General features: G+C 40.3%; 12 protein-coding genes and 1 long non-coding RNA gene across 20 annotated transcripts; 4 read left to right on the forward strand and 9 right to left on the reverse strand.

Moving 5' to 3' along the window:
* Positions 1-2,479: 2,479 nt before the first annotated feature.
* Papi (tudor and KH domain containing protein papi) lies at positions 2,480-19,463 on the reverse strand. 4 transcript variants are annotated; one of them, XM_076898558.1, is made up of 11 exons: positions 19,342-19,463; positions 19,024-19,169; positions 18,536-18,944; positions 18,243-18,455; positions 18,008-18,171; positions 17,689-17,909; positions 9,126-9,306; positions 8,618-8,920; positions 7,870-8,114; positions 5,670-5,827; positions 2,480-2,784 (listed from the first exon to the last, which is right to left on the reverse strand). In XM_076898558.1, the coding sequence occupies exons 2-11, from the start codon at positions 19,117-19,119 to the stop codon at positions 2,618-2,620; spliced, it is 2,157 nt and encodes a 718-aa protein (XP_076754673.1). In that variant the 5' UTR covers positions 19,120-19,169; positions 19,342-19,463; the 3' UTR covers positions 2,480-2,617. The 4 variants fall into 4 exon arrangements, with proteins under 4 accessions (XP_076754673.1, XP_076754674.1, XP_076754676.1 ...); XM_076898559.1 differs by lacking the exon at positions 19,342-19,463 and adding an exon at positions 19,232-19,250; XM_076898561.1 differs by lacking the exons at positions 5,670-5,827; positions 19,342-19,463 and having other exon boundaries at positions 2,643-2,784; positions 19,024-19,331.
* Positions 15,361-17,623, forward strand: LOC143425616 (TD and POZ domain-containing protein 2). The gene is made up of 5 exons (XM_076898562.1): positions 15,361-15,583; positions 15,832-16,130; positions 16,219-16,473; positions 16,936-17,083; positions 17,152-17,623. Exons 1-5 carry the CDS (start codon positions 15,406-15,408, stop codon positions 17,415-17,417), a joined length of 1,146 nt encoding a protein of 381 aa, XP_076754677.1. The 5' UTR covers positions 15,361-15,405; the 3' UTR covers positions 17,418-17,623.
* Positions 19,464-22,314: 2,851 nt separating the features above from the next.
* On the forward strand, positions 22,315-24,308 carry LOC143425330 (glyoxylate reductase/hydroxypyruvate reductase). The gene is made up of 6 exons (XM_076898049.1): positions 22,315-22,398; positions 22,584-22,711; positions 23,078-23,267; positions 23,389-23,552; positions 23,637-23,927; positions 24,147-24,308. Exons 1-6 carry the CDS (start codon positions 22,331-22,333, stop codon positions 24,260-24,262), a joined length of 957 nt encoding a protein of 318 aa, XP_076754164.1. The 5' UTR covers positions 22,315-22,330; the 3' UTR covers positions 24,263-24,308.
* Lamtor3 (Late endosomal/lysosomal adaptor, MAPK and MTOR activator 3) lies at positions 24,002-25,690 on the reverse strand. Its single transcript, XM_076898051.1, has 3 exons — positions 25,535-25,690; positions 25,102-25,329; positions 24,002-24,975 (listed from the first exon to the last, which is right to left on the reverse strand). Exons 1-3 carry the CDS (start codon positions 25,541-25,543, stop codon positions 24,838-24,840), a joined length of 375 nt encoding a protein of 124 aa, XP_076754166.1. The 5' UTR covers positions 25,544-25,690; the 3' UTR covers positions 24,002-24,837.
* A 216-nt stretch (positions 25,691-25,906) lies between these two features.
* Positions 25,907-27,434, reverse strand: LOC143425329 (erlin-1). The gene is made up of 4 exons (XM_076898048.1): positions 27,318-27,434; positions 27,049-27,238; positions 26,699-26,957; positions 25,907-26,613 (listed from the first exon to the last, which is right to left on the reverse strand). Exons 1-4 carry the CDS (start codon positions 27,423-27,425, stop codon positions 26,193-26,195), a joined length of 978 nt encoding a protein of 325 aa, XP_076754163.1. The 5' UTR covers positions 27,426-27,434; the 3' UTR covers positions 25,907-26,192.
* Positions 27,435-27,957: 523 nt separating this feature from the next.
* Positions 27,958-30,655, reverse strand: LOC143425326 (SET domain-containing protein SmydA-8). Its single transcript, XM_076898043.1, has 7 exons — positions 30,386-30,655; positions 29,944-30,139; positions 29,637-29,864; positions 29,284-29,568; positions 28,926-29,213; positions 28,638-28,848; positions 27,958-28,522 (listed from the first exon to the last, which is right to left on the reverse strand). The coding sequence occupies exons 1-7, from the start codon at positions 30,463-30,465 to the stop codon at positions 28,233-28,235; spliced, it is 1,578 nt and encodes a 525-aa protein (XP_076754158.1). The 5' UTR covers positions 30,466-30,655; the 3' UTR covers positions 27,958-28,232.
* Positions 30,656-30,796: 141 nt separating this feature from the next.
* On the reverse strand, positions 30,797-34,023 carry LOC143425327 (SET domain-containing protein SmydA-8). The gene is made up of 9 exons (XM_076898044.1): positions 33,787-34,023; positions 33,395-33,462; positions 33,069-33,288; positions 32,648-32,898; positions 32,388-32,555; positions 32,062-32,288; positions 31,719-31,929; positions 31,431-31,576; positions 30,797-31,292 (listed from the first exon to the last, which is right to left on the reverse strand). Exons 1-9 carry the CDS (start codon positions 33,802-33,804, stop codon positions 31,060-31,062), a joined length of 1,542 nt encoding a protein of 513 aa, XP_076754159.1. The 5' UTR covers positions 33,805-34,023; the 3' UTR covers positions 30,797-31,059.
* Positions 34,024-35,017: 994 nt separating this feature from the next.
* Positions 35,018-38,389, forward strand: LOC143425331 (voltage-dependent anion-selective channel). The gene is made up of 6 exons (XM_076898050.1): positions 35,018-35,151; positions 36,048-36,370; positions 36,473-36,594; positions 37,381-37,489; positions 37,574-37,782; positions 38,050-38,389. Exons 2-6 carry the CDS (start codon positions 36,051-36,053, stop codon positions 38,139-38,141), a joined length of 852 nt encoding a protein of 283 aa, XP_076754165.1. The 5' UTR covers positions 35,018-35,151; positions 36,048-36,050; the 3' UTR covers positions 38,142-38,389.
* An 860-nt stretch (positions 38,390-39,249) lies between these two features.
* Csn4 (COP9 signalosome subunit 4) lies at positions 39,250-42,048 on the reverse strand. Its single transcript, XM_076897835.1, has 8 exons — positions 41,897-42,048; positions 41,750-41,829; positions 41,356-41,474; positions 41,138-41,274; positions 40,888-41,002; positions 40,619-40,808; positions 39,972-40,349; positions 39,250-39,886 (listed from the first exon to the last, which is right to left on the reverse strand). Exons 1-8 carry the CDS (start codon positions 41,977-41,979, stop codon positions 39,753-39,755), a joined length of 1,236 nt encoding a protein of 411 aa, XP_076753950.1. The 5' UTR covers positions 41,980-42,048; the 3' UTR covers positions 39,250-39,752.
* A 1,236-nt stretch (positions 42,049-43,284) lies between these two features.
* On the forward strand, positions 43,285-48,832 carry LOC143425648 (uncharacterized). 4 transcript variants are annotated; one of them, XM_076898613.1, is made up of 13 exons: positions 43,285-43,347; positions 43,476-43,599; positions 44,881-45,277; positions 45,344-45,664; positions 45,744-45,977; positions 46,109-46,324; positions 46,421-46,537; positions 46,622-46,759; positions 46,842-47,078; positions 47,185-47,387; positions 47,663-47,906; positions 47,989-48,185; positions 48,277-48,831. In XM_076898613.1, exons 3-13 carry the CDS (start codon positions 44,891-44,893, stop codon positions 48,458-48,460), a joined length of 2,478 nt encoding a protein of 825 aa, XP_076754728.1. In that variant the 5' UTR covers positions 43,285-43,347; positions 43,476-43,599; positions 44,881-44,890; the 3' UTR covers positions 48,461-48,831. The 4 variants fall into 4 exon arrangements, with proteins under 4 accessions (XP_076754728.1, XP_076754730.1, XP_076754727.1 ...); XM_076898615.1 differs by having other exon boundaries at positions 43,319-43,599; positions 47,185-47,233; positions 47,291-47,387; positions 48,277-48,826; XM_076898612.1 differs by having other exon boundaries at positions 43,319-43,599.
* A 2,114-nt stretch (positions 48,833-50,946) lies between these two features.
* On the reverse strand, positions 50,947-53,008 carry LOC143425649 (uncharacterized). Its single transcript, XM_076898616.1, has 3 exons — positions 52,954-53,008; positions 51,772-52,805; positions 50,947-51,679 (listed from the first exon to the last, which is right to left on the reverse strand). Exons 2-3 carry the CDS (start codon positions 52,784-52,786, stop codon positions 51,174-51,176), a joined length of 1,521 nt encoding a protein of 506 aa, XP_076754731.1. The 5' UTR covers positions 52,787-52,805; positions 52,954-53,008; the 3' UTR covers positions 50,947-51,173.
* Positions 53,009-59,246: 6,238 nt separating this feature from the next.
* Positions 59,247-63,915, reverse strand: LOC143425328 (uncharacterized). Of its 2 annotated transcripts, none has more exons than XM_076898046.1 (7): positions 63,515-63,915; positions 62,929-63,151; positions 62,661-62,800; positions 61,974-62,126; positions 60,954-61,134; positions 60,691-60,830; positions 59,247-59,572 (listed from the first exon to the last, which is right to left on the reverse strand). In XM_076898046.1, exons 1-7 carry the CDS (start codon positions 63,864-63,866, stop codon positions 59,307-59,309), a joined length of 1,455 nt encoding a protein of 484 aa, XP_076754161.1. In that variant the 5' UTR covers positions 63,867-63,915; the 3' UTR covers positions 59,247-59,306. The 2 variants fall into 2 exon arrangements, with proteins under 2 accessions (XP_076754161.1, XP_076754162.1); XM_076898047.1 differs by lacking the exon at positions 59,247-59,572 and adding an exon at positions 60,064-60,192.
* A 41-nt stretch (positions 63,916-63,956) lies between these two features.
* LOC143425333 (uncharacterized) lies at positions 63,957-66,533 on the reverse strand. The gene is made up of 2 exons (XR_013102024.1): positions 66,313-66,533; positions 63,957-64,192 (listed from the first exon to the last, which is right to left on the reverse strand). It is a non-coding gene; the product is annotated as an uncharacterized LOC143425333 (long non-coding RNA).
* Positions 66,534-140,944: the final 74,411 nt, after the last annotated feature.

A 140,944-nucleotide genomic window follows, 5' to 3' on the forward strand; every position in this document is an offset into this window, starting at 1 on the left:
ATGTTAAGTACACTGAATAATATGCACGAGGAAGAGAACGTGTATAACGCGGCAGATATTACTAGAAAGAGAGTGAAAGGGAAGAGGAGAGAGCAACGTTGATCGGTATTTAATTATGATAATTATGTTTACGTTTAAGTATTTTGATGTGTCGTTAGATAGATAGCGAATGGAGATGAGAATGGTGCGCTTGGACTCGATGAAATATTTATTATCCTCGTTCACGCTATCGTACGAAGGATAACTTTATCGCTCGCATCCTTAGATACGATTATGCGAGTGGTATAATCAGTGTGGGGAATACATTGGCACAGAGAAGTATTTCGAGACAAGAATATTCGATGAATCGATCAACAAAGTATAAATGGTAAATGTTGTTCGTTGATTAGCACAATTTTCGATCAGTGGCGTTTCCTAATGTTGTTTCCAATGCAAATGTTTAGAATTTACGCGAGAAAGAGGGAAGGTTTTTTGATCGTTCGAATGGATTAATTCGTTTTTGACGCTTCAAAGTTTAATGTGCGTGTATACAAACGTTTAACAGTTGTGAGATGTTACATCTTTATATCGAATGGTACAACAATACCAAATACTTAGATATAAATTGTTTCTAATCAATATCCTCGTGGCAACGTTTAAATAATCCCGAAAGATTCTCATTGTTGCTGTACTCATTTTCACTCCGCGGTGCTACCAAGTTCCTGAAACGTTCTCCAAGAATGGAGAACAATTTCTTCGCGATCTACACGCAATTGAGCCATTTTCGAAACGATCGACGTAATTCCAATTTGAGGAGAAGAAGGATAATTCCTCAAAAACAGTCCAAGTCAAGTAACATTTTTCCAAATCCTTGTAAAATATTCGAGAAATCTAAAAGAAAGAAACCAAACTTGTAACTAGTCGAGGCCTTAGGCAAAATAGAATTTTGGGGATCTTAATCGTAAAGTTTGAGTTTGAAATTTTTATCTTTAAGAGAACGTAGAATTTGAATCTTGATTCGCGTTGCTGCCCCTTTTGTTTGGCTCTCGATTTGGTCAAGTTGTCTATAGGATAACGCGCCAGTGTCACTGCGCGTAAAGAAGAGAAGAATGGCTCAATTGCCGCGTCTCTGTAAAAGAAGATAGGCCCGTCGATCGTCGGTCGCGTGCTCGTTCAGGTTTCAGGCGGGACCTCGCGAAATTCTCGGCGAGCGTGAAAAGAACGAGGCGAAACCGAACGAGATCGAGGAGAGGAGGAGCGTGACGAGGATAATAACGAACGATTCGATCGATCCTATCGTTTCTCACCGTTTGCCCCCGACGCGAGATGCCCGTGGTAATAATATTATATGTATAGGTACTTAAGGAGACTCGTGATTCGTGAAAATCGCCCGGCTCGTTAAATTGAATTCCGCCTTGGAATAGGAATGATGCTCGCCTCGACGAGAGATTGTTATCGTTGTACCTAAAGAAGAGAGAGACAAAAAAAATGGGAAAATGAAGAAAATAACTATGGTTATCGACGTGAAAAGAGACGCAAAGACACGCGCTGTCGTTCTCTCGCTATTTATTGTATTGTAACGATGGGTATGATCGTGTACCGGAAAAATAAAACTATTATTACTCTAAATGGACGGCGGTTAAACGTTGCAGAGGTGCACAGAGATTCCCAGCCAGATAGGATTCGATTCCTCGTCTTGCAACCGGAAACTGAAAGATTCACCGGGTACGAAGCACGCACGGCAATAAAAATTGCACGAAGTGGTATTTTCAAACAGTTTTATGCTAATGGATTTGGCTGGAAATGTTTGCCTGCCACTGTGTTTTAAATATACTCACCTTTTTATTTTATTTCATCCGATAGCCTTTCCTTGGAACTTTTTCAATCACGTTTAACTATTCACTGTTGAAGGAGCCTTCGAATAATTAAACACGCGAGTTTTATTGCAATGGTGATTAATTGTAAACACGTATCGCTTCGTTACATATTGGAGCATACAATATATTTCAAGTGTGTCTATATTATCGGTTTAAGAATAATCGATAAAGACGAAGAGGTCGCATCGAAACCTCGCTAACGAACCAGTCTCATATTTTATTCAAATCGTTTCAGTAGCAAAAGCCGTATCAGCCATTTGTCTCGTTACATGACGCATAAATAAACTGAAACGTTAACATTTACGATAATTTGTCGTAGATCGAACAATCGAAGCTCTTGCTCTTTTTTAAAAACTCCAATTCTGATTCGAATATAAATCAGTCGTAAAAATTATGCTTCCTCGAAGCTATCTAACAATATCAACTTATAACGTAACAACGAACTGGTTAACAATCTTATGATAATAATCCTTGCTGACAACCGTTCGTGTAATGATACAATCACTGAGAAGAATTCGAAATAAAAGAAAATTCTTCGATGTTTCCAAGAGAATCGAAATTTGCTGGTCGTGAAACGCTGGTCAGCAGGATCCGTAGTGCGTACCAAACGAAAAGATCTTCTGGATCGTCAGTGGTGCGCGGGATAATCGGCGAACCAGCTGAAGGCTCCGTTCGAGCCTGTTTGTCCACCGAAATCCACGTAATCCAGGACGTGGGTAGACCGTTCCGATCGTGGATTCTTGAGCTCCTCCCGAGGTGCACTAGGAGCTGGTACTGGCGCGTAAGCCTCGGTTTGCCGGGTGATCCTGGCCGTGGCTGGTAGCACCGGACTCAGCTCGATCACGTCGAACCCGTCCACGGGAATGGCGATGTAACGGCGTCCGGCCAAAGCACCGTAGATGCCGCATAAAAGAAGCAATGTTACCTTCTGGAAGAAGCGCAGAACGAGCGACGATGAAGGTTTACTCGCGACCATTTCAATTTAGAAGAGGGCGAGGATCGAGGTAATTCGTGTTTCAACTTTGTCATCCAATTCGTAGCAGTTAAGCAATTTTGTTGTAGATCGTTCGCGGTTGGCATCGATCCCGTCTAATTTGGAGCTTGTTTAAATTTTAATGACGAAGTTAAATTGCCCCCTTTCACGTGACTAATTGGGAGTAGAAAAATCTCTGGTGGAGAATTTTGATTATTATTATGTTTCGTCCTCGAGCGAAATTGTTCTGCGGTCTTTCAGCGACCAACTTCTAATTTTCGTTAAAACAGATTGAACGGTGTGCTGTTGACCATACATTTCACGGCACGTTAATTTTCAGCGTGTCAGGGAGTCCTTTTGAGACTAAAATAATCTCTTAATCAAGCGATTTTAGAGACCAGTAGGTAGCTCCAGTTCAAGAGCGTTTAACTGTTAAATCCTTGTCTTTAGAACGGTACCAAAAATCAGGAGGAAACGGTAAGAGTGATCGATCGAATATCCAGTCGTCGAACGTTAACTCTTCTAACATTCTGATTATTCTCTCGTTACTTTGCGCGACATGACTCCGGTGAAAAATTAAATCAATTTTGGGAACAATTGAATTCCGATCAATGGCACGAATTTCGACAAGGTTCTTCGAGACACGAACGCATGATTATTTAATATCCGAGCCGAAGGGATACGTGAAGAAAGGTCAAGGTAATGAAACGTAATTACGGAAAAAGCCACCCCTTGGGCAAACTCAACGGGAAGACTCCAATTAACTGTACTACTACTTTCTTGCTGCACGGTCTGAGGAAAATTAAAAAAAAAAGAGACAATCTCGACAATCAATGTTAGTACGCCCTGGATGGAAAACAGAATTTTAATTGCGACGTTAATTATCACTATATTTTTTTCTTGTTCTCGTTTTCCAAATAAAAGAATAACTTTCAATTTTTCGCAGCTCATCCCTTTTAAACGTCATCCAGCATATTTTGAGCCAATTTACAATTTTCCGATGTAATAATAATTCGGTTGAAACAAAATCTTCTCATTTCGTTGCATTTAAAAGCAATCTATTCTTTTCTTCGGCTATTCTGTATTACTAACGGACTTATACAATTTCCAAAAAGAGGAAATGGCTCGTTTAAGTCCGTCAAAATCGATGAAAGGCAATAAACGGTTTAATTAATTTGCCAGACGTCTTTAAAACGTCCCATCAATCATTATAATCGATCGTACACGTCCCGCTGGTTATTAGTTATTTCGTGACCGAGCAATTAACTCGTATTCGCAATTTAAGAGCACGATATCATCAATGTCGAACAACTTCATCCGGCGATTAGCAGTTGAGCTAATGGGGACCAATTAGACCGCGACCTACTGTTGCAAAAGCATCAGCCGGATGATTTATACGTTCTGCCAGACCGATCATTGTACGAAATTGAAGAAGGAAACAAACGAACGTATCGAAATGGTCCGAAGTGACGATGCTCAAATTTACGAGTGTGAAGGTACGTATCAAGGTACATAGGAAATTTTCTTTCTCTACAACTCGTAAATTGTAGACGAAAGGAAAGGAGTTAGAGGTCTCAGGGTCCACACGTACGACAGCCACGTCGATTGGGACGGTGGCTAGGTTTATGATACGGACGTGACCTACCGTAAAGCGACCAAAAGTAGACCCGATTTATACGAATAGCTCAAACGTAAAGTAACGTTGACGAGCAACAGTGAGTACTATCTGTCGAGAAACGAGAAATACGAAACGTCCGATCGCCTTTGACCTGATTCTGCTTATAGCAAAGGTCTCCAAGGCTCTCGAACGTAGCATCCACTTTTATTGCACACCTGACAGTCTACGGGACTTGCCGCTACCACCGACGCGATCAAGATCAGTTATATTCTTAGCGAAACGTCCCCAACCCCTTTCCAAAAGGGTGAACTTTAGTTTCGGATAATATCAATCACTTTGCAGCTCCCATTGTAACGTAAACCGACTCTAAAATAGCCAATGCAAGTAGGTCGCTTGAAATATCTTCCGTGTAACATCTTAAATATCGAAATTTATAAGTGTTAGTATAGATAGCTTCGTAGCGAGAAATTTTCATTGAAAAACAGACGCTACTTGATAACACTGTTTCGTTTTCCCAGAGATTCGAATCGATTTGTATTATCGTTTTTCCAATGATTTACAGAAAAATTCGTGTAAACGTGAAAAGCTACCGGAGGTAACGCGTTTAGGGACCGGAAGAATGACAAATTTACCAAATGATTCATCCTTGGGCTAGCTCTGGTTGTCACGCCGGCTGTTTAGATATTCGTCGCACTGTTCAGAGAACGCTGGGTTCGCGACGTTTTATACGGTTTCGCTTGGCCGCAGCTTTCTCGTTTTTCCCGATCGCCGAGCCCCAGCCCGGTTTCCAGGGGACGGCGATCACTCCCGGCACTTCTTTGCCCGCAGTTTACCCCATTCTTGCCAAATTCTGCTGCTCGCGAGTCGCGAACATTTTTTTCGGAGAACTGTTTCCTCTTTTTCATTTCGCGTTAATTTTACGAAATTGTCAAGCCTCTCAGAGAGCATTTCACTGGAAGCCAAGGTTGGCATTGTTAGAGTACTACTTCTATCGATAAAGATCTAGTGATTAAATAAGATATAAAGCTCGTGCGAAAGAATCTTAGTAACAGTTCTGCGGCTAGTATTCTATGCTCGCTCATATCGACGATGAACGTTCGTGTTCGAGGATTAATCGCGAGATTGCTCGGTCAGATTTCTAACCGAGCAGCTACAACGGACGCTCCGTAAAAGCGGATACGGTTTCTCGGGGCTGTATCGGATGAGCAAGTTCTCTACTCACTGTTCCAGCGCAGCAACTTCCGATATCGTACTTTCCTCGTCCTGTGGCCGTCGCTGCTGCCGCCGCTGTTCGCCGAAGGCTTTGTCCCCTGTTTTTTGCGGTCGTCCGCACGGTTCCGACTTTTACCCGTGGATAAGAAGCTCCGAAAAATCGCCGCTCTTGTATCACGGTGCCGTAATCCGAGAAAGCAGCGGGCGCGATGGATAAAGTGAAAGGAAACGACTGTTTAGGCCCGTTACGCACTGCCGGCTAATTGCCGGCGACTAAAAACCAAAGGTGGAGAAATACGGATAGCGTATCGACACTTCTCCTTTTCCCCCTTCTACTTTCTTCTTTTGTTAATCGATCTATGGGTCACGACTATCGGTATTTGTCCACCTCCAGAGATTGGTCGAGTCTCAGGGTTCCATACGAGAGGACTTAAAACAGAAAAAAGTAGCTAGTTAATTAATAGCTCGTTGAACGATCATTTTATTCGCAATAATCTTACTTCGCGTCTGTTCGTGTACAGTTTCGGTTCGGATCAATCATGTCCCTCGTAATATCACGGTCCTGCTTTGAACAGGCGCCAGAGCTGAATAAACGTTTTACGCGTGTTCGACACGCGCTACTATCGAATGAAACGAGCAGCTTCTGCGAACATTTTCAGATCCTTTGTACCGTCAGGCCTAACGCTGGACGCGTCTAATGGAAGCATTCGAGACGTTATATGGAACAGAGATTGGAAAACAATAGGATAAAACTAAAGAAGCAACAATGGCTTTAACATTTTAAGGTACAATAGAATCGGTCGTTCCCACTATTAAGTAACGAATCGTGTCGCGTTTGACAACTGTTATTAGGTTGATGGGAAATAAATGGTTGAATTGAAGCACGTTCAAGATTATCGTATCGTTCGAGGAACAGCCAACGATTTTTAATTATTCGTGTATAGAACACCGTAGTACATCTTTACGTTCGTGCATTTGGAGCACAATTTTTCAGACTGCAAAAATAAAATAAATAAAGTACGTTTTGTATGTCTTAACAAAAAATAATATTTGATATTCTAACATTTATTTATTCATTTCCCATTAATCTAATACGAGAGCGATCTTAACTAATTCACCGATTATTTTATAAAAATAGAACGATCTACGTGGCTTTCCGTAATCTTTATACATCTTCTAATACTTATGTTCGTTTCTTATGTACTAGGTATTATGTACGTATAGATTTCGGTGAAACTAACTATGCACGAAGCAGTTTAAGGCACACGGTTCCTTAATCTTGAGCATACTTTAAATATAGCATGAAAGAAACGATGCATGATTGAAAGAGTAGCGCTACGTGACTATTTGGAAGAAGAGTGAGAAAGGGTGTCTCTCTTTCCCTTATCGTGCTTCATGTAACAACTGCTATTATACTGCCTAGTCTCTGTCATCTTAAAGCCCTTATCATTCTTCCCATATCGCATACGTTTTTCTCCAAAGCGTGTGAAAACAATTCTATTTCAATCGGGCGGATTTTGATTAATCAATATGGCAAAGTCGATATATAAAACGTACAAGACATGGTGCTCCGTATGGCAGGCACGACGCAATAAAAGTGTAATTAATAAAATAGTTAAAGTATCGTTCGCAAATTAAATAGTTCAGCAAAAATAGTACAATCAAAATGGCAGAGACAATACTTTGCAAGAAGTTTAACTTAATCTTTTTGCCTTAACAACAATAATAATAATAATAATAATAATAGCAATAAAATATAACTACTTCTACGATTTGTTTAACAACAACGAGATTCTTCGACTATTTTCAAAAGCATCCCCGCAAGCTTTCCTCTCAGATTCGATCTCCTTGATACATATAAAAACTGTTACCACTCTACTTAGCAAAAATTCCTCTTTCGCAGTTCTCTGTAAAAGTACTGAGGTATTCGAAGAATGCATCGGTAACAGGATAAGAAGCGTATCTTTCTCGAATGAAACAAAACATTGCCAACGGAATTCCAAAAAGAAGCGCACAGGCGAAAGGGGTTAAAAATCGTTGTCTACGCCTATTCTACGTTGTTCCTGTTCTTTTTTTTTATCGAGATGAACCAATGTTCGTTGCAGCTGTTCAAAAACTTATATCCTATCAGAGATGTCTACGAGGCTAAAGAAAGGGTAGAGAAGCGTAAAACTTGATGGGAAAAAGTATGGCTGGTTCGTTCGATTTACCCCAGCTCCAGCTCGTCCGAATCATCCGAAAGATCGCTCTCGTAGCCAGCCGGCGCGATCCGCGAGGATCTGTCGACTTTCAGCTGAGAATTCCGGGATTTCCCGTATTGATTCCTATCTCCGTTTCGCAGATAATCGCCGCCGCCGTCCTCGCGTTGCGCTTTCCTCTCGGTCTCGATGAAACGGCTGCTCTCCTCCTTGACTGGCGTCACCAGATCGACCTCCTCGATCCGACCACTGGGTTTCTGGAAAGAAATCGATACAGGCGTTGCTAACGATGTGTCGTGAGGATTCAACGGTTAACCGCAGCCAGCCGTGTTTCTCGTGTTAACCACGGGCGAAGAAAATGGGAAAACTCCAACTCTCTACGCTCGATCCCGTTTTCTGCTTCAGGGAACGACACTCATTACTGCCGCGCAAACTGGAAACTTCGAAGTGTTCCGTCGAATTTTTTTTTCCTATTTAGGTCGCTCGTACAGGAGCCAAACTATTCGACTCTATGAAAATTACTGTTAAATACCAGTTGTATGCTCTGATATCACGTTTAGGAAATTCATATAAAATGAAATAATTGATAGTTAATAATTAATATCGAGTAGAACACTTGTGTACACCTTTACTTAAAGATCTGCTGAATTAGACGCACCTGTATTCAAATTTATTATTAGCAAGAAGTAGAAAGTATGTTCTATAGTACGAGATGTGTGACAAGTTATAATTTTAGAGGATTAAATGTGAACGCACTCACCTGTGGCGTCACCAGATTGATTTCTTCGGCTTGTAAACGCATTGACGCGTCGCTGGACGCTTCGAGATCTATGACCGACGTGTTTGCCGTGTCGATGTTCGAATCCGCTTTACGCGATACGTTTGCAGAGGTTTCAGGGCTGAAAGCTCGTTTCGCCAACGGCGAAGTAGAGGCGGGACTTGAAATAGTCGTGATCTCGTGACTGCGCGTGGATAGCGACAATGTCGAGGAGGCTGCTGACGATAGAGTCTCTTCTGGCTCAGCGAAGCCTTCGTTTATCAGCTCCTGACCGATATTGATGTCCTGCGTGAAGTAGAACAAAATAGCGCAAGTTATCAATTTATAAGATAAACTCGTAACAAATTTCAATTCCAATCTTCTCAATAATTTCATAAATTCTAGAGTCTCAGAATTTTGATTATTCCAATTTACATACTTTTATAAACGCGCACAATTTTTACGAATCGATCGTTTCGTTGATTATTAGCAAACGCTTGCAGTAAAGTACCTTGTCCTCGGTCTTATCGTAAAGATCGACGCAAGGAATCGGCGAGCCTTCGCGTCGGGATCTTCCATAGCTGAGTGCTCGTTCTTTATACCCTCGAACTTTGGCCACGAGGACTTTCCATTGGGCCAACCAAGTCAGCTCCGAGAACTTCTCGCAAGCTTCGCTGCTCCATTCGTTTTCCCTGAATCACACGCGGACAGAAACAAAATTGTTTACGTATAATTAATAATCGCAGATACGTTCGTCTGGCACTTAACGTGCGATTCGATTCTATCTTGTTCCGGGTTACGTTCCAAAATTATTTAATATTCATCGAGTTACAGATTGGACGAAATAATTCCCGAAGCAACGTTGGCAATTGCACGTCTAAGAATTGCGAAGTTACGCGGAGCATGGCATAATAAATACGTCAGCGAATTGGCAGCAAAGGGGGATCGTGAATTCGTCTGCATACGATTAGCATACTAGTATTACAATAAGTGCAACGTAACGCGTTATATATATATACGCGATCAACGAGAATTTATTCGCTTTGTATATTTTTTTTTTTTTTGCGCTCGATGCGCGAGTACGAGAGAATTCTATAAATGCATCTACACAATTCCGTCTCGTAGAATTCCTGTTTTCAGTATTCGACGATTCGGTAATTTTCCTCGCACTAATTTTATGCGTGCAGTGTAACCAAGCGAGGAAGCCAGATTGGACACAAACAGCATGCAAATATTTGCGTTTGAATGCGCATCGTTCACTCTGCTGTTGTTACATTACCTACGCGTCTAGACAATACGTCCCTGATTTACATTTTGTCGTTTAAGATCAACAGCTTGCGAATTTTTATCCTGAAAAAGCAACGCGCGACTCGGTCAGACGAAAGTAAAGAATGTAAGATCGTCGAGCTTAGACGGAACAGTCATCGAATCGATGACATTCGACTTCTCTCGCCGCTAATTAAAATTTATTTCGAGCCGCCTAAAAATAATATTTCACGTCAGTGCGGTTAGAACACTCTTTTTTTTCTTTTTACTAGTACCCCTCTCGACCGTTTCGCTTCCACCCCAATTATAAGCAACTTTCGCGTAACTACGATACTTTATGCAATTACCATTAACCTTGTTCCGTGTCCAGGATCCAACCCGAATTCGAGAGGGGCGATAGAGATATCGGCAGCACGCGAAACAAAGACCGTGTGCGTGAAGCACCCCCATTTACCGGGGCTTAAGCGGTTTCTTGTTCCATTTATAAACGGCGGAGCACAAGTGTATATACACGTGCGAGAAGATGAAGTGGACGATGAACATAGACCCCCGGTAATGGTCAGAGGGTCTCAGTCGTATCACGATCTTCGCGCTGAACAATATCCTCGGGCAACGTAAACAAACCAGCAACAAGAATCGATCGTCTTCATTTTGCTTAAGCTAAGATCGTTTCGGTACTTGAAGCGATGTGGAATTAACTCGTATTCACGAAACGCTTCAGACATCCTCGCTTTTTTTCTTCTACCACATAAAATTGACAACAGATAGAGACGATCGCGGGCGTCAAAATTGCATTTACAGTGAGTATTCCGAGGACAATGGGAATCAGTGGAACGTGTCGTATGTGAAGTCGCGAGTGCAGGGTGCAAAGTGAAACTCGTCCCTCGATTTCTGGCTGTTCTCGCCGGGGAACTGTTGCGCGCTCGACACCCTTTATGCCCGATATGCATTAACGGACATCATAATAGACGCGTGAGTTATACTTTAAGCAAGTGCGCATTTATTTCGCGGCTCTGCACGCTTCCGCGCGCCGCTCGTCGGTTTTCTAAGCGCGTGTAACAGTGTCAAGTGGCAGTTTCAGTGTTGGAAGAGAAAACGTTGCCCCGTTTGCTTTCAGCCAGCCGCTAAGGGAAGCTACGGGCGTGTTTTCTAGCCAGTGAATTTTAAAGCTGACCTCGCGCCGTGAATATTTAATATGCGTTATCCGTGAGAGCTGAACAGCACCATCGGAGGTGTCCCCGTTCAACAATACGTTTCTGTTGCGACGCGTGATTTAGGTCACACCGTTCATTCAGAGAAATTATTACGTAATGTATTATATTATTAGAACGAATATATTATTACGACTAATTAGCAATTAGTCGGATATTAATTACGTAATTACTATAGGAGATAAGTCTCGCACGGTAATTGCATTTAGATTGGTGGCATTATATAGACCTGGTTGCAAAAAGTATACGGAAGTGAAGTGTATTATGAAATGAAGACGTAATGATTACGCTTTTTATAGACTCGTCGTGTACGTAATGCGAATAGTCTTCGAGGTTGTCGGTTTCTTCGATTTAAGGACCATTGAACGTGGTTACTTAGTTAATTTTACCTTAAATTGCCAGGTGGTTTCGTTGCAACTCTAATTGCTACAAATATCTCTTCTTGGGCGTATTTGAGACACCACGGATCGTCATTTCAAATCTTAAAAACTCGTCGAGATTCAAAGGTGGATGGTATACGTGAATTTTTGAGATCGTGTTTGACCTCGTTCTGGCCAAGAGAGCTTCACTAATGCGTTTTTACTATTTTCGTGAAAATAAAGTGGAAATAATCATAGAAATTAAATGCTCGTCGATGCATGATTCATAGTAATTCGTTCAGTACACCTTCAGAGTACCATTTCACTCGTTCCCAGTTCATTGTCATTGTCAACGAGTTCAGGTTCTGCAGACTGTGCTCCAGATACCGAATGGAGGGGATGTATCGTTAAAATTTAACCGGGTAAACGCCAAGTCTAATTTAACCAAGCACCAAGTTCGCTCCAGTATTCCAAGCCCCTCTTTAAGAGGATATCTTCATTCCTTTCAAAATTTCAATTATTCAATTCAATCACTTTAGTTCAACCATTTGGATTAGCATTTAAATCCTGTGAATTTCAAGCGCAGTCCAAAAACGCAACGCAAAAATTCTGTTCGATCGTTGGACGTCACTGTTTCTACTATTTATCATATTAAGAAGAACAGAGTTAAATTCTAAGAGCAACCAAGGACAAAACCGTCCATCGTGCAACAGAAGAAACTGAAGAAACCGGTGTTCTCTGAACTCGTGGTTCTTGGAGCAACGAGAAATGAATAATACCATAAGTGACACGATGTTCTGGTAAAAGGCTAATTAGTTGAACGCGAGACATCCCCATCGCTGCCACGACGCGCGTTCCTCGAACGCCATCACCGGAAGCGAAGACGAAGACCCGGTCGCGCTGGAGGAATTCGAAAGCTGCTATTAAAACGCGTGAAGCAGGAGGAAATCGACCTAGAAAACGTTTACAGCTTGAATGAGGCGAGTATCCTGCGAAAGGCTCTCCCTAACGAAGCTTCGGTTCATCCTGTGTGAAAGGATGCCTTTGAGGGTAGCGCGATGAAAGATCGCGTCGCGTTAGCATTTTCTGCGAACGCGAGAGGAGCGCACAAACTTCCCCAGTATTTTTAATGCGTGAATTCGAAGGGTCGCGTTAAAGCACTGCTACGAATGCCTGCCGGTGGTTTACAAAGCGCAACGGGGTGGTTCTGTGGAGAAAAGTACGTTGGCTGGCTGGATAACCATTTTAAACCGACAGTCAGAGAGTATCAACTCGCAGGGATGCGAGGAGAAAGTACATTTGTTCATCCAGATTGGAAACTTAGATATCTCTACTCGAGGATAGATTGGACGATGAGAATATTGAAATTGCGTTTCTCTCTAAGAACTCGACGTCCACAAGATAACCTATGAATATCATAATCATTAAGGTCAAATTGTCTTTTCGGTATAAAATGTTGAGGACATTCTTCTGTTGTTGTGGATCAGCAGAGTCCTATGCTGATTGTGATATACACGATTATATCGACATTCTGGCTGGAAATAAAACATGCGCAAATGAGAGACAAATGGGTGCGGCTTGCAGGAAATAAATTAATTAGCGACAGACGATCGGGTGGAGGGGAAAAGGGAGGAGAAGAAACCGACGCTGCATTGGAAGATATGCATACGTTAGAGGCATTTACAGAGACATCGATAAGTGTATGAGAGATTAAAGACTGGTTCTTGTATTGCGAAGAAAAAGAAAGCAAGGATCCTGTTGCTGAAGATGCAAACGAAGTAGTATGGAAAAAGAAGAATGTTTTCCTTGGGCGAAACAACAGGAAGATTTCATACATTCCTATGCAAAAATTATGAATGATTATTTCGATCAAAATAAAAGATAAAAACATTTTAACGGGATAACTTCGAGAAATGAGAAATGATGATCGATTTGAATTGCGTAGAAGCTTCACACGTGGATCCGAGATCAGTCGAATTTAGCTAGGAATAAATATAAATCATTCTCACCCTCTCTACAAATCATTTGTGTGAACGTAACATTGTTTATAAAATTACTCATGAATCACACATCTGTCGAGCATTTTGCCAAAATTATAAACTCGTACTCGTTCTTTTCATTGGATTCAACCAATAATGCGAGGAATACTGTCCAAATAACTGTCATAGAATATAGAAACAAGCAAGGAACCTCGAAATCTCGAGTAATTATAAAATGATTCGTTTCACCGATGAAAGCTATGATTCGAAAGCTGTCGTATCAGGGAGAATCGAAATAGAAAGCATTCCGGAGTGGTCTGCGGGTTTTTGGCAACGAGGTACTCATCGGTTTCGCCCTCGAAAGCCGTCGTGTCGCGTGTAACCGAAGACCGTTGGGCACCGCGGTAACTCCAACTCGAAAACCATCGTGTGTGCATTACTTCGAGGTTGCGCCGGTGATTAGCTGTTTCTAGGCACGCGATGCAAGCCACGGTATTCAGTCAGATTGATTAAATTCGCATTCGACTGCTACCCGTGCACCGGAATCTATCCCCATTCTGATCATTCGGGGCATTGCGAAGATGCTTCGATTTTTCTCCCGCCTAGCAACTTCCATTCGACATCCATGGACGCCCACGAAGAACAGCTGGAACGACATTGCAACGGTTCGCGTGTTGGAACTTTAGAAATCCGGGGAAACTTCGAAACTGGGAATTATTCGGAAAATTCGAATTTTAGAGGATCTGGGCTATTTCTCAAGTCCGTGGATTTATCCTGTACATCTCTTTTACTAATTGCCTCTTGATGTCACGATTTTTCTATCCCTTGTTTTACTTCTGAAAAAGAGGAAATGAAGTCGATATTTCTATTACGTCAAACTATTCAATAGGGCTTTTTCCACATGGATGAGTTCAAAGCTGAATGCAATAAAAATCAGCAAATGAAATAAATGGAATGCAGGTCAATACGGTGGCTTTAATCGTTCTATCTTTGCGTTTTCAATTAAAATCGCGGTAATACCGTACAGAAATAGTACCGCCAACAGACACGAACTTCTATAATTGATATTCAATCAATTGTAGCAGTAATTGCAATCGCATCGAAATCGTCTTGCGTCCTTATTGATCCCATTTGCACAATTGCTATTTCGATAGCCTGAATTAACATTCAATTTCGTTCGTGGACTCGTACAATCTTGAATTTAACTTGATTAATCGCAATCAGAACTACTCAATGGAAAACCAATTAAACTTCCGTGTCTCGTTAAATTGTAAAGTGCTAGAAATTTGTTTCTCGTTCTTTTCAACACCAATTAAACCCTTTAATAAACAATTCCAAATAATGTCTACGCTGAGATTTTAATAACAATTGGTGTTACGAGTCAAAAGGAAAATTTTGCGACAGAATCTATGAGCAAGCCAGTTTAAAAATACTATTGATATTGACAACAACTTCAAAGCTTATACAATCTGTTTGCCCCTTTGTTTGTTTCCCAGTATTTGCCAATTTGTTTACGCGGAAGAAAACACGAGATTTTTAACAAAAGGTTCGCAAAAATTATACACGTGCCGCGAGGAACCCCCCGTTAAATAAAGATAAATTTAAGATCGAAAACTGGCCGCCCGCCAAACGTGTGCACACGCGTGTCCAACGGTGAACTTCCGATTTATGCGGCAAACTTTGTCCGTGCACGAGGTATAACAATCGGCAAAGCGTTTTGCGCACTTTCACGAGGCGTTATCGTGACCGTGCAACCCGCAATTATACCGCGTCACGAGATTTACCATTGCCCGTAGACAGATCCAAAGTGAACCGCGAAATGGAGCAAACGAAAAAGATTTGCGACAGACATTGATGAAATTGAAACGCAAACGTGTGAAAATAAAATTTAAACAATTACTAAATTTACTTCGATCGATGCACAGTTAATGATTAATCGTATCTGATTTATTCTAGTATACGTTAAGCATCCCATAATGGAGTTACTGGTACCAACAGTCTCAGACGTTGTGTTTAAATACACATGGCCCATTCCAAACTACAAGAAGACTGTTCTAAAGAAGAAATCTATCGATAGTCCGCCGTTCGACGTAAACGTAAACGGTATGCGGAGTACGTGGAATTTGTCCATCAGATTCTGGAAAAAACCTGACGGTAAGAGGAACGATTAGTAATGGTGAACTTGTATCAATCTTTTATCGTCTCACTCGTGTTTTACTATTTCCGCGCGACTTAATTCCTCCGCGTTCGAATCGAACGCAGGACAATACGAGCTGTTCTCGACCTTATCGTGCCATTTGGGGACTCAACGCTTTTTTTCATCCTTTTTTTTTCTCTCCATTCGGAACAATCATCGATATCGACTTTATTAAAGAAAAGAATGGTCTGCTGTTTGGTAACAGGCAAAAGAATGATAAACCCGGTGGTATTGTGCCTGAACATGTTGAACTGCGCGGTAGATGAAGCGGAACAAGCGAAGATACGATTTCAGTTCGCTGTTTTCAATGCGGACGTTAAATACTGGGAGTACTGTCACGTTAGCAGGACAATACTCGAGCTGAAATCGTACAGGGACATAATTTCCTTGGGCTACAGAGACTTGTCCATCGTCGACAGGCATTTAAAGAAAAACGGAGAGGTGGTACTATTGGTTAAAATACAGATAATCCAATACGAAAGCGAGAAACACAGCTTATCACAAGTAAGCGTTTATATAGCAACGATATACGTGTAATTGAAATTGCGTAGGCCTTTGTCTCAATGAATATCGATAATTGAACGTGTTATAGGACATGGCAAGATTGTTGAAGCATCCATATAGCGCAGATACTAAATTAATTTGCGGGGAAACGGGTAGCACGGAAATTCCAGTTCACAGTAGCGTTTTGGCTGCTCGTAGCAATGTTTTAGCTGAGATGATCACACCCTGCAAGGAACTTAACGAGAGGAAAAACTTGAAGGCGGATACCGCAGAAGATAAAATATCGGACGCACGGGATCCGCAGGAAGAAAACGTGATGGACAAAGAAAACAGACGGTCCAAAGTACGTGCCAGACGTTACTCCCTACCAATGTTGCAGAATGTTCGAATGAACTTGTTTTGAACTTAAAAAACAACAATCTAACGAATCTAGATTTTGACAATATCTGTTGCAGCTTCAACATTAACATTAAATTTATTTTACTATAAACGTTTGATTTTTAACGTAATAATTCTTTTATGCTCGTTTGATGCTGTTATGATTTTCTAGACTTGTAGCGTGGTTTTTTGTTAACTGCTGTGTTATGAGTTTTTAAATTACTTTTAAGTTTTATGTTAACTAAAATAACTCTGCAATCAATTATGAAAGTATGTAATTTTTCGTGTGCCATGATAATTTTCTTTATACGAGGGATATAATTACCAATAGAGTTTGCTAATCTCACGAGTAAGTATTCAGTATTGTTTCCTACTATATTTTTATCAATGATTGAGTTTGAATAACATTTCATTTGAAATGTTTTAGAATCGTTACGCATTTTCTCTGAAATTGTTGGATCTCGATAAAGACGTGACAGAGGAATTGTTGCGATACATATACAGTGATCACGTTGATAACTTGGATCATTTCGCGCCGCAACTTCTGTCTTTGGCTGATCGTTTCTGTCTACCAGGTACAGTAGTAAAAGTCTTTGGTGTGTAGTAATCTCGATAAACGAAACCGTTGGTAATTATATTTTAGGATTAAAGGAGCTTTGTGAAAGAAATCTCATTGAAACGATAACTCCAGAAACTATAGCAAGCAGACTCTTAGTTGCGGATGAATTTGGATGCTATGCCCTTAAAAGGGCAAGTTTAGCATATTGTGAGGAAAATATAACAGTGCTCAACAAAAGTTTAGCATGGAAAATGATGGAGCAAGTAAATCCAGATTTGTTCAATGAAGTTTGTGATGGTATTGGCAGTTCGAGATCGAGTAATATGGACGATAGTGAATTAAGCAATTGACGTTTCTTTTCACATATGTATACATTAATAATTAATTTTAAATTCTTATAAATCATTGTCAATGGTATCGTATTTAAAAAAAAAAAATAGAAATATTCATCATTTATGACAGTGATTTTATAGAAACTCTAAGTACTTATAGAGCCTCATTAAAAATGTACAATTCCCGGGATTAATTTTAATAAATAATATTTTTATAAATTTCAGTATACTTCAGTATACTTTACTATTCATTTTTGTATTTAATTAATTTATCTAGAAATTGACTTACCGCGGTTTAATGTTGGCTAACGAACACTCGATCGCTTGCAATCTTAAGCTGAGAAAATCCGTACGAAGCTCCAATATAGAATCGAGTTGGACTGTTTCGTGGTCTCCGTAGTCCACAAAGTAAACATCGCATTGGCCATATTCAGGTGTGGAAATAACTTCTGCTCTGTACCATTGTTCATCAAAACTAAATTTTGCGGCGACTATTTGGCCCAATGTTATCTAAAATGAAATAAAAAAATATAACTCAATGATGATCGACAAGTTGCGTAATAAAAGTAATATAGTAGGATAAATATAAAAGATAGTGAAATATTTACATTTCTTAACATATGCAATTCATGATTTTGTTCATCATTGTAATACGCAGTCATCTCTGATACTAATTTATCAAGAGCTGTAGTTCCAGGACCAACAACTTGAACCCAGAATTGACTAGGATTTTCCATTGCAGATACATATATTTCCATTAGTCCATCAGAAACTGAGAATAAAAATAATTTAGAAATATATAAAATATTCATATAATAAAAATGTTATTTCTGTTTTATATACCTTGTAGTGGTAAAGATTCACTTGTTTGAACTTGTTCAGATGCATTGACCTTAGTATTGCGAGGAGACAATTTGCCCCTTGGAAGTCTTGAAGCAGAAGAAGCTTCTAATTGTGTTCGTGCATTCTTCTCTTCGCGAACTTTCTCTTCAATTTGTGACAAAGCTGCAGCAATTTGTTCAGCCGTACCTTTTATAATGATTTTCCTTTCCGCATCTGTAAAACACTAGCAGCAGTTATTAAGATTTAAGATAGAAAATATGAGGCATGATAATGTACATGAAAAATATACATACTTGGATCATAAGGTACATAACCACTTTCAACGGTTACTTTTGCACTTGATATCGTTTGAATCTGTTGTATTGTTTCACCGCCTCTTCCTATTATCCTTCCACATGCTTTTTGTGGTACGTACATTTCATATGTTTCAATTATAGGCTGGTTCTGAATTAAAGATTTTATCATTTCTTCTGCTAACTGTGCACTCTCATAATTTCCACAAATGATACAAATACGATCTAGAGATTCGATGTTATCCTGTTTAAAATGTATTTGTGTTCCTGTTTTATTCTGTATATCTTTTATCATTGAACCATTCCTTCCAATAATAACTGGTACAAACTGCCTAGGCACTTTGCATTCCAAGGTGGTCCGTTTTGAAATTTCAATGTTACTTCTTCGAGATGCATTGTCTTCTTCATCCTATTTAATTTAAAAAGTAGTTGAAGTAAAGTATCTCGATTAAGAAGTGTACAAATTTACACGTTTTACAGAGCCTTACCTTTTTGTACAATACATATAATACAGCAATGCCAACACTTGTTAGAGATAAGCCAAGTAAAACTGGTAATGTAAAGTGTCGTGACACCCACTTCATTTTATTGTTTCAGCGTTGGAAACACGTTGTCTGCTTCGTATTTTTTATTTCTATATTAAACAATTCAATGTTAAACGTAGAACATGCCTTGCGGTTGTTATGAAAGTGATACTTTGTAACCTCGAAGGTTTCGTGTAAGTCATTTATGGCGCGAATTACAAAGGAGCTTATAAGATGATGTAAAAATTTAAATATATATTTCCAGTGATTTCCAATAAACACCCGTCGGTGTATTTTATTCGTCTATGAATATCGACGAATTTTTAGGTTTGGATTGACAATTTTATTTTTAAAACTGTATCATTGCCAACACTGGCACTAGAACGTATTTCAGGTAACTGTGTGTTTATAATAAATTAATAAATACAAATTATTTTCATAACAGCTTCATTTTGTACCACTATTTCTTGCGTTAACCATAGAAAGGAAAACGTTAAGGTATATTTTTAAATTGAATAGTATTGTAAACCCTAATATTCTCGTCTGTTATATTGGTACCAATTCAAAGAATAACATGACATAGGCATCAAGATTAGATGGCTAGAAGTAAATCTATGAAATCATCATACAGGTGAAAAAATTATTTATCTGCATCAGAAGTTATAAACCACAATCTTTAAACTGATTGGTCGCATTGGAAGTGTATTACAATCGTTTGTGCTGTCGAGAATTTTCAATTTGCCACCAAAAGTAATACAAATATATATATTTATTCCACGTGGCGCCATCTCTTCGAAAAGTGCTCAAACTTATCGCACATCGTTATCGACAGCGCAGTAAACTAGTGAAAACTGGTGGCGCCATCTATACGAAGAAAATTGAAACTAATTTTCTACCAACTTGGACACTTTGTGGAGAGATGGCGTCACTTGGTCTAAGGACATGACTTCCCTTTCTCTCCTGTCTCTCTCATTCTCATATATGTACATATATAAAGCAATACAGTACTAGTATCGTTTCCATACCATCTTGCCGTGTGTTGTCAGGGTATATTTATATTAAATAAATAACTACAAATTATTTACGTAATTACTTTGTTTTGTACCACCATTTGTTACGTTAACCATAGAAAGGAAAACGTTAAGGTATATTTTTAAATTGTATTGCATTGTAAATTATAATTTCTCATATTGGTACTTATAAGTACCAAGTTGCTACTATGCACTTGCAACAAGTTTAATCTATCAATATCACTTCGATAGAGATATGATACTATATAAGATAAGTATACATTTTTGATGTGTAAACCAATATATGTACAGTGAAAGTAATTCAACTTTTAATATATTGTTGTAGCACATTTGATATATACCTTACTGAACTGTACTCATATTTTATAAAATTTATGGAAATATCTGTATATCCATATCCACATATAATATAAGCATAATACGTAACAAGACGTAGGTACGCATAATCCGTTTGTAAGTTGAAATATTCGATCAAAGTATTAGTGTCTAGTAAGTAAGTGGTTTGTAAATGATTTGCACTGTCTGTCCAAATGAAATACATAACAGGATACTGTGGTTAATGTCCGAAATTGTCACATTTTAATCCTTCCTGTTATTTAAAGTGCATAACAAATTTTCAGCTATTGTTTTATTTTATCGCACATTCTTCCAAATTATTATTTTTCAATTGCATTTTATAAGGCTATACATTTATGTACACATAATAGGATATGTTCTTTGAATAGGTGTTTGCCATATACATACATAGGAATATGTATATATAATCTAGTGTGAAAATATCAGGGGCACGTATCTCCTATCTAGAATATATGTATTATGCTTCCCTATTATATAGGATGAGAAAACTTGCTTACACGTGTTCACATAGATATTTGATAAGTAATGTGAGTAGTTCTGACAATTTTACCTCTGCAACATGTAGTTTCCTGTTAAAAAAATTCTCGAATGTACATATTATTATGAACGGACAGTATAGCAATATATTTTCTTATAGAGTTTACTTATATATTATATATGTGTCACGTATACATATATATAAATAGGTATGTATCGCGCACATATAAGCAAAAGTCGTACGTGTAGGATATATGCGACGTGCTTCTGTACATTCTTCCCTGATACTTCACGTTTTGGAATCACTGAAGGAGTTGAGCTTTAGTTTATTAACAAATGTAATTGTTAAACTCTCTCTTTGTGCAAACGCATAAACATTACAGAGGTAATTTATTTATCTTTACACCTTTTTATGCCAAATGATTAACCCTACAAAATTTATAAATGTTGTAATAACCAAGTATACATATCAAAATAATCATTAATTGTTGTATAATATATATGTAATTCTACATATCAATACTAGATTGCTCGTGAAAATATTAATTTTACGATATGCTCCATTATAATTGCTATTCAAGCAAGAAAACATCAATGTTTCCATATCAATAATAATCACTGTTAATAGAAATTATATGTCACATGTATAGTGTAGAAATGACATATATAAGAATATTAAGATATCATACGTCGTGTAACATATATATGTAATATATGTACACATGTTAATGTGTTCAATTAGTACAATTTCAGTGGGATATTAATGTTATCTTAATGCCATAATAATTATGTACGTCTTTTGCCACTTTATCGACGTTTAACCGCCTAAAGAACAAGGGATTGCTTTCATAATTGATAGACACGCGTTGACTTGTCTATCATTCGCAGAAAGTAGCGTCTCTACAGAACAGGAAAACACATGGTTAAAGAAGGTTTCCAGTAAATAGTCGCGCCATATTTTGATTCATACTATTTCTATTCGTCTCAATACAGCAAAAGTATAATCGTATGTACGGAATAACTATGTATTGCTCACTCTACAAAATATTATACATTTAACAGTTGCATTCAGATTTAATTATAATGACTCTATATGTTATTTAATTATAATGACTCTATGTAAGATTGTGCATAAGAGATTTTTCACGTTCTTTCCATCTCCTATATAATTTTTTACATAGAAGCCAAATATTTTTTACTCGCAGACAACAAATACGATTAATACCATCAATTTTATTTCCAACAGGTTTATATATATCAGTTTTTATCTTCTCCCACCATATATATGCGCTTGCGCGTACAAATACATTGGTGTTATATAATTCAAAAAATGTTGCCGTTTTATCAGTTAGAAAGTATAGCCCTATTGTGAAACTTCGTTGTAAAATATTCTTAACAGTAAAACAATGAAACCACGTGTGTTGGTCACTAGTAACGATGCACCATCAGCTGGTATAAATCTTTTGCAAACGAAGTGAGTAATATATAATACATTTGTGGAAAGAAATTAGTAATGTTTTCATACAAATTTCGTTATATGTTCTTTGTAAAGAGACAAGAAAATTAGCTTGACACTTAATGTTTCATTATACAATCGCAATGAAGTTGTAGCTGTACAATTACTATTTTAATTAAAATTAATTTCTCTTTTATGTTTAGATGCGATGTTACAATCATTAAATCTGATACGGCTAGTCGCGAAGATATATTACAAGCCCTTCCCGGTCATGATGCAATACTTCTTGTTCGACACGTTGATATAAATAGTGATTTTCTTAATCGCGCAGGTAAATATTAAGTTCTATTGATTTTTCAAATCGTATACATTTTAAAATATGATGCCACGAAATTTGAAAGTACGTATCAGTGACAACGCTAATCAACTTAGACTTTAAAATTTACTGAACTAAAAAATTATTATATACCGCCAATTATAAATGAATTCTACACTTAAATATTTATTAATTATTTACTAGTCTTTATCCTTGTTAAAATAATATATTACATGAATTACGTTTTTTTTTTTAAGAAAATATGTAACATAAGTCAGATAAATTGTATATAGTTTAAATTTTAAAATAGGGTTTAGATATTACTTGTATACATATTACGTAAAGAATATGAAAAATTAATTAACGTGACATGAAAAATAGGATCGACCTTAAAGATAGTCTCAACAATGTCAGCTGGTTACGATCATTTGGATGTTCCTGAAATTAAAAGAAGAGGTATTAAAGTTGGACATACTCCTAATGTACTGTCAGATGCAGTTGCAGAGATTGGCGTACTGTTAGCATTGAACGCGGCAAGACGAACTCATGAAGGGCGTTTAAAACTCGAACAGTAATAAAAAATGAATTTCTTTCCTTTTTTAATATAGTTAATCCAGGTATTAAAGTATATAAAAAATGCTAAATATTTTTAACATGTTGCTTACGTATATATAACATTTTTATAAATGTAGAGGTCAAGTAGAAAGAAATGCATTATGGTTACTTGGTCAAGAATTGAGAGGATCAACTGTTGGCATTGTTGGTTTGGGTAATATTGGACAAGCTATTGTTAAACGGCTGAAAGGTTTCGAAGTAGCTCGTTTTATTTATACTGGGCATTCTCGTAAAAAAGCAGGTATTCGCAAGTACCTATTATTTAAATAAAAATAAACTATAAGCACACTTGTCAAATATTCACTTTTATTTCAATTTTGTGTAGGAGATGATCTTGGGGCACATTTTGTGTCTCTCGACGATCTTCTCGAACAAAGTGACTTCGTAATTGTTGCTGTTCCATTAACGAACGAAACTAGAGGAATGTTTAATGATAGTACTTTCGGTAAAATGAAGAAGAACGCGGTATTTGTAAACGTTGGTCGTGGACAAGTTGTGAAGACAGGTGATTTAGTCAAGGCATTGCGTAATAAAACAATTTTCGCGGCAGGACTTGATGTTACGGATCCTGAACCATTGCCTACAGACCACGAACTCCTTAAACTTCCTAATGCTGGTGAGTATTGCTAATTGCAATTTATATGATAAATGTAGGATGGAAACAAATTTACAATCCTCTACATACCTTCCTTTTATATTTTTTTATAACTTTATTAGCAGAAATTCCATTCTATATAATTACATTTTTATGTAATGTGTACATATATTAATTGTGTGTGTGTAGAAATGTATAGCAAAGTTATATACACATTAATAAAGATAAAATGTACTGCAGTGATCATACCTCATTTGGGCAGTGCTACTGTGAAGACACGAAATGATATGTCTCTTACTGCAGCACAAAATATTCTCAATGGATTAGAGGGTAAGCCATTGGTATATGAATTGTAATTAACATACTTTTTGCACATATGAAATATAAACTTTTGTTACACAATATCTAGGACTATATATTTGTTCAAAATAATACAGTTATATACTTATGTTACTTTTTAGATTATTAACTGACATATGTATACATATATATATATATAACATGTTTTGCAATATCACTTCTTTTTACACAAATTTATATTATTTACACAGATGTAAAATTTTAATCAGTTTTTAAATATATTTTGGAAACATTGAAATGCCTCTTTGATGTTTTATGATAGAAACTGGTTTCTATTTATCATAAAAATTGGTAAGATCTAGTTTTCTTTCCATTCCATCTTAAATTGTCCCATAAAAGATTTAGGATACGCTTTCTTCCTTTTAAGTGTAGGCATTTAAAATATTTTATAAAAATGCTGATTAACGGAGATACAAGTATAAAATGAATGTAATTTGAATTTCTTGTAAATTATAGAAAGTATATATAATAATGTCTCCAGCATCATTTTACATTTGTTCATTACAAGTGTTTACCAAATTTCATTGTAAACTTTTGGTATTTATCACCCATAATGTACAACAGGTAACCATCAGGCTTCCACTACTGCATTTTTTAGATTACTTAGGATTGGATCAATTTTACTTTCCAAAGACAGGATATGACCTGTGTTACAATTATAGTCAGCGATAAAACTAATTACTAATGGCAACTTGTTCATTTGAACTACCTACAAAATAATTTAACAGTTTAAGTTATATTAGAATCTGCAATGTATATATATAGACAAATATATATATTTTCACGGATTAAAATTAAATGAAAAATTATAATATTCTATGTAGCCTTTTATTACCTGATAACTACTATACATGCATATAATTGTTTTATTCTTTCCTAATCCTAACTTGCTTCCTTGATCTGTTGCCATGCCAAAAGTAGACAAGAAACTTGCTCTCATAGCTAATTCTGGTACTTTTTCATCAGCTACAGATACAACAGGTACTCCATCCCTATCTGTTATGAGTATGCTATGAAGTCCTTCCACACTACTTAGAAGACCATTAAGAAATTTTTTTAATTCCTGAAAAACAAAAGACAGTCAATAACATATTCTCATATTACAATATATATATAGTTTATATTATAATATCTTTCCCTAATAAAATATACATCTTGTTGCGTACAAACAATTTACAATTACTTTGAAACTAAGATTATTACTACCTAACCTTAAAATACAAAAGACGATCTTTTACAAAATAATGCAATGTAATTGCCAAACTTACCGCTGTCATTTTTAATCTTTACGCTGTTACAGATAATATAATAATCTATAAACCTGTACAAATTTAGTAAATTTTGATTACTGATGCTTTCAAACACTACTTTTGACAGCGTCATATAGTAGGCGTGGAATGCGCGCGCAACGCCATTTAAATCAACAGAATACGACCACGTTTTCAAACGCATTATGAAATCAGAACAATCATAATGTAGTTTGTGTATTCGATTTTATTAAAATTCATTTCGACTTGTACATCCTTTATTTATATTATACAAGATAAATTCAAATTTTAACACTTATTCGTGTTAAATAAACTACAAATGCAATATATAAATTAATGTATATAGTAATATAATATTAATAGATATATGTATATAACTTGTAATAATATTTTTATTAGCAAATTTCACTAAATATAATAAAATTTGATAAGAAAACAGTCATGTTTGATCGTAATGGATGAGTTGACGAGTGTGTAAATACTATTTAAGTTTCGGTTCACAAAATATGTTTCACAGCGTTATAATTGTTGCAATACCACATTTACAGTCATTAGAAAGTTTGTAAGACTTAGTGTGCATCAGATTCAACTAAACCAATCATTATATTATTTATTGATAAAGAAAAAAATACGTATAAGTAAGTACTAATTTTTATAATTATTTTTCTACAATTTCTCCATGTGGATTTGTACTAGGATCGTTTGAGAAACCTCCGTATACAAACATTTTTGGTAAATCTTGACCGTAGTAAACTTTTGTGTTCTGCGCTAATGCTTCGAACTTTTTCAGTTCTAAAAATTGTTTAGTAAGAAGAAGTTCATTCGCCTCTGCTTGCATTTTCATTTGATAATACTCAGCGTCGGAGCGACTCTTTTGCCTCGCTAAATGCATTTCATCTTCAATCGCTGCTATTCGTTGCAGAGATTCTTTCTCCATGATCTTTTGATTATATTGTATCTTCGCTACCAACGCTTCTTTTTCCGCTTCGATAACAGCCTTCTTCCTATCGGTTTCTGCATCTTTTTCAACTACTTTCTGATGCTGTGTTGAAATTAAAAGTTTCGTTTTCTCCGCCTCCCTGCAATAGTATGTATACACATGTGTTGTACTTTACAGTTATTAAAATCTTTTGAAATCTACCAATGACTTCAACTTATACTTACATCAGTTCATAATTTTTTCTAATAGTTTCTGGAATTTTTGGTTTAGTAACTCTAACTGCATGAATACTTAAACCAGGCGCTAAATCATTCAAGTCTTTTTGTAAAGCAGTTTTCAAGTTTTCATCAATCTGATCAAACAAATCTATGTATACTTCATGTAACGTATGAACAGAACAAAATTGATTTAATTCGTGATGAATCTTATTAAATATCAATGTTTGATCATAATCTGCAGTGAAGTTCCTCACCATGTTATACACTGTATAATTTATAATGATTAACATAGAATATTATATACTTAAGATTTAAATTTAATAATTATACATATATAAGCGAGATAGAATTTTTACCGCTATTTGCATCTAATATATTTACAACTTCTATGCGATCAAAATAGATCATCACACCACCACTTGTTCCACATGGTACATTTTTTACTTCGTCTGTCTGTAATGTGACTTGAACAGAGCGATATGAAGTCAATAAAGGTATCATCATATGAAATCCAGGATTGCTCACTTGAGGTAACAATGCACCACCCTATATCATGTAACAAAACAGTAGTTAGTGGTATTTATATGGTTATGTATTCACAAATTATAGATATAGATTAACTTACCCTAAAATAAACACCAACATGACCTTCTTCGATACGATGCAAAGAAAAATTGAAAACTATTGCTAAGCAGATACAAAAGCATATACCGATGATGCTTTGGTCAAACATGCTATTTATTTACTGGAAGGGCAAACAAAATTAGTTCATTATAGTATAATACATAATAATGTATTTATTTGTTTCATTCATACTTGTGCTGTAGAGGTTATGAAGTGAATTTTATAAACCATTAGAATATTACCTGCTCTTACAACAGCAAATGTACATTGAACATGAATAAATTTGCAAACTTTATTTCTTATTTAGAAAAAGTGTTAAAACTTTATGTTTTAATCTTTAATAGAGTATCTTACGTATCAGTTTTTAGTATGAATTAAATCATTCTTGTAAAGAACTCGTGTGTTACACATATGTCTCAAGTAATTAAGCTTGTTAATCAAAATAAATTCAGATTAACAATATCTCCACATAAATACTGTATGTACTGCATATTTTAATATCATTTACGGCAACTAAAAATTTATAACCATTAAAGTAGGATAATCATATGGGACGAGAAAATTTAAGTTATAAAAAAGTAATAATTAAATGACTTGATTCGTCCGATTATGAAAATTAATTAGAAAAATTAATAATAGAATAACAAACAAAAATAATACAATTTATTTTACAAAAATATCGAATAATATAGTGATATTTTTGAACACTGTGTGAACGATGTGTCACTGCTTTAAAACAATTGGACAGTATATCACTAATGTTTTTATTTAAATTGATAATTTTTGTTTTTGTTCCTTCCTATCAAAGAAAAACGATAAAAATTCATTTGTTCAGACGAAAATTAAACTTCATTAACTGTAATATAGAACAGATGTACTCTTGAATTGAATTTCGAGTATTTTGAATCTTTGCCGCCTATTTGCTCTTCGATTTCTTATCGCGGCCACGTGTATTTTCAGTTGTAACAATTATTTTGACGTCGACTATGTTCTGATTTATCGCTTTTAATTCTTGCAGGGCTCGTTTAGCTAATTTCCCTTCTGGTGTGCCTACGGGTTCCAAAAGAAGCATAGTTAACGATCTCTTCAAAAGGCTTGCGGCTTCTTCAAGACGGGAAGCAAGTTCGGCTGATGAAATTTCACGTGCGGAATACGCACGATTCGCTAACAACACCAATGGTAAGTGCATCTCATATAATATTATTCCTAAAAAATAATATGTTTACGTCAGTATATCAGAGAATATTATTATTAAACTGTCGAATTAAAGTGTGATTATCAATATTTTCAGCCTTTTTTAAATAAACGATGAATAAAACACCTTTCAATCGAGATATTCCCGGCTCGACGATCTCCAGCACATCATACATCTCCTTACACAAGTCCAACATCCTTAGCATAATTTTTTTCTGCGGATTTGGGGTTGCCACCTCTTTCCTATACACAGCCAGTAGTTTTTGCTTTAAAGATAGCATTAGAAAATGATTCGGATGAAAGGTCTTCAACAGTTTCGTCGCTAAATTTTCTAGTCCCTTGTGAAAATTATTAACAAACGACGGTAAATATGAAGTAATGTATAATCATCAGGTTTTTTTTCTCAAATACAAACTTTAATGTCGTAATCGTCCACATCGTCGATTAACGTTCTGCTTATGTTTAATGTAGCTCTCATAAGTCGACCTCCGATGGACTTTTTGCACTTGTTGCATTGCCACCTGGTGTTGTTTTCGTATGGGAAATTTGTCAAAGGGTTTTGCATACCTAGGTAACCTTCTTTGCATCGCGGACATAAAATACTGCTCATATACGAGCCCATTTCGTAAGGATCCTTGCATAGTGAACACTCGCAATCGAAGTATTTCCCAACTCGTAAGTGTTCTCTTCTACCTAACGTCCCCTGATAATGGTCATAAATAATAATTCTTACAAGTTTCATGTACAATATCGTTATTTTTAATCATTTTTACCAAAAGTGACGAAGTGTAATTAAAGAAGATCGGTTCGTCTTCTTTAATCGGCAAACTAGCGTATATAGTAAGTTGAAAATCGTCGTCCACCGTTAGGTGAGTGTTTCCTCTGCAGTCATGAGCCATCAGGGAAGCTTCTACATATAAACCTCGTAAAAGAAGCCCATCTAGACCTCCCGGAGATCTGAGCTCGAAAGTATTAACGTCTAAAATTCCGCACAGCTGTTGTAAAAGCTCTGAGATAGACGCGTTGTTTTCATGAAGTAAGTTAAGCGACTTTATCACCTATTTCAATTAATAATGGAAACATTACTCAAATAAATTCTGTCAGTTCATTAATCAACTCTACTTACATTTACAACAGTTATTTCTCTATCTGTCCAAACAGATGTATTTCTTCTTTTATCGATATGTGCTTCCATAGATTCTACTTGTTTCCATAATTCTGGATCCCTTTGTTTCAGTAGCCATAATCTCAGAGGTAGTAACACGCCAGTAATATCTTCTATATTGCTGACCGATAGATTTTTATTGCTTTTGAGAATTGCACATTCGTCCGGTGTGTGATGCTTCAATTTTTCCTGAAGAATGTTAACAATTGTCTTGTGCGATACTATTCTCTGATGTACTTTTGAAATAACATTTGGTTGTTAATACTACCTCGCATGCAGTACCGCACAAAGGCACAATTTTGCATTTCGAGCAAACGTATTGCGTTCCTTTCTTGATTTTCGGCAATAAACGCAAACAAGCGTAGCATACTGGATCTTTACTAGAAGTAATCGGCCCAACAGCGATCGGTTTTTCTCGGAGTATTACTTCACCGGCTGCTAGGTTCTTCGCTGCCTGCAAATATCTTTAAAAACGTTATACAATGTATTTTAAAGTATGCGAGAAACGTAACGTAAGCTATTTCATTTCAACTCAGTTTATAGCTATATAGATTGCAAAACTTTAAACGAAGCAGAAGCTACGTTTCATAATTATAAGTTTGTAATTTCTCGAATTATTTATAACTGAACTATTCGTTAATATGATACTGCCAATAGATGCTATTTTGAAACGTTGTTGATAAAGTCGGACGTAATTTATATGTTTATACCTGCCAAATTTCTCTGAGCGAGCAATTTTGTATTTTAACATGGGAGTCGTAACGTTTTTCGATTTTCCTTCCATGGTCATATTTTGTCGTGAACTTTTTCGTGAATACCTCGAGTAGGACGTGTCGATTTCATGCAATATTTAGTTAGACTTGTGAGAGTCCGCTGGTATCGTGCATTTTCTACGATCCGTAACTGACACCGAAGTACAGGAAGTTGTAGCGAGAGCCGTCTCTCTTTGGTACTCTCGATGCGCTATATTATTAGAAGTCGTAGCCGCGTAGCGCGTGCTTCTCGAGTGCCCACGACTAAGCAATGCGTAGACATTGCATTAGAATATGCAACATCATGCGGTTATCATCATTTCAAACTATTTTAATATTCATATCTTCGACGAAATTTATCAGAAGAAAATTAAGGAAAATTTCATTTTGAGTTTTTCTGTATTTGAAAGTAAAAATTACATTAATTTTGAACATTTCGATGACTCGTATTTGAAAAATTGTGCATTCAATTTTTTATCATCAATTATATACACGTAACATTATAATATTGATACCTTTGGAAAGATCGTGTTTAACTGTTTGTGTGTTTATTTTGTATATATAATTTTACATATTTTTTTATTAACAAAGAAGTATAATCATAAAATGGTATGTGTATTTGTAATAAATGTTCACAAGTCGTTGATTGATTGTTCGAGTTGAGTTAAAGATTCTTTAGCAACGATGCCTATTTGTCCTTCCGGTGTATCTGGTGGTTCTAAAGATAAAATTGTTGCAGATTCCTTCAAAATGTTAGCAGCGTCTATCATCTTCGATTTTAAGGCAGCTTCGTTTATCACTCCGAAATTCCATTGTGTTTTGGCGATAAAAAGTAAAGGTGCATGGAGCTCGTATAATGTCATCCCTATAAATATGAAACAATTTCTTTTAATAAGGATAAGTATAACTGTTAATTCCAATTTAGCATAATAATATTCTGGAATATAAGTTACGTTATCGTTTAAGGGACAGCAAAAAATGATGGATAATTATAAATCTTTACCTCTTATACGAGAATAACCGGGTTCTATGACGTCCAACACTTGAAGCAATAATCTGCACATATCGATTTTGTGTTCTAACACAACGTCCGGCAAGTCATCTAGGAGATATCCCTCTACGCGACCATACATTTGCGTCAATGAGTGTCTAAAAAGTAAAATTAAAGGAATATTTTTATTTCGTTCTCAAAATTTATTAATGCGAACGAAACAAATTTTAGAATTGTAATTTATTAAAGTATAACTCTATTAATTTATTAACTTAATTTGGTCAACACATTTAAATTTACCTCAACATCGTCCAGAAAGCATGTCGGGGATGTAAAACCGACCGATATTTCTTTATGACTGTCTCCCTTTCTTGAATAGCGTCAGCTCCATCAGCACCGCTAATGGCCTCTACTGCGTCCACTTCCGCTTGTATAATTCGCAATACCTTTCGAACGGCTGGTCCCGATGTTGAAAATTCACAATGAGTACATTTCCACGAACTCTCGGGATCTGTAATACAAATTTACCATCAATTAAGTTACCAATTATCATTAATCAAGTTAGCAATTAGTATTAATTACGTTTTTATATCTATGTACATAAATTGAAATTGCCAGTAGAGAAATTATGCAATATATTTACCCAGAGAATCTAAAGATAACACGATTCCGTTATCGCACTTGTTGCATTTCAATGAAGACATATGCGTTCCAAGTTCTGTAGGATCAGAACATCTTGGACAGGCACAGGCGAAATGTTTTCCTTCGAGAAGGTGTTCTCTTCTCAACATTGTCGGAAGTAGCGAATGTGTGTAACTTCCATAAAGTTCTCCACCTGGAGGAATTTTGAGCGTGGTACGCAATCGTATCCTGTGAATAAAACAAAAAGTTCTATTGTCTGTGTTCTATGCAAAACAAAGTAAATGTGTTATAACTACATAGCTTAAAAAGTGAATATTTATATTTTACCTGTAATCAGTTGGCGAAATACTGTGGCATGTGTTAGAGACACATGAATGATTCATTAGAGCAACTGTTGGATAAAGTGCTCTAGCACTAAATCCTTTAGCTGTTCGAATTTCAAAAGTGTTAATTTCCAAAATTCCGCATGCTGTTTGAATTTGTTCTTCTGAAAATCTGAAATAAAATAAAAGCAACAAATAAATTGATAGACGTTAATAATAAGATTATTTCTCTTTTATGCTATTTCGTCAAGAAATAATTATTACCTTGTTAATTTAAGTTGATTTCTTATGTATCCTACTACATTTACTTGGTCTGATTTCCAATGTTCCTTCTGGCTTCTTATTTTATTGTGAGCTTCCATGTCTTTCACTTCATTATTCCATCTTTCGGGACTTTTCTCTGATTCCAAAAGCAATCGTAACGGAGTTATACATTCTAATTGCGGTACTCCATTTTCATTCGCTCCTTCCAAAGCAGCTGCGACGTTAAATTTCTCTTTAGCTTGCGCAAATATCTACGCACGAAATATATAAATAGCATAATTTATTACTTAGCACATAACTCGAAAGAAAATCATATTTCCAAAGCTCATTTTTAACATTCGTTCGAAAGAAGATATTAAATATAGAAAGTGACGAACGTTTCGGCGCGTGACTATTGCGTTTTCATTTTCGTGATTTCTACCTGACACTCGTAATCCTTATGTTGCGGTTGATTTTCGCATTCTGTTGAACAAACAGGCCATTCACATTTTGAACAGAGAGGCTTATCGTTTAAAGTTGGTGGCCATGCTGTGTAACAGGAAAGACACACGGGGTATGTGGATGCCTTTGGTCCAACTATAAAAGGCATTTCTGTGACGATTTCTTCACCCGCCTCCAACTCTTTGTTAGCCACCATATATCTGAAAATATTAAATGTAATAAGAAAACGTAATGGAAATGTAAACGATATAGTTAGTCTAGAAACATTAATTATTACTAATAATAGCTATAATTAATTTCAAATACCTTCCAACTTTATCATTGTGAAGGACTTTAAACGTTGCCGAACTTTTCCCTGCTAATGATCCAGCTCCCTAACAAAAGAATTCTTTATTAGTAAAATTATTTTTTGCATTATCCGACAATTGATTGACGTATCGTGTTTGACGTATTAAGTTTCGACACGCATCATGTATTTCCTCTGATCTATATCTTATTTTCTAGTATAAATTATTTTGTTGCTTTTTTGTAACTAAGTAACGTATCGCAAACGATTAGTAAAAATTAAGTCTATTATTGGAGAATGACGCGAAATTCATGCACATATTGTTGACTTAGATATTCTAAGTGAAAAGAAAACCAAAAGAGAAAGAAATTTATAATAAATGTAAATTTTATTTATCAAGTGTAATACATACCGGGTTTTGTTGAGACATTTTCAATCAACACACAAGCAATGTTGTCACCAAAAGAATTTCCTTTAGTCCGCGTTTATTACGCGCTTCTTTTTGCGTCCGATTCGAATCTTGCGATCCGCGAATGTAGAGGGTTACAAAAAGACTGAAAATTAAATCTGTTCAGACGTTTATATATATAAAATTGTTTATTAAAAATATACTGCTCGCAAAGATTGCCAACGGTATGATCTAGATGCTACTATCGACTTTCGTGAAGGATGGCAGTTCGCATAGAAATTGTAACGCTGTATCGAGCAACCAGTTTATTTTAAGATCTTGAGATATGCAGAAGGACCCAAATGCTTCGATAACTCCGCGGGATAATTGAATAATTGTAGTGCTTCTCGTTTTTGACGGTGGAATGTATCATGTATTTAGAGTTAAGAGTTTTGATAATTTGCCTGATAACAGATTACAAATTGAATGTTACTGAAAAATGCAAACACGAGTAAAAGAAGATTTTAAAATAGTAGATATTTTCGGTTACCTGTTTTACAAAGGGTAATCGAATTGCTTGTGAATATAAACCTCTGAAGAAATCGTATCGAATTCATGAAACTTTCCCACATCAGTAGTCTCATTCTCCCTATTTTCCTCTCTTTCTTTTCTTTGCTTGAAATTCTTAACGATTAAGTTTTGAGATTATTCTATAACAAAATCGTATATTTAATTTAAAAATACATATAACGTCCTACTATAAAATGCAATTTAACGTCTATTGTCTGTACTTAACGCACATGTATATGTATCGCGTATAAAAGTGAACATTAAATGAGTAAACTTAATATCTTAGTCAAAAATTGTGTTTATATTTAAAGAAATGTGTGCAACTTGTAAAAGTAAAGAGTTAATCGGAACATTGATATTGAATTGTTAATGTTAAAAGTTAATTAGACGATTTTCTTTTTATATTTTTTAAAGTGATAACAGTTTTGCCCGTTCGAAGACCCTTATCTTTTCTTCAACGTTCAATAAATGATACTGGGTGAGCAGGATATAAGCAAAATCCACGCCTACAAGGATGATCTCTTCAAAGTTATATAACATCTAGAAAGTAAATCAACATAAGGCTTAAACATCAGAATGTAATGTTATTTAATGCGAAAATTACAATCACCTGATTATACAAAGTAATTTTATTTTATTTACTTTATCAACATTTACACATAAAAACGGACTCTAATTTTTTTAGACGTTACTCTGCGCATGCGTGAGCCCAGTTGCGCGCAGGTTCCATCTTTCTCTCCCGATTAACATCGTCTCACGTACGTAATTCCGAGGCGAAGTCACGCAGTTTTCCGCAGTCGTGTCTTATAACATAAAATAGTAAGTATCAACAAATTGCATTATTCACATACGTTAGTTTTAAGTCATAATTCCCGACCGCAAGTGCAGAGCGCATAATTAACAAGAAAAATTAAATTTTTTGCGAAGCCGGCATGAGTTATTGGTAATGTCGGCTATCTGGCATTGTTAGAATTGAATATTTCGATTAATTTTGCGAATTTGTATGAATCTGAAAATTCGTCCTTACTACATGATACAAGTTAATATTGATATAATCGAGTAAAGATGACTTTGTGCTCAACAATGTAAAATACCAGTCATTTATTGAAATTGGAATTGCTGAATTGTGCCTTATGTAATACCTAGGCAGGTCAATATCACTCCATTTTTGCTCTATATTGTTAATTTAACGGTATACTTGCAACATATTTGAATTATGGTATTTTCAATCCTTTGTAATTTATTGTTTTAACTCATTTTTTAGAAAACATTTAATGAAATAATTTTGATGTTTTTTCTACTATATATGTTAAATATTACGAAATGTATTAAATAATTTTGAAGCTAAATTGGTATATTTATGTAACACAGTGTGTATTTAATCTTCTTACTTTTCAATTATATCGCAGTTGAAAATTTTAATGATGTGTGCATCGTGTGTGCGCATTTATGAATTAATTATGATGAAAAATTTCTTAGCGACTGTAATATATTTGGCACTTTTTAATTAATGATTATTACATTCAGAATTCTTTTGCACACTGAATAAGTAGAAATACTTCATTCTAAGAAAATATAAAGAATTCAATACTTTTAACAAGTTATGACATATTAAAAGTATGTTGGTTATTTATATTAAAATATAATAAATGAATATTTTTATAATATAGAATTTTAAAACTTTGATCTAATTATTTAACACCTTTTTTGTATAGATTATGGCTCCACCCACATATGGTGATTTAGGAAAAAATGCTCGTGACTTATTCTCCAGTGGATATCATTTTGGTCTAATCAAGTTAGATGTAAAGACAAAAACTAAGTCCGGTGTAGAATTCTCTAGTGGCGGACTGTCTAACCAAGACACTGGAAAGGTATTTGGTACCTTAGAAACCAAATACAATATCGATGATTATGGATTAAAATTTAGTGAGAAGTGGAATACGGATAATACACTCGCTACTGATGTTACTTTTGCTGATAAATTGCTCAAAGGTCTTACCCTTGGTTATGGCTGTACTTTCTCTCCACAAACAGGGTATATTTCAATATATATTCTTATCTATATCTTCTAACTTATTTATTAATATTTTGTAGAATTACTTGAAAGACAGAAATGTCATATTTTCTCTTATTCTAGGACCAAAACTGGAAAGTTAAAGACATCTTTTAAACATGATAATGTATCTGCTACAGCTGATTTTGATCTCAGTCTTTCTGCTGGCCCTTTGGTAAATGCATCAACAGTTATAGGATATCAAGGTAGGATAAAAGTATTATGTATTATTGATTTATAATAGTAGCATGTATTGCTATATTTTCTTCAATGAGATGCCTCACAAGAAATAAAGGACATATGTGTGCACACCATTGTTATAGGCTAAGAAATTTGACTATCTTTGTTCTACTTAACTTATCATGGCATGTTTACAGCTGTTGGCTCGTCTCGTTGAACAAAAAATACATATACAGGGTGATTCACTACTCGTGTGATCAATTTTTCAGCTGATACTACACTTCAAAAGCAACCAAAAAGTTCATATAAACCAAGGTCCAATTTGCAAAAATGGCAGAGATTCACTCACATTATTGATTGTATCTTGATGCAATTGATGAAACTCCTGTTTCTCTGAAAAAAACAAAAATCCCAATTTTCTCTGCCATTTTTGCAAATTGGGCCTTGGTTTATATGAACTTTTTTGTTGCTTTTGAGGTGTAATATTACCTGTAAAAATTTGTCACATGTGTAGTGAATCACCCTGTATGTATAGCGTACATACATACTTAAATTTAATTCAATAATATGCAATTATTAATGTGTCTTATTATTTCTAGTATTGAAGTTGAGAAATTAGATATGCTTATTGTTCAAATATTTGATTTTTGATATATTGCTTCCATGTGATTCCTTTGTAATTCCCTATGAGTCTTCTTCTATTTTATTCCCAGTATCCATGATATTCCAGAAAAAATAATGTAAGACTGCGATATAATAAAATGGAATAGATTAAATTTATTTGATTCTAAAATATGATAATTAAATTCTAGGTTGGCTGGCTGGTTATCAGGCCTGTTTTGATACACAGAGAAACAAACTTACAAAAAATAATTTTGCACTTGGATATACTGCTTCTGACTTTACCCTTCATGCTGCTGTGTATGTATCAAATTTTTGAGGGGCGTTTACGAATTGAATAAAGCATTTTTAGGTTTTTAATATTGTACCTTGGATCTTTCTTAGGAATAACGGCTGTGACTTTAGTGGCCTCATTTATCATAAAGTGAAACCAGATTTGGAAGGTGCAATTAATCTTGAGTGGAACTCAAGTAATAATGTTACACAGTTCGGACTTGCTACCAAATATAATCTAGATCAAGATGCATCGGTTAGAGCTAAAGTCAATTCTAATCTTCAAATAGGTTTGGGATATCAACAAAAGTTACGTGATGGTGAGTGAAATTTAATTTTATAAAAATAATGATAGGCATGTTATAATCTGCACAAGATGTTGCTCTAAGTATATACTTCTGGTAGAGTAACTAGATTATATTTTTTATGTATTTTTCAATTATTTGATGGAATACATTCCATGACTAAATTCTATCTTTTAGCGAGTATTGTGTGCTTGAATGATTATTTATTCGATATATTTTACTTATAAGAGATATAAATTTCAATACTTAATTCATATATACATATTTTAAATACTTTTATAGGCGTAACTTTAACGCTTTCCACAAATATTGATGGAAAGAACTTTGGCTCTGGTGGACACAAGATTGGTCTTGCATTAGATCTTCAAGCTTAAAATATGAATAATTAAGGACACAAACGGACTTGACTCACTTGAAAGGTCACCTCATGATCTTTCTGTCATAAAGGCAGTGTCACAGTACATGCTTCAAATAAAGTATTGCCTATAACATATAGATAGGTTTATCCCAAAATAGATGCCACAAAATATCATGCATCATTTAAGAATAGTTAAAGGGGTATTAGTTTCAAATATATGCAATTATGAATAAACTTGATATAGTATCAATATCTTACATCATGTGAACAAAACACGGTTTCAAACACAAATTCTTGAACAAAATAGAAACGTACTATTTTTCCTCCGCAATTCTCTTATATGGTGCAGTCTGTTACCAGTTCCTGTTGAATATGCAGTCTAATAATAAAATCAAAGATTTAATTATCTTAAACTTAATTAAGGAAAACGTAGACAATGAGTAATATTAATTGCGAATACAAATGAAGTTCAATTGGAAGAAAATGTGTTTAAAACTGCAAATATATTTTTCAACATAATCATATAAAGTGTTATCAAGTTACAAATTAATGGTAAGGTCTGTGGTTGATTTCGAGATAAGGACACAGTATGCTGCACATATGTTCTTGTAGCTACACAAACAACGTGTAATAATCGTGTTTACTGTAAAAATTACTTTTTTCCAATATTCTAAATAACTAGCTACGTACATAAGGACTTGAGATTAAATGATATCAAATGTCAAGTTTGCTCGGTTTTCATTTTATAAAAATGAAATAACATTCATTCCTGCCTGCATAATTAATGTGAAACAGTACTGCCAATGTGGCTATTTTAGGATGAAATCCTATGGTAAAATATATGTTCAATTACAAAGATAGTATTCCAATAATTTAAAGTCTGGCGTCTTATATGAACACTTCACATTTTTAAAATAATATATTATAATAAATACTTTTAGTTACAAATAATTCCACAGTCTTGTTTTATGTAGCAAGCTTATAATGCATAAGAGGTTTGTACTCATACAATTTTACTTTCCTTATATACATCAACAGTTGTGAAAATCTGTTATATCCTTATATACATCAACAGTTGAGCAAAATCTAAATTAAGCCTCGATTAGTTCATAAAATAAAGAAACTTTTATTTTATGTGCAGTGTGAAAATGCTTTATTTACAAGAGAAAATTACAATATTCCCTTAATTGGAATATGCTTTATGAGATTTATAACAATCCTTAGTGAATGTTACATAAATGACTTTTTTAAGCGTGTTTCATTAATAAATTTTTTTTCATATTTTATGCTCACATTATTATTGAGTTTTCATAAATAATAAACTAACTATTACGCAATAAGACTTAAATTTGTGAAGTACTTTATGAATTTAGATACTTTCGTTCGTATTATGAAGAAAATAAAAATTTATTTATTTATTTATTATATAAAAATTCATTTCAATGCATAACATAAAAATTAATGAGCGTTTCAAATTTTACATTAATCGCGATGCATAAGCTTCACTGTAAAATTATAATAAATTTTTATTGCCTCAAAATTTTTAGTTGTAAACGTATCAAATAATTTGTTTAACGTTTCCGGTTCCAATCTGTGTGTGTGTATTTAATATTTAAAAAAATTGATATTAATGCACCATTTGATCCTCCATTGCTTTTGCTATCCATTCTGGTTCACTTTGAGCGATTTTTTCTATTATTTGGTTTACTTGATAACAAAGAGATTGTATCTGTTTATCCCATGTTGGCAACGTTTCACGTGCTACGCAAAAAAAGGAATTATCGAGTAAAGAATATTTATATTACATATATAGGATAAACTTATTGATCTGTTTCTTTAAACTTACTTTCGAAGTGTACGATAGAATCGATTTGATCAATGTAGCCATTCATGCGACCTTCGGTGATCATTTGGCTTGCAATTTTCTCCGCTTTCGTCGGTGAAATTTCTAACAATGCACCCAACTCTTCGAAAGTTATATTATTATACAATTTACTAGCAGATAATAAGTTATGTTCTATAACAGCACGATCAAGAATAGTTGATCCTAATCCATCGATTGTACTTGCTTTTTGATGAGGTTGTAATAAGGCCTCAAATTCTTGTAATTCCGAACGTCGAATAATACGATCTAAATACATTTTTTCAAGAATCGAATATGCAGGAAGATGTTGACAACGTTCATCTTTAAATAGCGTCGCTAACATACGACTTCTTTGTTGTCCTAATATGAATATCTCAAGTTACATACATTGCTTTTACTAACTGAAGAATATTTAATAATTAAATATAAATTCGTATTTTAGATATAAAGAATCGTACATCTAGATTCTATCATACCAAAGGCTTAAATTATGTAATGGTAAAGTATTTGATGTTCACCACCACTAGCTATTGGAATACAATGTTTGAAAGAAGTTTTCAAACCTGCTCTTTCCAGATTTATTACAGCAGAAATACGATGCTTTACCTCTCAAATATAGAAATACATACCTGCAGAAGCTAGTACTGTACAAATTAGTGCATTCCTAAGCGCAGTCATACGTTCATCTTCGTGTATAATGGATTTGTATGATAATTCGTTGTATCTTTGAGCTGCTTCTATGAATTTTCTTCTGTAATCTAATACTCTGGCGTAACAAACTTTATAATAAATTTGTAATTGTTCATTCTTTGATTCTGCCTAAAAAGTGCAAAGTAAGAGATTGATAAAAATGCCTACAGTATATTTGTACACTTAAACATGTTCAAGAATTACATACTTGCAAGAGGGATGCTCTATTGATATATGTTTCAGCCTGTACCGGATCATCATCTTCTAAGTACAATCGTGCAATTTTAAGATAAGTATCAAGTTTATAGTCAACTGCGTATTGCCTATGGACAAAAATTATAACAGTTGCATCAATCATATAGAATTGTAGAAATACGTTAGAAAGTAAAAAATTGTTAAGTAACTTATGTTGCAAAGTTAACAGTTAAGTAGTAAAAAACAATAGCTTTTATAATTACTTTTGTCCAGTTTCTAATGGTATTCCAACTAAAACACTAGCTGCTTCTTTCCAATTTTGATTACGTTCATAAATTTTTGCTAAGTGTTGTCTTATGCTAGCAACCTGTTCTTCAAATGAGATAACTCTTGGTTGTATCTAAAAAAAAAATTGATAAAAGACCATTACCACAATATTATTTACAAACATGACGTTTCATATCGAGAAACAAATATTTACCTTCTCTAGTGTGTAATGTGAAATAGCCATTGAGACTTCATCGGGTAGAAGTAGTAATCGATTACTGACATCTGTTAGAACTTGTCTTGAGATTACTAAACTTACGTATTCATTTACAACTGCAAAATAAAACAACTTATTCTCGTGTTAGTAAGATGACATTAAGAACAGTACTGTACACTTTGCAACTTGGTCATTATTAACTGTACACAATCTCGAGAACATGCCTAATTTAATCTAATGGATGATCATGTACATAGAGAGACAACTGCATAAAAACACGTACAACATTTTGGTATATATTATATTTCATGTATTACGAATGTTATCAAGTGACTGATAAATGTATTTATATGTACGGCTAAAGGTGTATATCTTGGGGAAAGTAACATACTTGCTTCAATGAATATCTTCAAAGCATCCATCGCCTCCTCGCTGGACGACAACAGTATTGAGTCCAAAATCGCTCGATACCTGTAAGTATCATCGTTTGTATCGGATATTTTAGAAACATATTTTTCATCCTATTTAACATGCTTACTTCTCCGCATGATCTTTATGAGAGCCACCGCAATACGCTAAATTCGTGAGCTGTTGACGTACAGAAGCTGCAGTCACCACCATCTTTTCTACATGAATAACCAAAAATGACTTTTGCGCCTATTACGATCATGAACTATGAAGGCTAGTCACTAGAAAATATATTTCAACGCTATTTATAGTGGCGAATAAATAAAATTGTATTGAATATTGCAATGGAAAAGGTAAATCTCGTTCTGATGATAACTCGCACGTTTAAGGTTTTTTATATTCATTATTTAAGTATTAATCGAATATGTAATTTTCTATATATTTAAATATAGATCAGTATAATATCGATATTTATATGTCAAATAATCTTTGTAATGCTCTGTATATTGTATTTTATAATGTTTATATATGGTTTATCTAGTTAAAAACATCGGATATAAATATTATAAGCTTATAGAAATTAAACATGCAATTAGATAGAGACGCAATTCAATTAGAGGTGGCGCTTTGTCGAATATCATTAACTTTAGTTGCCGACGTACTTTATATGAATAATTCATGACTAAATGCAATACAATCAGTGTGGATTCGCTTATAAATTTGGCCCAGCAGTTTATGTTCTATCATTCAAAGTGCTAACAATGTATTTTTGGTTCAAATGCAAACATAGTAACGCATTCGTATTTTGTACACGATTGAAGAAAAAAATAGGCCATCAACTTTATAATTAAACACAAGTGATACATGTGCTTAAGTTGTCTATTAATTAAAAACGTTTATTATTATAATCCACTTAGAAGAGTGGTAAATAACATCGCATATTTCTTATTTAGTACATTCAAAGGTATTTACCAAACAGTTTAGTTTACTTTATGTATACACTGGAAGTGTAATATGCGTATTTAATTAAACCTTTAATTTCGGTAAAGTTAAATGTATGCAAATGTATATGCGACAATAATTTTACTGATACATAGATAGATTTAATCGTATCATAACGCTTATTAATCCTCTGCTATATTTTAATCTTTCAAACAATCAACTAATAAAAGCGAATAGATTTCTTTTATTTGAATTTCGTACACCATATTTTAATTAGAGGTTCTTTAATTATTAGATTAATGTATTTGCGTCAATGTGAGAACGTTATATATGTATATGTATTTTAAGCATGTACAATTAATTTGATATTATTAACGTTAACTTTTCCATCATCGTTTGAATAGGAAGAAAAATTTTCAGGTATTTTATTTGCGAGAAAAAGGATTAGAATTCTGAAAAATGTATTAATAAATACAATACGCTTGTAATAATGTATATAGAAATTTTCGTCGAATAACTTACATTCAAAACATTCGAGTTTTAGGAACACATGTTTTTTTATTGGCCTAAGAGGGCGCTAAAGGGCTGACGTGTTTTTAGCCGCGGAAGAGTGAAAATGGCGAAATCGAAATTTACAAAGTGCGCGAAAATATTGCTTAGTTTTGATGTAATATTTGACTGATAAAACAAAACATTCACTTTTCATGAATCATATACGAGGGAAATTGTTCTGTATAGTTACAGTGAACTTGTCATTCTGATTTCAGTTTGAGGTTTTAACACTAAACGACCTTTGGGTCTGTTTGTACACAGCGGTGCGTAGTGCACTGTGGGACAGCAATGGTGGGCGCGTGATTTTGAACAAATTCGAGGTATCGAGGGAACACCCAGGTATGTATTACAAAGAAGATTAATTTACTTGGTGAACAGTTCAAGTGAGATTTAAATATTTGTGGGGCATAGAAGAAAGTATTTTGAATATTTTATTACAATTAAAATAAGCTTCGTGGCACGCCCCCACCTAGCACTGTACGTACCTGATATGAACTGATAAGTTATAGGTTAAGTTCAATTTTACGCAATTGTGAGACGAATACTCCGAGAAAGTTCATTTTCTATTATCACTTAGAATATTAAACGTTCAGTTTCTCTTTGTGTATCAATGTCAATTTGTTGTAAACACGTTAAGGCGATCAAAATGTATACAGAAATTCAGTTCGTGGAAAATGGCGCGTTCGTGTAATAAATGGCGCTAATGTTCCTGAATGGACTATCCTTCGAATTTTTCTTCACTATTCAAATTTTATTGTTCGAATTTTCGAAAATTCAAATTATATTCGGTCTTTACATTGTTGAGCATACGCGTAGGCAACCCCGTCGTTCTTTCCATGCAGAAAAGGCACATCTACTTCGCAGAGATTTGAATTTTTGAATTTTTAAATTCTCGCTGAGATTCGTTTCGTTTCCACGTTATTTTCTAAAACGTCCCACATTTTTCCATTGGTTTACGATACTTCTTTTTCAGTATAGCCTAACAACGTTCGAGGCTTTATGACAAAAACTATTTACATTTTGTGAATTTCTAACCTGTATACGCATGAAATACATGTTTATGATAGAAGATATAGACATCTGGAAAACATTTTTAACACACATAAGCTTGCTTTAAGTATAAACGATTAGATATAATGATAGGAGAGATATTAAATATTGTCAAAACAGTTTTAAGTTCATAATCAAATATTTTATAGTGATAGAAATAGAGCCTAGCATGTAATATTATTATAAATTTTTTCATCGTATTACTGTTGTCGTACTTAGTTATGTAATTAAAGTATAAGTTTTACTTGTAAATGTAAAATTTGTATGAAAGTGATGATTTTTGAAAAGTGTTTCTGTCAAGAAAATGTGTATTACATGCCTAAAATGGTTCCTTCATTCTTAACTGTTTTGCAACGATGAAAAGTTTGCATGCGCAAGTATGTAACTGAACGTCTAAATAAAACAAACAACTGTTTTATACAGTTTGTTACAAATTTGTTATATCGAGATGCGTGAAACTGTTATCTGAAACAAATAATAATGTCAAACATTAAGTGCAATATACCATATGTATAGCTATTTAAATTTAAAATATGTTTAAATTTGTACAACAAGTAACATTTTGAATAGGGACGTAAACATGTCTGTAAATAAAGGGCAAAATGTAAGAGCTTTGGTGGAACCAATAGCTCTCGATTCACGTACACTTGGTGATGGAGACTTAAGTGCACTGAGTCTAACGCATAATAATGAACAATATTCATCAAATGACTTTGAAGCATTTGCAAATATTCAGGCTGAATTGGAATGTATGAACCCTGAAGAAGTTATAACAGAAGAAGAAGAGGGTATAATAATTGAACGTAATGTTGAGACTGAAACAATTGTACCTGATGTGGAAATGACTGAAGTTCCTGAACAAGTACAAGAGGAACAAATTATCTATACTACAGCAAATCAAAATAATCAAAATATTGTATTTCAAACAAAACCAACATTACAGAGGATTCCTGCATCCACAGTACAGGTATAATACGTAAATATAATTAGTTATTTTAAGCGTTATAACATTTGTTATTAATTTTTTTAACAGGTGAAACCAAATATTGGTCAAGTGACACAAAGTCAATCTATCATGATAGTATCTCCGGCTGGTGGTCAAGGCACTAGCCAGATTTTAAAAATTTCACATCCATCAACAGCATCGGCTGGTCAATTACAGTCATTGGCTCAGACTCTCATTACAGCAAAATCCGCTGATGGTAATATAGTTCAATTAAGATCGGCACAGCCCAGTAAACCTGCAATGGCAACCAGCCATTCAGGAAATATTACATTAGGAAGTGTTCAGAATGTGAAAACAGTTCAGTCAGCTATGAAGCGTACTGCGCAGAGCACTCCTCAAAATCGAAATGTAAGATTGTTAATCATTTATTCTCTTTGAGAGCTTTTGAGAATTGAACTGGTCGATACATATGTTTTAAATATTTCAGGTATATACAAAAATGATATTAGCTGGAAATCAAGCGCAATCGGGGCAAGTTCTGATAACTAATTCTCCGAGTGAAAATCAGCAAACACAAACAATAAAATTCTTAAACAACAGTTCATCGAATCAAGATGTTACAAATGCAGCAAAAACTATAACATTGGCACAAGCGCAACAAATGGGATTACTTTCTACTAATAAAGTTCAACATATTTTGCCCTCGTCACCACAAAAACAAGTAAGAATTAAAAAAAAATAAGTATTATCTTTATAACTTTTTGTTACGGAAGAGGATTCTTCTAATTTATATTAGTAATTAAGATACAGTGCTTATTAAAAATAATTCATTTATATTTATTTTTATTAAAGGGAATAATTGTAAACAAATTAATGCAATCATCAAGTTCTCAGACACCTAAAATGACTATAGTTCCAAGTAATACAATTAAATCACCAACAAAGATATTACCAGCTCCAATGAATACACAAGTTAAAACGACAACAATTTCAAATCAACAATCGACATTTACTTCTTCCAATAAATCATCTATCCAGCAAAGTCCACAAAAAGTAATTATACGACAGGTTGGTGGTTTTATTCATACTCAGTTAATGGTTTTCAAGACATATTTATCATGAGATATAAGTTTAACTTGTATTAATCATGTCATATTCATATAGAGCTCGTTAAAACCTGGTACCGTTCTTGGAAGTGGACAAGTTATTAGAATACCAGCAAATCAAAATATTGTTACTGGATCTAATCAAGTACATCAGATACAGATGCCTGGAAGACAAGTAATATTTTTTATATATTATGACATGTTTTAATTTCTTCACCTTTTAATTACATATACATCTTAATAATACAATTTTTTCAAGGTGCAATATGTAAGATTAGTTAGTACTCCATCATCAGGCACCACAAATGTTGTTACTGTGGGTAAAACAAAATCGCAAACGACTTTGCAGACTGTTGGAGTTGGTCAAAAAATAGGTGGACAACAACAAATTGTCAAGGTATGTAAGGGAAGGAGGATATACAATTATAAAAAAATAATGTTACATCTGCTTGTATTTTTTTCTTTCATTTAAACTGTAGGTAGTTCCATTAAATACTAGTACTCAGTCTTTAAGAACAGTTGCACCTAAGACGACATTAACAGGAAGCGGTCAAAGGTTATTAATTCCAACTGCAACTGTGGGTACACAATCGAAAAACGCAGTTGCTATTCCAGCATCTGCTTTGAGTCAATTAGCATCAGGACAAGCTGTTCTTTCAACAAACTCGAATATGGGGAACATTGTTGTCTTACCAGCTCAATATATTCAACAACAGGTTTGTTTCTGTTATATTTGTTTAATTGAAAAGAGATTATAATGAAAAGAATACTAGGTTGTAACATGTGAAATGTCTATTTCTTTATTCGTCTTCCATTTTACAGACAACGGATGATCTAAAATTGAAAGCTCAAGCGACACCCAGTTTATTAGGTAATACACAAAATTTACAGACTTCAACAGGAACTTTATCTATAGGATCTGTTATAGAAACTAAAAGTTCTCAAAGATCATATGGGAGTGTCGAACCAAATGGTATCAGGCCAAGGAAACCATGTAACTGCACCAAATCGCAATGTCTTAAATTGTGAGTATAGTAAAGTAATATTGGCATTTTTAAATATATATTTTTATTGCTACTGTGCTTCCATTTTTAAAAACTGAATATCAAAAGTTGCTCTTCAATTTTTTTTTTATCATATTTATTCAAGCCTGACAGTTCACGATAAATGTTACAGTCTCTCTTTAATCAAAAGATCGTTTTATGATGTAAGAAATGTTAAATCACGGTATCAGTTTATTAATAGGTTTATTACGTTTTAATGAACAAATTCAATGAAACATGAACATATTTTGTTATAGATACTGTGATTGCTTTGCGAATGGAGAATTTTGTCATATGTGTAACTGCAATAATTGTTCTAACAATCTTGGAAATGAGGAAGAAAGGCAGCGGGCTATCAAATCATGTTTGGAGCGCAATCCAAATGCTTTTCGTCCAAAAATTGGGAAAGGTCGTGAAACCGGCGACGATATACGCAGACATAACAAAGGCTGCAATTGTAAACGAAGTGGATGTTTAAAAAATTATTGCGAATGTTATGAGGTATATTATAAAATTATCTTATATACGAATGATTTTGAAACTGAAGAAATTTTAGTTCCTCAAATATAAACTACTTTTTTAGGCTAAAATTCCTTGCTCTGCTAATTGTAAATGTATAGGATGTCGTAACGTAGAAGAACCGAATTTGGAGAAGAAATCTTTAAAAGACTTGGCAGAAGCAGCTGAAGTAAGAACGGCTCAACTTACATTGAATAAAACGAAATTACAATTATCAGAAATGGCTTTTAGGCCTCCTGCAACGTCGAATACTGGTGCAAGGTACATACAAAAAATACCAGGACTGCACGAAGTATTATGAATGACGCACTTTTAATGTACATATATTCGTATTTGTATTTTTTTTTTACAGACAACCATTTAACTTTCTAACTGATAAAGTAGTAGAAATAACATGTCAGTGTTTAATGGCACAAGCTGATGAAGCAGAACGTAACATGTTTGATGACGAAACATCGCAGAGACTTATAATTGAAGAATTTGGTCGCTGTCTGAAGGAAATCATAGAATCAGCGCATAAGGCTGAAGCTACCTAGCAGGTACATTCTAGAAAAAAGTATGACGTTGAGAGTTATCGAACTTTGAGAACGTATTCCTAAGTCGCAAAATTGGAAAAGTTGGTTGCTAGTACCTCTTAATTCAACAATAGGTAAATATAACTGCAACATAAAGTGTTACACACGAAAAGTGATGGTAAAGAGTATTAAAACAATACGTTCAACCGTTTTCTTATTTTGTATTGTCGATGAATATAGATTTTTTTTTCCACGTAAGTACATGTAACACATTTGTACTTTAAAAGTCACAAGTTCATGCGTTGTTTTTTCATAACGCAATGTACGTTTAGATGTAGTTAAAAAATATATTGCTCAAACATATTCCGTTCTTATTGAAAATTTGATAAAAGTAATTTTAAAGTATTATTTTCATCATACAATACAGAGTAAATCAATAAGAACTCGGTTATTATTGATTTTATAAGAAAATGTTTTAAATTAAATATGTTGCGGGTTATTAAAAAAACAAATTACTAAAGAATAAGTTCAAGAACGATACAATTGAATGCGATATTAAAATTTACGACATGAATGTGTAACGTATAAAAGGGGGCTTATATATTTGTCCATAATATTTCAGAAATTAAAGTTTTATTTGAAATCGTTATATAAGAGGCTGCTAATAGCAAATTAATAACGCGACATCTTGATCAGATGTCTTTGTACATTAAATGTTCCACGTTTTGTATCAAAATTCCAATTTCCATTTAATTGTCTTCACTAACAGAAATATTTAGATACTTTTATTAAAAGAAATACACGTGTATCCATAAAGTATCGGGTAATTGAATTCTATGAATTATCGAGGATATTTGACTTTTTTATGAATAAGCAATATGAGCGATGAGCGCAAAATTTCATGCAATCGATTATTTCAAATTTTCATATTTCTTATATCACCAATTTAATATATTTACCTTGAATTGTAGAAATGATTTCTTTTCCTAAATGAATGCCTCACATGTGGGTATATTTTATATTTAAAGATGGTTCGTAAAAGTAGAAATTCGCTGAAAATGATAAATTTATTTATTAAAAATATTTGAAAGGGTTTGCCTTGTTCAAGAAAATGAAAATTACTTAAGTTTTTTTTAAAAGACGTTGCATTTTTACGATATTTTCTTTATTGGGGTTTAGTTTTTTATTTGAAACTAATACCTAGTAGGACTTTTAGAAGGAAGTTAAGAAATCGCTTTTTTTTTCGTTACGTTATTTTTATTACGCTATAACGTACTTTCGAAAGAAAAAAAAATATTAAAAGTTTGAAATGTGAGTATTAGATTCCTCATGCAAGTTTGTTTGCCTTACTAATTCTATAACGATATATAATATCGCGTAACTTTTAATATTTTTAAAATAATCGAAGTTTTTCTGTTATACCTTGCAATAAATTTACACGTCTCTGATCTAGTTATGATTACGTATTTCGAATGATACATACGCGATTTTCAATATGAGAAATTCATTTGCATAATTGGTCGTACATCGAATGGCGTTGCAGTGAACAATTATATGAAGAACGCAATTGTTTAAATATCAGCCACTTAAAAGTCAAATCGATCAGATCGGTACGAAATTGAAGTGTTTGATTTCTGTTAAGCATTAAATTTAATCATATGGTGTTAAATTTGAGAAATTTGCAGAAAGTGTACGTTGGCCAATTTGGCTTTTACATGTCTGGAACGTACTAGTTAAAAATATGGTAGAGACACAAGTGGATAAATACTTTTCATCGTGCACTGAGTTAAACATCATTGCAGTAGTACACACAATTTCTCTGCCATTAGGGATGATAAAAAAAAAGTATAATTTTTATGTAGGAAATTAATATAATAAAATATAGAGAGTTTATATATTATACATATAAAACAGTATAAGAACAAATGTAATATAGATACAAATATAAATATATATTATATATTCATAAAATTCGTACTTCAAAGAATAATGTTTATTTTAAGTATGGAAATTGTACAAATTTTACTGATTCATAATATAATAATGAAAACGAAATGAAAATTGTGTGATTTAAACGTATAATTTTTGCGTCATCTCTGTGTGTAGATGCCTTAAAGAAAGAAAAAAAAAAGATTCTATTAGTGGAAAGTTAATTGTACGTTTACACTTGTTATATGTCATCTCCATAACAAGTAAAATATGAAAATATATAAATTCTAAATATTACGAATTTTGCAAGAGATACCGATGTATATGCATAAGTAATTACTACTATGTACAGATCATATCCATATTTCTCTAGGTATACTTTCATTATTTGTACTCTGTACATAGGGAAAAAAATCTGATATCATAGAGTTTAATATGTAATTTATTCCTTTAATCTAGAAAAATTTATTTAAACGAATGAATAATTTCATAATAATACTGTGCACATATAATTAATATGTACAAAGTTTTAATTGATTTACAAAATTCGAGTGTAATGTAAATATAAATAACATATAAATTATAATGATATTATATCTTCTTTGATATCAGGTTTTTTATGATGGTAGTTTTAAATAATATTGAAGTCTATATGTACGGAGAAAGCGTATATGTAATATACATGTCAAGTACATGTATCTTTCAATAAATCTTATATTTACATTGTAAATCATTAGTTCACTGAAATATACAGGAACTAATTATACGTATGTAAATATAAGTGTATTTATGGTATAAGCATTTATTAAAATTTAACTATTTTCCTCGTCTTTTTATCCCGTTTTTCATTCGTATCATTCGTACTCTCCTCCAAGGCTTCTAAATCACCGGTTGCAATTGTATTTACTGTAACAGTACTTTCTTCTTTTTCTTTAATCAAATCTGGACAATCTTTCTTCAAATGCGTAACATCTCCACAAATTTTACAAGCACCGCCTTGAGGATAGATTCCTTTCGGATTGTCCGGGCACTGCTTAGCGATATGTCCTTGTTCACGACAAATGAAACAAGTTGCGTATCTGAATTCCGTCGGCTTATTTACTTTGCACTCGAAATGAGTGTGTTCCGTAGATCCACATTTAAAACATATTCCAGTAGCAGCCTGTTCTGATCCAAGCTCAGGACAATCAGATAAGTTGTGTCCAGCTTTACGACAGTGAAAACAGACACATTTTTTAATTCTTGCTAGTGCTTTTTCAGCTTTCCTCCTTTCCAATTTCATTGCTGCATTTATTTCGTTTTGTGGAATACCTGAGAAAGCAATATAAAAATTATTACCATGAATATATTTTTAAAAATGTCACATTTGTTATTATTTAAAGATGTTTCTACGTATAATGTACCTTTCATAATCATTTTTTGTTTTAAATCACTTAGTCTATCTGCATCCTCCTTTTTTACTGGAAAACCATCAAATTTTACAATTTCTATTTCCATACCATTGATCATTATCTTTGATGACCCCGTGTCTGGTTTTCTTCTTTTATGTTCTTTATCATCTCGAATTTTAGGTGGTTTCCTTTTCTTTTTCTGGTTGTCAAACTTTTTAATATCAGATTTGTTAGAAATATATTCAAAATTTCTTGATCTATTTACAAAATTATTATTAAATTTCCTTGTCCCTTGATTATCACCCTTATGTTCACCATTATTGTCTTTATTATATTGTATATCAACATTATTATTCTCCGCAGTATTAGATACATTTTCATTGATAGTTTTTCTTTTTTTCATGTTACGTTTCTGCCGTTTAGAAAATATGGTGCTTTTATTCTGTACCTCTTCAATGCTATTTGAAGGATTACTTTCTGCTTCCTTATTTTCTAGCATATTGTGCTTATCTTTCTTTCTTTTCTTATTAAATTTATCAATAATTACATCTGATTTATTACATTCGCTATTTTGATGTTCTTCTACTTCATTATTGTTTGTTACATTATGATGATTTTTAATCCTTTTATGTTTCTTACTTTTTACTTCTGTTGTACAATCATTAACTGTGTTTATATTCCGCTTTACAGATGATTTTTCCTTTGATTCTTGATCTTGATCCTCTTGTACTTCGTTCAGTTGTATTTTTCGTTTTTTCTTTATCTTCTTTGTTCCAGCATTAATTTCTGTATTAGAATTATTTGGAAATTCTGCCCATGAATCCTGAACATCTTCATTGTTATTGTTAGAAACTGTATTTTGCTCGTTTCCTAATAATTCCTTAGCAGATTTAGTTTTTTTAGAAGATTCCTGTTTCGCAGATAAATTTTCTACTAATTGTTGTTTCATTATATGCCATGGTGTAGCATCATTAGGCGTTCTTTCGTTCGAGGCCTTTGAGCCTTTAGCTCTTGCAAATCGAGTCATACTACAAGTCGATGAGCACCTGCGTTCAAAATAATAAACAACAATATAATACATTTCAGATACATAACGGAATATTGTATTATTACATCAATAGATTGAATACATAAATTTGAATATACTAAAATCAACAAATTCAATGAATATCGCGTATATACAAAATTACTTACTTTCTAACCTAATACTTTGCCAGAGACGTTTAGAATCTTTGATCCTGTTACTCTCAATTTTACGGTACTGATCTCAATGTATCTTTAATTATTTCACTGTTTCTTAGGGCGTACGTTTACGAGCAATTATAAAACATATTTGAAAGTAAACGTGGAACAGTAAACAATAGCCATAACCAAGTACACGCTAAACATTAAATAGCCTTACTTTACTACACGTGAGTTTAAAGTACCCACGAGGTAGACAAATGGTATACACATTTAATGGGACTTTGTGTCTCATGTTCTGAATTACCGAGCGTACAAGAAACTGTATAGAACTGCGCGCTTCACATTTTCACCAGGTGTGGCGTTTGTGTTTGACGTTGTGCGCGTGCGCACGTACGTAGCTTTGCGCGACGCTGCAAGGAACTGACGCTCTCGCAGTTGCGTCCGTGGCGTTTTAAGAGGAGGTTCTGTTTTTTTTTGCTCCGCGTGTGTTTTGTTTAAAACTCTAAACACGTAATAGAGTACATGTTTTATTATGTTTTATTATATATATACAAGGCTTATATTTTTCTGGAACAGTAGCTTCGCTAATTTTAGCTACGTCGCCGCTGTGTATCAAACAGTGTCTTCGCAAGCTTCGTTCCTTGCTTCTCCAGCATTTAGTGGTAATTATATTCGATTCTAACGAATTCTAAATTTAAATGAATCAGTGAGCGGTAGGGATCAGAATACACCCGCAGTATCCCCTGCTGCTCGTAAGAGGCGATTAATAGGGGCAAGAAAGGGGTTGACGAAGCTACCCAGACAACACAGAAAATCACATAACACTTCGAAAAGCACCAGCGTATCACGATTATTAGTTTGATTGCAATTTATTACATATTTCAATAGTTTTATTGTAAGTTCTTGTATATTTCAGCAGTTTTGTTATAATTTATTTTATATTTCCCGCTTTAGAGGTAAGAGAGAGACAGATATATGAGAAAACTATAGGAAAGAGTGAGACAGATGTTACTGATCTTACTCTGGAACCCGTGGCGCCATCTCTGCGAAAAGTGCTCAAACTGGTCGCACAGCGTTATCGACAGCGAAGTAAACTACTTAAAACTACTAGCGCCATCTTTTGGAGGAGTGCTGAAACTGATCGTGCATTAGTTTCAGTACTTTCCACAGAGATGGCGCTAGTAGTTCTTGAGTAGTTTACTTCGTTGTCGATAACGATGTGCGATCAGTTTGACCACTTTTAAATCGATTGCTCTCCGCTGGTCGCTCGAGATATCGAAGATGTTTGAATTCAAACGTAGCGTCGAAGTAAATCGCTTTTGCAATTCTTATTTCCCCGTGGACGTAACTTATTTCTTAATTTTCACGTTACGTTGAAGGAAATTTAATACTCATTAAATTACTAGTGTAACGAGCGTAGAAACGGGTAAAGTATAGATTTATTAATTGATATAAGTTGTGAAACACACTAAAGCCGTACGATCGTATGCTTAGGTACATTTTATTCGTTTCGAAAGATTCACATATACACGTTAATTGTTAACGACATAATAAACAATGACATATAGACATTAGAATCTGAGTGGACGGCCGCGTCGCGGCCGCGTTACGAGAAAAAGATGTTTCATAATACATATCACGTAATAATTATCATTATAATGACCATATATATATGTAACAATATTTATAGACATATACAGACGAACTTTATGTATATCTGTGTGTTTTACATAATATTTATATTTATATTTATACGTTTTAACACCGATATGTCGTTTTAGGCATGGAGATTTGTCGTGTGCGTGTGTACAATACGTGTGTCTCTGTGTGCGTGTACGTGTACAATGTCTGTGTATTCTCCGTGATAAATGCACGCGCGCGCGCGAATCAATGCTCGTCCATCGGTCCGCGTCTAAGTTCCGCGCTTACCCTCTTGCTCATCGCACGCGTCGGTTACATTAAACCTTAATAAAAGACGAGATAACATGTATATAGGTACACAGGTAGTAAATGTATCGGTAGAGTTAATCGTACGTGTTTCCTACGCCCGTTAAATCACTATTTGTACGTGTATAATGTTATGCTTGCACGTTCCTCGCGTGTACGCGAATATTAACACACGGCGTATACATCAGCTATTAGGTGGAAACGTTCAAACGAGTCTTTAGCAGCTGACGAAGCGGACAATATAAGGGAGCACCGAGATTCGTACGAACGGGGATGTCCGCTGAGGTACGTGGTACGACAGAAATGGGGTGAGAGACGGTGGAAGAAAGATACAGGGAGAAGGCTAGTGGGAGAAACAAAGCGAAAGAGAGATAGATACACAGAGAGACGAAGAGACAGGGAGACAGAGTAAAAGCCCCGTATTTGTTCGTGCAAACAGGTCCTTTGCGACTTGTGTCTGTGTGTGTTCATGTTTTTTTTTGGTTTCTTTTTCTCGTTCTACTAGCACTTGTTCGTTTTCTCATACTGGCGCTGTTTTAAATTCTACGCTTACGCGTGTGTGCACGCGTTTCTGTATGCATTTATATGTGTACCCGAAATGAACGCTCTCACAATCAGAGTATTGCGCGCCTATAGTCGAAATAAATATATATATATATATATGTGTGTGTGTATATATATATTTATATTATATATAATATGGCTACGCCGTGAACGGCTCGTCGGCTGCGCCTGCAACGACCCGACCATTGTAAGACACTGTACAAAAATACCGCTTATAATAATTAATAATAATAACAACGCAGCCGGCGAGACTACAACCTACGGCCATCAGAGATATGTCTCGACATGGTTCTTTGGGTGCCTCCGACGCGAATATACCGCGCAAGCGACTAGCCCGTGGTTTTTCATCGTTTCTACGATCACCTAAAATGGATATGTTTCGCTACGTGAGTCAGGAGCCCCGTGTTCTTCGGTTACGGTTCGCGTGCGCCGCTGAAGGACGTGGCTACAAACCAGCTGGGAGTACCGTGGGTCTACGATGTCGCGTGTCGCTGTGAAATCGAATCGAATCGAATCAGAACGCGATACTGTTCCACGGGTAAATAAACAGGTGGCAAGGTGTACACGGTAGAACAAAACGACCGGTTGGTATCGCTGGGCGAGAGATTGAAACGTATTCACGGGTTCAGATTGTTCAGGTGTAGTTTTCTAATTAATTCCCCTCGATTCAGTCTTTGATCTTAGGATGCAAACTCCTGCCTCACTGATTAAGTGCATCTACGCTAACGTTACTATTCTCTCGTTTTAATTCCTGTGAATCTCTACTGATATCTTCCGTCAACTTAGAATCGTCCGCGGACTGTCGTTCAAGCGAACGTTCTCTCTCTCTCTGTCTCTTTCTCTTTCTTTTTAGAGACGCGCAACTGGACCGAAATTATGTATTTCCCGATATGCCACCTGTAGATTCTAGGCTATGTGTAGGGCCAGCAGAGAATTCCACTCGGCGTATCGTTGCAGAATCGAAATAAATCCCTCGATAATCGAATTTTAACCAGACGAGAAATTTTTGTAAAGAAGAAAAAGAAGAATAATGTTCGAGGTACGAACTGCGTGATCAAGTAACGGATCGTTTGGATCGTTCGCTTGTAATAACAGCACGCGGACAACAATTTCGTATTTTCATATCGATGAAACTTGTTAAAAAAAACATCGAATGCGTATATGTATATATATATAATATATAGGTATATAATATATCTTTGATGATCGTAATAATATGTATATACGTAACGTACATATATAATATATATATTAACAAATAAATTCTCTTAAATCTCATACGTTCACGATATGTATACGATTTTTAGAGATTAAGCCTTAAATCGATATAATTAACCGTTACTTTACAGGTAAAATTTTGGGCGTACAAATGATATGTGTGTGTTCGTGTGATGCTAACGCGAACCTTTGTCCTTTAAACGACGAAACGGAACTGCTATTTGTCCTCTTTCTATCACCCACGACGATAATAGAAATCAATATTTGTATTGCGTTCAGAGTGTGTCTCGTACCAGTTATAATATATCGTCCCGTGATATCGGCTCGAAATTAAAAGTGAACCTTGAAGCGAAGAGTCCTCGAGGTTTGCCTCTCGACTACGAGATCGGAGTGGAGGTTCGCGTTACGGCGTAAACGTTATCGTTATCCTAAACTTCGATATGCAATGTTACTTGTAATATTTAATACCTTAATCTTAATTACTCTTTTATTACGTTCTATCGGATGGTGAAACACAATTTACTTTCCACGTGCGATGCGTTTTACGATACAACTACGTTCTGCGAACGCCGTCCTCGATAATCTATTGCAATTATCTCGCGCGGTACACAGTCTACGAAATGTGTTCGATGGTGGTTTGCTGTTTTATCCACACAAACAGTCGCGACAGATCGGTCAACCGATTCCCTATGCTCTATAATTATATATATAATATACCTCTATATTTAATTAATGTATCCGATACAACATAACATTACGTGCAAGGATTTGTCTTCATACTTTCCTCGTTTCGCCTAACAATCGAGCATCTCGCGTTCGTCGAAAAATATTGTGGAGACACATTTTGACGCGGTTCGTCCCACGGTGGACTTCGAACACGTTTCGCAGCTCTAAAATGCAAGCATCGCGTATCCGCACGTCACAATCCGTGCGTTTCTGGTGCGTAATAAAGAGGTGGCGGATGGGTGTGAGGGCGAGGGCGAGGGCGAGGGGAGGCGGTTGAAAGCGGGAGAGGCGAGTCGTTGAAATTAAGGTTCGTGCGGGCAAAAGCGTTAACTGCGACGTACACCGCGGATCTCCGTTTTATACATACATACGTATAACACCGTCGTCGTCGTCGTCGTCGCCTCGTCGCTCGCGGCGTTGCTGAAAGATCGTGTAATTTTATCACGAGTCGGGTATAAGTGTCGGGCACGTCCTGGCCGGTACGCGGCCAACGAAACAGAAACAGGCAAGAGTCATTTGAATGATAGCGTTCGCGCTCTAACGGAATTGACAAGTGTCCGTTTCCTGTTGAGTATATTACGTTCCATCAGCAGTCGTTATTTCATTTCGACCGTGCGGTCGGTTCTTTGTGAACGGAGTTAAGCATCTGAATGATCTCAAGATATCACCGGCAAAAGACCGCGCGGTCTATACAGTCCGCCTGGAGATCGATTATCCGATTACTCGAGCAATAGGCATCTGACTTTTTCTAAAAGTAAACTACGGCCACGGTTAAATAACATTTTTCCCGGTATAAATAGAATCCCAGCGCTGAGACAGATCAAGGTAAACGCGGTTGATCAAATAAAGAATAAATTAGACGGTGGAAACGAGGTAAATTGGTTTTTCAGCAACGATCCGACACCGAGGAGACGAGACGCTTTTAATTCTCTCTCGTAATTTGCGTGAGATTGTGACGTACGAAGTGCAACATCAAGAAATGCCGATGACTTTGCCCCAAAACGTTTTCAGGAACGCGCTGATATGTATAAGATGAACGTCCGTGGATCATCGAACGAGACGGCTAAACTACAGACACTCGAATTCCCTATCAATGTATTCCTTTTCTTCCTCTCTCTTAACAGACACCCAGAAAATACTTGGCAACGATCTTGATATGTAACGTTCGGTGAAAAAGGCTCGCACGATTTATTGAGACATCGGCGAGCCTTTGATCCACCCTGTCATCGTGCGTCGCGATCGAGATTCTCCCTTCCCTCGATTCAAATACTTTTCGACTCACGTCGAATCGTAACGTTTTTCTTAAAAAAAAAAAGAAAGCTGATTACATTATACGATCGACTAGTATCCAGTATCGCGATCGATATTTCGAGACGCTCGCCGATTATTCGAACCGATCGCTCCATTTCAAATAAACATCCCAATGCAATCTTTGCTCGAATCAAAAAGGTAAACAGGATAACTTTCATTCAAAGGCCAAAAATTCGAAATTCCACTGTTCGTTTGAATAAGCAAGATTCGTATAATCCATAGATAAGACAAACAAGTGTTCTCAACAACTCTGAAACAACTCTCTTTCAATTGAACGCGATCGATCGCGCGCGAATCGGCCAGGGTCCCTCCAACCTCGCTCGTCGACATTTTCGATTGCACGCGGAAATGGTGACGATCGAATACCGGGTTTTAAACGGCGGCGCTGCAATTTCGTCGGGTAAAAACGGGCGCGTTAATCGTCCAGCCGTGCCACGTCTCCGCGACCGTGGCACGATTGCTCAATTTACAGGAGAACGATAAATTCATCGCGCGGACGAGGGAAACGGCGAGTGCCCGCGTTCCTCGATCACGGGAGCGGACGCGCGCGCTCGATTAAACTGTGCCACGTTCGCCCCGGGGACCGAGCGTCGCAGTTAGAGCACGGCCACCACGGCGGTTAACAATTGCAGCATCGCCTCGACGTAAACGCGGCAGCCAACGGCCGACGAGGTCCTTCCGGCGTTCTTCCCCACGCAGCCCATTCTTTCCAGCGGTATGTTCTGAACGGAGTACTCCCGGTGCTCGCTGGTCATCATGCACACCGTGCGCTTCCGCGACATCCTCTCGTCGTCCTTGTCGCGCAGGTTCCCCAGCCAGGCGGAGTACCATCGCAGCTCGCAGGTGCAGATCAAGGGATTGTCTGCGGAGAGAAACGATCAATTTTCAGACGATTAAATTGGTCGGATGGAAGGTGTATCCAGGCTGGAGTATGATGGAGTAAATATTGTATTATTGCATGACTGGATACGCCTCTGGTTCAGTGAACAGTAAAAAAAAATGGACCTTAGCCAACAGCCATAAATGTTTGCTTTGTCTGCTGCACAGTTGCAGTGAATACGTGCTAATACGTTACTACGAATCTGTAACTATTTTGTAAGTCCACGGTAGAAATTATTGTAGTATGATGTTTGGCTGTGGGCTAGATTTTGCGACCAAGGGGAAAGTAGTGAAGCGATCAAGCGGAAACTGGGTTTTCTTTGAACTGTCTTCTTCAAATTCCACAGATGCTCAAGTCCTTGGACGTTGATAACTTCAGAGAGGCTCTAGTATTTCTGTGTATCTAATGAGAAATGGGTCTAATTTAATTTTGAGGATCTTCTCGAAGGCTTGCTCGTTCGTAGACGTTCAAGTGTCGATTGCGAACCGAGGGACGTCTTTAAAGAAGCGTTCCTCTCTGTCGCCAATAATGATGCCTCTTAATGAGTAACATTCCCCCCTGTTCGTAATTGCTACCATTTCCACGCTCGAGTGGCACCTCGGCTGAAACGTATCTGAAGTTCATTAACAAGCACCCTCCAGACACTTCAATCAATTCTTAACAAATTCTTTTTACACGGTTTTCTTCTCTTTTTTCCCCCTCTTACTTTGCCTCCTCGTAGCGTTACAGCCTCCATTAATCCCGTAATCGCAATTCAATTAGTATGCAAAGCGACTTGTCTTAATTACTACCGGAGTCTCCTTTACCGTTCAAAGGGTTAAAAATTTCAACAGGTACTTTTCACCGAAGTTTCACACGTTCGCATCGGGAAACGAGAATCCTCGTCTTTCAAATGTAAACGTTGCTCGTCGGGAAACGAGAGTTCTCGTTTCGCGGGTAAATTTCAACGAAATGTATTAATTAGAAAAATAATTCTCGCAGTTTCGATACATATACGTTCAAATATCTTTGGATCGCTAAAATCTTTTGCGAAAAATAGCTCGATGCGAGTGTGTTAATGTTAAAAAGCACCAGTGTCGAAGGAAATCCGTGACATTTACCCGTGATGTCGATGTGTCGGAGAGTATCCACGACGTTCTCGATCACCTCCTCCGGTATCTCCGTCAGCTTGTTGTTCTGCAGGTTCAGCGACTCCAAGGAGTTCAAATTTTCGAACACCACTGCGGGCAGCTTTTTAATTCTGAAAAGAGAAGACGAAGAAAAAGAAGAAGGAGAAGAAAGAAGACCACCATCCGATATGTAAACGCAAAAGGGTATGCTCTATCGAATGTAATTCGTTTTAAATCGAAGGGACGGAAATTACAAGTTCTTCTGAAGGTTCAGGAACGTAATGGAGTCCCCGTATCCGGTGAACGCGTCGTCCAGCAGCGCCGTGATGTTGTTGGCCTTTAAATCCAGGTAGCGTAACCGATGTAGACGGCGCAGCGCGTCGCTCGGCACCGAGTGCAAGTTATTATCGGCTAGCCGCAGATACTGCAGATTCTCTGGAACGAAATGCGAATAAAATATGCAGAAACGTCCCAGGCAACGCGGGGTTCGCGAGTTAATGGAAACAATCGAGGCGGAAACTGATCAAGTCGACGCGTATGGTCCCGCGTGTTCCTTTCTCACTAGCTGTGTACATTTCAGCAGAACTTTCATCATTAGCTACTAATATTTCCTGTGTTCGTACCAATTATTATACAGTTCCTTAAAATTCACGAAGAACAAGAGAAAGAGAGAAAGAGAGAGAGTGCATTAGACAACGATTTATCGTTAATCCATAAAAAGAGAATGCGAAAATTGATACAAAGAACGAGGAATTTAAGAAACAGAGATGTTGTCGAATAAGAAAATTGGCAAATCGGAGAACGAAGAGGTCTCGCGAAAATGAAGCAATCGCGAGGCAGGCGGGTCGAGCGAACCGGTGTGTATCGAGAGATTAGAAAAGTGAACAATTCAGGAAGCAGGAAATTGGCTCGAAAATGGTATCGGGCTCGCGCGAATGGCTCGGGTCCGTAATAACCAACGTCGATATTTCTCACTTAATATCGCCGGTGAAAATTGCTGTATCGCGACGCAACAGAGGCGCAATGCTCCGATCCGATAATTCAACCGCGTCACATATAATTACTCCCGGTTGGAATAATCGATTGACCGGCTACAAAACCGTTGCGAAACGATTCTCGCTGGTCGCAAGCACCACTCTGCGTCCTCGAGTAAATCGAGACGAAGAATCAACGACAAGTGCGATCCTCGACGGGGGTTGCGTCGTCGCGCAGCGGAAACGGTATCGTCTGGGATGCCTCGAAGCAGTGGTATCGAGCCGTGATTCACGCCTTACCCTCGAGACCGATGAACGCGTCCGGGTCCACGTGGGTAATCTGATTCCCGTCCAGCTCCAAGGAGTTCAACTGCGTCAAGTGGGAGAAGACGCGGGCTGGGACCTCGCGCAGCTGATTGTGCGCCATGCCCAGCGAGTCCAAGTTCTTCAGACCTGTCGAGACAGAGGTTTGGAATAAATGGGGCAGCAGGAACGTTTCGCACGGTGGAACAGGTTGGCGAGGGAAAAGTGCAGCGGTCGATCGAGCGCTCGCCAAGGGGCTCCCGCGAATTAGATCGTTTCCGACGAGATTAACGGACGACACAGCCTCGAAATTGAATTAAACGGGGAATCGTTAAACGCGCGATGAACCGCGGTTTCGATCGATCGCTCTCGTTTCGTCCGCGTTAACGAATCGCCGGTCGCGGCTGAATTAGAGACCGAGCCAGGGGTGTTTCCAGAATCGAGTTCTGTAAAATGTTTGTTAAAAAAGAATCGCGCGAGATCGCACGTGTGCGAGGACGTTGATTTCCGTTACGTTACTGTTTCACGTATACGAGTGGAAGTTACGTTAGTGGCTGTTCTAATTTGGGACGGAACGGGTGTCGCGAGATTCGACGTTAATTCAGCCGGTGGTAATACGCGGAGGGGAAATCCTGTACGTAGTTGGCGGAATTGAATGGGAGGCGGAAATGAAAGCAGGCGCACCTTCAAAGTCGCCCTCCTGAATGCTGACGATCCTATTCTCCTGCATCTCCAACTTCTTCAGCATGTCCAGGCTGCGCAGCGCTTGCGTCGGCACTTTGGTCAATTCGTTCCCACCCAGATTCAATCTTCTCAGCTTTCGACTGCGATTCAAACGTGTTTTTACGCGAGATGCTGCGTCATTTTGCATTCATCTTGTACGCGAGACTCGCGATTTAGTGGACGATCGGCCGCAGATATCGAACGACACGAAACTCGTTGGTCAACTTACTTGTGCAGCCCAGTGAACGCCTCCTCCTCTATGGTGGAGATCTCGTTCTCGTAGAGGGAGAGGATCTCGAGAGTGTCCAGACCCTCGAACGCTTTCTTGTGGATGGCTTTGATCTTGTTGCGATTCAGGTTCAGGATGAGCAGATGCTGGAGGTCCTTCAGAGCGCTAGACGGCACCGAGAGCAAAGCGTTCTGCGACAGGTCCAGTTGCGTCAGCCCAGTACCTACCAAACGATGCATCCAATTGACTAATTCCGCTCTCTCGTTCACGGTTCTCCTTGCTTCAATGATATTAAGGAATACAAAGCGTCCTCCTTTCAGCTTTCGCGTAAGAACGCCAGCTCAGAGGTGAGAAGGTAAAACAATACCAAGAAAATCGATTAAGAACAGAGGAGAAAACAAACGTGCTTTGTAGTGTACGATGAGACAACAAACGTTTGCGAGACTTTGCCCTCTGAATAACTCGAAATAGACGAGGGGGTGGAGGCACGAGGAATCGAACAGAAGAAAACTATTTTGAAGGAGTTTAATTAAGACGTCTGTCCATTATTTTATTGTTCTAGATTCATTGATCGATGAGAACTCACCGATGGAGCTGAGCGACGACTCCTCGAGCTTCGCCAGGCTGCTGTTGTGGATGGTCAAATGGCGGATGTCCAGGCCCAAGAAGACGAACGGCTGCAATTTTGGCAGGCTGTTGTGCCTCAGCCTCAAATAGAATATCACCGTGTTCGTCCTCCCTTTGAGCAAGCCCATCGCCTTCGAGATGTGGGCCAGGTTCGTGTACTCGCATACGATGTCCAGGCCGGATTTCTTCAGCGTGCAGGAACAGGGGGAGATGTCCTCGTGCGAGGGGCACAGCTGCGACGTTTGCGCCAGGCTCAGACCCGTGAACAGACTCGCAGTCCATACCATCGCCCATAGCGTGTTCTTCGTCATCTTTTCGTTGCCTATTCACCACGCTCGCTCTTCGATCCTCGTCTCTTTCGCCTCCCTTTTCGAGTCACCTTCGCGTCGATTCCCTTTTCTCTGCTGTTCGAAGGGAAGAATTCCTTCTTTTTTTTTTTTTCGTTGATCCTTCGTTTACGTACCTTCCCTCCCTTTCTCTCTTTCACTGTTCTCTCTCTCTCTCTCTCTCTCTCTCTCTTCTCTTCCTCTTTCCAGCCGCTTCGCCCTCTCTGTTCCTGTACCTGCAGCCTGCTACTTAGCCTCTGCTCTTCTCATATCCATTGTTCGCTCTTCTGCGGTGCACCGGTACACCGAGTCTGAAAACAAACGATAAGAACTGAATTAGATTACGTGAAGATCGAATGAGAAGCTGAGGGATCCCTTCTCGCGAGGACGGGGTAAGAGTAACGATTTGTCAGTGTCCTCGGTTCAAGCAGTTTTATTAATGCGATCGTCAAACGCGATGCACTTTACAATTCACGTGCGCTCGTAATTAACTCGTCGCGGGAAATTCTACTAATTAACGGGCGGGGAAGATGAACGGAAATGGCGCAGACGCGAGACGAACGGATTGATTTATAAACAATCGAGGACATCGTTGTTCGTGCTTTATTATGACTCGATTGGTTTCATCGAGGTGCGTATCGTTATTCAGGAAAATGGACGATCTTTAAAAAGAAAATTTGAACGACCAGAGATGATTACAGAATAGAAAATTACGGGTTTCTTCTGTTTTACTTGACAGAAAATTTTCGAGTTGCGCTGTAAATAATTGAGGACACCACCGTTCATGTTTTGTTATGTCTCGATTGGTTTCATCGAGATACGTGTCGTTATCCAGGAAAATGGACGATCTTTAAAATTGTAGAGAGCATGAAAAAAAATTCGAACAACCAGCGACGATTACAGAACAGAGAATGACTGGCATCTTCCGTTTCACTCGACAGAAAATTCGAAGCAGATGCATTCTCGCTGGGCTATCTACGAGTTGCGGTGTGTTACACAACGTTGCACACGGCGATCGCTACGCGTCTGTGTACAAGTTGAAATTTATAGCCTCCACTTCACGAATATTCCACGATAATCTCTCCGTTGGCTCTGTCCGCTCGAAAATCTCGAATTCATCCGGCTCCGTGTCCACGGTTTAATTAAAGATAAAGCCTCGTCGAGCTTTGTAAGTTCGGATTAACGACCCGTTACGGGTCTGAATAGGGTGTAACGATCCCGTTCCAGCATTGTTACCGAAAAAATTTATACGTCCCGCGATCCTTCGGCTGTCGCTCGTGTTTGATCCGATCTCGCACAATAATTTATTCCCAACGTCTGTTCGCTTCGCGATGCTCTCTCGATAAACACCATTGTTCCACCCGGTATTGATCGATGGCGCGAGCGGAAAGAATCGCGTGGAGAGATGACGGAGAAATGCGCGAGCGAGTTCTGAAAAGAGCTTTTGATCGAGGCGAGGGAGTAATTTCGAATAAACGAACAATTTTCAGAGGCTGCTGAAAAGTGTTCGACGCGCGAGTCTGAGGAGAACGTACAAGTAAATCGTGTAGAAAAAATATTCATTTCGAATCGTTTCACGGTGTGTATTTAGCAGGGAACGTTCTCTTTTTTTTTTTTTATTACTTTCACTGGCAATTTTCGTAGCGAGAACAGTTAATTCAATTAATTTACTCTTGTTATTAGATTCATTTTAAGTTCCTGCCTCTTTTCAGCGGGAATTATTTTTCCGTTTCTTTTTTTTTTCTCTACCGACACTTGAATATCCTTTGCTATATTTTTTCACGGAAATACATTTTTACAAGTGGAAGCTGTCGACCGCGGGTGTTAATGTTACGTTTTTTCGAACGCAAAGTAGTAAAGCACACTCGGGATAAGTTAACCGCGTGTAAAGCGAAACCTTTGACCGAGGGGGTTGAAAAAAAAAATGCAAAAAAGAGTTTCACGCCGGATATATGTTTTCCGACGATTTTCACCGACGTGTATTTAGTTTCGCAAATTTGATTTGCGCGAAATTCGCTTGATGCTGGGTCGTAGGAGGGCTTTCGAAAATGTTCGTCCTTGTTATTTTTGCGACCACAGTGTATTTTCCTAGCGCGCGACTTCGACGGGGTGAATTCAGAGCGACCAGGGTGAATCGATGATGAATTTCGAAGATGCAGCGCTGGGTTAAAAAGAGAAGCGGTCTGCGCGAGCATAAATAAGCTGAATTACTCCCAAATCCTTCCAGTAACATTAGAAAAGAAAAACATTCATAACAGAGACCACTTTTTCAGAAAATAGTCTCTCACGAAACGAAATTGCCCAAACGTTCCATATTTAACTGAAACAGTAATAAAATTTTTCATCGTAGAGAAAAATAGACTCTAACCACAGCTCTGTAGAAAATGGAACGACGAATTTTCTACTTCACGGAAATAAATAAAAGACGTACCGATCCATGTAGATCACGTGGCGGTTATCTCTTTCACTGGTGAAATACTTGCTGGCGAGCTGCGAGGCGGAACAACGACGCGCGTTCGCGTGATCACTGGTCATCGCTTATTGATGTCACTGCGTATCAAGAAACTTAGCCGCTCATTCGATTAATCGAGACAGGGGTTCACGTCGAGCGCAAGGGGAGACCGTGGCACGACACACTTTTTCTCTATCCACGATGTACAACCATGCGAACGATCAGCTACCTTCGAAACGTAACCCTTCTCGATCGCGCGTCAGTGTTAATCGAACACCATTGATTATTCCTGGCCACAGTTTCGAATCGAACCCACTGAGAATTCCTCCTGTCGATCTTCGATCTTCGTTCGCGATTATTATCGCAGCAATAACCCAAAATCCTCGTTACACGGTCCCAAATTCCAACTGTCGGTCTTCGATCTTCGTTCGCGATCACTATCGCAGCAATAACCCAAAATCGTGATTAGACGGTCCCAAAATCGATTCACTCGAGCTGCTGATTACCAACATCGTTGGTGGCGCTGCATTCTCGAACTTTCGCCGGAAAGTTTCTGTCTTTTCATGGGCATCCGGTGTACGCATCGCTCGAGAGCCGCTCAGAGCTGGTCGAACGTCGTCGACGAGCGATTCGCGCCAGATGACCCAATTAGATCCACCGCTTCCACGACACGATCTCTTGGTGGCTCGATTAACCGATGCTGCCAACGCGAGTCGCGAGGACGCCAAGGAGGATCCCTCTGTCCTTTTTGGACCGCCTCGAACGAAGATCGGGTCCGTTTAATCGGTGAAAATGTCGGTTGCGACTACGAACGGGCCGCTGCGCGTCGATTTCGTTGGAGAGAACGTTCTTTCGACGTGAGAATAATGGAAACGGTTGCGCGACGTCGATTTAGAAGCTGGTCTTGCGAGGTACGAACGATCCAGCGGACGAACGAAAGCTGTCGTCAGCGTCCGCAGTTCCGTCCCACTGTTGGGAAGGAATTATGTATTTACGTGCACGCGTGTGGGTCCTCGTGCGTGTCTCGATGTAGGGAATTGGAAGTGGGATGGTTAACCCTTTGGTATTCAGAGAGGTTGATTATATCGTCGATCTATTGAGATTTATATTCGGTTTTATGAGCGTTCGTATTTTTTCTGCGATGATGGGATTCGCTTGGAGTTAGGTGCGATTCAGAGGTATCGGTAAATCGTTTATCGCGAATCTGTGTGGTTGATTAATTTGGATGGAGTTCGAGAGAGGAGTCGAGTAATTAATAGCGAGCATATGCGATTCTGAGCAGTTTTAGGTCTTCGATTTGGTAGGAAAAACACATCATTTTCATCATATTAATTTCACCGTTTTAATCAAATTTCGCTGGAGTCGCGTAGCTTGTATACGATTACATTTCTGGCGGGCTAATTGCTCGATAATTTCTCTCTTTCGAACGCATCGTTCGATTTCTGTTTTATGGCAGACGGGAGTGTGAATTTCGAGTTTCTCGAATTTTCTTTTATCCAGTGAATCTGACGATTAGCGTGCTTTATTGCTACTCGAGGGAGTAATTTCTGCTTTTTTTACTCGCGATAAAATAAAACCGGGCATTTTCGTATATTCGTGTGGTGCGTTCAATCTCGTGCAATTTAATCACAGTATGCGCCGCATTTAAAATCGCCTCACCCTATTATTCGCGTACCCAACAATTTTATCTCGAAGCGTGATTACATAATTCCGCTCGTACGCTGAAACGTCTCTCGAGCCTCGACGTTTCACAGATCATTGTTCTTCGCTTAATCAACATCGAGACAATTAACGAAAACGCGAGACAGGGATCGAAAGGAACGTCGCGACGCCCAAAGGGGTGGTGGTTCAATTCTATTCCCCGTTTTATCGGCGCTCGTCAATTTCTAGTTACCGCGTCCCACCTAATTTCCGTCACGAATAACGTCGATCCATCCGCGTGTCGCGTAATTTTTTTTTCTGCTTTACATAAAATAACCAGCTTCGAAATTCAGCGCGGGTAACGAACGCGCGCGGACGGAGAACGGAAAGGAGGCAGAGAAAAAGGAACGAGACCCGCTAACGACACAAAGCCGAGCGTTCCATGTAACACACAGAGAGAAAGGAAAACCGCGTTACCCTCCGCGTCTCCAGCCACCATTTTTCGTAATTGCGATCCCCAGGATCGAACCCTTGTCTTCGCGACGCATTGTCATGCGCCTCGGGTCCACGGAGAGAAATAAGGCCGCGTGGAATACGATTCCCTGAGATTCCACGCTAATTGAATTTACAGACGGCGGATGGACCCGTCGAGTGGAAAATTCGATCCTGCTTGCGTATTTTTAAGGGAGCTTTCATCTTGCCATGCACTTATCGGTCGATCGCGCGGCCACGATCGACTGGAAGCCCATTTTCGCGGGCTGTTACTGATTCTTCTTCTTCGAGGCAGAAGAAAAAGCTCTGGATAAGAGGCGGTGATCCGTTTCGAGCGAGTGCTGACCACGGTCGTCCTCCGACTCGCGAGTAAATGCTGAGAGTGGCTTCGCCGCGTCCCTTTCAGCTTCACTTTATTTTTCATGCTTCTGGTTCCTCGCGGCGGCTCGACGTTCCTCATCCTCGACACGGTTCTGAACACTGTGCCTTTTCTACTTCCTTGAATCTTGTATCGCACGCTGAACTGTACTCGAGATTTTATATTTTTGTTGAATTCTGGGTTCACTCGAGGGTGTTGGTAATTCAACATTTTTTGTGATAAAGATCGTTGGTTTTTTAATATAATATGGTTCGATAAGAAGCAGACGTAAGTTCAAAGATGAAGAGGTTCAATTTTCTAAGAGACACTGTGTCTTTTCTATTTCCTGAATCTTGTACCGCACGCGGAACTGTACTCGAGATTTTATATTTTTGTTGAATTCTGGGTTCACTCGAGGGTGTTGGTAATTCAACATTTTTTATGATAAAGATCGTTGGTTTTTTAATATAATGGTTATTTAGTTCCGCACGATCGCAGAGGAATTAGATTTCTCGGATGGTTCGATAAGAAGCAGACGTGAGTTCAAAGACGGAGATGTTGAATCTTCCAAGGCTCTCTGTATAGAGATAGAATATAAAATTTGCGTACGAAGAAAATTCTGAAAGTCAGCGGCTCGTATAAACGGAATTTATTAAAAACCGTTCGAGGTTCGAAGAGAATCTGAGAGAAAGAGAAAGAGAGATTTGAAACTTGGTGAGTTATCAAAAATTGAGTACTCAGAGCGACGTTAAGGAGGCGGTGAGTCAGTTTCGAGAGGGCTAACAAGGAAGCCGAGTAAAATGTTCCTGGAATTATTCTGCATACTATATCAGAGACGACGAAATGTTCAATATTTAACGTCTGTCGCGGAGGGTAAAGTAACTTCAAATATTGAACGTGTTATATTTTATCTAAACCGTTGGATGTGCGATTGGAAGAACGAGCTATCTCGTTAGAAATTTTAACCAAACATATCTACCTACAACTTTTCGCCCCCCTCCCCTCCCTCTCGAAACCATAATAATCTCTATGTCACATAAACTTCCCCAACAATTTCCATTCCCGGTGAATATGTGTTTGTTAAAGCGCGTTAAACTCGGCGACCTAATTCGAAACTATCTGGCGAGGAGCAACACCGTGGCTGTAACCTTACAGCGAATTATGGTAACGTGGCTCTCGTTCGGCTCGTCATCGCTCAAATATTTAAACAATGCTCCTGTAGTTAGCCTGCGACCAGCCGACGAATCAATTCGAGCGCGATGACAGCTCGTTCCTTCAATTTCTGGCGTTCATCACGCGTGGAGGGATGAGGGAAGGAGGGAATAGAGGGAAAAGGGAAAGAGGGAAAGAGGAGCAAGTAGGTCGTTTCGAAGTTCATTTTGTTCACCAAAATTTTTATTACCGTCAATTTTACGATTAATTGGGGAGAATTCGATTCCTGGCGTTCATCATACACGCAGAGGAGAAGAGGAGCAAGTGGGTCGTCTCAAAGTTCATTTTGTTCACTGAAATTTTGGTTATTTTCAATTTTGCGATCAATTGGGGTATCGTTAGGAGAGTTTAATTCCTGGCGTTCATTATACACGCAGTGAAGAAGAGGAGCAAGTGGGTTGTCCCGAAGTTCATTTTATCTTCAGGTTTGCGATTAATTGAGGTATTGTCAGGAGAGATCAATTCCTAGCGTTCATTATATACGCAGAGGGGAAGAGGAGCAAGTGGGTCGTCTCAAAGTTCATTTTGTTCACCTAAAATCTTGGTTATCTTCAATTTTACGATTAATTGGGGAGAGTTCAATACCTGGCGTTCATCATACACGCAGAGAGGAAGAGGAGCAAGTAGGTTATCTCAAAGTTCATTTTGTTATCTTCAGTTTTGCGATTAATTGAGGTATCGTTAAGAGAGTTCAATTTCTGGTGGTTATCATACACGCAGAGGGAAAGAAGAGCAAGTGCCTCGTCTCAAAGTTCATGTTGTTCACCTACAATTTTACGATTAATCGAGGTATCCTTAGAAGTGTTCGCAGAACAATTGGAGCGTTAATTTTTGTTATCCAGCAACGATCAATCGGGGCGAGCGCTCGAGGAAGTCGCGTCTGGTGAACGTCAGCTGTACAACGTCGAGCAGCGGAGGATCGATTCGATTCCATTGGCTTTCGTTTCGTTTGTGTTTGCTTGCACGGCCGGTGACGCGAGGCAAATTGTACAATCTAGCAAAAGGAACGATCTCTGTTCAATTGAGCGACGTCGACGCTTTGATCAGGCTCGAGCTGCGCGCGTGCCAAGCCTATTTCCGGTTCGATGCTTTAACGAACAATACGTCGAACTTATCTTCGATTGAGCTCGCGCCATCGTATTAAAATTCTCGCGAAACTCGACGGTTCTGAAACTGCAAACTGAGAATTAACAGAGTCGCGTGGTGTGCAAGCTCGTTCGCGATGAAACGTTACGCTCTGCGCCATCGCTGAAACTATCGCATCCGCGTTCGTGTACGCTCTCGACAATATCCGTTTATTTGGTAATTGCATAGTCAGTAGTCAATTACCTCCGACGATGCTGCTCGTTAACATCGTCATCGATGTGGAGTTTCGTTCGCTTTACAAATGCTTTAACTAGCTGCTTCCGCAAGCGCGTTACGATAGGAGCCGCCGTATTTCCAGGCGAATGTTCCGCGAACGTTGCCACGATCGCCAGCGAAATTCTCCAGCTTCCCTCGCTTCTCGATAATAGCAGAACACCTCGTATTTCCTCCTGAGAAGTGGGTTTTCAATTTCAGAACGGTTCCAGTCGCTTCTCGCGACGACGATCTCAGATTTTCGTCGATCTTTATCTAGTTCGCACTCGAACACTCTTTGGAGGCTTGAAAATCTTGCCAAAGTCGTCGAAGACGATTGACCAGATGTATCTGAATACTTTATTAGTCTACAATCGTTATTAACTCTATTTTAGTTAGTTATTCTTCATTGTCTCGCTGCTAGCTTTCAATTGAACATATTCACCCCAAAAATTCACCCTGTTCTCCATGCAGTCCTCACGCATCCATTCTTGAAACGTTCGAGGTCACGTCCACGCTAACCTGGTCATTCTCAGTTATTAAATTTTAGTTATTCTTCATTGTCTCGCTGCTAGCTTTCAATTGAACATATTCACCCCCAAAATACACCCTGTTCTCCATGCAGTCCTCACGCATCCATTCTTCAAACGTTCGAGGTCACGTCCACGCTACCCTCATCATTCTCAGTCACACGATCTTGTCACTTAGTTCCAAATATTCTTCTTTCACACCTTGGCCTCTCAAACTCCATCACACGCAATCACCTTATTCAATTTCCTTCCGAACATCCCGTCATCCAAAGTTTTCACGCAATAAAGTTTCATTCATTCACACTCTACAGTACCTTCTTTCACGAATCGCGTTTGGTCAACCGTACCATCGTATTATCTCATCGTGGCTTGCGAGCTGTTTGCTATCTCGTTACCACTCGGTTGCTTAAGTCCCTTGTAAACCGCAATAAAGTTAGTGCGGAGGGGTCGTTCGGTGGCAAGCTCGTAAAACTACCGCTTAGCCCTGAACACCTGCGCAGCCTCTAATCACGGCAAATTTTCCGTAAACTTGCCGATTAATTAATTAGTAGCGCGAGTCGAGAGGCGTGGCGATCGGAAACCTGAACAGTTCTGATAAGAAAAATGTCGCACGCTGATTGTACGAGTTAGAGATTTAAATATTTTTGGGTAAATTCTTGGGTAACTAAATTCTCCACCTCTGTGATGCATCGTTTAGTTGTTTTAAAGCAGACAAAGTGGAATTAAAAATTGCGATAGATTTTGGTTAATTTAATCTTAAAATCGTGTTAGAAGTGGGTTTTATGAATAATCAACAGCGATTCACTTTTCTATTATTGTTCATTTATTTCTACGCACTGGAAGTGATCTTCCCCAAACTTCTCTGTAGAGAACTGAATTGAAGTTAAAACATATAGAAACGTATATCTGTAAAGAAATGCCACCTTTTCTCACTCGAGGACAAGAGATTCATTTTTGTATTTGGTTTCCAATGAAAACCAATAGATCGTTTTCGAAAAGGAGGATCGTCGCTGAGATTTTTAAATCGCGAGATCGATTCGCTAGGTAAATTCTTTGATATAATATTTTTCGTGCCATAACTAAATTCTCAACCCTTGCGATGCATCATTGAATTGCTTTAAAGCAAACGAAGTGGAATTAAAAATCGCGACAGTCTTCGATTAATTTAATCTTAAGATCGTCTTCGAAGAGGAGGATCGTTACTGAGATTTTTAAATCGCACGATCGATTCGCAAGGTGAATACGCGGATGGCATAGTTAACCGATCGATCCTCGATCGTCTCAGGAGATTGGCAACGCGTACCAAGCAGGATCCCGCCATTTGCATCGATCTTTTATTCATGCGAGCTTCGCAGGACGCAACACGCGATGCGTCCAAATACGTTCGCGGACGCATTCATTAGTCCCTCGACTTTACGATCTGCTGTTGTTTCTGGGATGAACACTGCTAGAACATTCTGAACTGCGATCGTAAATATTATCGCCCAGGGACGCATCGTTTCGAGGTGATTCAAACAGTGCGAATGGATTACGTAAATATCGTTAAAACGTAACAGAATAGAACCGTGAAAATAATTCTGATCAAAGGGAGAGAGAGTTGATTAGAGATCAGCATTTCTGCTACCACGAACTAGTTCACAGGGTTGATCGATACTTTCTCAACGTGGTAGGCAAACTACCCCGAATGTATGCACTTTACTCGTTGTTTCAGATCGTGGTTCCCTCTGCTTTGAAGTAACGAACAAGAGTAATGACTTCTGAGAATGCAAACGATCGACTTCTTCGAATCGTAAGGAAATTAAGGGTAACGTTCTATGCGTCCACGACCTTTGCTCTTTAACCCTCTATGAGTCCCTGTAACTTTCAAGTAACATATTATTATAGTATACTGATGTTTCACCAAATAGTTTTAATTTTTTCATAAGATGGCGTGTACGTCTTGGAGATAGCCAATAACAATATCGATGGCAGTTGGCGGCATTATTAATTGGAAATAAAATGGAGTAAATCTCAAAGTTAATACTTCGCAAGGCATTTGCAGAATAAAAAAAACATTCGGCTCATAGAGGGTTAAGCGAAGGAACAGTTGAAATATTGCTCGACATTTCGTTCATTCAATTTCAACGCGATGAATCTACGTTCAGGACAGAGTCATCTTTCTAAAAAACACTTTATCCGATTGTTTTCACCACGAGGGTTTTTATTAACCTCGAGGGCACTTCTGTACCGTGAAACTTATATTCATACATATAAGTCGATATTTCTTACAATATATAAGTATCTTATGATTAAAATGGTGCGTGATTTGAAATTCGTCGTAGAATGGTTTTTGAGGGCGAAGATCTGTTCGATTATATAGTTGGAGTCGGTTGGAGTCGTTGGGGGTGGTTGGACTGGTGAAAGTGAAAGTTGTGGATCGGTGATTGATAAGGCCCTTGGTATGAGGGTGTGTCGAGATGATGAAAAGATAGAGAATGGGGAAAAAAGCGGGAAGATGTTAAAAAGCGCGAGAAGGTACAGAAACAGGAGAGGTAAAGGCGAGTGAAAGTCCCTCAGAAATCTATTGGAGATAATCCATGTGGGTCGATGCGATGATAACTGTTTGAGTGATCTTGAGGGTTGTAAAAAGTGAGGAGATTTACGAAACGGTGCAAAGTTAAGGCCAGGAATTGCTGAGTATGCGTAATCTCACGTACCACCTGAATTTGGCAGCCAGATGATAGGAAAAATTAAAGATCCTTGCACAAATCCTGTGATGAAATATGAGATGAGCCTTGAAATCAATGGTTTTCAGGAATCAAACAACTTCCATGGTCCACGCTACGCCATGGTTCACGCGAATGTAGAGGAATGGCCCCAGAAAGGATCGACGCAGCGCAGAAAATGCACGTGGCCCAGTTCGATTACTCGTGCATTCTGCTATAGGATATTTTTCACGGAAATTTTACTGGGAAATGCAAACGACATCCGAGAGGTAACTACGGAGGCTGGTTAAGTTACGGAAAATTCGCATGGGAAATACCACGGTCGTTACTTCATGTCCTATGCATTCTCCTCGCGGCATCGTATCTTCCGGCCCTAATTAGCTAGGTTCGCCTCTAAATTAACACTTGCATTGTTTATGCGCGCACGAGTAAACGACTGTGCAGTTTCTGTCCAGACGTTGCGTCGGATTATTCTACCTGTGGTCTCGTTCGACGAGTTAGTTTCTAAATCGCGTGGAAATGGTAATTTTTTGTCTTGAAGACAAACCATTTGCTCTTATTTTAACGACAAAAATATAATAAATGACTTTGCTCTTGTGAATTCTCAACTGTTCAGCTTTCTATTCTTCACAGCTTGAATTTCGACTCCAAATTAATGCGCGCTGGTCTCGTTCGACGAATTTCTTTCTGGTCGCGTGGAAATGGTAATTTTTCGTCTTGATGAATTATCATTTTCTTTTATTTTAACGACAGAAATATAATAAATGACTTTGGTCTTGTAAATTCTCAACTATTCAGCTTTCTATCCTTCACAATCTGAATTTCGACTCCAAATTAATGCGCGCTGGTCTCGTTCGACGAGTTATTTTTTGAATCGCGTGAAAATGGTAATTTTTCGTCTCGAAGAGTTGTCATTTGCTCTTATTTTAACGACAGAAATATAAGAAATGACTTTGCTCTTACGAATTCTCAACTTCAGCGATTCTATTCTTCGCAATTTGAATTTTGCAAATTATGTTCTCTTTACCCGTGTTCTTTATTTAAACGCATATTTCCAGAGGAGTTTCGTAACCACGCGAGTTCATGATTTTCCTATCGCGACTGATCATTTTTGGATTCGTGAAAGAATAATGAAAAAAGATCCGGATCAGCGAGTTCCAGGATCCACCGCATTATTCGTGGTATTATTAAGAACTTCACTCGAGGGAGTTGGATCCGTTTTCGAAATTCAAGCTCGCGCGTAATTCTCGACTTCCTGATCTGCTCATCGTTCGCGATTTTTCACCTTCTGCACTGTACGTTCGTTACGAATTTAATTAAAAGCGTAACGAATGGTAGGCTGCTAAAGATAGTTGGCGATGCTCCAGCCTTGTGTAATTATTATTTTCCATTAATTTATAAATACTTTACAATCTGTTAATCTCGAGATAGAAGTATCTTCACTTAATCAAACAGTTTGCGCGAGTTCGTTGTATGATATAATTCATTTAGCTCTCGATCTTATTTTTCGAAGCACAGCCATTAATTAGCTAATCAATTACTTAACCTCGATTCGTTACGTTCGTTAGCTCATCGTTCATTTGTATGATTCACGTGTTCCATCTTGTTATTCTGTTTCGTGAAATAAAACGATCGTTAAAGGCAGTTGTTTTAATTAAACCGTGCACGCGTTTGTCATTAACTAATATGCTTTCTGTCGTTCAGTTTACAGGCTTTTTACAGAGGATACTCGTAACCGTGCAACAAGATGGCGGATTATACGAGAACAGGGACTTAAACACAATATATTCGAATGCTCGTCGTTTGTTCGTAGATTTTACAGGCGTTTTATTAGCCAGCCATAAACTTCAGAACTCTCTAATACGGGTCGATGTATGGGGGACAATGTCGCAGTAAATTTCACGACCAGATCCATTCTTACAACCCCCAAAACGTATTTCTCTCGAAGCATCGTTATAGTTTATACGCCACTCGAACGCGAGTTTCACGAATTTTAGAAAATCCACGCTCGAACATTCGCAAATTGTACGGAAAGAATTTGATTATGTAGGCTGCGAGAAATGGAGGAACGAATAGCTTTTTGAATTGTATGAGGCGTGGGCGTTTATAATTGCGAATACATCATTTATATTCTCGAATATTGAATAAGTCGAGAATATTTCAAGCTTCGTGCGTAAAAGTGTATGTCCGTGCGTGGGTTTGTTCAGTTTAAAAAATAATTGGTTACTAATTTGGCGAATTTAATTTAGTTCGCGAAAATAGAAGAAATCTGTAAATCTCCTTACGCAGAGTTGGCTAGGATTGGTTCTATGCACGACGAATTAGTTCATTGGTTAATAATACTTTTTACGATCGCTTTGTATCGATTTCATGGAACCGTTCGTAAAAATAGACGCGAACCCGCGAGAGGGTGCAAGAATAGAACACGGTAACTGGAGCAATTTTCGCGGTGCGACTTGATTGATCGATGCGGAATTCCTTTCGATAGACACCGCGAATTTGACACGTGTGCAGCTGCTGATATTTCCGTGAGATCGACTTCGCTCGAGGAAAAAGTGAAAAAGATTTCGCGAGAGCCATCCAGGCATCAATGGCGGGACACGGCTCGTACTTCGCAGCTCGAACTTTTACCCTCGTTATTTAACTGCACGGATTTCGAGGCTATTAAAAAATTGATCTCGAGCCATGGAACTCGGTGGTTGCCTGTTAATAATTCACCCGTCGTTTTCTCCCCTCGAAACTGATTCATCCTGGCGAGCTGTTCGAAATTAGAACCGCATTGAAATTTCATTGGATTCCATTCGATGAAACATGCAAAAAGTTTGTTGCTCTTTAAATATTTAAGCCTCGAGTCGCGAATTTATGGAATTCGTGCTGATTTTGGTATTGAAAGTTCTATCTGAAATTGTTGTCGCCCGAAGAGGACTGGCGTCGTCCTATTTTCCGCTTCGTTCCGTTCTTTGAAAGATTTGGAAACGGTCGCGGCTCGGTTCGTTAACGTAAAAGCGGCTTCTTTGTCGCCGTTCAATGACGAACGGAGTTTTGCTTTAATAATGTCGTTTCAACGCTACGATATTGTTCCATTTTCCATTCTCTGTCGTTGCCTCGAGATCGCGTTTGTACTCTGCGAAGAACGACGAGATGCAAGTAAGCTGACAAGTTTCGAGACAAAAGATGGGTGTCTTAATAGCTGGTCGGTAGATACCCGTGTTTAATTGTTTCTAAATGGTTAGGTTTCGTTAAAAGCGTTATTGTGCGGGGTTCGAAGTCCGTGTCCTTGTTTATGGCGAACGCACATCGTCGTTGAGTAACGCGATGCACTCCAATCAGCTGTTTCTCTCCAAAAAACCAAAGCAGTCTTACCGTTAGATTTTAATGCGATCACGTTCCACCAGTTCAGTGCTTGAAATTGCTAACAACTTATAAAAATGGCACAACCACAGTAACGCAAGATTTTTTACTGATAAATAGAAAAACAGGGTGATCGCAATGCTTGGAATTTGAAGACATAGAATGGCATTTTTCGACTTGATTTCTCTCAAATAGAAATACAGGGCGATCGCAATGCTTGGAATTTGGAGACGTAGAATGGCAATTTCGACTTGATTTCTCTGAAATAGAAATACAGGGTGATCGCAATGCTTGGAATTTGAAGACGTAGAATGGAACTTTTGGACTTGATTTCTCTAAAGTAGAAAATCAGGGTGATCGCAATGCTTGGAATTTGAAGACGTAGAATGGCAATTTCGACTTGATTCCTCTCAAATAGAAATAAAGGGTAATCGCGATGCTTGGAATTCAGAAACGTAACATGGCACTTATCGACTTAATTTCTCTATCAATCATTCGATCGCATCTTTCATCAATTTAACGATCCTCTACCAAAGGATCGACGACTCCTTCATCTTCGAGGTTTCGACGTCAGACAAATGAAGAGAAAAACGAGGAACATCCAGCCGCAAGAAGCACAGCGTCCCATTTACCGTTCCTCCCCTTCGCCACGAAACAAGAACGCGTTAATCAGAACGGTTCGTAAAAACCAGAGGTGTATCTCCCTTCGTAGCGACAAAAATCAGCGGTGGCAATAAAATGGAACGGCGTTCCACGTCACGTGGATGCGATCCGATAAAAGTCGCTAAAGCAGTACCGAAATAAACGTCGCCCATCGAAACGGCACGGTGCATACTTAAATCACGACGTCACCGTGTAATTGCGTTATAAATTTCGTTTTTATTTACGCTCTGCTATTCTCGCACCCTTGTTTACAGGCGAAAAATTAGAGAAGACTTGTCGCGCTTGATTAACATTAAAAAGCGGAGACGATTTATATCGCACAGCCACGAAATCCTCGAGGAAAATCCATCGTTGATAAGCGGACGGCGACTGTTCGCGTGTGTACGCGTGTACGCGATAAATTTGTCTCCCAGCGAACGATTCGGCGGCTACGTTTCCGCCGGTTTAAAATAAATTTCCCAGGCGAAATTCGCCATAATGTCCCGTGACCCGCGGTAATATTTCACCGTAGAGTGTTTGCCCCCTTATTATTATAGAAGAATTTGCATTTATATTGTCAATTAGTCCGCGAGACACGTACGTGCGCGTACGAGACAGAGCTCGCGCTGGCAGATGTGTACCGGTTATAAATTATCCGCGAACGGATGTCACGGATTTTGCGTATAAAAAGCGCAAGGATAACCGCGCGAGAAGAAATAGCTGCGAACGAATCACGATATTCTATGCTAATGCAATAATAACTCTCTTATCGAGTCTGTAAATTAATCGATTCGCGTTAACGTCTCGATATTTTGATTAATGAAAACTGCAAAATTTGTGTTAACCTTTTGCGGTCGAACGGCGATGTTTCGCGTGGCAACTCGAGAGGCGACAGTCTCTGTTTATACCGAATTTCGTTATCTCCAGTTGATAGAAGCGAGGTATTGGTTCGAGAATAGGTTCCTTAGTTTTAATTGATGTAAACTGCCAAGCACCGTGTTTACGATGATTATTAAAATTTGTGTTAACCTTTTGCGGTCGAACGGCGACTCTCACTCGCCACGGTGTTTCGCGTTAACTCGAGAGGCGAAAGTCTCTGTTTATACTGAATTTCGTTATCCCCAGTTCATAGAAGCGAAGTATTGGTTCGAGAATAGGTTTATGTTTTTGGTTGGAAAGTGACATTGATGACGTAAAATTCGTCTACGACTGTAGTCTTGAATACGATGTGTCTAGCTTCAGTACAGTTTCGACGATCGTAGCAAGCACGCGTATCGCGAAGTTTTCCATTACTCGTTTTGAAAGTTTCAACGCGAGTTTCGTTTCGAATTGTACGTATGTATGTTCGTGTGATGTACGAGGTACCAGAAATAGAAGAATTAGAGTAATAGATATCAGTGAATCCGGAAGTAGCAGCGATGACCCACAAGATTCTGCCAATTCAGAATGCCTTGGCAAGTATTTTGTAAAGTATCACACTTAAACACCGATAATTATGTTTTTCAAACTGCAAACATATATAATATATCAAAATATAACACTTCCGTATAGTAATTTCCATATAAATTCATTTACACGCGAAATCGTCTCGACTTGCAGCGCCATCCGACCAAGAAGGTCGTCGAGCGCAAAGGGTTAATTGTCGCGCTGGTAATGCGAACGCGAACGCGATCGTTCTGTCGCTCGACGAACCGGAAACGACGATGGAAATCGGTGAAAAAAAATCCCATCGAACAACAATCGTTCCATTATACCCAGAAACACGAAAACGCGAAGCGATATCGAACTTCCGCTTCCACGATGAACCCCGCGTCGCAACCCCCTCGTCGTCCACTTGCACGTTCCCATTCACCGCTCGCGCATGATTCCTTTCGCGCAGCGGGATCCTTTTTGCAGCTCATTCCGTTCAAATAACCGGCAGGCGCATATTTCTGATCAAAAATCCATCAGCGCACGAGTCGTTGCCTCTTTTCCTCCCCTCTCGATTCATTTTTTAGCCGCGTTTGCCCGTTCGCATCGTGGATTCTCATCGAGGCCCCGCGATCCGGCCGGATGATCCGGAATAGCCGCCGGAAAAAAACTACCGATCCGTGGCCGTGTTTTTTCCCGCGCGAGCCAACGGACGCGAGGATCCCTAACTCTGAATCACGTTGATCAAGACACGCTGGACCGTGCCATTCTCCTGATTACGAAACGCGCGGTGTGCACGTTGTTCCCTTGATGCGCTCCGCGAGGAGTCTGCAAAGAGCAGCCACCCCCTTTCCAGATGCTCTCTCGCTTGGTCTGCTCGCTGCGTTCCGTGAACGACGAGTTCCAACGTCAGCATCGATGTCGGCTACAGGAATTGGAAAAAATACATTTTTGCACGAGCTACAGTGGGTGGCTTTCGAAATAGTACCTGCGTTCGTGATCGATTCGATCGCGCGTGAGGGATTGAAGGGGTAGATTCGAGTAGAGATCGTGGTGGGTTTTGGTGGAAGTTGGCGCGTGACGTTAAAGTGATTAAAATCCGAATTTGGTTTCGCGGGTGCGTGGCGTTCGATTAGTTTCTCCATGGTACTGGATCTGCTTTTATTTTCGATCGTACGATCCGTGTAATTTAATTAGTTATTGGATGCGTGGAGAAGTTTTCGAACTGTACGTATGTATAGATCGAGCTGCTGAATAGAGGGAGGCAATATCGCAAGTGAGGATTGTATATATACTCGTAGCCAGAAGCAAGGCTACCGATAACAACCGTGCCGCGGAAGGATAACAACTGGCGAATCATACGGGCTGATACTCGACCCCCAGGTAACTCGAGTCAACATCGCTAACCTGGAGATCCTGGCGCGTGGGGTCAACGACCCTCTCGAATCGTGGGATCCTTTCCCCCTCGATTGCACAGATCGATGCTAATTACCGAATTAAATCAGGGAACGACACTTGCGTCATCGTGTATGAGTCTGTGTACAGAAAATATACTGTTCGTATATGTTACCATTTAGAGTTAGTATCATTGCGTTATTAAATAATCTAACTACAACAGATCTTAAAAATATATCAACTCATCAGAAATCTAGGAATTAAGCAGATTTATATATTAGACATCGTTGTAACAAATGGTGAAACAATTTTTGAACAGGCGAGAAACGTGGTCATCGACTAAGAATTAAGTAGATTAATATATTACACATCGCTCTAACAAAAAACGTAAAAAATTGTAGACAACAGATTAACCGATTTGTGATGGATTTCACAGTCTGGAAACTTTCACGACGTCGACGCGAGGCGTTTCTATCTCGATGGTAGACGCTATCGACTCCCATGACCCAAGACCCGGAGCATCCCACCCAGCGCTGGTCGACGAGTCCCGTTTCCTCGAGGGTCGAGGACCTTCTGGCGTTGTCCGAACGCGCGGAAGGTCGGTGTCCGCTCGAATGGCCCGGAGGTCGCCTGTATCCGGTTCCACGAGCTTTATTTCATCCCCGCGACCCGTCGCATTACACAAACGACGCCCCCGCGACAAGAACAGTGATTTTTCTGAAATTTTATATCACCCCGTATTTTTTCGTTTCGCCCGCGAAGAATGAATAAACGCGCTCGTTTATAACCAGCCACTGTTTGCTGGCTTGTTCCGTAAAGTATCGTTAAGCCAGGACCGCTGGCGAACTTTCGAAAAACTTCGCCGCCGCCTGGTTCCATTTTTTCGAACAGTTTATCCGTCCGAGACGCGAGCAACTTTTGTTTCTCTTATTTCGTACTTTCTGCCACTTCAGCAGAAGTTACTTCCGGTTTATTATGCTCTGTATTTTTATGTTATCCTGTTAATAGTCTTGGCGAATATATTTTCGTTAATTTCTTGGTAATTTTCTAGAAATTGCTTCTCTGTTTTTTTTTTTTTCTAGAAAGTGGTACGCAAGTTACGTTAAGCGTTCGTGCCTCGTTATTTGCAATTCAAACGATTTAATCCCAGAAACATGTATCCCGATTGATTCCCCGCCCGTGTTACGCGTCCGTTGCTACATAATGCAACGGACGATCGATTTCAATTGTACATCCGGTTTTTCGTTCGTCCGGTTCGCAAAGCATCCGTAAACGGCTCGTGAATGATCCAACGCGATTGCGAATCACTTCGAAATGATTTTCATGCGGGGTTAAATCTCTTCTTTTTGTTTTTTTTACGCGCGTTAAATAACTTTCCGCGTGGTTTCTCTTTTCTACTCTACTTTGTTTTTTTTTTTTTGCAACTGGTCGACGACTGCACGCGGAGAAGCAGGGATTCCGAATATTTTTCTTGCCCCGAGTGATTTTCGCTTTTCTCCCATGGGTGGCACGAGTTTCCCCTTTGCTCGAGCTGGTTAAGTAAATATTCCTTGTTTATCCGCGCCGGTATCGAATGACGGAATATCGATCTATCGTGCGTCAGGCTTGCAACGGATTTAGCAATTAGGTCGCAGGAGTACCTTCGACGTGTCCAGTTTTCCTTCTCTTCTGGCGGTGTCGCGCGCGTTAAGTGCACGGAAAGGAAAGGAGAGAGAAAATTATTGCGACCCTCTCGGCTCATTTTTCTCGATCTTAATTCGTTTTCATTGCGCGAAGCGTTGATCGACGACTCGCGATCTAATGCTTTAGCTGGATATAGCTTTTATCCTCGAAATTGGACGCTCCATTCGAACGGACACTTTTTCAAGACACCAAATAAGTTTCACTTTAGCATGTCCGTCCATTTGAAATTTATTAATATTCGTCTCTGTGTTCAGATTCGATTGACGTCACTGATTATACGAAATTCTTAGTTAAACGAAAAATAGATCCCAAATTTTTGCAGACGAAAAGGCAAACTCTAAAATTAATTTTGATACTCGTTCATTTGAAATTTATTAATATTCGTTTCGTCTTTCAGATTCGACTGACGACATCGACTATACGAAATTCTTAGTTAAACAATAAATAAATCCAAAATTTGTCAGATGAAAAGACAAACTCTAAAATTAATTTTGATATTCGTTCATTTGACATTTATTAATATTTATTTCTCTTTCAGATTCGACTGACATCATGGACTGTATGAAATTCTTAATTAAATAAAAAGCAGATTCTAAATTTTGTCAGACGAAAGGACAAACTCTTGAATTGATTTTGATACTTCATACTAGTATTCATATTAAATTTATTAATATTTGTTTCTTTTTTCAGATTCGATTGACATCACGGACTATATGAAATTCTTAATTAAACAAAAAGCAGATTCTAAATTTTGTCAGACATAAAGACAAGCCCTAAAATTAATTTTGATACTCTTACAACAGAAGTCAGCACAGGGCCCTGCGAGCTCCTGTTTACGGGGACGTTTCTCGCCCCTTTCCTGTAAATCTAGAATACATTTTTCACGGCTTGGGTCGCGCCGTCTCCTAAAAGAGAACTTCCAGCCCCGGGAGCTCCTTCAATTTCGCCTTAAATCGCATTTCACTTCCCGTTGGAGGTTCTCGCCGACGATTCGCGCGACAAAATGAAAAGAGAGAGTGCGAGAGAGAGAAGAAAAGAAAAGCAAAACGAAGGTAACCGGTTCGAAATGCTTTATCGGATTCCTCGTCCCCGTCGCCTACGGAGCTCTTGAAAATTGCGTGACAAAAGCGCCGCGGCGCCTTTCTCTCGCCACCCCCGATCGTGGCAGTCGAATCGTGCTAGGATCGCGAACGGGGGCGCACAATTCTGAACGGTCTTTTCGCGGTACGGAAATATCGAACGACGGATATACACGCGGCTGTCCTACTTCGTTAGTCCTCCAACTTTCTCGCCTGCTCGTCGTTAGACGAGTTCTTCGCCCGCGAAAGGGTTCGAGCGATGAAAAAATAACGAGAAGCGGCTTTAACGATCGACACGTTTTTGGGAACACCCGTTACTTCAATTATACCTCGCGTGCTCGCGGAAGGTTTAAAAAAATTCCGTCGTTGCCGCATTAAATATTGCGACGAATAAGGGGACAACCAGGCGAGCAAGTTTAAAATATTCATCTCGATAGAGGCATACATCACCCCCCTGTATCATCCCCTTGGAGATTCTCTGGCATCGAGGGATCCTCTTCTCTGGAGATAACCCATAAATCGAGCATGGACAAAAATAAATCAATGATAAGATGAAATATCGACCACTCCACCGATACCAATTCTGTCCTTCTCTCCCCCTTCTGATTCATTTATTGTATCTAAAGGCATGGCGGTTATCGAAGCTTGTCGATGTTGTACGTTCCCAGCGTGCTAGTGGAGGTTTGTCAAAATGGGCATTCCATTTTAGCGAAAAATCTAGACATTTTTTGATCCTCTTTTCACTGGAACTCGAAAGTTATTTTAGATTACTGTTGACTCGAAAAACTTGTGCTTGCGATGCTGTGGATGTCCAAATGTAGTGAGAAAAATTGCAATGCAACAGTACGGAATACAAATAAATTGAATAACATCGTCTCATTCGAATATACTTTTTCAAAAATGTACGACTAACGAAAAGTGTCATCGTTTTCGTTACAAAACGCAAATGAATTCCCGAACGCAGTCAGAAAAATTGCAACAACGGAGAATACAAAAAAATTGACTAACATCGTCTCATTCGAATATACTTTCCCAAAAATCCACGGCTAACCATTCGAATATACTTTTTCAAAAATGCACGACTAACGAAAAGTGTCATGGTTCTCGATAAAAATCGCAAATGAATTCCCAGAGTGCGATGCGACTGGTACGTTTCAAAGTCTGGCGTAGTCAAAGGGTTGAGGGGTGTCTCTCGAGCACGGTGTAACAGCGTACACGACGCTGGATTCCCTTTTCGAGTCGCACCGTTAGTTACGAGACATTCTGTACGTGTAAGGTACTCTGGCATATGCATCGCGAAATGGAGGTCGACTCCTGCGCCTTCCACTCTTTCCTCGTCCCTTTCCACGTGTCCTCACGGCTACACGGGAAAGAAGACCAGCAATAATCGCGCGAGGGGTAGAATTCACGCCGCGATACGCTCTTCCGGCGTTTCCACGCGAAGTAAGGAAACGGTCGAGGTAAATCGAGTACACTTCACGTCTTATGCTCGCAATTCGTTTCTATGTCCCCACGTTGACTCTCTGTTCGAGTCGTTCTTTTTTTCTCGATGGTCGTCGCAACCCTTTTTTGGATGCTTTCGAAGATAACGTGAAGTTAGAGACATCGAAGTTAACGTAATTTTAATCAATGAATACGATCGATCGATAGCGTGTTTTTTTGAAGAATCGAATTTTTCGGGGGACAAACGTTTCTCCTCATCGTGGAAAAAAACAAAACGAGGAGCATGATCGGAGTATGGCGACGCGACTCGTGGGAATACGAGCAGAGGTTTGAATTGCAAAACCCTGTAACCGGTTGCAGCATCCTCGGCGAAATAATATTTACAGCGTGATTGTGGGCTTCGTTTGATTAACTGCAAACAGATGCAAAGGATGCGATGCATTCGAAAAAGTGTCACTTGCTCGAACATGTATTTTGGATTGTTCTTTTTGTTACCATTTCTGATTCACGAAAACAATAAATCCCGATTGCCCTCGTTTACAATTCATTTCAATTCTTCCTGAGTGTCTCCTATCATTTTAAAAGACCTCGTAAAAATATCCATCACAATTAAGACTCCCAATAATTTGTAGGACCATTAATTTCTAGCAATAAATTAAATGGTCAGTCTATTTAAGTAACGAATGAACAGTTTAGCTTCCAGCGTGGCCATCGCATATTTACAAAGTACACTGACCCTCATATTTAAACACTGACAAAAAATATATTACAATACAAACAAGCGAAGTTCATGCTTCAATCCTTTAATTTTTTCATTCTACAAACTAAAAAAATCAAAATAAAGAGGGAAGAGAAATTCCACGCTCAGATAAAATCAACTCGAAACAGCAAGAATTTGAACGCGTCGCGTGTACCAGAAGCTTCAGTATAGAGGGTTGGTCCTCGTGGCTAGCCATGAGAAAGCCCGTAACCGGGGTCAGAGCCCATTACGTGCCTCTGTCGTGGCCTTCGCATATTTTCAAAGAAGACTGACCCTTGTATATAACCACTGACAACAACAGAAATTAGAATACAGACCAGTGAAGTTCATGTCTGAATCTTTTAACTTCTTTATCCTTCAAACTAAAAAATAAAAATAGAAAGGGAAGAGAAATTCCACCACTGAAGTTCATGCTTCAATCTTTAAACTTCTTCATCCCACAAACTAAAAAAAATCAAAATAGAGAGGGAAGAGAAATTCCACGCTCAGATAAAATCAACTCGAAACAGCAAGAATTTGAACGCGTCGCGTGTACCAGAAGCTTCAGTATAGAGGGTTGGTCCTCGTGGCTAGCCATGAGAAACCCCGTAACCGGGGCCAGAGTCTATTATGTACTTCCGTCATGGCCTTCGCATATTTTTAAAGGACATTAACTAGGTGAAGTTTATGCTTCAATCTTTAAACTTCTTCATCCCACAAACTAAAAAAAAAATAAAATATGGAGGGAAGAGAAATTCCACGCTCAGATAAAATCAACTCGAAACAGCAAGAATTTGAACGCGTCGCGTGTACCAGAAGCTTCAGTATAGAGGGTTGGTCCTCGTGGCTAGCCATGAGAAACCCAGTAACCGGGGCCAGAGTCCATTACGTGCCTTCGTCGTGGCCGAGCTGACTCGGCTGGCCGGCGCAACCCTCTATCCGGGCTGGGTAATTTTATATTCTCCCCTTGGCCTCGTAGCGGCGGTTCTTCCGCGATGTAACTTCACCTGTTGGTTGCCCTACCGCGTCCGTACCTCCGGCGTGATATTGATCGGCGTGCGGCGGACACCGCGTATAACGTGACCTGGCCACGTAATCCCGATTGCGATCACCCGAATTCTACCGTGGATTACGAGCCAGCGGGGCCAGCGTAGGACGATGCCTCCGGATCGGGAGTTCGTTTATCTTTCGCGTTTGAATTTTCGTCGGCCATCATCCCCCAAACGCGCGCCCTCGACTTTGGGACGCTCGCATCGCTCGTTTTTGGGACGCAATCTTGCCAACCACCGCAGATCGCATCGTTTCTACTTCCGCTACGCTCTTTACGCTTTGTTAGAAACGAATTTTCGCTTGGAACGAAAAATAAGTCGTTCGATCGTTTCTGTTCTTTTATTTAGGGAAGATTTAACTTATCGATCGATGTTGCCTCGAGAGTATCGAGAGTGGGCGCATTTGTTATCACGTGGACGCGAGTTTGTCGCAACGATTCCCTGTGGGGGTGGACACGTTGCTAATATCAAGGTGCTTGTAAATATTGGAACGTGTCCCAGCGATTGATCGACGATCGCGCGGTACACGGCGCCGGACGCAACTTCATTAACGGAAACGCAGGTGTTCCCTGATACACTCGTGAGCGGCGAGTACTGTTACAAATCAATACGTATCGCATAGCGTTCGAGGTGCGACGTACGCTTAATTAACACTACCCACGGATATGATCGTCCTCCATTTTGAGGGACTATTCGAGCCGATATCGACGGCCACATCGGCTCCAACCCTCGATACCTCTAATCGTGTTAATATCATCGAGGAATTAAAGATAAAGAGCAAGGATAATAGCTCTCGCGATGATCCTGATCACGCGATTACGCTGTTTCGAATGCGAATGGAAACCTGGAAATAATTGCTCGCACTTTTAACGCGTCTCGTTCGTTTCGTCCGCGTGGGAACGGTTTAATTGGGAAATTGATCATTGAGACGACGGGGCGCGAGGAAACACTCGAGAAGGAAACACAAGCTCGCTGGTAAGTGGCACTCGCCAAGTGTACACGTTTGCATAATTCCGCGGTACGAGTGCGCTTAAAAGAAAACAGCGCGTGACAAATTACACTCAGACGCGAACCGTCCAGGCGTCTACAAAAATACCAGCCCCACACGGAAATCTTTCCCTCGGAAAACATCGGTAACATTTCTCGCGTCCGACTTCTTCCAGCAATTAAAACCAGTCGAAAAACGGACAGACTGAAACGGACTTGGTATGTCTTTAATTTCTCCTCGCTTGATTGCTTGGATGGAATATCTTGGACGACCTTTGCTGGTAAAGTTTTCAATAAATCCAACTCCTGGTCTTGGTACAATTTGACACTGGTTTATTTTCCAAAATGTACACTTATATGTAGTTTCAGAGTTCAGCAGCGAGCCAATCCGCGAGTTGTTTTGATTTCGAGATGGTGATGGTCCCTACCTACCCTTTAGGGGTAGGGCCACGGAACACAACCGTTACAATAACCAATTTGGGACCTGTGATTGGGTATTTTGGGGTTTATGATACGTCAATAGCTATTGAAGTAAAAGATTAAGAGGTAGATTAAATTTTCTAGCAACCTTTTAATGCCTTAATCCCAGTTAAAAAGTTAATCAGAAAAAGTAAGAAACAGAAATTAGGACTCTTAAAAAATAACTAATCATAGGCGATCACCGTAAACTTAGTTCGAATGCGTGTATGAGTGGGACGCAACAAGGTCCGTCGCGTAATCACCAATTCACCACGATCCCAGCGATTGCTTCCTCCAGCTCGAGTTATTATATCCGCTCTTTCTTACCCCGGCGAGTTTAATTGAAAATCGCGAACGACGCAGCGTCGCGCGGATAAAACGCGTTCCATCGTTGAATTTCCGTAACTTTTACCCGCGTTCAGCGGTAATTATTTATATAGATAGCAGCGCAGGAAGCGTGAGCGGTCGCGTGGACGAAGAGGACGAGGGGGTGGTTTCGAGATACCGTATAAGCGGCGGCTGAATTTATTCCAGTCATTATCTTACCTAATTCATTCAGCAATATGCGTTTCCTGGCGCAACGCGGCTAAATTGCACAGGGTGGGGAAAATGAATGCGCCTTGTATTGTCTGACGCGCTGCAACCACCACCAGCGTTCTCCAACCCCGCCGTTCAGCCTAGACACGGATCTACTCGGTTTACAATAAAATGCGGCTAGCAACTGCCACCGCGGGAATGATATACATATTCGTGTATACCGCGTACGAATTATACGCGAGGCGTTTGGGTTGCTTCGTGCGTGCTGTGGGTTGAATTTGGGGATGATCGAGGGCGAGGCGGATGATGGACCGTTGGATTAACACAGGCTGCTATTTTGTTATTGTTTCAATCTTCATATTCGTGTCTTAGCGCCCTTTATTTTATTGGGTTAGCAACTAAGTGATTGACGATTTCAGTTATTAAATTGTCTCTTACTCTTACATTTTTATGATATCCGTAAATGTTAGGATCTTCTTCTTATATGTGTCAGCTGTCGTCCTTACCTAGCTTTATAAGTTTATCGCGTAGACATTTTCTTAAAGTTTTTTTTTTATTTCAATACTAATATGGAGTGCAGAAACGAGCATTTTCGCCATATTTTGCTTTATTATTTCCGTGAAGGAAAGAGCGCAGTGCAAGCCGTCAAAAAGTCACGTGATGTGTATTGTGACGAAGCCCTTAAAGAGAGGCAATGTTGAAATTGGTTTGAGAAATTCTGTTCTGGAGACTTTTCTCTTAAAAATGACCAATTTTTAGAAGCTGAATATTTGGATTCCGCACAATTTGAAAGAAGTTCATCTGACAAAGCGCATTAATTGCTTGCGATTTATTGCTTAAACGCAACGATGATATCATCAAAATGGGAGTGACAGACGTCTATAACTGAAATTAGCACTTACTTAATTGCCAACCCAATATATCAAACCCAATTGTGAATGTGTGCGAGTACACGTTGGATAAATGTAAAATGTGTGGGGTTCGAAGCACGTGTCCTTGGCCTTAAGAGGGGTGGTTTATGGCGTCGCGTCGAGTGACACGATGCACGCCTGTTCGTCTGATCTTTATTAGTTAGTCGCGTTTCGTTTTGTTGAACCAGAGTGCACACACTCTGAGAGCTATTTATGGTGATAAGATGTTTCGAGCGAATTCCTGAATTTCTTTATTTCCCCGTCAGCTCGCAGGTTTTTTCAATTTCTGCCGTCTGGAACGTCGCGGAAGTTCGTTTTCCGAACGCGTCGAATCGTACCTCGCATCTCGCAGCTTTATCTCGCGGCGCGATGGGAAAATGGAATTGTTCGCCATCGCTTTTGAGAGATACGACGGCGGCAGCCCCGTTTCAGCTTCTTCGCGGCTGGTGCGCCGCGCGATCGTATCCTTCCTGCCATTTTTCGAGTCTGTATCACGTCGTTGCCATCGCGAGCTCGACCTTTTGTTCGAACCCAGCTCCGCGATGTACCTCGCCGCAGTTAAAAAGCTTTCAACCGCGAAACGCTTCGCCGATGCTTTATAATACCGAACTGGAAGTTCTCCGCTTCCGGCGGGGTGGTTATCTTCCTGTTGGCGAATCCAACGCGAACCTTGCTCGACCCTATCGATTTTTATTCTCATTTTTTCTCTCACTGCCACGCTCTTCGTTTCCTCGCGACGTTGAATTATTGTCATTAATATATCGTTGCTGTTATCTCTCGACGTTACGTTGGTTTTTATACTCTTTTAGATAATACGTGGGTATTTTCGTTTCGATTCGTTCCTTTCAAATATTTTGATTCTCGTGCGGATAGAAGCAACGAAGGGACCCAGAGCCAGTGTTTCTCACCGCCAGTCAAACATTCTGGCTCCAAAGTATTACGTCGATGAAACATCGGAGCTCGTTCGACGGCAATTTCAGTTTCGAGTAGAATCGGTCGCCCCTTTGTACGAACGCCAATCGGAACGCGTGGCTTTTCGCGGCGCGCTCTTTCTTTCGACGCGTCCAAAGGGTCTCGACAGAGGAAACAATTTCTATAAACGCGTTTGCAAAGTGCTTCTCTTTCATGCGATTACAAATGAATCACTGTTCGATGGTGAAATGTGTTTCCATTGTTGGAAAATGTCCACGATTATCGGAAAGAGTTTTCAGCTCCCTGGACGAGGTCGTTCGACAATGGAAACACGAAATATCATTAACGCGTGCCGACATTTTAACACTACCTTCTCTACCAAGTATAAATCGCTCGAACAAATTTATTCCAATTGTTATTTTCTTTAATCTCGCAGATTTTCCACGTTTCTGTGGCGGCCTTCTGAGACTCGCCACTGGAGGGACAGCACCGCCTATAGTTTCTTGAAAGTACCTGATGACCTATCCATTTCAATATATAGAAGTTCTGACCTGTCCCTAATATCCGAGCGTCTAAGGCAGGGCCTGCTAGGTACTCATAGGAAAACACCTTGGGAACACCTACCAAATAAAAAGGGCTATGAACTCAGGACACATACACCTGAAACTATTCACCATTCTTGGTGAAAATTCTACGCGCGACTCGCGAGGAAATCCCATCGCGTCAGCGGAGCAAATTTCGCAGCGATCCCAGTGAAATTCGTTCGACGCTCGAACCAACTCCCGTCGAACTCCCCCTCGAATCGCGTTATCGTTTCGAATTTCAGATTAGACGATTAGTTGCTCACCCAGATTTCGAGCGGAGACTGCGCTCGTCGAGCCCTTCGTTTCGAGCGTGGCGAACGAAACGTGGAGACTTATCAGCTGGTTGTAAAAGTGCAGGGAAGGGTGGCAGTGGACATTAAACCGAATGCCGTTCCACAGCATCCGTAACGAGCGTGTTCCCGCGGGCTTAATGACGGGATCAGGTCCGCATTAGAGCCTCGTTTGATACCGTACGCTGCTTTGAAACGCGCCACCCCTTCGCGTCCCAACCCCGCCATCAGAACACTCTGAGGCAACTGGACGCCTATCCGTTGTGTCGTTCAGAGAGCAGCTCGACTGTTTCGTGTTTATCTCGACTATTTCTTTCACTTATCTCGTCGAGCTGGAAGACGTTCCTGGATCCTTGGAACGTTTGTCTCTTTAATCGCGGTGGTTCGCGACACTTTGCACGTTCTTTAAGGAATCGCGCGAAGATGTAAGGAACTGCTGGTGTTCCACGCTCGTTTAAAGCATGAAGGTTGACTAATAATTATTGGTCCCCTACGCTCGTTTGAAGCGTGTAGGATGACTAATAACTGTAGCACACGAATTTCAATTCTGGATAAGCTCTTAAAGTTGTAGAAGATCTCGATCCAGGTGCTTGAAGGAGGAATGAATCGTGGCTGTTAATAGATAAATATGGACTTTATATAACATGGTTATATACTAGACACTTGTTCTCTTTGACTCGCTTGCTGTTTACTAGATACTCTGGTCTTTACGCTATTGTTGCTCATTGGATACTAATTCTTTCACTCTTCGAATTTACCCTGCTCCCCATTTATTCCTCATGCATCCATCCCTCAAATGCTCGCAGTCACATCCACGCTACCCTTAACATTAGACGATCTTGTCGCCAGGTCCTGTCGCTCGGTCCCAAACACTCTTCTTTCACAGTCATTTCACTTATTTCCTTTTCAAGCACTCTTTTTTCGCACCTCAACCTCTCGAACTCAGTCACACTAAATCACTTTATTTATCTCGTTCTAAACATTCTGACACCCATGCATACCCATTCGCACTCCAAATCGTTTACACCCTACACAATTAATTATTCAAACTTCAAAGCGAAAATGTATTTATTTCGACACGCGTTATCTCTGTAGGAAAATATTATTTTCTTAAAAATGGATTGCGACGAGGAACGACATATCCTGCACAGCGTGCGATATAAATTTTTCGCACCTCGACATTCTGACTCGCACTCCAAATCGTTCACACCCTACACAATTAATTAAACAAACTTCAAAGCGAAAATGTATTCATCTCGACACGCGGTTATCTCGTCAGAAAAATAGCATTCTCTCGAAAACAGATCGCGACGAGGAACGACATATCCTGCACATCGTGCGATATAAATTTTTCGCACCTCGACTTCTCGAACTCAGTCACGCTAAGTCACTTCATTTATCTGATTCTAAACATTTTTTCGCTCATGCATACCCATTCGCACTCCAAATCGTTTACACCCTACACAATTAATTATTCAAACTTCAAAGCGAAAATGTATTTATTTCGACACGCGGTTATCTCTGTAGGAAAATATTATTTTCTTAAAAATGGATTGCGACGAGGAACGACATATCCTGCACAGCGTGCGAAATAAATTTCTCGCACCGACGAAAGTCCATTCGACGCGCGGCAGACATTAACAACCGCGAGAGGACGAAGCAGCGAAATTGGCCGCATCGTCCTGCCTAGAGGCCTATAAAATTTCTGTTACTCGACAGCGGTCCGTGAATCTCGCGTAATTTTCCGCGGGGTAATGGGAAAATTACCCGAGCGCGATAACTCGATGAATTCGGAACACCTTCCGCGAGCTTACGACGCTATCGGGCCAGGAAATCGAACTTTCGATAACCGATAACCGATCCATCGTTCGCGCGAATCCAGGAACGCGATTGATTGAAATCGAGCGAGCGATGGCCGCAGAAAACGGGCTGGGAATAAAATTCTGATGCGAGGGCCGTGTTTCTGCTCACGCGAATCTTCGAGGTTAGGTCGGGTTAGGTTAGCTTATGGAACGAGTTGCGATAGCTTTGCACGTTGTTAATGAAAAATGTTATTTCTATGAAAAATTTGTTACCGTTCTCGTCGCTGCTTTTATTTAGCGTTTTCATTTATCATCGGCCAGAGGTAGCTGGTGGCTCGTTTTTGTCGACGAAACTGGGTTAAGCGTTTCATAAATGTCCCAGAAATTATTTAGATTTCCAGAACAACGAATTTTCGTAGTTTCACGGAGATTGTAGATACTGTCGATGTGTTTTTGATAAACAATTTGTCTCTCTGCGCTCGGATGTCCACTGTAAGGGCATTTACCAGTTAACTGCGTTCGAGTATACGCGTCGAACCAAAATTTTATTTTGTTGCGATTGGCGAGTATAATTCTTGTCAAATAAAAATGTGAAAGCCTTCCTCGTTTTACTTTTCTCGTGAAATGTATAATAGGAAGATTCCTCTACGCTTGACGCGTATTCTCGTCATTGCTTTTAATTACTCGCTTTGTAGACGATTTCTAAAATTATATTCCACAGTTAACTGGTTAAGCTTGTTGCAATGAAACTTTTTCCCTAGTTTTCTATCAAAATGGAAATTTCCTGTTGCTGATTATTGATAGAAATTATTGCAATAATGTCGCTAAAATATTGCTAAAGTCCAGAAAGGAGCAAAATGCAAAGGATTAATAATTCCTTCGTTATTTCTCGTTTCATTGCGACTAGTATCGTAAATAGTGTCGCGTGGTGTCGTTTTATCGTGGACTCTTTTAAGAGTAATGGCAAAGTTCAAATCGTTCGCGTGGAGAAATGACACGTCAGACAAAAGCTAGTACGTTTCCGTTCGCAGTGCCAGTTTTCGACTATCCACTGGCTGGCCATTTACGACCTTCGCTCGCTTTAATCCCAGCGTTCGCGACGCTAGGGTCGAATGGTTCAACGGCGTGAAATTACAGACACTTCGAAGGTCGTTCGAACGACAATTACAAGGCCTCCGAGGCCTCCGTGCAGCTCGACAGTTTCGCGCTTTTTCGACACGGCTGTGCTCGATAAAACCCGTCGAATCGCGCGGAATTACAAACGCGCCAGACCATTCATCTCCCTCGAAGTTTGTCATTTGTTTGCACCGTTGCTCTGGTACGAATTCTCTACCTTCTTGTTTACGGGACACGTGTTAAATCCACTTCTGATTCAACTCTTTCGCGCAAAATGTGATTGCTGGGAACGAAGCGCGTTACTGAGTAGTTGACGCTGAGGTACGAAGTAAGTAGAAGACATTAAAGGACTCTGTTATCAAAGAAACTGGGAGAGCGAGTTTTTATCGTACCTGTCCACAATAAAGTGGACCAGTCGAGTCGAAACAGACAAAAACGAAACAATGAGTCTAAAAAGTTAAATACTTTGAAACTCAACATATCATCAGAAATGCAGAAATTGAGCATTTCCCTGTGAATTATTAAAATTGAACTAGTAAAATTATTTAAAAAAACTATTTTCGCCAACGGATGGGTACCTTTGTACTGTATAATTTTGTATCAGTAAAAATTTCTGTGAAACTTATACTTTCTAAGATATTTGAGTTGCTAATAGTTACTGTTCCACCCTGTAAACGCCTGTCAAAGCAAAAGAGTTTCAACGCACTACCAATTCGACCCTAACAGATATCTACAACGTGATCGTCTACCATCTGACCAACTTATCAATCTTAAATAACAACATTTTCTCTCTGAGTCGTTTTATGATTCAAGATTCGCAATGGACGCATTGAAAATCGATCGCTGACACGTCGCACGGTCTTCATTGATGAATGCGATCATCTCGGATAGTCTGGTCGATCGAGGAACCAAGTAGAATACGAATGTACGGGAGCAGACAAGTGGAACAGATTCCGTTCCGCTCGGATGAGTAGAATAAGCGGCGAGGACGGGCGAGTGGAGTAGGTTCGCGTTTGCTCGAACAAAGGGAATACCCAATCGTTGTCAGAAGGGGAGAATAGGGATCGTGGCTAGTCGAGCGATAATATCGAGTCGACAAGTAGAATAGATCGACCGCTGCTTAGACGCGTAGAATACGATCGTTGATAATCCAACAAGTGGAACAGATTCGCGCCTGGTCGGACAAAGGGAATGCGAATCGTTCGAAAAGGATTTGGGAAACCTACTTTAGGTGAGGCTAAAGAATGATCGTCCACAATAACGTGACAGATAATTTATTTTAATAGATAACGAACTTAAACTGTGTGCTCGCTTAACTAACTTTCTGAGGGCTCCTTTTTCTCGCATTACGTCTGTTCTCGTCCCCTCATTTTAGTGTCGAGAAGGGGGAAACTCGCATTTCTTAACCCTCGAAGACGAAGAGGAAGTTTGGAGTCAAAAATATGTTTAATGTCCTCAGTCTCTTCGCTTCGAGGGTCAAGTATTCTTTTCTACCCTGCGCCAAGGAGTGCAAGGCGACTATGGTGGTCGCCACAGTGTCAAGCGTTTGACGCAACCCTTAATAATAGATCAAATAGCACGTTGTGATGAAGATATTTTACATTTTTAAAAGTGGCGCATGTTTTCTCGTTCGTTACGGCAAATTCGGGATACTTTAATATACAACAAGAAGTTTCGTCGGGGTCACAGGAACGGAAGTTCACGTCTCATGGTAATAGATAAATGGCACGCTGTAACGAAAATATTTGACATTTCCAAAAGTAACACATGTTTTCTTGTTCGTTACGACAAATTCGGGATACTTTGATGTACAACAAGAAGTTTCGTCGAGAGGTTGAAGATGAAAACCGCGAGGTCACAGGAACGGAAGTTCGCGTCTAATGGTAATAGATCAAATAGCACGCTGTAACGAAAATATCTAACATTCTCAAAAGTAGCGGTTGTTTTATCGTTTGTTACGACAAATTCGAGATATTTCGATGTACAACGAGAAGTTTCGTCGAGATTGAAGATGAAAAGGGCGAGGTCACAGAAACAGAAATCCGTGTCTCTGCCCATAAAGACACCTACTGGCGTATGGAAAGAAATTGATGCAACCATGGTGGTCGTCTCGAGGTGAACAACGGAAAACAGAAATAACAGAAGTCACTGATACTGAACTATGCGACCTCGATCCGAAAGAAGCTATTCCGTCCACTACTACTGTACTCCCTTTTCCACTAATTGCTTCTCGCGCGGAGAACGGTCAAAGATGGTCGCTGAATACTGCTCTCGCGGTTTATTCACCGGTAATTGTATTACCGTCCGCCATTCAGCGGACATCTGTCCTCGAGGAGGTCTTTCGACTGAACTTTGCATACTTAACGGGACATCTCGAGTTGGATTTACGGGGCTCTCTTTTGTCTTATCCGCGTCTCTCGACCTCTGGTCTCTACACCGCCAGAAGTTCAGCTTGGGTCAACCATTCGCCGTTTTAACGGGGAATTCACGAGCTCGCGACTGGTCGAGCCTCAGTCGCAACGAACGACTGGATTGGTTTGAATAGTTCGACAATTAAGAATTGTTCCCCAAAGTCAGCGTCGCCCCTCAAAGGACCAGATTCCGTGTGATCACTGTGGCGTTCGTTACGCAGCGGTGCAAAGCCTCGGTTTACCAGGGTTAATCGTGTCACGTGATAGCTGCACGTCGACGCAGTGTGCCACTCGAAACTGCACCTAATATTTCGCGTCATGGCTGCATCTTGTCGCTACGCCCCTCGCATAACAATTATCGAACCCCTCTCGAGGGTTGAAGACGTCCTCGGATCGTCGAAGTGTCTGCTGTTTAACTACCTGTTCGCGTGTTTGAAATTGAAATCAGGCGTTCCACGTTTTTTTCGTACTTGTTGTTAATTGGATATCGTCACGTCGCGATGGTCAAATAAAGCCACAGTTATATTAATTTTGGAGGTACTAACGCCGCTGAATGTGTTATGAGATACTGACTCGTGAAATGAAGAAAATCGAACCGTTGGTAATTGCGATATTGTGAACTCTACAAATGAATCTGATGTTGAGCGAAGGAGTTGAAGCGCTTTGCTTTGGTTTTGCTGCGAATGAAGGAGGAGAGAAGGAAGAAAACGAGGGGGAAGAACGTTTCGTCTTGAGACTGTTAGCGAATTCTTCAGCAAGGCTACCCAGCAGGCTCTGCCTTAGATGTGGGGATGTTAGTAACAGGTTAGAAGTTGTATACATATCGAGACGAAGAAGGAAATGTGAATTTTCGAGGAACTGTAAGCGTCGATGTCCCTTTAGTGGCGAGTGGAAGGTCACTACAGTTAGATTAACTTTAGAGGTTATTAGCGCTGCTGAATGTCTCATGAGATACTGTCTCGTGAAATGAAGAAAATCGAACCACTGATAATTACTGATATTGTGAATTTTACAGAAGAATCGGATAATGAGCAAAGGATTTTTCATTTTTCATCAATTCTGCTCGCCAACTAAGACAAATTTGTCGCTTCTCTTTCTTTTTATTGAATCGTGAACTTGTATAGATTTATTTTATTCGATTTTTGGTAAACGAGACAGCAGCGTATAATAATGGTCAAGGTAAACGCTATGGATCAAAATTGAATCTTGTTAACAAGTTTCCCATTGGCGCGTGGCGGTATCGGTTGCGGTTTTCGGTATTCCGAATTTCTGTTCGTAATTCAAGCCTAAGTTGGCACAATCCCGGTTCCAAATCGAGAGAATTCGACTCCGCGCTGGTTGTAATTAATTATTGAGATTCCGTTAGATCAATTGTCCTGGAAGATTGTGTATTAAAGTTCCATCGCTCTCCGTCGCGGCATCAGGATTTATAATGTACATTCCTGACAAACGAAACTACCTCTGTCTATCGCGAACTATGAATGCAGTCTCGATAGAATAAACAATAATATCGTGCGCTTATTAACTGTGCAGCCGCAGGCAACGCTCGTAGCCCATCTTATTCTATGCAATTGCGCAAATTATTACGCTATTATCCTGTTGCTTATCATTTTTAGAATATTTAAACATCCGCAGGCGCTGTCTTCGCGTTGAATCTATTTCATTTGATTTTTTAATATGGAAATACGCATGATATATAGCATCGTGTATCGGATCTATTTGATTTTATCTTCAAACGTGAAAAATCGCCCGCGGCTGGATTCATAATATAAAGCGTACACCCGCTGTTATACTTTTCAGGGATTTCCATTCGCGAGCATGCAAATACGCGGTTATTGTATTACAATTTTGCCGCGATTACAAAATTAGGGTAATTAAAATTTGCCGTTCGAAACGACGCGCCCACGAGATTTACCGTCAGATTATTCAAAACGGTGTACCGATTGATTAATCGCTGTTTAAACAGTGAAATGAACGTCGGCCAGTAACATTAATCTCAGCGCAAACGCGTTCGAAATCTGGTGGATCGCGATCGCGCTCTGTCGATCGATCCGGGCTAATTTTTTTGCATTTTTCGCGATTCAGAATTTCCGTTGAAAACTGTGCCGCGCGTTTCGAATCGAGTTACTCTTCATTTCGATAAAACGAACAACAGCGAAAATCACGATCCACGATCGCCTCTATTCGAGTTGCAATTAAAAGTTTGCAAATAGAATAATTGCGAACGTTCGTTCTGCGCTCCACTTTTTCCCTTCTCGCGTCTGATCCCGGAAATGGTAAGGTAAATAAAACTCGATGGAAAATCGAATCATGTTCGAGCGTTAATCGTGACCGACGGTTTAAGTATTTTACCACCCTGTATCTGATCCTATTTTAGAATTTACGCGGGGATGGTTGATGTAAATGTGTATATAACACATGGTGGAGATAGTAGGTCAAATATCGGTGAGAACAGTGAATTATTGTTGTCCATTAAGATGTCGAACGATCGAAGACGAAGGAAAAGAGGAAATGGTATTTAAATCGTTATGACGAGTGGATTTATTTGGTGCTTAAAACCAAGTATTTTTAACCCTTCATTCGTGCCGATTTGTACTAGATAATTTAAAATACCAAGTCTGCGAATTAGCGATATATCCGAAGATTCGAGTAAGCTGATGCCATTTATACCTGGTAATTACTTCTAATCCACCGCATTTTGCGCAGAGTGGATAACCGTCTATGTTTAATTGATGTACTAACCGAAAGCTTTTACAGTAATTAAAACCCTCAAATGTAGCGTAATCTATTTGGTTGAACGCGGACTGTTATTCAATTAGTCGCACGGTACGGAAGAATTACGGAAAGTCGACGATATTCCAGCGCAAATGTTTCGTACGCTTCCACGGAACCCGCAATAATAACGAGACAAACACGTTGCTGGTGTTCGTTACCGATCGCGACTTCCATCGAAGCTGGTTTACCAATCGCGAGAAAGAATTCAAACGACAAACAGAAATGAATTGGTTCGTGGGTGATCGTATCGTTCGCTCCTGGGAGCGACGATAACGCAGCTCGATACTGTCGTACTTCCGTTTTCGTTGAGTGTTCTTACAGCTGAGCCACCCTTCGTTCAGTCTTGATGAAGAAGCTTACCGTTTTTTGGATACTTTCTGTTTAAGCTTTTCCAGTTAAATAACTTTGCTTTTGGTGTATACTATACAATTTTTATGACAGTATAAAATGTCTCTATACCACACGTTAACGCGAGATCGCCAGTGAAAGTGTATTGGGAAACCTACGTGAGGCTAAAGGATGATTGTTTGGACTAACAAAACAAATAATTTATTTTAACGAATAACAAACTTATGCTCGCTCTATGCTCGCTTTAGGTGTAAATCTTAACTAACTTGCTGAGGGCATCTTCCCCTCGCATTACGTCTATTCTCACCCCCTCATTTCGGTGTCGAGAAAGAGGAAGCACGTTCGCGGAAAACGTCCTTCTTAAATAATTAATTATTAAATAAAGAATAATTAATCTCTTTCGAAGATGAAGAGGAAGTTTGGAGTCGAACATATGTTTAATGTCTCCAGTCTCTTCGCTTGGAGGGTCAAGTATTCTTTTCCAGCTTGCGCCATGAGGTGCAAGGCGACTATGATGGACGCCACAGTGTCAAGCGTTTAACGCAACCCTTAATAATAAATCAAATAGCACGCTGTAACGAAAATATTTTACAATCTCAAAAGTAGCGAATGTTTTTTCGTTCGTTACGACGAATTCGAGATACTTGGATGTACAACGAGAAGTTTCGTCGAGATTGAAGAAGAAAAGGGCGAGATCGCAGAAACGGTAGTCCACGTCTCATGGTAATAGATCAAATGGCACGCAATAACAAAAATATTTAACAATCTCAAAAGCAACGAGTGTTTTTTCATTCGTTACGACGAATTCGAGATACTTGGATGTACAACGAGAAGTTTCGTCGAGATTGAAGATGAAAAGGGCGAGATCACAGAAACGGAAGTCCACGTCTCATGGTAATAGATCAAATGGCACACTATAATAAAAATATTTAACAATCTTAAAAGTAGCGAATGTTTTTTCGTTCGTTACGACGAATTCGAGATACTTGGATGTACAACGAGAAGTTTCGTCGAGATTAAAGATGAAAAGGGCGAGGTCGCAGAAACGGAAGTCTGCGTTTGATGGTAATAGATCAAATGGCACGCAGTAACGAAAATATTTTAAATTCTTAAAAGTAACGAATGTTTTTTTCGTTCGTTACGACAAATTCGAGATACCTGGATGTACAACGAGAAGTTTCGTCGAGAATGAAGATGAAAAGGGCGAGGTCGCAGAAACGGAAGTCCGCGTCTCTGCCCATAGAGACACCTACCGACGTACGGAGAGAAATTAATGCGACCATTTCTATTCATGCTTTTTATACGTGTCCGTCGTCCGAGCGGTGCATTTAATAAGAATGCAAATGCAGCTAAGATAATGCAAGGCAAACATCGTTTCTGTTTGCGAGCTCCGTGAGCACGCGTTTCTCCGATTCAATTTGACGAGTCGCCTCGATGCTGACACAATTGCACGGGGGACGCTGTCCCGTTTTTGTCTTGCGACAATATCGTTCCACGTTGCTCGTAACGGTGACTCCGCTTCCGTCGCGCGTTCCATCGCCGTTTTTCAATGACCGACGAGTTTGATGAAACACGGTTGGTTTAATGCGGATAAACAACGTCGCGATGCTTCCATTCATCATGGAATCTTTTTACACCGTTCGATTCAGTATCGTAAAAACTAGCCAGTTAACTGTGATCGACGATTATACTCGTCGTGGAGAAGTGGCACGATTTTGTGTATTGACTCGTCGTGCGTGTAAAATAATGATCATTGGCTATTTAAATTGTAATTTTTGAGAAAAATAAAACGTATTCTCAAATTTCAAGATGCTTGGTATATTTTGAGGCCATGGCAGAATAAAACGAGCAAATTAAAAATATAAATAATTTGAGATGAACTCGTGCTTACCAGTTCGCATAACGAATCTATACGTTAGCCTAAAAGGGGCAAAGGCAAAAGTCAGAAAGTTGATTTATACTACAGTTCCTTCAGGTTCCATTTGCAAAGTCCCATTTCGGACAATACCCTGTTTCAGGAATTTAAACTTTTGCTTTTATACGTATAATATTCAGTTTTTATTGCGATTTTAGTTTAATACATACGCAATATGTGCGTACGTTAACCAGCTAAGTAAATATAGGTAAGAAAATTGCCAATTTTCTAAAATAAACCCATCATCTTGATCCAACATCTTACCAGCGCAACTTACTCTGTGATCGACGAGTATACTCGTCATGACCCGATTCTAGCGACCCAAAACGGTACTCTAAAAAGAGGGCGTCACAGTTAACAGGATAATACCACTCTTCCCTGCGTCGAGACTGAAAATAAACGAAGCACAGCGGGCGGAGAGAAAGAAATCAGTTTCGAGGTAAAAACGCGAAATCTCGTCGGAGGCTTGTTCACCACGAGAATTGCATTGCCTCGTGACGCTCGCGTTGGAACAGGCTGCAGGGAACAATAGATAAATCAAGAAGGGCGAGGCGTTCAATTACAGAGATTTTCTCCTGGTGATCGAATGTTCCTCCGATCCGCAACGTCTTCCCAACAGGTTTGAAATCGATTCGCGTGCACGCGCGCGATCTTACCCCACGCGAGCGAGTCGGGGGTTGATTTCTGCGCGGCGCCCACCCGCTGTTTTCATTCGACGCGGAACGATGGATTCGAAATAATGGCTCGCGATTCACCGCGCGGGATATCGGCTGACCTAAGTGAAAAGTTGCGAAACGGGGTCGCGGTGGAGATTGAAAACGCCACGAGGGTGAGTCGAGGGAAGAAGGACACTGCGGTACATAAAACCGAGGGGGATGGACGAGGAGGAAGGTCGTTTTCGAAATGAAAAACCGGTGAACGATCCAGTTTCGCGATGCTCGGTGTTTCGTGGCGAACGAGGAGATATTTACGGATGGGAAGAAACGATCGTTGGACTTATTTAATTATTCACCGGTTGTGGATTACAGATCGACGCGAGTACGAAGGTGAGAGGATCCGTCTCGCGCTTTTATTGCGCTCGCATCCTCGCATTCCCTCTGGTACACCTGCTACATTATTTATCGCTGACGAGTGGAGTAAAATCTCGATGCGTATCACCGTGGAATGAAATGCGGAGGATTCGAGCCGGGTGATCGAGGTGATCTCAGCGGGGCGTTCGATGTATCCCGAGGAGATTAAACGTGAAATATAGCAGAGTCGAAAGAACCTATCGCTTTAACCTGCGATTCATCGCGTCTATAAACTCTTGCAGGATATTTATTAATTGAGATACGAACAACCCTCTCATAAAACATTCAAATCCCAAATTATTAATGACTCAACCTAACAAAAGTCTCATTAACCTTCATTCTGAACCACTCGAATTCTTTAAATATCCATACTTCGTTCGCCATAAAAAAGAAGACTCCCATTCTTCGAACAAACGTATACACGACAAAGTTGTAACATATTCATTTCACCCTTCTTACGCAACTAAGATCCCAACCCCACCAATTAAAGATTAAAGATGCATGGCGCAGAGGTTTATAGTCGCGAGACGAGGGGGTTGGAAGAAATTGGGGCAAACAACAATCGAGTCGGACAAATAGCTGGAAACGAAGGCAAACAAGACGGATAAAGGGAAAAGGGCGAAATAAAAGATCGGGCGCGGATCCGTGCCGGCGAAGCCCAGGGGAAACAAACAAGGAAGAATAATTGGAATGTTCACGGGGCGACAGGTCGACGGAGGCTTCGCAGAGGACTGAATCATACGCCGCGCTAATCAGAAATCGATAACGCTCTGGCCTCGTGTTTCGCATCGTTCCGCTCTCTTTATGGGGGTTGCAGGATCGAGAACACCGTGTCAGAGTACGCGTGGCGTCTTTTGAACATCGCTGGTTTGAAAGTAACGTCTCGAGCCTCAATGGCGGTCGCTTTGGTAACGAATCGTCCATTACGAGGATTTCGTGGTTCGTGGCGAGCTTCTGTTTTTCTAGAATGATCGAGAAGGTGGAAGAGGCATCGATCTTCGCAGTGGAACGACGATTTTTTGCGTTCAGCTCAGAATAAACAACGTGCGTCACGACTATAGTCGAACGTAAAATAGGATCGAACGGGTGCTGGTTTTAATTGTGGAGACCATCGTAGTCGCGTTGCACCCCCTGACGTAGGGTGGAAGAGGATATTTGATCCTCGAAGCGAAGGGACTGGAGATATTAAACATATGTTTGACTCCAAACTTTCTCTTCGTCTTCGAGGGTTAAGAAATGCGTACCCCTCCTTCTTGACAGCGAAATGAGGGGGTGAGAATGGACGCAATGCGAGGGAAAGGAATCCTCAGCAAGTTAGTTAAGTTTTGAGCGGTTTGTTATTTGTTAAAATAAATGATTTCAAATAATTTTGTCCTCTCTTTTCGCTTCAGCCGCAATATTTTGGACGACAAATTATTTATTTTGCTATCCTCTAGCCTCATCCACGTAGGATTCCCAAATAATTTTGTTTTATCTTTTCTTTTCGCGCCACATTTCAGATGTCACGTTTTTTCGTTGGTTAACTATTTGAAGCAATTTTTTAGCCACAAGCGTGTAAATAAAATCGTGAACTTTCGAGAATGGAACCATAAAACGTAAAAGTTATTAAACAGCAAGAATTTCATTTTCTCGTTTCATCTCTTTTCGCAACAAATTATATTTAAGCGAAGCGTTGGTATCGCGTGGAAGAAGATTACCGTGGATAGATGAAGAAAAGCATCGGTACTAGGTAAAAATGGACGCAGAAGGGTGCGTTAAAGGTCAGACGTCGCGTAACCGATTACCTGCTCCTGCAATTGTTCGTTATCCGCGATTAATCCCGCGTTACTCGCAAATTGAACGCGATCAGACGAACGTTTTAATTCCTACCCCAAGCAGAGAGCAAGGCGAGTCGTTCGAACGACAAGATTGTAATTCTTTTTTCCAGCGCAAGTGGTTTCAGCGGCGTCGAGATATAAAGCAAGGATTCCGCGATTCACCGCGAGGCACGGCGTTTCAAATATTCAACATCCGCTTGCTTAAGCTCCCGCGCTGGAAGCAGGAAAATTACGTTTTATAACGTAGGAATCGTGCATCGAAATCACGGCATTTGTTCGCGGGAAGACTCGAACGCATCCGCGAATTAAAACGCACGATGAATTTCAAAGAAGGTAAACGTCGAGCGAAGAAAACACGCGTGGACGATAAGAAAAAAAAAGTAAAACAACTGCGTAAACAAAGAACGTTCGTTTGTTCTGGGCACACAAAACGAACGCTGGCAAACACGAGAGATCTCGACGATCCTCGAGATAGAAGACGAGCGTCTTCGAAAGTTTCGACGACAAGAAGACTAACGGTTTCGAGAAGATTTCGGGTCGATATTCAATGAAATTCAACTCCCATCGCCGTTTCCGTTTCAAGCGGGCATCGAGGACGCCCGATATGCGGTGGATCCGTGGAGAACGCCGGGAAAATAGAAAACGGGAGGGGTTGAACGAGCGTAAATTCCATTTCCACGCGAGCGAATTCTTTCAACCGGTGGATCGAAAGCGATTGGACAAACCACGTCCGAAGTCTCTTGTCGTTTTACGGCTCTATCATTCGTGGATCACGCTTCCGGTTATGAACGACCGAGCAGAAACGAAATATCGTGTCCGTGCGAGGTTTCGCTCGCTTGTAGCGGTCACGTAGCTAAATCGTCCGGGACGAATGAAATTATCTAACCGATTATATTCCCGGGGATAATTAATCCACTTATATCGTTTATACGTGACTGGAAGGGGTGGAACGCGCGGCTGAAGCGCGAATAAACGAGAACTATTTTCGTCGGATTATCAGATGCTCTGTCGGGACGTGGGAAATTAAAAAAATTTATGAATCTTTAGAAGATCGCAACGAGATTCGTGAAGGATAAATTTCATTAAAATCGCTCGATGGTGATTAATTTTGAAAGTATTTGAAATGCACGTTTGGAGTTTGAAAAATACGCTCGAGAGTATTTGAAATGCACGTTTGGAATTTAAAAATACAGGCGAGAGTGTGATCGAGAAGGAGAAATCTTCTAATGAAATTAAATTAGGCGATTTTTGCGATAGTCAAAGGAATCGCTATTACTTTCGGATCTGACCACCTCGTTCTGAAACCGTTTCGGTCGAAACTGGCGATGAATCGCGACGCCACGGTTCGAAATGATTTCACAACGGCTCTGCACGTGACTGGACTCCCAGCCAACCGCGCCACCCTCATCCCCTTCGATCCCGCAACCCTGAATCTGACGGTTTGCATTACGTGGCTCAAATATCAACGGTAGCTGCACCGTCTCCTCGGTTTAATGGAAACCTCCGCGCTGCTAAGTCCGATTACAGAACGACGAGCGCACTTTCCAACGAAATAAAATCGTCTCTGCGGATCAACAAGTGCAAATTACTTACGTTTCGCTTCTCCGTTCCATCTTCACCAATCTCAACCACTGCCAACTACCCATACACTTTCAAAATGAACACCTCTTCAACCATCAACATCCACGTGCCAATAAAACACAGAGAAGAGAAAAAAAGATCCATCAAAGTACCCATCGACTGTACAGAATTTCCCATCAACAGCAGACATCTCGGTTACGAAACAGTGCGCGCAAGCAATCTTGGTGGCGTATCCGCAGCTGGGCCCGTCTAATGAAACCGCTAATTGCTTCCGCGCGGACGGTTTCTTCGTAAGATAATAACAAGCCCGTGGAAGGCGATAGTTGACTCGGCTAAACGTATCTCGTCTCTCGACGAGGCGAGTCATCTCGAAGAGCCACTCTAATCTCGCGTCGCGATGACGCCCCGGGGGCTCAATTTGCGTAGCCAAGGTGGAAGGCATCGCGTCTACGTGCTGCCGCGGTAACGTCCGCTAAAATATTTAACGGCGAACGCGGAGGGACACGTACCGCGTGCGTACGCCGCCCCATCGGTGTTAAAAACACGTTTACAGACGAGGGGGTGAGTACGTGCACGGTGGCTCGCGTGACCCAACGTCGTTCCCGGCACCGTATCGATCTCAGGCGGATTCTCGTCCTCGCGTTGCCCTCCTCCTGTCCGCGGCTGGTCCCCTTCGCCTCTTTCTTAACGGAAGACGGCGATTAACCCTTTGCGCTTCAAATTTTATTTCAATTTCGATTTTAATTTCGATACGCTCCTCCTGTCCGCGGCTGGTCCCCTTCGACTCTTTCTTAACGGAAGACGGCGATTAACCCTTTGCGCTTCGAATTTTATTTCAATTTTGATACCATCCTTCTATCCGCGGCTGGTCCGTTCGCTTCTTTCTTAACGGAAGACGGCGATTAACCCTTTGCGCTTCGAATTTTATTTCAATTACGATACCCTCCTCCTGTCCGCGACTGGTCCTGTTTGCTTCTTCCTTAACGGAAGACGGCGATTAACCCTTTGCGCTTCGAATTTTATTTCAATTTCGATTTTAATTTCGATACCCTCCTCCTGTTCGCGACTGGTCTCGTTCGCTTCTTTCTTAACGGAAGACGGCGATTAACCCTTTGCGCTTCGAATTTTATTTCAATTTCGATTTTAATTTCGATACCCTCCTCCTGTTCGCGACTGGTCTCGTTCGCTTCTTTCTTAACGGAAGACGGCGATTAACCATTTGCGCTTCGAATTTTATTTCAATTTCAATTTCAATTTTAATTTCGATACCCTCCTCCTGTTCGCGACTGGTCCCCTTCGACTCTTTCTTAACGGAAGACGACGATTAACCCTTTGCGCTTCGAATTTTATTTCAATTTCGATTTTAATTTCGATACCCTCCTCCTGTTCGCGACTGGTCTCGTTCGCTTCTTTCTTAACGGAAGACGGCGATTAACCATTTGCGCTTCGAATTTTATTTCAATTTCAATTTCAATTTTAATTTCGATACCCTCCTCCTGTTCGCGACTGGTCCCCTTCGACTCTTTCTTAACGGAAGACGACGATTAACCCTTTGCGCTTCGAATTTTATTTCAATTTCGATTTTAATTTCGATACCCTCCTCCTATTCGCGACTGGTCTCGTTCGCTTCTTTCTTAACGGAAGACGGCGATTAACCCTTTGCGCTTCGAATTTTATTTCAATTTCGATTTTAATTTCGATACCCTTCTCCTGTTCGCGACTGGTCTCGTTTGCTTCTTTCTTAACGGAAGACGGCGATTAACCCTTTGCGCTTCGAATTTTATTTCAATTTCAGTTTCGAGGCTCTGAGCGGTTTGATAGAACTGTTACGTAAGTGGAAGAAATATCGGGTAACAGGGTGCATGAGTGGTCAACGACCGTGTGCATTTCCCTGCGGCATCGTCCTTTCCTCAGGGCCTTGCCTAAACATACGAATAGGCCATGACGTTGAGGGTGTTCTCGAGGCTAGTACGAATGGCCTAAGAAGGCATTTCTGTACGAACCTTCGGCTTAAACAGTAATAAATAAGCACAGTAGACGTTGAGCCATCGAGTTATTACTCCATTTTCCTCAACTTCTTACATAAGTTTTCTCTCGCTTAATAATAATGATAACAATAAACTGGTTAGGTAAGAGCGTTGGTAATGTGTGCACATCTGTGTATTTGGACATGAAATAATGTCGAGTAGGACTCGACGATAGAGCTCCTGAGATAAAAACTAATGTCGAGTCACACTTGACATAGGGGTGCAAAGGGTTGAGACAGTGCTCACGGTTCTTTTCGTCGTCGGATGTCGTTTACTTGACTGTTACACTGAGAATTGGCGAGTTATTCTTTTTGCTGAGTTTCGAGTGGGAGAATTGTTCGTGGAGGGTGGTTTTTTTCAGTTTCAGTTGAACAGAGTGTGGCGTCCTTCGCCAATTGACAACGACGAACCCAGATTGAGATCGTTGTCATTTCGTACCGTGAAAAGTCTCGATGGGGGTATTTAGTCCTACGCGCGACGGATATCATAAATAAATGGCGCAGAACTGGCCATGAGATTTTTCGATAATTATGGAAGAGACGCGATGAAAATCACGTAAACCAAAAAAACTTCTACGTGGTGGAAATGCAAGCAGAGAAAGACACAGTCGACGACGACGACGCGAACCAAGAGCTTGAGCTCGAAAGCAAATCTGATAAAAAAAGCGAACAACAAACTCTGTGTGGTGATTAGTTAACCACGTCTCAACTATCTCACAAGAGTTTAGTTTTGGTCAGATTTAAATTGGACTGGAGTATAAACGAGTTAGTGTCACTAAGTGGCGGATATGTTGGTTGGTTATACTTGTTCCTTGTTTTAGATATCTTCGATATGATTTCGCTATATTTTTAGTAATGGACGAGAGACACACGGAAGAGGTCGATATTAATTTGGTTTTAAAATTGAATCGAACGAGATATACCTCTTAGTTGGACGTAGCGTGGACAGATTTCGATTTCTCTTCCATTTACTTCGCCGGGTGACACGTTTTAGAAATATTAATGCGAAATTGAGATAAAGTGTATATCTACTTGAAGAAATGCCGATACTCGAAGTCTCTTGTCGTTTGACGGGCTCGACGAATTTACGACTAGCTTTATGTCTTTTCCAATAACAGGTATATCCAATTCCCAATTCAATATATCCCTTCGGAAATGTTTTCACTTTGGGAAAGGAGAAATATAATCTCTCGGAGGGTAATCGAATTTCAGCAGAAATTCTTCTTCAAATTTCATCGAGCCAGCATCGCATGTCACAATTATCATACCACCATTTTCACTCGAAACAAAAGATCGTAATATCCAGAAAAATCCTTCGAAAAATCCTTCGCGAACGCTCACGTTCCATCAACTTCCACTCTGACGCCAACTTTCATCGAGATTTTCATAAACTAAATCCCCGGTGGATCTCTTACGCTCCATCAGCCGTCGCATTATTTAAACACGAAGTCGGGGATTTTTACAGGGACACGTCCCGTCTCCAATTGGATTTTCGCGTTTAAACGACCGCCACGGAATCTGGTAAAAATTAAACGAACGAGGAGGCGAGAGTTCACCCCCTCGTTTCGTATGCTCGAAGCAATAAGGGTGGAAATGGAGAAGTCCGGTGTTCCATTTCTGAAACCGTTAAGAGAAGCGCGCGAGGGGGTGTCCCGGCGATTTTATCGCGCGACGTGTGCAGGTTTCATCGATATCTAACCGTGGCCTTTTTTTTTACCACCCCTCGAACACGACGCTGAAGATCAACGGGCTTTACGAGCGAGCCAAACCGCAGATTACGTCTGGCTTCGCGGCGATGTCCATTTTCGTTACACGTAACACCATTGAACTTTATGTACAGCGTACTCTCAGACCGTCAAGATCCTCTAACGGTCGTTAAACGAAGGATTTTGGTCGCAACGTCAAAGAAACACAGCTCGAGCGAGCCCTCACAGCTGTTCGATGGGGTAGTTTCAAATTTTTCATCGAAGATCGACGCGTCTCGCTGTATTTCACGAGCAACTCTTCGTTACAGAGGGTTGTTTTCACGAAGAGTTTCAGTAAACAATTCGCAGTTTCGAAGGGTTGATCGAGCTCGAGGCTTCTTGCACATTTGTGTTTTTATCGTCCCTCTGTTTCTCTCGGTTTTTCCACGATGTCGTCACTTTACAGAGGCTCTGTACTTTATTTTTTTTTACTGGCGAGGCCTGCATATTTGATATACCTGGAAGCACGTTACGGTGAAACGGTGGATGAGTAATCTTTGAAATATTTAGCGGGCTGGGAAAGCGGCGCAATAACAAACAGCACGGCGCGCGGTTGGTACACGCGGCGGAAACTGAATATATTAAAAAAGGAACAAGGGCCAGGAATGAGTGGAAGTCTTCCAACGAGGCTGTGGTTTCCTGTTTTCATTCGACGTTATCTCTCGCGAGCGGTTATTCTGATTTCTGTCCGCCTGGCAATTACTCATTTTCCATTGTCCAATAACGAAACGATCGGAAGCAGAACGTATACTCTTTCTTTCTGCTCGACGTGCGATCAGATCTTCGATAGTAAATTTTACAGGATACGTAACCTGAAGATGAAATTGGACAGGCTATTACGAGCAATTAAAACGTGGGCGGAGGAACGTGGCTTTCGATATTTATTCGAACACAGCTGTTAACCGTGACGCGTGGTCGTCGTCGCGAAACACACGGATTATTTTTCGTACGTTTTTGAAATCCTCCTTTCGCGGTGCACGCGTGTGCACGTTATAATTCGATGGTCGATAAATTAACGTGGGACGAGCCCGCGCTCGGGAACGTTCGAGCGACACGTTTTAAGTATCCTGACGGGTCGTTGAATATTCATCGGGCTTTCGAGAGAGGAGCCCCCGCTGGATGTGTATGTTTCAATCAAATATGTGCATGGTTGCCGGCTGAAATTAGATTCGACCCCGTGAAATTCCACGGCGCCTACACCTCGTATTCCCTTCGCGCCGCCGTGAAAGCTTAATTACGATATTAGTTATACACTAATCACGGCTAGGCGTGACGCGATTCCGTGTCATGTCCCACGGAAATAGAATTCTTCGGGCTGGCGGCCCGATTACGCGTCCTCGAGCCTCCATCTTACTCTGCGCCCTGATTTTTCGAAGATATTCGATCCTGAAGGAACCTGTTCGAAGTCGTGCGTGCAATTGAGAAAAAATAGACGAAAGATGTCCGTTTACACGCCAATTTGTAGCGTTGAGTATCTAATTTGACGAAAGATGATCGTTTATACGCCAATTTGTAGCGTTCAGCTTCGAGACGTTTTAATTTCCCACCCTGTGCCCCGATTTTTCTAAGACATTCAATCTTGAAGGAACCTGTTCGAAGCCGTGCGTACAATTGAGAAAAAACAGACGACCCAATGTGAAGAAAGATGACCATTTAAACGCCAATTTGTAGCGTTGAGTATCTAATTTGACGAAAGATGACCATTTAAACGCCAATTTGTAAGGTTCAGCTTCTGGACGTTTTAATTTCCACAGTTCCCAATCGTGAACTGGAAGTTAATTCGATATCTCCTGGAGAGATCAATGAAACAAAACCTGCTTCTAATGTCTCGTTTTTCCTACGTCCATCGTGTGAGAAGCCGTGCGTGGATCGTTTGATTAGAAGTTTCGCTAGCGAAATTCGAGAGAACTTTCGATACCACCACCCACTGGCGGAAGTTCGCAGCGTCACCGAACTTAACCTCGAGGAACGACGCCGACTCGAAAACAATTACTCGCAGCAAAGTTCCACGGGAACAGTGAGCATAACTGCGCGCGACTCGGTCGCGAAATTTTCATTAAGCTCGTATTAACCCGTTTATCCCACGCTGGATAACGATTCAACTGTTCTGAGTGCGAGTAACCGTCTTATCCCATTGTCGACGCGAATTGTCAAAACGATACGTATCCATGAAACCCCAAAGACCCCTTTCAATATCACCAAATCAAGTATAACCAATATCATCCCCATTTCAATTATCAAAAGAACGATGGTACCTTAAAAAATCCACCCCTTCTCTAAAAATCATTCGATTATCCTCTACTTTTCATTAAGCTCGTATTAACCCGTTTATCCCACGCTGGATAACGATTCAACTGTTCTGAGTGCGAGTAACCGTCTTATCCCATTGTCGACACGAATTGTCAAAACGATACGTATCCATGAAACCCCAAAGATCCCTTTCAATATTACCAAATCAAGTATAACCAATATAATCCCCATTTCAATTATCAAAAGAACGATGGTACCTTAAAAAATCCACCCCTTCTCTAAAAATCATTCGATTATCCTCTACTTTTCATTAAGCTCGTATTAACCCGTTTATCCCACGCTGGATAACGATTCAACTGTTCTGAGTGCGAGTAACCGTCTTATCCCATTGTCGACACGAATTGTCAAGACGATACGATCCATGAAACCCCAAAGATCCCTTTCAATATTACCAAATTAAGAATAATCAACATTATCCCCAATTCAGTTATCAAAAGAACGATGGTACCTTAAAAAATCCACCCTTTCCCTAAAAATCACTCGATTATCCTCTCATCTATAATTGCTTCTCTAATCAACGCCCCAGAAGCTCGCGTAACCACTCTAATCACGGACTCGAGAATGTTTCCACTGGCAAGGAGTCTCCATCGACGCGAATATCTGCAAGATGGCACGTACGCTGAAACGCGATGGGTCTCACGTGAACTGGTTCCAGCCAGCCACTCTGCTTGCAAAGATTCACGCAGGCTCGTCGGATTTGAAATATTTACGAACGTGGCGGAGGCTGGTGTACGTGGAATGCTGCACCTTGCCGCAACCCCTCGTCGTTCGAGCCACGTTAGCGGCGTTACCTTCTTCCACCCCGTCGAGAATCTTTTAACGGCGGCTGTCACGCGGTCGACAACGAGCCGCAGCAAAGCAGAGGCTCGGTCAGGGGGTCGCTTCCGGTTGGAAACGAGGCCTAAAGCGATTAACCGTTCGAGCGGGGGCCCACGTCCAATGACCGTGTTGCTTGCTTATTCGAATACGCCATTAGTCCCGCCGTGAGTTACGTTTCGACGGCGCCACGGGGCGGACAAACTCTATTCGCGTAATTATTAATCGCGTTCACAGTCGCATATGTGTGGCGACCGTGTCGATAATGCTAATTCGTGTGCGTTTTACGGGGGACGGACTCGGGATCTGTTCTGAATGGCTCATTTGAATTTCAATGCAAAGTGTGTGCGCAGGTAGCGGCGATTGTATCTGAAATCGAAACCTAACGCCGGAATTGCGAACGTTGATTGTAATCGGACTTTTAACGGAACCCATCGTAATTGATGGATTTGTTTCATTTAATTGGGAATCGATAAGCTAATTTTGCACGCGCACGCTCGTATCTATAATTAATTACGTAACGATAGCGATGGTTTGTTTATTGGAATATTTCACGGGGGTTGTTAGAGCAGGTTGAATGGGGGGATGAAAGCGAGCGGCCATGTTCCCCGTTTATTTCCGTGTTCGTTTCTAACCGCGAGTGGAATCGCGATTCCACTCGTGGCTACGTGTCTACGTTGCTCTAGAAATTTGTAGCGTTAATCGAAGCAACGTTTACGATGCTGCTACTTCGCGGGACTAGCGAATAATTAAGTTTCGATGGTTACGCAGGCATGCGATGATTCGAACTTCCCATCGACAGCGTTGTATTCGCGTAACATTATTACAGTAAACAGCTAGAGTCCGTAACTATCCCCCCCCTAATTACAGACTCGTGTGTGTTACAGCGGTGATCTACTTGCGGTTTGTGATGTTCGCAAAAAATTTCTTGGAGAAATCAAGGGCGCGTACTGTAATTTTAGGCAAAGGCTGTGTACGTAATTGTAAGGGTAGCTTTAAGAGCAAGCAGAGAGTAATAAACGTGGAGAACGAGGAAGCGTGCGCGATTGGGGGATGAAAAAAGGGGAACAAAGGGTCCATTTTGGGGTTAGAGACAGCGAGGGTTTAGCGTTTAGGGTGGGTTTCAGTCGTTGGGAGTTGCTACTTGTCTTGAGCTGTTTCTGGTTGAATCTAGAACTGTACTCGTCGTTTTATTGCACGATAACAATCTTCTATCACCTATCGTCGATCACATAAAACATCTCCATTAACTTATAAAAAAATACATGTACTTTGATATTATTTCACGTGGCCATTTCGAAATGTACCGTTTCGAATAGACTCCGTTAAGGACTGGTTGAACAGTGTTGCAGAGTTGGTACGTAATAATCGTAAAGGTAACTTCACCGTCGGCGAAATCATTTTACAAAGGAACATGGCGCCAGCAAGGAACTCGCGTTTCGAACTTTCCAGCAGTTTCAACTTCTAGAAGTAGAACCGTGAAATTAACAAAGATTAACACCTATCACGTTCCCGACACATAACCCGCCATACACGGAGCCCTGTTCGCCGCAGACAAGAGATCCTATTTCTAGGATAACACCAGCGAATTTCTTCTTCTGCAACTTTTACGAACGCTCTTAAGAACCCTCGCGCGTGGAACACGATCGAAGAGCTACTCTCTTACGCGTCTGGCTAGACCTCGTTCGAGTTTCCATCATTTTACCAAGACGATCTTTACTTTTTCGCACGCGAACAGGAAGCGCCACATTGTATGCGTAAAGTTGCAAAGTTTGTTTTAATATTCGAAATACTTGCATCTTAAAACTTCTCGCGATTCTTTCGCAATTCGATGTATTACGCGTCACACGAGACCTCGTTCGAGTTTCCATCATTTCACGAAGACGATGCGTCTTTACTTTTTTGCACACAAACAGGAAGCGCCACATTGTATGCGTAAGGGTGCAAAGTTTGTTTCGATATTCGAAATACTTGAATCTTAAAACTTCTCGCGATTCTTTCGCAATTCGATGTATTACGCGAGACTTCGTTCGAGTTTCCATCATTTCACAAAAACGATGCGTCTTTACTTTTTTGAAGGCGAACAGAGGACGCCATATTCTATGCTTAAGGGTGCAAAGTTTGTTTTGATATTCGAGAATACTTGAATCTTAAAACTTCTCGCGATTCTTTCGCAATTCGATGTATTACGCGAGACTTCGTTCGAGTTTCCATCATTTCACAAAAACGATGCGTCTTTACTTTTTTGAAGGCGAACAGAGGACGCCATATTCTATGCTCAAGGGTGCAAAGTTTGTTTTGATATTCGAGAATACTTGAATCTTAAAACTTCTCGTTGATTCTTTAGCAATTCGATGTAAATTCATGACGAGATACGAGAGTATCTAGCTTCTTGTGGCATATACGCGTTTGTTTATTCTCTGGCTTCCGCGTCTCGTTGAATTAACCCCCACTTGGCGGGGGAGGAACGCGCGAGAGATCGATAGTAGTTTCTCTTCGTACCTGATACCGTACGCGCCCCTTCTTCGTCGTTCCTCTCAAAGGATCATGCCGACGAGGAGGGTTACAAGTGCTTTGAGAGTTTTGTTCCGACTTGAATGGCCCTCGACGTTGGATCGAGGCCTTTGGAGAACTCCGCGAGTCGAGAACAGCGGTACGACACAGTATTGTTGCAGGAACGCCAGGGAACATTTTTAATTAGAATAAATAAAGAGGATTCGCGTTGCGTGGGGAGACGTTAAGGGTTTCTTCCTTTTGTAACTTTCGTATTCTCCTGGCTATGTTTCGTTTAAGAATTTCTCTGTTTCGAAACGATATATTTTTTCCCTTTTCATATTTTAATATTTAATTGATATTTAATTGTACCCTTCATACCCTTCTGAATATATTTCGTTTTAGAATTTCTCTGTTTCGAAACGGTAATCTTTTTTCTCTTTTGATATTTTAATATTTAATTCACATTTAATTGTACCACTCGTGTTCTTCTGGGTATGTTCCGCTCGAGAATTTCTCTTTTTCGAAAAGGTATATTTTTGTTCTCTTTTGATATTTTAATATTTAATTGATATTTAAGATGGCAGAGTTCTGGATTATACCCGAGGTGAACGATATTGCTCGAGTTCCGTCGATGTTCGCGAGGAAGAATAATTTAGAACTTCGAAAGAGCATTTCCGATGGAACTTCGACGCGTATCTTGGAAAGTTTACCCATCGACGGGTCACGCTTAAACGAAAACATATTGCCGTTTACTCTGCGGCTTTAATAAAACTTGCTAACAATCGAGGGGATAAAATATCGACGTGAATCAATTAACTGTATGGAATTTAGCTTCCAGTAAAACGCGCTCGTGGATATCGACTTCGATAACGATGAAACGTGATACTATTTTACGAATTAAATAAGTATCTTGGATCTGAACGCTGAAGGAAATAACAGGAAATATGAACTCCATTAAACTCCATTACTAAATTTGTGCTATCGTATTTAGACGGAGAACAGTTTTCTCCTTCACCCATTTCTCGCGTAGACGCTCATTAACAGTGTCTTTGTTATAATTAAATTCTCCAAAATTCCCGTCAACTGAAGGAACCGTCGACTGCGATAATCATAGCTAATAAATTCAACCAAAAGCTAGAGCGAACAATTATCTCCATCTTCCTGCTGTTTATTACCATTTACACACCCCGCACTTTACAATTGAATACTCTAGCTTCTGGCAAAGGTGTAAAGTTTAATATGCATACTGTAATAAAACAATAAATATAATTTTTTCCAAAATTCCCGTCAACTTAAGAAACCTTCGAAAGCAACAATCATAGCTAACAAATTCAACCAAAACCTAAAGCAAACGATTATATCCATTTTCCTTCTCTTTACTACCCTTTACACACCCCACGCTTTACAATTGAACACTCTTGCTTCTACCATACACTTTATAATTTTCACAATAGCATAAAGAACACAATTACCAAGAGAAAGATCTAAAGTTCAATATACATACTATAATAAAACAATAAACATAATTTTTTTAACCAGTTTACATTTCAAAGTTCAGCAAGGGGTGGCATACACCCCACGCAGCACAGGAAGTGTTAGAAACCAACGTTTCGACTAAAAATACGTCTCCCCTGTCCAGAATATTCCAAGCTGTTTAAAAAACAGAGAAACACGCTCCTTTCTCGTTAATTTTCGTGAATCGTCTCGTTGCTGTAGGTTAACCGTGCTCGCGACGCACGACACGGTTCCTCCGTCCTGTTTTCTTAGCGGGACCCTAATGCGGTTTGTGTAATGGCCTGGTCCGAGTCCATTATGCTCAAACATATTATTCCACGGCAGCATACTCGCGGATCATGCCGTCACGCTTAATCAGGAATTCATCAGCGGCTATTCGCCCGCGCGGTAATAGAACGTCAATTAATTTTCCACCCCCGGCTCCGCGTCAACGGTTGATTTACCATCTGAAACGCTGCGAACGATTTCTAGCTGCACCCCCAACCCCCACAATTTATTAAGCTAACGCGTGTGCGACGAGGTAACAACGTTCGGCCCTTTAAACATTCACGTGTCGCTGGTACGGTGTCCTGAATTGTTTGTGCGCCCTGCGAAACTTAATTCGCGGCAATTATTGCGAAACGAGTGCCACGCGAGTCGTTCAATTACGAGACTCGACAGTGGCGAGCGATTGGTTCGTCAGAATCACGTTTCGTACCCTTGGTTTTTGTATAGTCGTTGGTTGAAATGTTAAAGACGGCTTTTTGGATGATCGTTTAAGGGTTGATCGAGTATCGAAGGCAGTAGAGTTCTTCAAGAAGTTCAACTCTAAATTTCTTGTATAAATAATGTACTTGATTCGTGTTTAGTTAGATACTGGTTTGGTTTCAGAATATTTTCTACGTTGACTATTATTTGCAAAATGTATGCTTGTATAGTAATTCTTGAAGCAGCAGCGAGCCAATCCGTTGGTTGATTTCGATTTCGAGGGATTAGTCCCTTGGAGGTAACCGACTCGAGATTACTCGGCTTAGCAGAACCTCTAATTAAGTATTTTGTGATATGTCAGTAACTATTGAAGCGAGGTATTAAAGATTCGAATCTTTCCAAGTTCTGTAGCAACCTTTTGAGGTCCAGGAGACAGCGACAGGAATTAAAAACTTAATTAGAAAACGCGATAGATAGAAATTGGGGCTCTTTAAACATAAACCCAGCTCTGAATTTTCTTCTTAAGTGTCTAGCGTGACATGAACGAATTATCTGCAATAGTACAGTTTCTAATCAATAAGAAAATTTACAAGTTCTGTAGTATCCTTTCATAAGGCCCAAGAGACAGCGACAAAAATTAAAAACTTAATCAGAAAACGCGATAGATAGAAATTGGGGCTCTTCAAACGTAGAGCCAGCTCTGAATTTGCTTCTTAAGTTTCCAGAGTGACGCGAACGACTTATCCTGGATAGTACAATTTCTAATTAATAAGAAAATTCGAACGCGGTGATTTCCCTGTTCGAAGTCCGCGTCACTCGATCTGGTAATTGCGAATAAAGACGAAGCGTAGGTAATTGAAGGCGGGTGTGAACGGGGTGCAGCGAGGGGAGTTCGAACGAGGGTCAAAATTTCTCTGAGGGATATTTCACGGCAGTTACGCCATTACCAGGAGAACCGGTATCGAATATAGAAAGCGGTTTAATATCCTTTGGCGGTGGATTCGGCAATTTACAAAATTAAATCGAGGATTCCCTGGTAATTGGGAGCGCTGCTTGCACGGCTAGCCGAAAACGATTAGACCCCTCTGAATCCCCATTCGACGAATCGAGATAAATCCCCGAGTATTTAACGAACAATTAGACGGCCATCGAGTTATGAAAATATTTGTCGTTCAAATCGATCGACGAGCGTCTATCTACTCAAAGGGTGTGTTTTTAATCACTTTCTACAAATTTAATTACACTCTTCGCGATATTGTTTCTCGCGAAAGTTCTCGCCCGCTGGGGAGAATTATTAATTACCAAAGCGCCATTAAACTGCGCGGGCCCATAAATGAGACGAAGGATCCCGTCTGGTATGATATGATAATGAAACTCTCGAAAAGTTGCCGGGTATTAAACTACGGTAACTAAACCTGCTATTACTTCGCTACTTGCGATGATTCCTTACATTCATTACATTCGTACAATTAAGATGGAAACGTTACAACAGCCTATCGATACTCCTTTACTGTTGCAATTAAAATCGTTCGAACGTATCGAAGTGCACACGTAAAGTATGAGATTTCACCCAGAAACTTCAAACTCAACTTTCAAGCCACGAACGCGGAACGAAGAAAAGAAAAACATTCTTGAGAATGGAACGTTCTCTCGATACACAAGGAGGGAATAACTCGCAGCCGCTTTAGCATTCTGGCTCGTGTCCCGGGAAACGAGGGGACCAGTTTCGAAAGGCACGCTGTCCGTGGCAGTGGTTCAACAAATAACAAACTTTCATTCGTCCACGGCTGTCTAACGAACGCGAGTTCTTATCCGAAATAAAACGGCGCGTGAAAGTTAATTAAACTTTTGCTGCGCGGTCGAGCGAGACGAAACCCGGTTGCGTTACTTCTCATTCTGTCCGTGACGCGAATCGCACGGTTTAATATGTATTATAGAGGACGACAGAGGACGACAGTTTCGCCTCCTACGGGGGACCACAGCCGCGGGAGCGTTTCGAGTGCCGTGGAAATTTCGTTCGAGAGAGATGACGCGACGACAAAGGGATCTTTGGTATAAGGTGGAAACGAGAAAGTGCGTCGAGTCGAGGGGATCGTTGGGGGCACGTACGTTGCTCGATCGCCTCTATTTTCGAAGGATTTCTACTTTTCATTCTCACAAAATTCTCAAAAATTCGGAATATCGAAAAGCTAATCTTTCTCGAAACTTTCATTAAGATACAAAATAACTAATTCAACAACTTTTCTATTTTTGCTATTTCTCCAACAGCCACGATGGCACATGCAGAAGCTATGAAACGAGGATTTTCGAAGGGTCCACTGGCTATGGCCAAGCTACCCTTGGAAATCTCGCTGCATGACCAAATATGGCAAGGACAAAGTTAGCTCCCACCAGAAGCACCAGCACCCTTCTCTAAAAAGGTAGTAGCCTAAGGGTAGATAATGTTAGTGATTCGCATTTAGTAAAAACAGGGCTAACCAATCGAAAGGTACGAGAAATATATCGCACTGACGAGGTAAAGAGATGGTCGACAAGACATCAGTCTCCTTCGAGAATCCCTTGGTATATTAAATAAGAAGCTTTAAAAACGATTTCGTAACTTTGCACCCTCTCTCGAACATCCTGAACGCGCAAAAGTAAACCCTTAGTCGTAGGAACCCTTCAGATCTTTGGTATGGGGTGGAAACGAGAAAGTGCGTCGAGTCGAGGGGATCATTAAGGGTGCGTTCGTTGCGCGAGTAAACGCACCCTCGATCGTCTCTATCTTCGAAGAGTTTCTACTTTTCTCTCTCAGAAAATTCTCAAAAATTCGGGATATCGAAAACTGAAACTTTTCCGAAACTTTCGCTGAGATACAAAATAGATAATTCAACGACTTCGCGAAGTACCACGCGACTATCTATCAGGAGTTCTCGAGTCGTTTCAGGGTTAAGTAAAATGGCGTAAACCGATGAGAAATAGAAAAGTAAAAGCTGCGCGTAGCTCGAGGAAGCAAAAGCAAAGGTTCGAGCGCGCATGATCAAGATAATGCGGGGTAGGAAGGCGGATATGTTCGCCTCTGCTACTCTGCCATTCGACGTCGTCTTCGTTTCAAAGGACGCTGGCCTGTTACTTCTGTGGTTTACATTTTCATAACACACTCGAGCATAGAAAGCTAGAAGAAAATGTCGCGAACGGATGAAACGAGATTTACAATGCACTGAACTAAAACATCGATTCGCATAGAAATCTTTCCATGGAACGCTCTGAAATCCTACGCGAAACACCAACCATTAAGAATTAACTGCATTGCAATTCCCCATTCTGCGACGATAATATCCTCTAACAAACGACGCGGTTACCACTGCCCCATTTCGCGTGGCCTCGTGGTAACTAAAGTACCACGTGAAAATCGTCAATTCGTTCGGATAAACATCTAATTAAACCTCGTAGACGGTCGAAACCGGGTGGATTGACCTTTACGCGGGACGGTGGATCGTGAAAGATCACCCTCCATTCCAGTCTCGTGGGTGTTAAATTGAAAACGTTGCCCGGGTTTTACGTTTTTTCCCGCGGCTTCGCTGCCGCAATTTATTTCGCAGCTCCACATCCGCGTTCCTGCCCTGTTATAATTTCCATCAGGCGTGTGTACGGGGTGCGCGAGCGCGTGCATATGTACATCGACACGTCGTAAAAGGGAGGGAGGGAAGGGGTGGATTTTCAGGCCAGAATTCCGCAGCATCCCCGGGAGCAAATTCCATTATTCTTCGTTAGAGGGAAGCAAACGGAAAATTGCGGTACAGTGTACGAGGGCAGACAGAGAGGTCGAGGCGAAGGAGGAAGGGATGGAAAAGGGGTGGGTTGAAACACGAGCATTTGCCCTGGCTCCATCAACCACAGCCCTCCGCGTCGGTTAAATCCTGTTTACCTGTATCAGAAATTCTAATCTCCCGTGGCAATTGTTTTCTCGTTTTTCGCCTCCCCATTTTGCTCTTCTCCGTTTCGTTCCTCTAAGAAGAGGGTGCACAGGGTTGCGGCACTTGGATCTGGCTTACCAGCGGCCGCTGCTTTTACATGGATTATGGAACAGTGTCTGCACTTTGGAACAAGAACGAACGACAGACTGAGTCAGCCTGAGGTTCGAGGAACACACTTTCGACGTTCTTCAAGGTAAGAGCGTGTCGTAAAAATAAATGTCTACTCGTAAGTTCCTAAAAAGTCAGCGGGAAGTTCGTCTTATATTTAGAACGCTGTTACGTCGAAAGTTGCTGCCTCGATATGGGCCTCTCGTGCTCGAACTACTGTTTTTAATATAGAATCCGTGAACGAATAAGCTGCTTACGCCATTCGAACGGTACCATTGAAAATTCTGGACGGACCCCCTCGAGCGAGCTCCCTGCACAGGAATGTCCGCGACAGATTAGCTGCACGCTCAAAAAAAGCGAACGCGTGCGACCCAATTCCTTAAGTTATAATTAGCGAACTCAGACCTTTTCGAAGTGACTCTCACGAGAACTTTGGCTAATTGCAATTAATAACGCAACTGCGACACGTAACCTCAACTCTTTCGGGTTTCACGATCCCAGTAACTCGCTGTCTCGAAATCCTGTCAATCTTTAAAATTCACTTTCCCATTACTGCTCTAAATCTGTCTTAAACGAAAAGTGAACCTTCTGAGAATGACAAATCGCGTAGTTCCTTTCGTTCTTCCTGGTTCGTCGAAGCAACGAGCTTCCACGGAACAAAATTCTTGCTACGCGTTCTCTTAACGCGACTGATCAGGTTTGTGCACGCATCTGATGATTTATTGGGCTTCCATCGAGCCGTTTCGCTCAGATCGAATACGCGGGACGCGTCATTTTTCAGGGGCCACGATTTTCCGTCTGCCCTCTTGTCTCCTTTAACTTCCCCTCGTTTGTTTCTCGTCGAGAAACGAGACGACGCCGCGAATAATGAATCACACCGCGTGCACCAAAATGGCGGACGTAACGCGTCGTCTGTTTTCGTGGTCTCTATTATTAATGGTTATCACCGTTACAGCGTTATTACGTTCCCAAGTTTCGAAGTTTCCGCAGTAATTTTGGAACGCCTGAGTTTGTATTACGGCATTATGTGGTCGAGTTCGTTTCAGCTGAGATATTTCCAAAATTAATCATTTTTCGACGCTCGTAAGTCGATGCGTCTTCATAGAAACTATCTCTCAGCTTCTATTAAAATAAATTATCACTACCTCTCTATATTAAAAGGATACTCGAGTGCTAATTCTAATTGGACCACTCTATACATAACTTCATCGACACGAATAGTCAAATAAAAAAAAAAAAAAAAAAGTTAACCCCCTACTTCTTCCAGTAGCTCGAGAACGCTGGAAAGAAGCTTCAGATAAAACAAACAAGAAGCGTCCAGAGCACGAGTCCAACGCCTTTGGTAACGATAAAAAGCAGAACTCGAGGCGCAGAGAAGTCTCGAACTTCCTTCAGCCCCTTCCGCCGGCCATATTTCTCCAGCTACCCCCAAAGGGGAGGAAACGCGATTCTTCATGTTCAGGTACGTCGAGAATCGTCCATGGGTTTGTCCGATACAAATATCGATTCGAGGGTTGAAGAGAGACCCGTGTAACCGTTACGATGATAAGAAGGGAGGAAGCTAAGGGCGCTCGTACACCGCGTCCCTGCATTTCATCCCCCACGAACGAGTAGCCGAGAATGCACGGCCTCGAACGACGTCCAAGACAATTTCGTCAGCGTTCCTCGATCTCGTTTCCTTTCTCGTTTCGCGTGGCGAGTCCTGTCGCAGTTTCGCCGCCCCTCACGGGACATCCGAATCGTATTTCCGCGCTGGACGATAGAAGGGAACGAGATACGTAACGCGTGCAGCGACCGCGCACGTGCGCCATACTTGGCACCTTTGAACCTGTACAGCGTATCCGTTCGTCCTGCGATGACTGTTACAATCCCAACAGAGTTCCATTGTTACACTCTACCGCCGCCTTCCGTTCGAATTATCGTAAACACCCCCTGCGGGTACCTTTGGGTCCCTCTGGCTTAATGGAATTAAAGGTTGACTTAGGCGGCGAGATTACGTACCGGTTTTAGGCTAATTTGATTGAACGATCGTTGCTGGAACGGACCGTGAATTTTGCCAGCTGGACGACGGAACGTTTGTTGTTTCTAGAGGATGGGAAATATATTTCAGTTCTGGCTTGTTGGTGCAGCGTTGGGTTGCGTCAGAGGGTTTAATTGGGCATTTAAACGTTTGAATTTTTACTTTGCAGTAGACGGAGTAACTCGTGGGCAGATATAGGAAGTTTCGTGACTGAGGGACATCTTGTAAGTAGATTAAGTAGTGGAGAGGTGTAATGGTCAGACAAGCTGCGAGAATACATGTAGTTTACTCTTGTGTGTCGTATAGGGGTAACGAAATGGACCGTGTTGAATAAGAAGTTATTTTGAAATGAATACTAAAGAGCTTGCAAGGATGGTTTAGTGTAATTTCAACGTACCATGGTACGTAATGCTGAACTAAAGCGCGTTCATTGTTCAGTCGACGACGAAGACGCAACTATGAGCCTCGAAGATGTTCACGGACCGTTGTACGGTGTGAAGAGAACGCGAGGACTATGACCAGTATCAGCCACGTTCTATGTAGCTATTAGCCACGGTCTTACAGTTTTAGGGGTGCCGTGCAATATCGACGTTAATAACGCATGAAGTTTCTACACGGTTAACAACGCGAACGGCGCATGGTAACCGTGGTCTAAGCGCAATCTAGAAGTAGGTTACAGCTATAACCAGTGCCGTCTAAGTATTAACGTCATTCAACGGGACTTAACCACGACGATCGAATGGAGAGGTTGTCCTTTCTGCGTGGCGAACGCGACGGTTCGATTCGCCTCGACCCTTCCCATCTGGCTTCAGAATTACTCTTTCCAAATTGAAACAGAAAAGTTCGTTTCATTCCAAGATTTATACAACCACGAAGTTAAACGTATTAATTGGAACTAATGCATTAATAAAAATAAATTTAAGTAACGAGAGACGTGTGGCGAACGCGACGGTTCGATTTACCTCAACTCTTTCCATTTGACTAAAATTTCTCTTGCCAAATTGAAACAGAAAAGTTCGTTTCATTCAAAGATTTATACAACGTATAAATTGGAACTAATGCACTAATAAGAATATATTTAAGTAACGAGAGACGTGCGGCGAACATGACAGTTTGATTCACCTCAACCCTTTCCATTTGACTAGAATTCCTCTTTCAAAATTAAAACTTAAAATTTCGTTTCATTCTAAAATTTATACAGCTACGAAATTAAACGTATAAACTGGGATTAATAAATGTTGAGAACAAGCATTTCTCCTTAAAAATATATTTAAGTAACGAGAGACAGAAAGGAGAAGAAAGACTGAAGTTTTATGAAATAATAACCGAAAGAGTGAAATTAAGATCTTGTATAAATGAAATTAAGTCGCTTAGCATCGACGTTGGGAATGTCTCGACGGTCCTGGGTGCACGGAACTGTGTACACGGACGAAACGCGTCCGTAACGAGATCGTAGTCGCGCGTATTGTGTCTGGCGTTAATGATAATTAACTATCATTAGCGAACGCGTCGTGTGCGCTAAACAGAGCGCACTGTGCATGGACCCACGCCCGAAAATAGGTTCGCCTGTTGCCGTACGACACGAAACGCGAATCAGCTTGGTCGATGCCAGAGCGTGATAACGATGGTGATAGGGTGTGATACGAGGGAAAATCGACCGAATACGTGAAAAACCAGCCTTCAAATAGTAAATAGTAAATTTGCGAAATTTTTTTGCGCTAAAAGAATAGAAGAGGAGTCTCATGGATTTTTCTTATTTACTTTGAACTGAAAAACGATATAATTTTTGTCAGTCGAGGATGACGCGAAGGAGGACAAGAACGGCTCTATCTCTGGTCTTTCAATTAAGAGAATATTTCCCCGGAGCGATTCACGGAAATGAATTCCTGGAATCGCTCAACGAGCTTCCTCTGATATTGCCCCTTCTTTGCAACGCGTCTCGAGATCTTCTTTCTATGCTAGTTCCTTCGCAATCCTAACTATATATTAATAAGTTAATTAGCCGTTGCTAGTCCGCTCTGATTTCGTTATCGCGATACGAGAAGCCTGTCCAACGAGTAAAAATGACGGGTATTTCAGTAGGGAATTTTTGTCGAGAAAAGTCCGAAGCGGAAGCTAATTTCGTTCGCATCGATCGAGCAACATTTTCAGTAATAATTTCATAATCGTTGCATCGTTCATTCGCTGTAATTTAGATCGTCCCACGCAGATGGGTCGAATATCGAATTCTCCGCGGCAATTGTTAGGCGCCTTCGAACAGAGTCGCAGATGAGAACGAGCGGATAAAAGAAAACTGAAATTCCATTCGAAGCCTCGCGTGGCACGCTTCGTCACGACGACATAAATATACTTGTACAGCAATTTCGCCTTAACTCGGGCCGATCTTCGGCTGGGAGTGGAAACCGTTCGCACGCGAGCTTTCTTTCCGCGATTCCGCCGGAAGATACGTCGACCGTTACCACTGAACTGACCTTCGTCAACTTCCACGCGTACACCACCAGCGGATAATTGCATCGCGAATACCAGGCCACGATCTTCCTCGAAGTTGATTTGCAATTCGAATCCCTCTACATGAAGAACAGAACCCCTCAGCTGTTCTCAGAAATAAAAGTGCAGTCGATGCACCAGCAGACGCAACCTCTTACGTTCGGAACAAGTATTTTATGTAAACTTAGTTAAATTTGCGGTTAGTATGGTCAGACGTTTGGGATTGGACAAGTAGTATTGGCAGACGGTTAAATTCTCAGAGTTTACTTTTTCTTCTCGAAGAACTACCAAAGCAAACTTAAATAAACAATTTTGTTTCTCAGACAGTCGTGGAACGATCTAGCTAATTTATCACGAACGAAACGATCGTTCTAATTAGATCTGGGTAACTTGTTCGATTGCATTAATGGATACGAATATTACCAATTCTTCACGCGTGTAAATAACTCTGGATCAGTCGAACAGGTTGACTCAGACACAAATAACAGTTTAAATTCTCAGAGCTTACTTTTATCCCTCGAAGAACCACCAAAACAACTCTGAATAAACAAATCCGTTTCTCAAACAGTCATAGAACGATGTAGCTAATTAATCACGAACAAAACGATCGTTCTAATTAGATCTGGGTAACTTGTTCGATTGCACTAATGGATACGAATATTACCAATTCTTCACGCGTGTAAACGACTCTGGATCAGTCGAACCGGTTGGCTCAGACTGTCGTTGACAGACGCAGGTATCGGTCGCTCACTATCGCAGGCTGAATTTTTTCGCACCATCAATCTTCCCACGGAATCGTCCGCCGGAAGTTCGCGGGGAAACGTCGAGGGAGGCGGATAAAAATTCCTCGGGCGAATCGCGCGTTTACAATCAGCCGAACGTCGCCAGGCGCCGTAGCCGAGTGATTTACGAGTCGAGGTTCCCCGTTAATGATAATTAACTGCTGCTCGCCGACAGTTCGACGATGGCGTCCGCCCAGTGTGTAACGACAATTGCGTTAGCTGCAATTACAGCTCGATGACCGCGGCTCGCTGAACCGTGCACTCGCGATGGATGGATGGGGGTGCGCGCGAGGGGGTGGAAAAGTCGTGTAATTAATTCGCGCGAAAGGCGCGGGAAAAATCCGTGAGCCGTTTTAATTGGCGTTTACGAGCGCGAGGGGAGAACGTCGCGAGCAAACAACGAAACGAAAGCGCGCCGGATATTAAACCGGAAGGTGGGAGGAAACCTGGGGGCGCGCAATTTCTGCGACGGAGAGCAGCGTCGCTGTAACATTTTATTATATTTGCCCAAGTTATTTCGCCGTCGAGCCGTTAATTGTCGCGAAATAAGATTTACTGCCAGGCTCGAAGCCGTGGCCATTGTCACGCTATACGGTGTCCCGATCTTTCTTCTCCCAACCTTCGAACGGAACCACCCCCTACTCTACTTCCTACGACCCCGTCGGAAGTTGCATTAAACTGTTTCGACCCCTATTTTCCGCGTCCACCGGTTCTACGAACATTTTTCCTCGCGAAATCTCTTCAACCTCCTCTCCCCCTCACCCTGTCTCGCTTTCAGCGTCGTTTCATCCCGCTGTTCGAGTCCACTGTATCTTGGGCCACGGTCGAAGTCGTGGTATCGAGTAATTTTTCATCCTGTCCAGAGACGGCCAGTCTCGAGATACAGCGATACTGATAGTTAATATGCATATTCGCGAAAGAATAGCCGAGCAGGGGTATTAATCACCCGGTCCCTCCCGTGGATTAATTACGCGGGGCTTTTCACTTGCCAATCTCTTACGCGGAGTTACGCGGATCAGCTTTCGACGATGGAATATGAACGATCCGCGTGTTTACCGATTGTCAACGTGATTTACGAGCCGACGCTGGCTGGCTGTCGCGATTGCGATCGCCACGGTTACTGCCGTTAACGACAGCTGAATCGTTACGAAGTTTGATGACCGTTAGTGGTACGTGCTTTGATACGTCCAACGCTGCGACGCGTGCATATACGCATAAAATAAGGAAATGTTATCGAAAATGTATCGTAGCGATTATTCAATTTTTACGATTTATTCTTATAGTCGTACGATCGTTATTTCGTGGAGTATTAATGAATCTATCTGTTCTATGCGATGGTACTTGCGAGAATACAGAAAATCGGTCGATATCGATGAAAGTATCGCTGAAACTTCTCAAATAACAAGAGAGAGAGAGAGAGCAATGATAATACTTGTTCGCGATCTGAATGGCAATCAACGTTGCTGGCGGTTGATTGTATAATGTTTTCGCGAATTTTCCATGCTGAAGAATAATGCTTACTTACCGAACCGTGATCGGCTGTAGCCAATTAGCGGTGTATCGTCGAGGACGGTTCAGTGACACGGGATACGTACCTGAAACGGAAACGAACGGCTGCGTTACGAACGTGTACAGCTGTGATTTATGTCATCGACGGTGAAAAGAAGCGCGGTGGGGAAAAAAAGGCTCGATTCGACGATGCGCGGATATTCGTGACAGGACACTCGATACGGCACTGTTGCTTGACACGATTTTACCTATCGAGCTTTATTTATCTCCCTCTTCTATTTTTTTCTTTTTTTTTTTATCGAGACAAATGACGCTGATAAATTCCCACCGTCGAACGTGGAAAACGTCAATGACAAATTATCGTCCGTTGCGAGCTTCCTTGCTTCCTCTCCCTTTTTTACCATTTTTTTTTGTCCCTGCTCCGGTAAACGACCGTGGCGCTGAAAAATTCGCATAGAACGCGAACGCGACGAATTATTACGCTAATCGTCGAATCCGCACGGACGAATCGCGTCGCACAGTGGAATTTAATCCCTCTGTTGTAAGGGGGAACGAATATAGATTAAACGAGAGATTCGAGGGCAGTAATTGCGGAAATTGGAGGATTTCAAGGAGCAGAGAGGGCGGAACGTAATGTTTCATAAGCTCGAAAAATGGAATTAATGCTAAACGCTCGGGATAATTAAAGGTTCGCGTACTTTGTGCTACCCGTTGGTGTACGGATGAAACATCATGGACGAAGAGCGCTCGAAGCTCGCAGGAGAGGTATTTTTACCCTCTGTTTCATTCACCGTTGGGTTCTTTCGTTCAATTTCAGCTCGAACTTCTCTTACCTCGAATTGCAAACTTTCAAGCGAAACAGGAAATTTTCCAGACAAATTGAAGGAAAATGAAAACGTTACGGATTTTCCAACCCCCGTGATGGATAATTTTCTCCGCACTGGAATCAATTTTTTCCCTTTTTCAGCGACTACAATGGTAATGGCCTTTCTTTTCTTCGAAGATTGGTCTCGCGCGAAGCTATTAAGGCGTTCGATTTCGATTTTCTTCTCGCGAAACGTACGAAACGGCCCCTCGCGTTAATTGCAATCGCCGTATTGCCGATGGCTGGCTCGCGGCACGTTAACCCCGTGGCTTCGAGCCGCTGGTAATTAAGCCGGCGGATTTTCGTGAGTCGGATTAACGCCGCGATCGAAGCAATTAAGCTTGCGTTGATCTCGCTCTGAACAGAGACGCGCAAGCCTTCCATTAGTACCATTTCGATATTGCAAAGAGATATCGCAGATTTGGCTGTGAACCACGTTCATCGAGGTTTTTCTGTTTTATCTAGCTAGCACTTTAATGATTTTTATCATTTTATTTCCGTCAGATGAACCTAGAGGATGAATGTTGAGGTATGTCTGCATTGAATTTATTTTAGCCAAAATTACAATTAGTAATTGAACTAGATATTTTTTATTTTTTATGGCAATGAGATTGGTGACAAACTTGAATTGTAACTTGTTATTTTTCCATTATTAGGAAGCGTTACTAAAGAAACGTCGATTACAGAGCATCGCTGCTTGGTCCTCTTAATTTCTCTTTACTTGGCTATTTAAATTTCGAGCTTCGTTGCCGAATTACGAATATTATACCGGCGCGAGTGGAAGCAGCGGGATTAATTACGATTTAAATGAAAAACTCGCGTGTTTCAAGCACGATGCAAGGATCTCCAGGTGAAAATGGCGCGTGGCGAGCTCGCGGGAACTGCTTCCGCTGAGAGTGTAATGGATGTTTAATCCGCCGTACTCTCGACCGAACCATTCTCGCGGCATTCCCGTTTTACGATCCATTTCAGCGAACGCTATCGCTGCTCGAGTTCTCTTCGTCTCGTTATTAGAACACTTTTCGATGCCATAGAATGACGCAACGTTTTGTCAATCTCGTGACCAAGAACTGATTCAAAGAAACAACCGTGTTACCATTTTCCGCTCCTTTTCTCTACCTCTTTTTCTTTGGACGCAAGGGATTGCAGCATAAATTCAATTTGATCGATTATCATTAATGAAACGATTGTCATTTTCGATTAACCTTGGCGGTTATTTCGCGAAACCGTGCCATTACGGTGGAATACTTCATCGAGTAACGAGATTACCGCGAATTACGGTCACCTGTCGGAAGTAACGCGATTGTATCGTTGCGTGGGGTGTGAAATGGATACCATTAAGTATACGCATGCGTGCCATTTGTAGTCCTTAAATTAACGCTTAAAAAGAAGAATCTGAGGGCGATACTGTCGTCGTTCAATCGTGTAACAATCGCCAAATCAAAAGTCTGCATATCTCGATCGAAACAACGTGATCCTTAGCCTGGTCCAATTAAACGCGACTTTTATAATCACTTAAACGAAGACTACTCAGCACGCATAGTACGATAAATCACTCGTGGATGTTCGCGGATGAAAACGGAAGCACCCAATTGGACGATCGAAATTCCAGGGAGGCAACCCCGTAGGCAGCCGTTCTCGAAACACTCGGATCGAGCCTCGAATTCCGTTCGACGGATTTCATTCACTCGACTCGATTAATTCCACGTTGAACGCGATGCCCACTGCAGGTTCGCGAGGTTCATTGTCGTTAAACGCGTCGTTAGACAGACGCGCATTGCGCCTAACCTTTCTAACTATGGCGGCCTTCCAACACTTGCCACGAGAGGAACATCGACGCTTACAGTTCCTTGAAAGTTCACATTTCCTCCTCAATTTTAATATATACAACTTCTGACCTGTCTCTAACCGCGTCAAGGCAGGGTCTGCTAGGTAACAACACTGATGAGTCCACTGGCAGGCCCAAACGAAACGTTCTACCCTCTTTTTCCTTTCTTCCCTCTTTCATTCGCAGCAAAACCGAAGCAACGCGCTTTAGAACGTTTCGCAGCGACTTAAGTTCTCCTCGAGCGTCGCACGAGGTCCAGAAACGTTGCTTCGTGGACGTACGAATACATCGTACGAGCCCTAGGACGCGTATTACTAACTGGCAACCAAGTAACTCGACTTGGCAGAGCTTGACTTGCGCCAACGCAAACTTCGAATCAAGTTACAGGGATTCAGAGCTGTTTGAACGGGGCTGTGGACAACGGAGAGTAATCAGCGGTGGGTCAGTTTGAATGGAGCAAGTTACGCGTTACGACGAGCACGATTTGACAAAAAACTGAGATGTTTCGAACGTCCTCGTATCTAATACTTCGACGTGTATTCGTGTCGTTGAATTCGAACCCCTGCAATTTTCCGTCCCACTGAAAAAGGGAGGATAATTTCGAGCTCCCGATAATTCCACGCGCGTACGTGACCAAACCGTGGTCCGCACTTTTCCGATAGTTTCTAAGCGGATTGAAGCCGTTCGATTCAGCCTCGCTCGCGTTACGAGCGACGGTGTCCCTTACGCGTTACACGGATTTAACCTCGTTACGATAATCATGACGAACGCTCGCCGTGGAATCCATCCGCTACGGATGATACTATTCTTCCTCATTACGTTATTCGCGCGTCGTCCAGCAGCTTAATTACTCTAAAACGAATCCTGTCAGTGGCGTTGTTACATGGCGCGACGGTCCGCAGCGCGAATAGGAGACTCTGGCTGGGAAATAGAAATAACGGTGCAATCGTAAATAAACGAAGCATTAGCGGCCTCGTGGTTGCGCAGTCATGTGTCATCGAGGGGGATGTAAAAGCGAGGCTCACCGCGGGGGGCTCGAAATTCCGAATTCTTTGAACGTAGCGCACTATGTTTTCGTCGATCCACTATAACTGTAAATAAAAAATGACAGAGTAGCAACGAACACGATTTGACTCTGGTAATGGATCAGATTTTTAAAAAGTGGAAACACCGGTAGCATCGTAGGTTTCGTTCGACGCAAGAGGTACCAGTGTCAGCGTTTATTTATGATTTTAGAATGATAGCACTTTGCTGTTGATATTCTAAATTTGTATTAAAAGATTAGCAGCGATTAGTACAGTTTGATATTCTAAATTTGTATTAAAAGATTCGTAGCGATTCATACAGCTTGCTCTCGGTTTGGTTCGTTCGAGACACGTTCGCCAACGCGTCCAATTACGCTCGCCTTCCGTCTAGCCGTGACCCAACGAAACGATGGTCCACAGTTGGAGCGACCTCGATGGAGACCCGATTCCTTTCACGTCTGACCGCGTACGCGAACAGAAAGGTAGAGACGAGTTAGTCCCACGGATCTCGCGACCTTCCTTCGAGTTAGATTGGCTTCGGTTGCGCGAGATAATTCGTGGCAATCGGATTAGGCGGTCGCAAAGGTGGGCGCGATTAGTTGGTACGTGGAACGAGGAACGTCGCGAAAAGGGGTTGGTTTGTAGTCTATGGCGCACCTGTAGCACTGAAATCATCGACCACCGGCAAGAACCCACCCCGTTCACGTCCGCAGCGCTTCGTTCTTCACGTGCGCGGCGAAAAACGTGCCCACGGTACCGGAAGTTGGACTCGCAGGAGTCAGAGGGTCGCGCGTCGAACGTGTCACCATCTCGCGACGAACTACGAACGCGTCTGACCTCGCTGAGAGACAGAGAACGTAATTTCGATGATTTTCTTCAGGATCGTTTAGAAAGAACATGGTAACTGGATGGTGGAACGAAGTTCGTAACGATGTTTGGTTTCGTGGGGTAGAGAAGGTCGTTTGGATAATCGCGTGTAGGGGACGATGCGTTTGTATGTTTAATGGGACGCGTTGATGATGTGTTCAGTGATCGTTATATTAGTCATTGTTCATTTACACTAATTCTTCAAATTGGTTTACACGACATCGTTTAGGGGATGACGCGCGGAGTATTAATAACGTCTTCTATTGGTATAGAGGGTGACTAATTTAGTACCAAACCTTGTTACGTTCTCATTATCCACAATGATATAAAGAACCGTGTAATATGTGAAACACTTACGTTTCATCATATGGTCGATTGTACCACATCTCTCTATAAAATGGAGAACCTCGATCCACCTCAGAAACTAGCTTTAGATCCTCTCAAAGACCAACGACTGCGTAACCAAAATTTTTCGCCGCCACAGTGAGAAACTGCTGGCAAAGTGGAGAGAGAGAGCTAACCATGCGGCGTGGCTTTATTTTTCACGGGGTAGCAATTTCACGTAAGGAAACCTGGATGGCGGAAACGACGCGACGACTAACGGGAGGCCACGTAACACGGGCCACCACGAATAGCAACGCTGCGACGAAAATACTCCTGGCGTACTCCCGATGGAGTCGACGGGCTCGTTAAACCGGCGGACGGGAGCCGGGATAGTTAACGTTACAACGTGGCCGCGACGCAACAGCCCACCTAACCGCACGGAAAGGGGCGTAAAAGTGGCACAATACCACGACGTCATTTTTTTTTTTTTTTTTTTTTACACCACCACCGCGCTATTTACTCGCGGTTCCAGAAGCCGAGACGCTCCGCTCGCGAATAAAACAGACTGGCGGCTGTGTCGCGTGTCGTTATTTGGTTTAAGGGTGCTCGAAAGGGGGTGGAAGTATTAATATCAAAAGCGTCGCGGGTATCAGCGCCCTTGGTCCGGCGATAAGTAAACGCGAGGGTGCCCTTTGGGACCAGCCCCGCCTCCGCTTCCTCTCGCAACGGCCAAGTGGAGAAAGAAGGAAGTAATATTAGATCGGTTGAACTTTTCTGAACTTTCTCCTGTTACGAAGGCGCGTAGAGTAGGATACCAGTGGTGGAGACCCTCGTTTCTGATGACGTCGGTCTAATTATAATTTATTTATCTACCCTTGATTTTATCGCGTGGTATTAATCGTACGATCGAATTGGTAAGTTAGATTTGTGTTTTTTAAACGTCGACAAAATTTAAAGCTGATGCGTGAAGGAGTACAATTTGTTTGTCTTCTTGAATCTTCGATCTGTCGCAACAGGACAACGAGGTTTGAACTTTTTTGAACTTTCTCTTATTACAAGAACGCGTAGAGTAGGATACCAGTGGTAGCTACCCTCCTTCCTGATCACGTCGCTCCAATTATAATTTATTTATCTACCCTTGATTTATCGTCTAGTATAAATCGTACGATCGAATTGGTAAGTTCGATTTGTTGTTTCAAACGGCGATGAAATTTAAAGTTGACGCGCGAAGGGGTGCAATCTGTTCGTCTTCTTAATTCTTCGATCTGTCGCAACAGGACAACGAGGTTTGAACTTTTCTGAACTTTCTCCTGTTACGAGGATGCGTAGATTAGGATACCAGTGGTAGCAACCCTCGTTTCTAATAACGTTAGTCTAATAATTATTAATCTATCCTTGATTTATCGTCTACTATAAATCGTACGCTCGAATTGGCAGGTTCGATTTGTTGTTTCAAACGGCGATGAAATTTAAAGCTGACGCGCGAAGGGGTGCAATCTGTTCGTCTCCTTAAACCGTCGGTTAGTGGCGGTGACAGGAAAACGTGGTAGGAAAAGCCGAGACCGCAGAATGTAAATGTAACGGCGTAACTTGTTAAACAAAATTTACTGGGCCGCGTAAAACCGATTCGATCCCCGGCCCCGGCATGCAAAACCTTCTGGATAGTTTATCTCCGGGGAAATTCGGTTTAATGCTGCGCGGGCTTTACGTAACCTCGTTAGACCGAGCATCGTTTCGTTCGGCTACGAATAGCCGGCGCATTTTCGATGGGGAATTTTACGGGCGCGTGCATACGTGTGTGCGTTTATGCCCGCGAGATTGTTACGATCGATGTTAGCCAAGCTGCGACACGAAGCTTCTAATAGGGGGTAAAAGGGGGTGAGAGAGAGTTCTCTGTCGATTCGCGACGCTCGGTCGCCCCAATTTGCAAGTTCGTCATTTTTTTCGCTGGACATGAATATTGGAAATCGAAAATCGAAATTCCTGGATTTTACGCTAGATTATACTCGATTCTAAAATCCTTGACAACGTTTAATCAATCTGTTCGCAATGCCGACTCAATTAAAAAAAATTAATAGAATAAGTACTTAAACTAGTCCTACGCGTTGGAATAAATATAATCACCCCTAAAATGTGCTATTAAATTAAGTCTCATCGTTTCGATTGAAAGAAATAAATTTTTCCTCTCTCGTAATGCAATTAATCAATCTTTACAGATAACACAGCAATTAATATATCTTCTTGCGTTGGTCGTGATAGAGGAAAGAGAGTAAGCCAGTCATGACTGTGTTAAAAATTGCAAGTTCGTCATTTTTCGCTGGACATGAATATTAGAAATCGAAAATCGAAATTCGTGGTTTTTACTCAAGTTTTGAAATATCTTTTACCTTGACAAATTAATAGAATAGATACTTAAACGCGTCCTACGCGTTAGAATAAATAATCACCCCTAAATTATGCTATTAAATCAAGTCTCATCGTTTTGATAAAAAGAAATAAATCTTTCCTCTCTCGTAATGCGATTAATCAATCTCCTCAGATAGCACAACAATTAATATATCTTCTTACGTTAAAAGTAAGCCAGCCATGACTGTGTTAAAAATTCAATCGTTGATAAAAATCGACGCGTCAAGCGTGTGGATAAGGGTCGCGTACAGAGAGTAACCAGCGCACGAAGATACCTCACGGAATGACTGTACACGGTCGAGACGTATGGAACGACGGGCTGTTTCGTGTCAAGCTTGTCATACAGAATATCCCCCTTTACAAATGATGTCATTTCTAGGCTGTTTATCGCTGTCTATCTTCCACTGCGTAGAATCCACACCGTTAGGTGCAGTTCCGTGCCGCTCGTCCCTGTTTTGCAAATGGTTTCACTCGAGACACGTAACGTTATCGTAACGATGCACTCCCGGAAGTAACAGATTCCGGCAAGACGAACCGTCGCCTCTCTCGTGGATCGCGCATCACGCGATTCTACTTGCTAAATTCTCTACGCGAGCACACGAGCGCTAAACGTTTAATCGTGCAACGATTTCGAACGATCGACCAGCTAAATCTCGTTTCTCCTTTTACCATTCGCGCTCGTTTCGTTCCACGATAAAAACTGTTTCGAGAACTTCCTGGCCCGCGAAGAGGGCCGGCTATAAAACGTGGCACGTTTTCCGGTTAATTAGCATCGATCTTAAGTAGTGAATAATTAAAAAGTTTCCAAGTTCCGTTCGTCGTAGCCCCTCCGCAAGAAGAACTATCGCAGTAATAAGTGATAAGGTACGAAGTAATCGTTTTATCGTCGTGCTCCAGTTTTTTAAATATAATCTACCTTAAAGAATGCATATTAAATGTTAGCGTTATTTTTATCGCCAAGTATGAACGCTGTAGTTAGCGTTCTTGTTCTAAATTTTTATCAATGACTATCGAAAACGATTGAAAATTATAAATCATTCATTCCATCGTCGTTTCTGAATTGTTATACGTGTCATTCTGTATGGTTAGACACGGTCTCGCGTGTGACAGTCGAACGTTAAATGATATATTCCTTATAAATCAGCTCTAACTAATGTTATCGTAGCATTGTGAAGTCCGCGAACGTGTAGGGATTGATGAATAATTTATAGCGAATTAAGCGCATATCCAGTAAACGGGAGAACAGGAGCAGTGTTCCGTGGACAGGTGAATGCATCCGATTGAGTTCGAACCGATCGATATTGTAGGCGGATACCTTGTACTAGTTAAACGGTGCGTAGAATTTGACGTATCGGTCGTATATATTGACTTTATATCGTGGTTCGATGAATATTCATGTCTAATACAACCGAGCGACGTTTCGATAATGTTACTGCCGGATTTTTCGGGGAAAATATTGAATTCTGCTTCAAACGAGTGGAAAGGAGGATAGTTGGTCGTGCGTTCTACCTTAGAAATTAATTTTCGCATTAATTTTGATGCGAGAACAAGTAGTAATGGTCAATAATATCGCTGACGAAATTTCAGTAGAAAGTAATGCCATAAGTCAGACATGGGAGTAATACAGCCAAAAAGAAACAGATAAATATTGTAAATTAAATAATAACGAAAAACATCATAGCTAACGTTATTTCGTAAGTCAGATACAGTAAAATATGTGAAGTGGTAAGGGTAAACGTCACGGCTGACGCGATTTCAGTAGAAAGTAATACGATAAGTCAGACATTGCGAAAACGCGAACAACGAGGAAGAGAAATCGTTTAAAATTGAAGTTATCGTCATAGCTAATATATTAACGTCACATCTAACCTTATTTTGTAAGTCAGATACAATAAAATATGTAAATTGGTAAGAGTAAACGACACGGCTGACGCGATTTCAGTAGAAAGCAATACGATAAGTCAGACATTGCGAAAACGCGAGCAACGAGAAAGAAATCGTTTAAAATCGAAGTTACCATTTTTCTTACGCCATTCGAATCTACCAGGCTGGGTATTTAAACATCGTATGTTTGTTCTAACCCTTTTACAATAAAAAGAGAGATTCGACGCGAGAGATATCCGAACGCGAGTCGATTCGATCGCGCAGAAAGCAGAAAACCGCGGCAACCTTCACGTGTCGTTGTTCCCAACCGCAATGTTAATTAAGCGTTTGAGTAACAGTGAAAAAATCCGCGCAGCAACTGGGCTACGAGCGGCAATTTCGACGAGATCGCGATCGTGGCCCGCGTGCATGGAAAGCCGGTGGCGCAACCCGCTGATTAGCCATCGATTAACCGTAAAAACGGGGGAGAACGGGACGAAAAACGCCGGCGAGCTAATGCATGGTATTTATTTAATTTTTATTGAAGCATCGCGTGACCGTAAATCCACGCGCGCACGTGACATTACAGATAGAAAGCGACTTTAGGCTAATTTCTATTCCGAATGATCGACGACGTTCTAATGTAACTATAATGGTTCTCAAATTTATTTTCATCCCGTTATTTTTAGCTTCTAAATATATTTCCGTCCCTCTGACATTTTTTTCTTTCATTTTAGACCTTGACAATCTCCCTCGCAGTAACAATTCACACGCGTCAGCTGTAATGCCAGGTTTAAGCGAATCTGTTACATCTGCGTCTTTATCGATTCGACAAATGGCCGTGATAAAAGTACGAATTCCACGATTTCGATCGTATCCAAGAAAAAGGTTAGAAAGTTAAAGGCTGATAGAAGTCTCGAGCCCTTAAAAATTTCAGTCACCCGCTCCAGCTTCGATCTCTGATCGCTCGAATGAAAAACGCAAAGTGCAGGGACCGATAATCGAGATATACGTCTTCCAGCGTCCGTCCATCACCCTTTACCGCCGCCGTGTGGAAGACGGAACGACCTTGTTCGATGAAACATTACGAGCGATTTCACGATACGGCTCGCAACTACCGCAGTCGGCGATGGTGTCTGCCGTTTGCACAGCTCACCGTGTGCTAATTATAATTACGCCCGAACGAGAGGACTCTAATCGTGGGGGGCTTTTACCCGAAGTAGTTGTACCGTGAATTATGCAGGAATCACGGCTACACCGTCGGCCTTCGAGCGAATATTTCACCACTCACCGTCGACCGCATTTCGAAGGGAACGCGTTTCCGTTTCCGGTTTCGGATCCTCGCTGCAGTCTGAGAGGTATTGGGTCGCGAGGTATTGCATTAGCTCGTGACTCGTGTGTCGTTCAGAGGCGGATTTCGCTCGTCGATATCTTATTTCGTCGTCGACGTGGGTTCGCGTTTCTAATGTTAATAATATCCATAAATACTCGCGTTAAACATTAATGGTTACATTTTAACGAACCTCTAGAAATTTCTAGATATCTCTTATTTTCACTAATTCGATGCCATCGCTATAAAGAAACGAATGTTATAGGTCACGTTCTACAATATGAGTTCACGTTTGTAATGTTAATAATATCCATAAATACTCGCGTTAAACATTAATGGTTACTTTTTAACGAACCTCTAGAAATTTCTAGATATTTCTTATTTTCACTAATTCGATGCCATCACTATAAAGAAACGAATGTTATAGGTCACGTTCTACAATGTGGGTTCACGTTTGTAATATTAATAATATCCATAAATACTCGCGTTAAACATTAATGTTACTCTTCAACGATCCTCTAGAAGTTTCTAGATATTTCTTATTTTCACTAGTTCGATGCCATCGCTATAAAGAAACGAACGTTCTTCCATTTTAAGTTAGGTTTCTACAAACAAACCGTAGACACGTGTTCGCGTACGATCTACTGCGAGTTTGAACGAGTTTGTACGTTACTGCCGTACGTGCGCAGCTAAGGATTTGTAAACTGATATCGAACCGCCCTTCGTATCTCCCTTAACAATACTCGCTGTGTCGCTACTTCAGCCATCGTCGACGAGAAGGCGTCCACGCTTAAGCCCGTGTGTCTTTACGGTTATGTTTAAGGCTGAAAGTCGTAACATCGGCTCGCTACGTTCGCTCGTTTTTACGTTCGCTTTGCTTATACGATTACGAGCGTATAAACTGGGAATACAGCCTCTACGTCCACGACGATACGAGCGCTCGAAATAAAAATCGATCATTCGCGAGGCGAGCAGTCTCGCATCCGACGAGCCACGGAATTAATTCGATCAAACGCGCGGCGATAGCGTCGCGGATCTATGCTTCCGTGCGAGGAACGTTCGAG

The sequence above is a fragment of the Xylocopa sonorina genome, chromosome 7 (genome assembly GCF_050948175.1).
Source record: "Xylocopa sonorina isolate GNS202 chromosome 7, iyXylSono1_principal, whole genome shotgun sequence".
NCBI lineage: Eukaryota > Metazoa > Arthropoda > Insecta > Hymenoptera > Apidae > Xylocopa > Xylocopa sonorina.

What these genes read in the sequence shown, in the direction of transcription:
- LOC143425616 (XM_076898562.1), top strand. Translation starts at nt 15,406, where the DNA reads ATGGAGTTACTGGTACCAACAGTCTCAGACGTTGTGTTTAAATACACA. An exon ending in ATTCTGGAAAAAACCTGACG is followed by an intron (nt 15,584 to 15,831) that starts GTAAGAGGAACG and finishes GTTTGGTAACAG; the next exon opens with GCAAAAGAATGATAAACCCG. An exon ending in AAGAAAACAGACGGTCCAAA is followed by an intron (nt 16,474 to 16,935) that starts GTACGTGCCAGA and finishes GAAATGTTTTAG; the next exon opens with AATCGTTACGCATTTTCTCT.
- Papi (XM_076898558.1), bottom strand. Translation starts at nt 19,119, where the DNA reads ATGAAGTGGGTGTCACGACACTTTACATTACCAGTTTTACTTGGCTTA. An exon ending in ACGATAAGACCGAGGACAAG is followed by an intron (nt 8,921 to 9,125) that starts GTACTTTACTGC and finishes TACTTCACGCAG; the next exon opens with GACATCAATATCGGTCAGGA. An exon ending in TCGGACGAGCTGGAGCTGGG is followed by an intron (nt 5,828 to 7,869) that starts GTAAATCGAACG and finishes CCGTGATACAAG; the next exon opens with AGCGGCGATTTTTCGGAGCT.
- LOC143425330 (XM_076898049.1), top strand. Translation starts at nt 22,331, where the DNA reads ATGAAACCACGTGTGTTGGTCACTAGTAACGATGCACCATCAGCTGGT. An exon ending in TGATTTTCTTAATCGCGCAG is followed by an intron (nt 22,712 to 23,077) that starts GTAAATATTAAG and finishes CATGAAAAATAG; the next exon opens with GATCGACCTTAAAGATAGTC. An exon ending in GCATTCTCGTAAAAAAGCAG is followed by an intron (nt 23,553 to 23,636) that starts GTATTCGCAAGT and finishes AATTTTGTGTAG; the next exon opens with GAGATGATCTTGGGGCACAT.
- Lamtor3 (XM_076898051.1), bottom strand. An exon ending in GCATGTATAGTAGTTATCAG is followed by an intron (nt 24,976 to 25,101) that starts GTAATAAAAGGC and finishes ATTATTTTGTAG; the next exon opens with GTAGTTCAAATGAACAAGTT.
- LOC143425329 (XM_076898048.1), bottom strand. Translation starts at nt 27,425, where the DNA reads ATGTTTGACCAAAGCATCATCGGTATATGCTTTTGTATCTGCTTAGCA. An exon ending in TATATTAGATGCAAATAGCG is followed by an intron (nt 26,958 to 27,048) that starts GTAAAAATTCTA and finishes TAAATTATACAG; the next exon opens with TGTATAACATGGTGAGGAAC. An exon ending in AGAAAAAATTATGAACTGAT is followed by an intron (nt 26,614 to 26,698) that starts GTAAGTATAAGT and finishes ATACTATTGCAG; the next exon opens with GGAGGCGGAGAAAACGAAAC.
- LOC143425326 (XM_076898043.1), bottom strand. Translation starts at nt 30,465, where the DNA reads ATGACCATGGAAGGAAAATCGAAAAACGTTACGACTCCCATGTTAAAA. An exon ending in GAGAAATAACTGTTGTAAAT is followed by an intron (nt 29,569 to 29,636) that starts GTAAGTAGAGTT and finishes TAATTGAAATAG; the next exon opens with GTGATAAAGTCGCTTAACTT. An exon ending in TGGACGATTACGACATTAAA is followed by an intron (nt 28,849 to 28,925) that starts GTTTGTATTTGA and finishes AATTTTCACAAG; the next exon opens with GGACTAGAAAATTTAGCGAC.
- LOC143425327 (XM_076898044.1), bottom strand. An exon ending in AATCAACTTAAATTAACAAG is followed by an intron (nt 32,556 to 32,647) that starts GTAATAATTATT and finishes ATTTTATTTCAG; the next exon opens with ATTTTCAGAAGAACAAATTC. An exon ending in CGGTTATTCTCGTATAAGAG is followed by an intron (nt 31,293 to 31,430) that starts GTAAAGATTTAT and finishes TCATATTTATAG; the next exon opens with GGATGACATTATACGAGCTC.
- LOC143425331 (XM_076898050.1), top strand. Translation starts at nt 36,051, where the DNA reads ATGGCTCCACCCACATATGGTGATTTAGGAAAAAATGCTCGTGACTTA. An exon ending in ACTTTCTCTCCACAAACAGG is followed by an intron (nt 36,371 to 36,472) that starts GTATATTTCAAT and finishes CTCTTATTCTAG; the next exon opens with GACCAAAACTGGAAAGTTAA. An exon ending in AACAGTTATAGGATATCAAG is followed by an intron (nt 36,595 to 37,380) that starts GTAGGATAAAAG and finishes ATTAAATTCTAG; the next exon opens with GTTGGCTGGCTGGTTATCAG.
- Csn4 (XM_076897835.1), bottom strand. Translation starts at nt 41,979, where the DNA reads ATGGTGGTGACTGCAGCTTCTGTACGTCAACAGCTCACGAATTTAGCG. An exon ending in GAAGATATTCATTGAAGCAA is followed by an intron (nt 41,475 to 41,749) that starts GTATGTTACTTT and finishes TTTATTTTGCAG; the next exon opens with TTGTAAATGAATACGTAAGT. An exon ending in TTCTATCGTACACTTCGAAA is followed by an intron (nt 39,887 to 39,971) that starts GTAAGTTTAAAG and finishes TTTTTTGCGTAG; the next exon opens with CACGTGAAACGTTGCCAACA.
- LOC143425648 (XM_076898613.1), top strand. Translation starts at nt 44,891, where the DNA reads ATGTCTGTAAATAAAGGGCAAAATGTAAGAGCTTTGGTGGAACCAATA. An exon ending in CCTCGTCACCACAAAAACAA is followed by an intron (nt 45,978 to 46,108) that starts GTAAGAATTAAA and finishes TTTTTATTAAAG; the next exon opens with GGAATAATTGTAAACAAATT. An exon ending in ATTATTGCGAATGTTATGAG is followed by an intron (nt 47,907 to 47,988) that starts GTATATTATAAA and finishes CTACTTTTTTAG; the next exon opens with GCTAAAATTCCTTGCTCTGC.
- LOC143425649 (XM_076898616.1), bottom strand. Translation starts at nt 52,786, where the DNA reads ATGACTCGATTTGCAAGAGCTAAAGGCTCAAAGGCCTCGAACGAAAGA. An exon ending in ACAAAAAATGATTATGAAAG is followed by an intron (nt 51,680 to 51,771) that starts GTACATTATACG and finishes TTGCTTTCTCAG; the next exon opens with GTATTCCACAAAACGAAATA.
- LOC143425328 (XM_076898046.1), bottom strand. Translation starts at nt 63,866, where the DNA reads ATGACGAAGAACACGCTATGGGCGATGGTATGGACTGCGAGTCTGTTC. An exon ending in GCGTTCACTGGGCTGCACAA is followed by an intron (nt 62,801 to 62,928) that starts GTAAGTTGACCA and finishes TTTGAATCGCAG; the next exon opens with TCGAAAGCTGAGAAGATTGA. An exon ending in CGCGTTCATCGGTCTCGAGG is followed by an intron (nt 61,135 to 61,973) that starts GTAAGGCGTGAA and finishes ATTTCGTTCCAG; the next exon opens with AGAATCTGCAGTATCTGCGG.